Source organism: Arvicola amphibius, chromosome 2 (assembly GCF_903992535.2).
Source record: "Arvicola amphibius chromosome 2, mArvAmp1.2, whole genome shotgun sequence".
Classification (NCBI taxonomy): Eukaryota; Metazoa; Chordata; class Mammalia; order Rodentia; family Cricetidae; genus Arvicola; species Arvicola amphibius.
The window spans coordinates 73,393,891-73,538,069 of NC_052048.2; positions in this window are offsets into that span (position 1 = coordinate 73,393,891).

Here is a 144,179-nt window from a genome sequence, read left to right on the forward strand (position 1 = left end):
GGTTGTTGTAGTTGTAATATAAAATTTAGCTGATTCCAAATGTTAAATGATGGTACTAGAGAGATGTCTTAGTGGTTAGGAGCATGTTGTTCTTGCAAAGAATTAAGGCTTGATTTCCAGCACCAACAAGGTGGCTCAAAATTGGCTGTAACTCCAGGAACAAATACCAAAGGATACAATGCCCTCCTCTGTCCTCCTTGGGCACCAGATATATACATGGTGCATATGCATATATGGAGACAAATCCCTCATACACATAAAAATAACTAAACCATTTTAATTAAAATGTTTCACAAGAGATGAATAAATATAGTATGTACTGTTTAACTAAACTCAAAACTCTCCAATTAAAGGTGAGAAAATGTATATAAATATTGCAATACTGGAATAGAATGTAAGAAAGTAGCAAAGATATTATATGCAAACTAGTGACTTCAGAAATGTGTTCTTTGAAAAGAATGATCAAAAGCATTCTTTCATAAATGACTCTACTGTCTGTGTCCAACAACAGTTAGAGCAAACTCTGTAGGTGTGAGAGAAGTTGATCTTAGGATAAAACTAGTGGTTCTAAAGAACTAACTGTCACATATATAATCTTATAGTATATAAATAACCTGAAATATATATTTGTGAATGTTGACCCTAAATACACACTTGTAGGTTGTCCATGTCAAAAGGAGCTATATAATATTTCGTATTAGGTTAAAATTTTACAACCAAATATAGGATTAGTTTTTATATCAATTAATAAGTATTTACTATAAATGCTTTGTAAGAAAATGCTATGAGAACCCCCTCAGCCAATAGCCTTTAAGATACTGGCCTACTTTGGACATGGTCTGATGTACTATAAATGCAGATGAAAATTGTGTGCAGGCCTCTTGGATGCTGGATTCATTTCCAGCTCCCATCACACACAGAGGACTGCAGATTACTATTCTTTCTGTGAGTTTATGCCCAGATAAATAAATCTTGGTTATAGTCTATTTGGAGTTATTGTGGAACTCTTTTGTATACTAGAATTATTTTGTACACCAACAAGCAAATGAGATTTAAACTGTGTCCTCTCTTCAGCCTTGCACTCTTTATAATGCACCTGTAAAATATTATATAATTACAATGTACCTCATGTTCAATCAAGTAATTCTCCAATAACTCATGCTGATTGTGACCTGTATTTCAATTTAATGCCAAATGCTGGTCTTTATTTATGTGTATTTTGGATATCCAGAGTCCAAATTCTTATCAGCCTTTTTATAATACTACTTGAATTAGTAGAGGAAATAAACATTTCTAAATTATGCTTATAATAATATAACTACCTTTTATGAGTTAACATCCAAAGATACCTAGAATATTTCAATGACTTCATCAATCATCAATTGTAATCCAGGTATTCTGAGATGTCTGTTCAAAGCTGGTAGTAAAGAATAATTTTTATTCTCATTTATTCACTTGCTATATTCTGTAGTCAATTATGTATATCCATTCTTCTCTTACTTTTCTCTTTTTAATGCAACCTTTATGTTCATCCACTTCTATTCTACACCTCGTTCATTTTCCTTTAACTTTTATTTTGCTCTTATGTACTTCATCATAAAATTCACAGAAATAAAGGACTACTGATAGAATGTACTAAGGAATAGCAGAGTAGAAAATATACATTAAATTTCTCATAGTTAACTTAAAGGATGGTACTCACAATCAAATAATTGAGAAAATAAAGAGTAGAATGATTTGGTTTCAGGGGTAATGTGTTTGGATTTGTTTAGCAAGTGATATATTTTTAAAACTATTTTTCTTTTTTATGTGCACCAGTATTTTGCCTGCATGTATGCCTTTGTGAGGTTGCCAGTGTCTGGAACTGTAGTTACCAAAAGTTGTGAGCTGCCATGTGGTGCTAAAAATTGAATCCCAGTCCTTTGGAAGAACAACCAGTGTTCTTACCTAATGAGCCATCTCTCAAAACTTAAGATTTATTTTTCTTACATATTTTGTTTTATCCATTTCTCTTTATACCAGTATGCCTCTATGTTTGTTCTTTTGTGAAAAAGTGGCCTGAAAATGAAAGCAGATACTATGAAGACAGACAGACAGAGTTTAAATCCTGCTTCAAAGTTTAGTGTCTGCAGGAATATATACAATCACATATCTTCTCATTTCAGCACTTCAGTTTTTTAGGAGATAAAATGTACATATAAATAATATTAGCTACATAATCACGAGTGACCAATATTGAACTGGAGAAATGCCTGTGAGGGTAAAAGCACTGGATGTCATTCAAGAGGACCTGGCCTTAGCCGGGCGGTGGTGGCGCACGCCTTTAATCCCAGCACTCGGGAGGCAGAGGCAGGCAGATCTCTGTGAGTTCGAGGCCAGCCTGGTCTACAAGAGCTAGTTCCAGGACAGGCTCTAAAAAAGCTGCAGAGAAACCCTGTCTCGAAAAACCAAAAAAAGAAAAAAGAAAAAAAAAGAGGACCTGGCCTTGATTCCTAACATCCACATGGAAGCTCACAACCATCTGTAACTCCAGTCCCAGGGGATTTGATGGCTACTTCTGACCTCTGAGGGCACTATACACATAGAGCGATGCAGGCAAAACATTTACACACATAAGAAAAACTTAGATTTGAAAATAATAGCTAAGACTATGTAGCTTCAGGGAACTAAGTTCTAATTGTGATTACTTTAAGGATGGAGACAGAAACATGAATGGAAATTGGGACTAGAGATTCAAGGACATTGTAACACCAGAAATACATAATCAAGACAGAACAAATGGAAACTGAATCAGAAATTCTCAGTTGAAAGAAAGCAGAGCCTGTATTATGAGTGCAATTTTCTGCTACCAAACACAAAAAGAAGGAAATTATATATGGAGAGACATTGCATATGAATATATAAGCTTATAGAGAATAAGATATTGTTGTAAGTATCCACCAGAGAATACTACTCAGAAATGGGTTTTAGCAAATAGAAAGTCTTTGTTAGCAGGGAAGTGTTCAAGACTATATCAAGAATAAAAAAAAAAACCCAGAGTCAGATATTGGGGTTCAATCCAAAAAACAGAAAAGCAAGGCAGCCAAGTCACTAGAGAAATCCTACCTCTACCAAAGCTGGGTGACTGCAGACTAAGCAGACTAAACATATCCAGCCTCTTTCTCCTCCATCTTTATATTCCCTCTATTGTTGGGATTAAAGGTGTGTGACTCCCTTGTACTGGGATTAAAGGTGGGAGCCATCACCACCTGATTTGTTTCTTTATTGATCTTGTGTAGCCCAGGGTGGCCTTGAACTCACAGAAATCAATCTGGCAAATTTGTCTTCCTTGGATTAAAGGTGGATGCCACCATTGTGTGACCTCTAGTGGTTTAGCTTTGCCCTTCTGGTCTTTAGGCCAGCTTTATTTATCAAAATATAAATAAAATATCATGATTCAGGACCCCCTTGCAGCCTGTGAATCTGTCACAGGATGGACTTTTAAACAAAAATAAAGCCCTACATCCTGGCTTGACACCCCAGTTACCGAGAGCAGTTAGTCAGAAGCAGAACAAGAGAAGAAAAACAACAACAACAACAAAAGGCAAGGTTAGTATATGGATTAGGTCTTTTTCTCATCATGGTGTATGTTGTGCTAAGATCTGGGTGCCTGTTACAATATCATTGGTACACTGGAGAAGGAATACACAGAGGACAATGAAACCCCAGGGAGAAGTTTAAAGATAATAGTGTACACACTAAAGAAGGACATGGGACTTTCTGTAAGCTTTGCAGCTCAGATGGAAAGCGATCCTGATAGTCAGGAGCCAAGGAATACCACAAAGTCACTGGAAGCCTAGTCATTTACAGCTCTACCCCAGGGCAAGGTTTCCCCAATGTAACAAGTCTGCTCCTGCAGGCAAGGGTTTTCCTAGTGAAATTGTTAGGGCTCTGCTAATGTCCCCCAGTGCACCAGCACTGCTCTACTAGGGGAGAGTTTCCCCTAGGAAAGTGTTGAAGTTCTGCTCTGCCCTAAATTGTTTCAACTGGACTCTGCTCTGATGAAAATGTCACACCCTACAACAAAATTAACTCAAGAAATTTATTGGGAAAGAAGAATCCAGGGGGACGGGTGGCTGTCTCCAGTGAGAAACAGCAGAAAACTGAACAGGGTATAGCATTTATATATGATTTCTTGGGGGACACAGCTTTCCAAGGTGGCTTGGGATTGATGGGTTTTGGTGGTCTGATTTTGGGGCAAACTCAGGGATTAGTGGCATTTAGAGTTTGGGGATCTCAGGGATTGGTGAGATTCTGCAGCTTGACTCTGGCAAAATCAGGGATTGGTGTGATTTCAAGTCCTGGGGCCATCAGAGTCAGGGTGTTTTTCCCTGGCTCTTTTCATCCTACACTTTCATCTAGAGCTCAGTGTCCCACGGGCTTTAAAAGTAGAAATGCAGAAATGAAAAACTGCATCCAACACAAATTTTGAAAGGATCCTTTCATATTAATTATTTAGGTGGGGAAAATATCATTAGATAATAGACAACCAAAAATTTCTGCATACTTTTTATTTCAAGTGGAAAAAAAATAAGAGATTATGAGAGACTTTGAATGTCACCTCCTAAAATTAATAAAAGAACTTCTTTTCTGTCATTGATACGTTATGTTTGACGGTTAAATTTATGAAACTCACATTTGAAATAAACCCATAAATTAATTTTTAGGATTAATGCACACATGTGTTGTGTGTGTGTGTATGTATGTATATTGCATGTGAATGATGTTTGTGCATATGCCATTCAACTTGGGTGCAGGATAAAGAACACACATGTGGAATCACTTCCTTCTTTCCATCTTTACTTGGGTTCTGAGAATGGAACTTGGGTTTCCAGAATAAAGGCAAATGCTTTCCTTAAAATGATCTTCTGGCTCTTAAGTCCATTCTTTAACTTAAAATATATGCAACTTTAAACTCAGCTGTCTTTAAACAGCTTCTTCAATATTTCTACTAAGTAAATTTATTCCAATGTAAATTTAAGAAAGCTTATGCATGTGTATTCTTATTGCATACAACTTGACATATAAACATGTATGTATATATGTGTATATTATGAATATAATTAACTTAGGTAAATAATTTTTCTTTAAAACTAGCTACTCAAATTATATTTGCAGATGTTAAAATAGAAAGAAATTATATTTAATGTATTCCCAGTAAAATTATTATTGAACATGCATCTAAGAAATATAAAAGCCAGGAACAGACAAGCAACCTCTACCTACATGTCTATGTGCTGCCACATTTCCCATAAGTTCATTTGTGTGTCATTCCAAATGCAGAGAAAAAATACTCCAAGCAATGTTAATAATATATCACAGAAGATTCACTTGGAAAAGTATAAATGTAGATGAGTCATTTTAGGGCAGACAAAGTCTCAACATTCTCAGGAGGATTTTAAATTCAAGGGTAGCCTGGGTTATAAAGTGAGATACTGTCCCACATTAAAATAAAATATAGTTGACACCAAAGTGAGTAAAATTACTTGTAGAGCAAGCTCGGCTGCCTGTATCAAATCCCCAAACACGTAAAAAGCTGGACGCACAACTCAACATCTATAGTCATTATGGAGAGGTAAGGGGTTGAGAAAGGAGAAATATCTGAAACTCTAAGGCCAGTTAGCATGTAATTCATATCACAAAACACATAGAAAGACCCTGTCTTCAAAAAGTTATGTTCTGATCTCCACACTGGTACTGTGGCATGTGTTCATACACATGTATATCATACATGTTCATCATGCACAAACATGCCATCACACTTATAAAGAAATAAAATATAAAGCTACATATATGTTTATTTATAATGCAGTGAGAAAAAAATGAAGCACAGTCCAACAGAATCCTCAAGAGGGTTTGTGGGATATTCAGCATCCTCAAATTCTTGAATTGTCTCAAAATTGAAAAAGCCCATTGGGTAAATCTCAATTTTCAAACTAGCAGAAAATAAAAAAAGAAGAAAATAGAACGATCAATAGTCATAATGACTAAATGAAAATGTTGACAATATTAAGAAAGAAAATCTGAAACTAAGCTAGAAAAAAATGTAAAATAACGAATTGATTATGCATGGAAATCAACAAGTTTTGATTTGTACTTCAATTAAGTTTCTTTAATGTATTAATATTCAAGCTTCTAGAAGGAAACTGAGGCATATTGTATTTTAGGTAAGAGATGTAAGTTAGGTGACTAGTTAACACTATAGAAAGTCATCGGATTTCTCTGAGGGGAGTTCTGGACCACAGGTAAAGTAGGGATTTCCTTCTGACATATTTCAGAGAGAGAAAAGAGGTATCCCGCAATGTGGTTGGCATAGAGTAGCCCGTAGTGCTTGCTCCCATCCAGGCTTGTCTGATTCCCTGCTAGAAAGGGAAAGAGAAAAGACTCAGACCTTAGATAATGTGTTATATCATACAGGATGTTCCATCTTTACCCACTGATAGCTTAGGGTCTGGTACTCTAGGGTTAATGAACTTCCTTCAGAGATGTTAGTATGACAGACACACAGGCAGTCTCTCAGCAAGACCATTTCCCTGAAACAGTTGGAACTGCCATCAGCAATGAAGAGAGAGAGAGAGAGAGAGAGAGAGAGAGAGAGAGAGAGAGACAGAGAGAGACAGAGAGAGACAGAGAGACAGAGACAGAGAGACAGAGACAGAGAGACAGAGACAGAGAGACAGAGACAGACAGAGAGACAAAGAAAGACAGCAAGAGACAGAAAGACAGAGACAGAGAGACAAAGAAAGATGGTAGATGCCTGAGTGGCCCCTCACACAAACTAAAACTGCTATGCACTAATTCACATAGCATATGGACTGGCACATGGTAGCACATCAGGTATCCCCGAAAGCATCGCCCTTCTCTCTTTGGAGATCATTTACACACAGTACCACTTTCTGCATTCCCAAAGGCTGTTCTTGTGAGTCTCCTGTGATCCTAGCTACTTGTTTACATCCTGTACATTCAAAGGAATAATTCCAGCCAATTCTCAAGGCAAATTATTAATATGAACAGAGGCAGAGCTCTGTGCAAGATCTTATTTTTCAAGTGCAGAAATGTCCCCTTTGCTCTCCTTACTGATTAATTCACCATGAACTAATTTCCAAGACTCTTGTATTATAATTCAAACTATTATGCATAGAAAAACAAGATGAGATCAGAGAAACTCCTGTATGTTAAAGTTCTGGTTTAAATATGAGTCTAGGATGTGAGTTTCCTGAAAGCACAGTGCGGGGGCTGGAAGGGAATCAAAGAATTGTGACAGTGGTAGAGACGTCTTTTTCAATCCAAATAGTACAGTTTAATTTTAATGACTAAGAGCATCTTTGTTCTTAAACATGTAAAATAAAGGGCAGGAGGAATGACTCAGTGTTTAGAGTTGCTGTGGAATCATGAGGTTCAGGGGAAAACATTACCTCAAAGAAATAAGTGGTAAGTGATAAGTCAGCCGACTGCTATTGTCTCCTCTTTGTGTATGCAAGGTCATGTGTACCCACACACACAAACACATGGAAACAAAGGTATATTTTAAATATACATTTAAAAATGAGAAACTTGAGACTTCCATATAAAGGAAGACATTGAATTCATTTTATTATTGGCAGCGCTTCAATCTTGCCATGGAATAGGTAACTTCCTAGAAACCTAACAGGGAAATTTAGTGCAAAATATCATAATAAATTCTTAAATGCAATTAGCATATTTAAAACTGTTCTGTAATTATTAATGCTGATGGAACACATGTGTAGCAGATACAAATATGAGGAATCATTTTCTAGGAAATAACGTATGGTGTTCATGAATTTTGATAATCCCCTTGGCTCTAAAAATTTGAGCTTCCTCTTTGGGAAGATAGTGCCCATCCTGAGAACCCAGGTAGAATCCAGAATGGTAGTGGTTTACATCTTTCCTAAGCCCTCTATTTTTGTCTTGTGTCACCATACTCTCTCTTAATGAATTTTCATGTGTCTCAAAACTCTCTAAGTTTCTGTTTGGTGTTGAAGTGGAAGGTAGACTTTTTTGTCAGGATATAGATGTTTTTCAAATGGTTTCCATGTTACCATGTTAGATTGTCACTTTCAGACTGTCTTTCACCTGAGATGAAAGTTCAAGAAAATAATAAACATCTAAGAACAGTGTCTGAAATAAAAAGTAACAACTGACAGAAATAAAAAAGAAAGCATTCAAATATAATAAAATAAAATATTAAAAAAACAAGTGGGAGATTTCATAGCCCAATAATATCACAATCAACACTATTTCAATATATTGCATAATCACCCTTTCCATAATTAAACTATTTAGTCAGATTAGTGATTTCTTTATTAAATCAAACTCTTCTCAGTATTTACAAGTTGTCTTGTCAAAAAAAACCCCAGCAAAACAAAAGGAATACAGTGATAAGAAAAAAATGGAAATATAAGGGCCAACTAGGTCTATTCATTGTATGTGTGTGTGTGTGGTGTATGGTGTGTGTGTGTGTGGTATATGGTGTGTGTGTGTGTGTGTGTGTGTGTGTAACTGTGGTGTGGTTTCTGTGCGTGTGGAGTATGTGTATATGTGGTGTGTGTGTGTGTGTGTGTGTGTGTGTGTGTGTGTGTGTGTGTGTCTAGTGTGGTGTGCTATGTTTTGATACGGGGCCTCTAGTTATCCTAGAACCCTGGAACTCTCTCTGTTTAGACCAGATGGCCTTGAATTCACATAGATCCTCCTGTCTCTGCCTCTAAGTTCTGGGGTTAAATATGTGTGCCTCCATGCCTCTTACCTTTACGATTTATATTTAACAATCATAAGGTATATCATAATGTAATAAGTAACATATGCAATCCCTATTCTTGAGAGTCAGAGGCAATATGATTACCACAAGATGAATGCCAGCCTTAGCTATGTAGTGGAGGAGAGGGTGCCAGAAATGTCCAGATCCTATTGCCATACTCATGAATATCTTGCATATCACCATAGAACCTTCACCTGGCATTGGATGGAGAAAATGACAGAGCCCCACATAGGAGAACCGGACTGAGCTCCCAAGGTCCTGATGAGGAGCAAAAGGAGGGAGATCATGAGCAAGGAAGTCAGGACCGTGAGGAGTGCGTTTACCCATTGAGACTGTGGGACAGATCTAACGGGTGACCACCAAGTCCAGTTGGAATGGGACGGATGGAACAGAGGACCAAACCGGACTCTCTGAATGTGGCTGATGGTGGAGGAGGACTGAGAAACTAAGGACAACGGCAATGAACATGAACTCTACAGCTTGGACGGGCTCACTGTGAGCCTTGTCAGTTTGGTTAATCACCTTCCTGGACTTAGGGGGAATGGGAGGACCTTGGTCTTAACATAGTAAAGGGAACCCTGATGGCTCTTTGTCTTTGGAGAGTGGTGGAGTGGGGGTATGGGTGGAAGGGAGCGGAGGGAAGGGGGAGGAGGAGGGGAGGAGATGGAAATCTTTAATAAAAAAAAAAAAACAAACAAACCAACAAAAAACACCGGCAAATAGAGGCGCACCATGCAACTAAACATTCTCTCAGCAGAGTGATGATATTTGATCCAATCTAGGCATGGTATAAGGGATACTACAACACAGCAATGCAGGGAGGAAATAAAACAAATATAAACCTCAAGCAGAATGGAGCTGAAGCCAGTGTCGTGCTCCCACCGATCTGGTTGAAGCACAAATATCTATACCCTCTAAACAACAATAATTAAGGACCGAATTCTACATGTCTGCAAAGACAGATTACGGAAAGAGATAAATGTAGGGTGCATGACAATGTAGCCTCTGACCCACTACATACCCTTGAGAAATAAAGCTAAGTAAATTTGAGTGTCTTCTGTGGAACTGAGTAAGATTTACCTAAACATTTAAACATGATGAGGTATTTAACCTATAAGCTGAACTCTGGTTGTTATTTCTAACACTCATGTACAAGTGGTTATCCTTGTCTTTGGGAATGGAACACTGTAAATGTAGCTTAAAATGCTCCACTGGGATTCCCCCACTAATAGAACTTTTCATTAAAAATCTTTGCTACTCAAAGAATATTCAAATAAAAATATTATTCTAAAAGCACAACTAATAAGCAAGTCTTAGAGAAATAAAATGACATTCTCCTTCAATTCACCTTTAATAAGATTAATACTCTTTTACATTTTAAATTATTACTGTATTAGTGAGAATAAAGCTAATATATGTGCTTTCTTTCTTATGGTTATTTCTAGATAAAGAAGACAAGAAGAATACAAAGAGAAAATATTTTAAAGAAGTTAAAATGCAAAGCAATGAGAAAGAGTGACAGAGTCCAACACAGCTGAACTACAACAGCTATTTGTAATTTCTAAGGCCCAGAGAAGGTTATGGAAAAGCCAGTGGATGGAGAGGTATGAAGCAAAAGGGATGTCTGGGCATGACATGAGATTTGGGCTCAAGAATTCAACATACCTATGTATTCCTGCATAAGATTTGTACCAAATTAGACTGTTTGTCAGCTCAGCATTGCCTGAAGAAAGATTGCTAAATCCTTCCCTGAAGAACTGTCAGCAGTTAGCCATCCAATGAAAGGGTTGTCATTTTCTTCAGTGGCATAGTTACTAATAACATATATGACCTTCCAGACATGCTTATGTGCATAATATATGTAAATTTAGTAGGTCACATATAGAACAAATGTATTACAGTGGGATGTGGACTTGTTCGGAGGAAGAGCTTTAGTCCTAGTAGAGGGGATGAGAGAGGATAATGGGTGTGAACATGACTCAATTTTAATACACACAGTTATAAAACATCCAAAATTTAAAAGTAATTAATATCTCATTCACATTTTGACAAGATTTTTTAAGTGAGTCAATCCTTATGATCCATGACTCCAATCAGTGCAAAACCTTGCTTTCATTCCAAAAAGAAAAGGAGGTAGTTTATTTTGAAGTCAATGATACCCAACCAGTCATGACACAGGTACATGACTTTACCCTTTGCAAAGGAACATGCAGAGAAACAAGTGTGTCATAGCAAAGAGGAACAATTCAGTTCATAGGCCTTAGAACGTTCTTATTCTGATGTCAATGAAGATGAATTAGTTAATTATTAAATTCCAAAGTTGTTATTGATAGTCAAAAGAATGTTAAGTAAGAGACAGAAGTTTGTGATAAATGGCTACGAAGAAGAATAAAAGTAGCCCAAGATCATATGAGTTTGGGATCTACAATATTGCAAATGCAAAATTAGAAAGTTCTGATATAAACTTCAATCAATTGATCAGAAGACTAATCAGATCTTCAACAAAGCTGTGATCTTTACAGGGAACTTCAAGTCACACTTCTCATGATAACTACTTAGAAACTGATCTAAATAGTGTTATCATATACGTCATATTCTCGTTGGCACAGCAGGACTGTTGTAAATCAATTGTGTTTTCATTATGAAACATCTGGAATTTCATTGAAGAATGGAAAACAGGTGTTAAGTTCTGTTTGTTACCTTATTTGCTATTCAAAACTTTCAATGGGACTGTTAGCCCTTTGCAGTATGAAGTAGAAAGAATGGAGCCCTAAATTTTCACCGGAAATTGATTTAGAAAATGCCTTTTTGTATCTTGGAGCCATCTATTCTGCCAGTTGGACAAACCTCACTTGGAATCTGACTTCCTGGGCTCAGTGTTTCTTTCTAGTTTATATCCCTCAGAATCCAACATCTCTAGCAGGCAGACATTCTGTAAAACTAGACAACCTAAATCTGAATTAATCTCTCCTATATAACAGCAGGATTAGTCTGTTTCTCTTAACTAGTTTCAAGTATTTAGTAGATCAAACTGGCCTTAGTAGCTTGCCAATTTAAGGGAAGAAGGAATCATAATCCTGACCTTATGTCTAGAGTTTCAGCCTTCACTATACACCCTATGACTGAGATCTAATTCGGAACATGGAAATTAATTGGAGGCCTAGATGATAAATGTCATATTCAGATGGAAAAGCAGTAGAACTACACATGTTTAGGGGAACACATTTCTAACAGTGTTTACAGGCAATGGAGTGATCCTATGATTAGGAGAAAGCTTGCTAAAATTACCTGACATAGGCTGATTATTTGACTGTAAAGATTTTTAAAACACTTAAATCTAAGTAAGTAATTTCTGGGCAAAAAAAAAAATATATGTAGATGTTTTCATAAATTCTAAGATTATTTTCATATAGCTTTGGATTGTCTTAAGCCTTTAGTATATTTTTGTGATTTAACATATTTCATCAAGTTGGTTTTTCTATGTTTGTTTGGAATGAGTAAGTTAATTATGTAGCAAATTACCAGAAACAAATAGAAAGGATAGAAAAGTAGATAGGTTAATCTATAGATAAGTAGGTAGATTGATATATGATAGATAGGTAGATAGATGATAGGTAAATTGGATAGATAGATATAGATAGATAGATAGATAGATAGATAGATAGATAGATAGATAGATAGATAGATAGATAGATAGATAGAAAGAAAGAAAGAAAGACAATAGTAAAACTTCATTTATATAGGTGTTCAGTACATCTAGGAAAATACCACTAGGGAAACCCCATTGAAAGAGTCAGCTGGAGTTTCCAGCAGAGAGATAATTTTACACAGAGAATTCTGTCATGAGTGACACCTCCAAGTAAAAGAACAAACGGCAACAAATAAAGATAACATCATGGAATCGGCTACTTGCAAAACGCGATGGCAAATAGTCAACGAAGGAAGTTAAGCCAGTCTTCTTGAGTTACTTATTGAGAATTTGCTACATGGATGACCTTACCAATGCTGAATTTCTGCTTCTTTTGTCATTTTTTGCACTTGTATTATGGGATAAACAAGAGTAATCTTTTGGAAATAGCTTTCCTTGAAGACGTTTCAAAAGACAAAATGTTCTTATTCTTGGCGTTTTTTTGGTTCTTTTTTCTTTGTTTTGTTTTGCTTTGTTGAAATTCTCTTTTGCCCTGTCACAGAATTAATGGGACCACCATGGGACAAAGATACTTAGGTTTAAATAGGAGGGATACAATCCTGCTTCTAGAGTAAGCTTACCAGTGAGCCAAAACAACATACTACAATTTACCAATGTAATGTACACTTAAGTCATAATTTGAAGTTTAATTATAAAACAACAATACTTTTCATTCTCATACAATTGTTATTATAGAATCAATGCACTTGTAACATCTCATTTTCAGAGCCAGATGTAAGACCTGAAATGCTATCAGAGCTGAGGGCTCCAGTCTGGAAAAAGTACTCTACACTTTTGCTTGATGATTTATTTTCTTTGAATCAGTAATATTCTACATTACTACCACAAAGTACAGCACCAAGTTGAGGGAGGCTGATTGTTTTTTCCCGGCTGCCCAGAACAGAAATAATCACTCAGAAACTATATTATTTGCAATACTGTGTGCTGCTAGCTTAAGCATATTGCTAGCTAGCTCTTATATCCTAAACCAAACCATCTCCATTAATCTGTGCATCACCATGAGGTCACAGCCTACCAGCAAAATTTCTGCAGACTACAGCAGAGGAAGCTACATGGCTTCTCACTGAGTCTGTCTACTCTCTGCTCCTCTATCTGCTTAGGAATCCCATCTTGCCCTAATCTGCTGACCCACTGGCCAAAACAGCTTTATTCATTAATCAATAAAAGCAAAACATAGACATAAGGACTTCCCACACCACCACCATATGTAGAAAGTCTTTTCAATACTGAATTGAAGCCAGCTTGTGCATTATAAATTTCATGAAATACACAAGATCTTCTGACAAATGAGATCTTTAAGAATACTACCACCCCAACTCACAGATAACTTAATACCTTTGGAATAATTTCAGAATTGTAGCCTCTATTTTGACTCTAAATTAGTATGTCTTCACCACTGCAAATCAGAGAAAGAGAGAGACAATTGGAGAGAAAATATAGAAATATTTTGATATTAAGATACTCAAAGTTAAAACTTAGAAGCTTCATAAGCACCCTAATCAACAAAGGCAATTGTCATTGCTCTTAATTGCTCACCATAACTAAATGGTAGGACCCTGTTGTTTAAGACACCCCTCTGATTCAGGAATAGAGAAATAATTCTCAAACTCCTGTGGACTCCCTGCAAGCCTGCAAAGTGTCAGAGGTGTTATGTAATATTCAAGGAAAAAGAAAAAACACTGTGCTTACTACAAAATTGGCCTGCCTGGTAATACGTGCCCAATGTACAATAGTGGTGTGATTGTCATGGAGTAATTGCTTTCTGATTGTAATCTAGCCTGTTCCATGGGCTAGATTACAAGGTTGATACAGAAATCTGATCAAAAGCCCATGACTGAGTAAGCAGGAAATGCAAGCAAGCAACTTGCAAAAAACTGTGAGAAATGACAAAAAGAGCTGTTTGCCTATACCCAAGGTTCTTCTGTAATGTTGGGGTATCTGTCTTTCACCTACAGGCCTAACATATCTGATAGACTTTTCTGTAAAGCAGGGAATTTGAAGGATTCTCCTACATTATTTTGGCAAGACTCAGAAATCACCTTTCTTGTGTCCTGTTAGTCCGATTTGACAGTAATGTCAGCAATTGAGACAAGGGCAGTTTCCTTTTGCCCTCATGGCTAGCTTTTGCCATAAAGAAAATAAACTTCATACAAAATTTCATTAATGCCAATAATCTTCTCTAGAGTACATTGGTGCTGCCAGGAGCAGATATGTCTCACTGTCATGAAAAGTCTCAGTTATTAAAACATTTCAAATACCATATTTGGAGTTGAAGACTAGACAGTTATAATTATAAATTTCCTTAGTTATTATAAAAGGATAAATAATATATAAATCTATACTCAAAAGGTAAGATAGATGATAACGTATTTTCTCTAATTTTGCCAATTACAAATGGACTAGATATTATAAGTATAATTCTTGTTTGATAACTAATTTGTTGTATGTAATTTTACTATGTTAAATAGTAAAATTCATTTTTGATTAGACAGATGGCGGAAATGCTGTGGGATAATCCTTCTGTATGCTTTGAAGATGTATTCCTCTAATTGGTTAATAAAGAAGCTGCTTTGGACTGTAAAAAAAAAAACAAACTCATGACTTGGGAAACCATAGACCCCAGGAAGAAACCTATTGTTACATTAAATGTTCTTGCTAGAAAAGATGTTTTTGGGTAGGGAGGAGCAACATAATAAAAATGGAAATCCTATCAAAAAACAATCTATATATTCAATGCAATCACCATCAAAATCCCTACATAATCTTCACAAAACTTGAAAGAACAATAATCTACTTCAATGGAAAAATAAAACAACTAGAATAGCCAAAACAATCCTGTACAATAAAAGAACTTCTGGAGGCATCACCTTCCATGACATCAAGCTATATTAAAGAGCTACAGTAATGAAAACAGCTTGCTATTGGCATAAAAATAGACAAGTTGAAAAATGGAATTGAATTGAAGACCTGGATATTAATCCACATACCTACAACACCTGATTTTTGAAAAAGAAGCTAAAATTGTATAATAGAATGAAGAAAGCATCTTGAATAAATTGTGCTGGCATAACTGGACTCAACATGTAGAAGAATTAAACAGATCCATACACAAAACTCAAGTCCAAATGGATTAAAGACCTCAATATAAATCCAAGCACACTGAACCTGACAGAAGAAAAAGTAGGAAGTGGCCTTCAGTGCATGGACCCAAATAGAACTGCAGTAGCACAGACACTGAGAGCAACAATAAACAAGTGGGACCTTCTGAAATTAGAAGCTTCTGTAAAGCTTCTGTCAATAAGACAAAACAACAGCCTACTGAATGAGAAAAGATCTTCACCAACTCTACTTCAAACAGAGAAATGATCTCTACAATATATAAAAAATTGAAGAAATTAGGTATCAAAATTCCAAATACTACAATTAAAAATGGAGTACAGAACTAAACAGAGAATTCTCAACAGAAAAATCTCATATGGTCCAATGGTACTTATGGAAATACTCAACATCTTTAGCCATCAGGGAATTGCAAATCAAAATAACTCTGAGATGCCATCTCACACTAGTTAGAATGACTAAGGTCAAAAACACCAATGATATCTTATGCTGAAGGGGATGTGGAATAAGGGGAACACCCTTGCATTGCTGGTGGGAATGCAAATTTGTACAACCGCTCTGGAAATCACTGTGATAGTTTCTCAATAATTGACGATCAACCTAACTCAGGACTTGGGAATACCATTCTTGAGCATATACCCAGAGGATCCTCAATTATACTACAGAGACATTTGCTCAACTATGTTCATAGCAGCATTATTTGTAATAACCAGGGCCTGTAAACAACTTAGAAACCCCTCAACTGAAGAATGGATAAAAATGTGTCACATTTACACAATGGAGTATACTCAGTTGTAAAAAATCAATAACATTTGAAATTTGCATGCAAATAAATGGAACTAGAAAAAACATTGAGTGAGGTAACCAAGACCCAGAAAGATAAAAATGATATATACTCACTAATGAATGGATACTAGCTCTAAGGCAAAGGATAATGAGCCCATCTATAGTTCATGACCCTAGAGAATCTAAGAAATAAGGTGAACCCTATGAAAGATATATACAGATCCACCTGGAAAGAGGGAATAGACAAGATCTCCTGACAAAATTGGGAGCATGGAGGTGGGGAGAGAAGTGAGAGCAGAAGGGTAAGAGGAGAGGAGAAGGGGATGGGGGAGGAGAACTTGAGGGAACAGGATAGATGCAGTGAATGAAGGACAGAGATGAGAGCAATAAAGAGATATATTTTGATTGAGGGGGTCATTATGGGATTAACAAGAAACCTAGAACTAGAGAAATTCCCAGAAATCCACAAGGATGACCTCAGCTAAGACCTTAAGCAATAGAGAAGAGGGTGCCTGAACTGGCCTTGTTCTGTAGTCAGATTGATGAATATTTTAAATGTCACCATAGTATCTTCATCCAGAAACTGAAGGAAACAGAGACAGAGACCTGCAGCCAAACATTGGGATGAGCTCCCAAATTCTAGTTGATGGGTGGGAGGAGTTAGAATATGAGCAAAGAGGTCAAGAATATGATGGGAACACCCACTGAAACAGTTTACCTGAGCTAATGGGAGTTCACCAGCTCAACAGACAAGGAACCAGCATAGGACCAAACTAGACCCTCTGAATGTTGGTGACAGTTGTATGCCCAGGGACAGAATGCAGGGCCACTTGCCGTGGCACCAAGATTTGTTCCCTATGGCTTGTACTGGCTTTTTGGAAACCATTCTCTTTGGATGGATACCTTATTTAGCCTAGATATAGTAGGAAGTGCCTTGGACCTTCCCCAAAGCAATGTTCTTATCCTCTCTGAAGAGTGTGTGGGGGTGGGGTGTGATGGAATATGGAGGATATGGGAGGATGGGAGGGAGTGGGAACTGGGATTGCTATGTAAAATGATAAAAGACAGTTTGTTTTCTTTTTAAAAAATTTTAAAAAATATACAAATAAATAATGTTCATGCTATCAAACTGACTATTAAACAGCACATACATGTCCTGCACTGAGGTTTGGTCAAGATGCTTTCTTTCCTTCTTAATGTGGTATTCTTATGAATTCTTTGTGAGTTTCTAAGGATATAGTTTGATCATAGTTAACACAAAGTCTTTCCCTCAGCTCTTCTCACTTCTAGCTCTCACCTCTCCATCTACTCTAAAACTGGCATATCTGAGTGAGGGTTTACTAGAACCCCCTGAATTTGGCCATACCATAGTTAGAAAGAAAGGTTTACTGCCCATTAAACTGTTAAGTTTACCACAGTAGGAGACAAAGAGAAGCAAAATGGTAGAAAAGCAAGCAGATATTTTAGGACAGTCTGCTTGATGGAAGTCTTTGAGCTCATAGACTGAAAGTAGTTGATTTCTGAGGGAAGAATAAGGGAGATTGTGGCAGATTAAGGGAGGTCCCTGGTAAACAGAAAACTGCCTTTAGGATTCGGTTTGCTGAGTTAGAATATTTATAACTGACATTTGGAGGGATGATTTAGTCCTAACATTATTCATTTGATAACCCGTTAAGTTCAATGTGTGCTGTGCACATAATAATAAGTGTGGGCTCATCTACTCTTCAGTGGATGAGTGGAGAACACCGTTAAAGAAAGCTGATTCTCTCACATCCAAAAGCCATTGATTGTCCAAAACTTCACAGTTATGGGTGGGGGCTTGTGAGATTCTCTTTGTTCTGTGTTATATTTTGACCTGCTTGATCTTGCGGAGTCAACCACAGCTTCTGTGAATTTATGAGTATAATAACCTGATTAGGGAAAAGGGCAAAGGTTAGCCCATTATTTACATATTAAAAACCAGACAGATTTTATTTTGTATATATATATATATTTTTTTTTTTTGGTTTTTTCGAGACAGGGTTTCTCTGCAGCTTTAGAGCCTGTCCTGGAGCTAGCTCTTGTAGAACAGGCTGGTCTCGAACTCACAGAGATCCGCCTGCCTCTGCCTCCCGAGTGCTGGGATTAAAGGCGTGCGCCACCACCGCCCGGCTTATTTTGTATATTCTTATGTCATCAGGCATATTAGTCTATAAAATTTATTTTTGCAGAATTCTTATCTAGCTTTGATTTTAGGTTTAATAGAGTGAGTTTTAAATCAATGTCTCTTCTTCTATTTTCTTTTAGAGATTTTTGTTTTCTAAAATTTACCAGTGTAATTATATAGGATTCGTATAATTTGGGAACTCAAGGATTTGAAGAGAAAGTTACTAAGCATGCTTCAGTTCCTTTAACTGACATAGGATTGTGCAAGTGATTTTTTTCTCTGGGTGTGACTTTGAGTATTTTTAAACTTTCAAGCTCCATTTCACTTGTAATCAAATTTGTTTTGTAGACCATTTCATTTTTTCTCTGACTTATTTAAGGTTTAAGTTGTTTATTTTCTTAATTCCTAAGGTGGAGATTTAAACTTCTAATAAATTGTGTGGTTGTTTTAAAATTTTAAGTTTGTTTAGCCCATATTGTCCAGATGAGTTAAACATTACTCAATGTTTATATTCTTAGGAATATACAGGTTTTATAAGCTATACTTTAAACATTCATCTCTTGGTATGGAAGTTGCAGCTTAGAGGATTCGCTTCAGTCTTAATTTCTTTTCTTGTGCTATAATAAAATATCTTCAAAAAGGAACTTAAAGAACAAAGGTTTGCTTTTATCTCACAACACAAAATCCATCCTGGTGAGGAAGTCACAGTAAGAGGATCTACTGACATTGTAACCAAAGCAAAGTAGCTAAGAACAATAAATGCATATCGTAACATTAAGGGCCTGCTTGTTGGGGTTTCTGTCCCACCCATTACACCACAGCCAGCAAGCCCCAAAGAAAATCACACAGAGATCTCCATAAATTATAAAACTGATTGGCCCATTAGCTCATGCTTCTTGTTAACTCTTGTAGCCCATATTAACCCATTGCTCTTATCTATGTTAGCCACATGGCTCGGTACCTTTCTCATCTGGGTAGATTACATCTTGCTTCTTCCATGGTCTGGGCAGGACTGGGAGGAATGGGCTTCCTCCTTCCTAGACTTCTCCTGTTTTCATCACCCTGCCTCCACTTCCTGTCTGGTTGACCCACCTATACTTCCTGCTTGTCCAATCAGTGTTTATTTAAAATATGATTGACAGAATACAGACAATTCTCCAGCACCAGCATATTGCTGCTCTGTTACCCACTTAGCACACAGTTTTGCATTGTCTAGAATCCCACTCAGGGAATGTTGCTGCCCCGGGAGGTAGCTTTCCCAGTCATTTCAAAAGATACCACCAAGAGACTCTCCAACAGTTATGACCAGAAAGCCATGTTTCATGTGATTCCAGGTTCTTTCAAATTGTCAGTTAACGTTTACCATTTCATTATTAAATACCAAAATCCACAGAGGAACTGTTTGAAAATGAATATTATTCACAATATTAATAACTTAGGTGCATGCCCAGATTTATTTAAAATATCTTAAATCATTTATAATATGCAGTAAAAATATATTTAAATATTTATTATTTATTTAATGCTAAATAAAAAACCTATATATAATTAGTATAGACTTTTTTCAAATTTCTTAATCATTTGTTGCTTGTGGGACAGGTCCATAAAAAGGACTGACTAGTTTCCTTGTTACATACAAAACAGCTTCTTTCAAGATTTGTTACAAAAATCTTTATTTTCCTAGGCTACAAATGTGCGATGCACACCTGAAATTTAGTGTAATGTTTATTTTTAATTTTTTATTATTAAGATTTTAATGGCAATCATTAATTATGAAGTATTGGATGCTATTGGTTCAAGTGCTTCTGCTAAAATATTTTGCCAGTTTCATTAAATTATACATACACACCCAGAACACATAAAAAACCCACACCAAACTGAGTGTCTAAAATTCTTCCCTAATTATCTCTGTAATTTCCTTCTTGATATTTTATTTGGAGACATTTTTATTAATACATCAACTGAAGTCCACTGATTATTTATTCATTCTCTGCGTTGAACCTACTTTTAAGTTCTTTAAAATATAATTTTCATTTCTCTTCCTGGTCCTTACTTGATTTCTACTGTTTCATTTTGATTCTTTTCAAATTTGAGATCTCTGCCAGCACAGTTGACTTAGTTTTGTTGACACTTCAGATCATTTTATCTTGCCTTTACCATTCCTCCAAGTTTTGTTTTTAAAGATATACGTGCAGTGTGTACTAAGAACTGAGGTAAATTAGTTTTATGCAGTCACTTATGTGAATATTTTAGGCGTTTGCTGTGTCTGTAGATCTCAATGTTTCAAATTTTTATGTTCTACTTTTCTGTCCTCTGAGTGTGCTCCTCTTCAAGGTGAATCTATGACTTGTAATTTTTTCATATGTAAACCAGGGTTTCAACCAAAGAACTTTGTCAACAATAAATGGAAGATGTAGGAAGGTTGTCTATACTCTCATGCTTTCTACAGTTTCTAGTGGTGTCATGTTACTGGAACATCACCTTCCTGAGAAGAGATAAAGCCTTTTCCTTCCTTATCTCTCCTCATCTTCAATGAATTCATGTTCCAAATTAATTTTTCAAGAATTGACTCACTATAAGGAAATTATTGTATCTTTCTACCCCTTTATGTAGTGCAGGATTCTGGAAGGGACTGCAGAAGCAATGTTCTTCCTTTAGCTGACATAAATCTCTCAAGGGTTTTTGCAGATTACACTTACAATATGGACAAAGCTCGAGGTGCCTTTCTTCATTGCCTGCTAGAACTATAAATACCTTCTTTACAGATCTCCATTTTGAGATGCTAATATGACCCCAGAAGGCACGTTTCTGGGATGTTTGGGGGTCTACCTTGGCCAATATGCCCCACTAGCCATTCATCTTTTTGTTTATTCATGATTAGCTTCCTGAAAAATCATCAAAATTAAAGTCAGTGTGTCCCTGGTACTTTATGGTTTTAATAATTAATTCTCCAGTGGATAAACCTTAGCTTTAATTCTGCAGGATCTGGATCTCTCCAGAGTAATAGCATATGTAGTCTTCAAATATTAGTTCCATTGTCTCTTGAGAAAATCTGAGAAAACACAGTGATCTCAAGTTCACTAAACTATGTGTTTTCCCAAAGTAGAAATGTTAGTTTCTAATGTTTTGACAGTTTAAAACTAGAATCTCATTATCATTATTGACTGATATTCTGTCTCTTCTTCCCATGCTCTAATTCAATTCTGTATTCATAATCTCCATGCCTATGATGGTTAAAGTCTCCAGAAGCCCTGGAGCTGGACTCACGGGCGTCACATGCCTCCTTTCTGTATCCTGAAAACCAAACGTGGTTTCTCTACATGAGCAGTGCATGCTCTTAACACCTGAGTCATCACCTCAGCACACAAGCATATTTTGTTAACTAAAATTCAGATAACAAGCAATCTTTGTGAAGGTTAAAGATGGGATAATATATATCATCCTAAAGATGTGCTGTTAAGCTGATTCCAGAATAATTATAAAAACTAAGTCCTGGGAATATAAAATTAGAATGTGAATAAGAACTCTAAAATATTACAGAGCATCAATAGATGAAGTAAACAGAACTTAACTATGTATAAACAAAAGTAAATTTAATTTCTCTAAGAAGAAAGGAGATTTTGCTGTGGATATTCAATAGAATATAATTTGTATCCAAAGAGTATATATGCTTTTTATTTAAAAACTTCTAAGCCGGGCGGTGGTGGCGCATGCCTTTAATCCCAGCACTCGGGAGGCAGAGGCAGGCAGATCTCTGTGAGTTCGAGGCCAGCCTGGTCTACAAGAGGTAGTTCCAGGACAGGCTCCAAAAAAGCTGCAGAGAAACCCTGTCTCAAAAAACCAAAAAAAAAAAGAAAAAAAAACTTCTAAATTTTACTTGATACATATGAATATTTTGGTCACATGTATGTCTGTGCTTCTAGAGATTTAAAGAAGACCATGGCTGATACCTAGATCTGAGGCTGCGGACTGTTGTGAGCTGTCATGTAGATCCTGGAAACTAAACCCAAGTCTTCTGCAAGAGCAGCTAGTGCTCTCTCATTTGTTGACTATCTTTCCAGCCTCAAAGACTATGGTTTTTGTCTATTATATGTAGTCAGATACTAGCTTTCAACACTTGTGTGAATTGTGTCCATGTATACACAAACATTTATTCTATTAAATCTATTTAACCTTTATATATGTATTATACTTTCAAACACAGTGTGATGAATCTGCAGAGAAACAATGCACTGTTTTTAAGATGTAAAAGAAAAATGAGGGAATTTAGTCTCTGTATATATCTCTCTCTCATCTCTCTCTCTCTGTGTTTAATTTTGGGTTTAAAATTTAAATGGAATACAAATAAAAATAAGCTTAAAAGCTGTCTTCCTATTTATTACAGCTTTAGGGCATTTAGCACACTTCTCAGAGGCTCATTAGTGATGATTATGAAACAAAAGCAGTGGGAAGAGGGAAGAACAGCTGTTTGGAGATGCAAGGAGAGAAATTAGAGCAGAAATGCAGGTAAAATATGAGCACTTTGAAAGTAATTGTTGTTACATCAAAGAGGTACAATTTAAACATTATTTAAAAATACTTGCAAACTACTCTGAAACTCAGAAATCTTGAGTCAATGAGTCCTGCATCAGCTATTAGAAAAGTACATGAATAAGAAGAATGTTGTACAAGTTATTCATTAAAAACTCCATCATGTCAAGGAGTAAGAACTGAATTCTCCTTTTAAACTTTTTAGAAATCAGGGATTTAAAATACTGGGGAAGAGTTTTAAGGTATATCATCAGTGTTTTGAGTTGTGTCTTAGGGAGGGTCTTTTGGGATTTAATTGGGGAAGTAAAGCCAGTGAGGAAAATAAAATGAATGGAATATAACACTGTGGATAGTTGACCATATATAGCCATGATTTGGATATTATAATTTTATTCAATTTGAAAGATGCAGCTTAGGAACATTACCATCTTCTCTCCTTTTCATCTAAATATTTGCACTTCTAGCACCGAAATCATGCTGTTTTTTTTACTTTGCTTTTTCAAACTATGAACATATCGAATCCTTTCTATCCTCAAGACTGAGTGTGACAATTCTAATTAAATGGCATAAAACTGCAAAATGAAGCAGGTTAACATTGTTCGAGGATATAGTGACAAACTGCAAAACAGTATGTTTATAATAAAAAACATGTTCCAGCATACTTCAATTTTGAGTGAAACACTAAAATTTACAGCTATATAGACAAATCATGTCGATCAGTAAAAGGGGGAAAACTCTTTGAGGCATATTCTGTTTGGTTTTGTTTCTTCAGAATTTGATGTGAACACTATCCAGCAGTTCAAGTCTTTAGATTATTCTTATGTAAAACATTCATTTTCAATTGTCACCAATTAAGTGTCTACTCAGAAAGAAGGTAGACAGTCTACTTGGGAAGGAGCACTAGAAAGACAAAAAACCTCATAATTCTTATGTTGTTCATGAATCATCGGCAAGTCAAACATAAGACACACACAAACTGTAGTAAAGACAGATTACCCCTTTCTAATGCCTGACATGCTACACTCAAGGCAAGGAGTATCCCACATCTGCTAGTATTCACACTAGTAAAACATCAAAATATAGAAGGAAGAAAATTATAGCCGTGTCAAGGAAAGCTACTATTGAATCAGACTTTTGAAGATCAAATGTAGTATAATCTCACATGTTAGCATCATGGGAATTAAAAGCAAATGTCAACCTATAAAAACCATCCTATGTGATTAATTATTTTTATTAACACACTAAGATTATATATATATGTATATATATGTATATATATATATATGTATATATATATATATTTGCAGGCAATAACAGTAAATGTAGATGTTAAATTTGAAAGAGTAGGGAGAAGTTTATGGGAGAGTTTGAAGGAGGAAGTGGAAGATAGAAATGCCATGACTATGTGATAGTCTCAAATGTAAGATAAAATATTAAACAATACAAAGTGAAATAAATACCTCAGTTGTTAAAAGCAATGTTGCTTTTCCAGAAGACCTGAGTATTATTCCCAGTACCCTCATGACAGGCTCACAAACAACTCTATTCCCATTAGTGAGAGTCAAATACCCTCCTTGGGTCTCTGAGAGCACTGAACACATATTTTACAGAACATATATGAAAACAAGCAAATAATCTAAACATATAAAATGCAAATAAAATATTTTAATTACAAAAATCATACAGAACAGAGAAAACCATTAAAGGGTTTGGAAGTTTCAGGAAAAGATATGATAACATTTTAATAAGGAATATTTCAAGAATTTACTAGTAAATCTAATAAAACCAACCAAATTAAGCATTTCGAGATCTATAACATGCTATACAAACAGTAGAACCAGTATTTTTTTTCATATTTAATACGATCAATTACTTTATGTGTAATTGATGTAACAAATACAAACTTAATAGATTAAAGTTCAATAATTATCAACTTACATTTAAATACCTGAAATATTTATGACAAAAGAAGCATGAGTAGATATTTGGATATAACACAACATGCAGCTGATTCATAGCAATGTAAGTTTTATTATAACTATAAATGATAACTATTAAAATAGGAACCTTATGATATGTTTTATTTTAACTTCTGAAAATAAGCTATAAATAGCCAACAAAATTGTACCATTATATACTTGCATGAGAAAATAGATGAATAAATGTGGGCTGAGCAAACAGATACAAAAATGTATTACTGGTAAGGGATGTAAATGAACAAACTGAGGATATGCAAAACATCTTAGAGAAATCTCAGAGATGATGTGTTAAATTTTAGAAAGCCCAGATGAAAGTTATTTAGTGTGTCTCTTATTTTTTATGTTCTTGGAAAGGATGAGATATTCTTTATAGATAATATGTTGGTGATTCCTAAGTGTTTGGAGTGGAGTTGCATTGTGAATATATTTAGCTTCATCAAGGATGTTTGTAGGGCTTCTATTTTCTCATGAACAGTGGTGATAGCTTTAGCAGCTATAAAGAAATTGAGATTTCAAAATCTTATCACCAAGAAATATCATTGTTTTCAGATGATACTATAAAAATATCCCTGAAGTAAGACTCTGATTAAAAACAAAAAATCCAAAAAACAACAAAAAATTGATTTCTGACTGGTTGTATTTTACTAATTGATTAGAGATGAATTACTATACATATTAGATTATATGGTATTGGGTAACAGTTCTGTAAATTTTACTAATCTTACAGTAATGGAGAAAATATATTTAGCAACTGAATTAGGTTGAAAATGTCAATTTTAGTATTGATGTCTAAAATAGTGTCCTAAAATAGTGTCCCAAGGTCAGGTTTTGTTCTTTTTTTTTTTAGAACAAAATGTATGAAAATATAAGTAGTTCAAAATTTTATTATCATATTCAATAAAAATTATCATATTCAATAAGCATTTTCATATATAAACACACATATATACATAGATATAGCTAGATAAAGAAGTGATAAATAGTTGAATGAATGGGTAGATAGATAGAGATGACAGATAGATAGATAGATAGATAGATAGATAGATAGATAGATAGATAGATAGATAGAAGGATAGATAGATGATAGATAGATAGATAGATAGATAGATAGATGATAGATAGATAGATGGATGGATGGATGGATGGATAGATAGATAGATAGATAGATAGAAGGATAGATAGATAGATAGATAGATAGATAGATAGATGATAAATAGATGATGATAGATAGATGATAGATGATAGATAGATAGATAGATGATAAATAGATGATGATAGATAGATGATAGATGATAGATAGATAGATAGATAGATAGATAGATAGATAGATAGATAGATAGATCTGTTGCCCAATTAATTTAAGATATAGCATTTTGAACAGAAATAGTTCACACACAAGTAAAAATCAATTTATGTTTGTAAGTCTCTATAAAACACATAGTATTTTTTTACTATTAATTTCACCAAATTTACCTATTCATAAGTCTATCTGCCAATGCATTATATACTGAATTTATGTGTGCATTCATATACATGGCAAACATTCAGTAATATATGTCAGAATTTGAAAGCTCTTTTCATTAGTCATCCTCCATACAACTTTATTCCCAGTATCTATTTAAAAAAATCATGACCATTGCACTTTATGTCTTGTGGGAGTTTGTATAAGTTGGTATTATAAAGGTTTCTGGGTGGGCTGTAGAGAAGGCTGAGTAGTTAAGAGTACTCACTGCTATTGCAAAGGAGTAGAATTCTGTTCTTAGCATCAGGTAATGCACAGTATCTAATTCCAGCTCCTAGGTATCTGGCCTCTCTGGGTACCAACCATGACATACACAGATGTACACATAAATGAAAATAAAAAAGAAATAATATTTGAGTTCTATGAGTGTGGTATTAGACATGAAAAGGTCTACAGTAGCAGCAATAAATGCTGGTCTCACTGCCAGTGACCCCACAGACTGCCCCAGCCATACAACTGTCACCCATTTTCAGAGTCTAGATTGGTTTTATAATGGTTCCCCTGTGGTCATTCTGAAGTCATTGAGCTACCATTAGCTCAGGTAAGCTGCTTCAGTGGGTATCCCCATTAAGATCTTGGTCACTTTTTTCATATTATCGCTTCTCCCTCTTTACAACTGAATTTTGGGAGCTCAGTCCAGTGCTTTTCTGTGGATCTCTGCATCTGATTTCTTTAGTTACTCATTGAAGGTTCTATTATGAAAATTAAGATAGCCATCAATCTGATTACAAGGGAAGGCCTTAAACACATGGGCACAGGAAACCACTTCCTTAAATATAACACCAGTAGCACAGACACTAAGGGCAACAATAAATAAAGGGGATCTCCTGAAACCAAGAAACTTCTGTAAGGTAATGGACACAGTCAATAAGACAAAACAGTAACAGAATGAATGGGAAAATATCTTCACCAACCCCACATCAGACAGAGGACTGATCTCCAAAATATATTTTTAAAAAATCAAGAAACTAGACTAATGTGGGAGGGTCTTCTATCTATTGGTTAATTAATAAAGAAAACTGCTTGGCCTAATAGGTCAGAATATAGGTAGGAGGGAAAGACAGAACAGAATGCTGAGAGGAAGAAGGCAGTGGGTCAGAAGGCGTGAATCCAGCCACCAGGTCAGACATGCTGAATCTTTCCTGGGAAGCCACTACATCGTGGTGCTACACACATTAATAGAAATGGGTTAATCAAGATGTGAGAGTTAGCCAATAGGAGGCTGAAACTAATGGGCCAGGCAGTATTTAAACAAATACAGTTTCTGTGTAATTATTTTGGGTGTAAAGCTAGCCGGGTAGCAGGATGTAGCCCACTGTTCCTTCTACACTAGACATCAAAATGCCAAATAGTTCAATTTAAAAATGGTGTACAGCTCTAAATAGACAATTCTCAAGAGAAGAATCTCAAATGCCTGAAAGACATTTAAATAAATGTTCAACATCCTTAGCCATCAAGAAAATATAAATCAAAATGACTTTGAGACCTCATCTTACACCAGTCAGAATGCCTAAGATCAAAAACCGCCAATGATAACTTATGCTGGAGACGATGTAGAGGTAGGGGAACACTCATCTGTTGCTGGTAGGAATTCAAACTTGTACAACACTTTGGAAATCAGTATGGCAGTTTCTTAGAAAATTGGAAATCAACCTATCTCAAGACCTAGCAATACCACTCTTGGACATATACCCAAAGGATGTTTTATAATACTACAAGGACACTTTTCAACTATTTTTACAGCATTATTGCAATAACCAGAATCTGGAAGCAACCTAGACATTCTTTTAGTCAAGAATAGATAAAGAAAATATGGTACACTTACTCAATGCAGTAATAATGAGTGGTTAAAACAATGACATCTGAAATTTGCATATAAATAGATGGAACTAGCCGGGCGGTGGTGGCGCAGGCCTTTAATCCCAGCACTCGGGAGGCAGAGGCAGGCGGATCTCTGTGAGTTTGAGAGCAGCCTGGTCTACAAGAGCTAGTTCCAGGACAGGCTCTAAAGCTACAGAGAAACCCTGTCTCGAAAAAAAACCAAAAAAAAAAAATAGATGGAACTAGAAAAACCCATCCTGAGTGAGGTAACCCAGATGCACAAAGACACACATGGTATGTACTCACTCATAAGATGATATTACCATAAAGCATATGATAAACAGCCTAAGAGAAACATACATGGATTCCCCCTGGAGAGAGGAAATAGACAAGATCTCCTAAGAAAGTTGGGAGCGTGAGGGAGAAGGGAGGACTGACAGGGAGGAGGAAGGAAGATGGGGAGAGTGGAAGAGAACATGAGGGAACAGGATGGTTGAGAATGGGAGAATGATAAGAATGAAGAGCAAGGAAAGAGATATCTTAATTGAGGGAGCAATTACAGGACTAGCAAGAAACCTGACGCTAACTTTTCCCAGTAATCACAAGTAGGACCCCAGAGAAGAGCCTAAGCAATAGTGGAGAGTGTGCCTGAAATGGCAAGTCCAAACATATCCAAGACCTCAATGTAAATCCAGTCACACAACTTTATAGAAGAAAAAATGGGACCTACTCTTGGAACTATCTTTTGCAAGTGAAAAAAATTTATAATGCTTTATGATGTTTGGATGAGAGGAGAATTTTCCATAACATCTATTCATTGTAAAAAAAATGAAATCAGTATGATGATTTTATATTATGTAATTACAGCATTAATTATATTGTGAAAAGAGGATTTTAACCAATTAAACCACAAAAATAGAAAATAATCATTGCATTTCTTTTTGTTTTCTAAATGAGCAGATGTAAAAGAAAGAAGAATTCCATCTTAGAGTAAAAGACAAAAAAATTCATATAGGGCTATCTCAGACACTGTAAAAACTATCATAGAAGGCAGAGAAAGTGATGTTAAAGACAAATTGAAACACTCATAATCATCAGTTTTTTTCTGAACTTATTTAAGTTTAGGGCATAGATTAATTTTATTGAGTTAACATCATTCATTCAGAAAAAAGATTTGTCTTTGTAAAACTGACAAGGCACAAATTATCTTAAGGGATATAAAGTAGTAAATATCTTAGTACTGATTTAGACAAAATTTAAACTCAAGTATGGAAACACAATGAGGAAACAAAAACCATAGATCTCATATGATTGATTGATGAGCACCTGAAAGGTGTCTGTATCTCTAAATTAAGAACTGAATTATTCTCCAGGTTATAGTGACCCGCATGTTTAATTTCAGCTCTCGGGGGCAAAGACAGACAGATATCTGTGAGTTCAAAGTCAGCTTGGTCTACAGAACAAGTTCCAGAACAGCCAAGAATACACACAGAGAAACCTTGTTTGAAAAACAACAAACAAACAAAGAACTGAATTCTTGATAAGTTTACAATAACAAATAAGTCAGTAACTGGGAAAATTTCTAAGTCTATTTCATACAGTGAATGTTGACTACAGTATTTATCTTCCACTTAAGATCTCAGAGTAGAACAAAACTTGAATCTATCTAGTATTGGTGTTTTTACTTCTATGGGTCATATTCCCTCTATCAATGTAGGGTTTCATCATCATTATCATCGTCGTCATCATCATCATCATCATCATCATCATCATTTGTCCTTTGGCCTTTTGTTTCCACAACATGCAACAGATATAGTGTAAGAGAGTTAGGATAGCTATTGGATTATGGTTTCAAGATGATATAGACAGTACTGTTAGTCAAAGCATGGCAAGGAGGGTTTGAGAGTGTCTCCTTCTTTATGGCAGCTCCAAAAGCAGGAACTGTAATAGAATCCATGTATATCTTTTTGATAACTTTCATGATCTATTGAAACCATCTAAGCTATGACTTCCAGGAATGGCACCATAACCCTGAAAATAAAATTTAAAAATACTGAAGACACATTTAACACACAAGAGCATTTGATTTCTAAAAGTACTGCAAGATTTTAAAAGATTTGTGTGTTCAATGTGAACCTGAGTGTGCTAGTGCCACAGAGGACAATCAAGTGTATCTGATCCTCTAGAGTTGGAGTTAAGATCTGCTCCACACCGGTGCTAGGAAGCCAACTATAGAACTCAGAGAGCCCACGTAGTTTTTTAAATTGCAAAGGCATTTTTAAGCCCAACATTGTCAATGACCTATTTTTAAGAGGACAGCTTTGTCAACCTAATAGCAAAAAACCTTCTAATCATACTTATTTTGAAGCCTTAATTTATAACTTACTTAACTAAAATATATAACAAATCCTTCTGAATTATATATAGATCATTTTTAATAGGCAAAATTATAAAATGTGTTCATTTTTTAAACCTTTTGGAACCAGAAAGGTAGAGTCAATATTCTGGGGTATTTTAAAAGTTAGTTTGTTTGAACATATGTATTATGTTATTTTTTTAAATTTTTGATTATAAAAATAGCATAAGTAGAGAAATGGTTAGGAATTTATCTTACCAAAAAAGTCAGGAAAATAATATTCATTATATATTAATATATAATAGTTCAGTGTATACTACTTATGACAAAAGCATCAATTTTGCCAGTTTTCTACTCTAATATTGATCTATAAACTACTTAGGTGAACTTCATCCTTAAAAGGTAATTTTTTTTCTGAACAGTATGACTAAATGTTAAACTCCTATTTTTATGTTTACTAACCTTTCCTTATAAAACTGATGTAGTCTGCCATTGGCTAATACTTGTTTTATATAAAAAAAGCAGATCAATTCAATGATGTTGCTCTACAAAATCATAGTATTGATTGATTAATCCAATGAAATTTCCAAATAAAATTAATAACAGTCAGGACAGACATGTATGAAGACAGCAGGGATAGATATATTGAGAATTGATGTATGTTATTTTTATTGTGTATATCTGCACATGCATAAATACATATATAAATACAAGCTGACTACTCCATTTAGAGTCACTGTATGTATATAATCTCAGGACTGACCACTTGCTAATTATGGTAATTTGAATGAAAGTAACCTACATAGTCCCCATATTTGAATGCTTGGTCTGTACACCATTTTTAAATTGAACTATTTGGCATTTTGATGTCTAGTGTAGAAGGAACAGTGGGCTACATCCTGCCACCCGGCTAGCTTTACACCCAAAATAATTACACAGAAACTGTATTTGTTTAAATACTGCCTGGCCCATTAGTTTCAGCCTCCTATTGGCTAACTCTCACATCTTGATTAACCCATTTCTATTAATGTGTGTAGCACCACGATGTAGTGGCTTCCCGGGAAAGATTCAGCATGTCTGACCTGGTGGCTGGATTCACGCCTTCTGACCCACTGCCTTCTTCCTCTCAGCATTCTGTTCTGTCTTTCCCTCCTACCTATATTCTGACCTATTAGGCCAAGCAGTTTTCTTTATTAATTAACCAATAGATAGAAGACCCTCCCACATTAGTCTAGTTTCTTGATTTTTTAAAAATATATTTTGGAGATCAGTCCTCTGTCTGATGTGGGGTTGGTGAAGATATTTTCCCATTCATTCTGTTACTGTTTTGTCTTATTGACTGTGTCCATTACCTTACAGAAGTTTCTTGGTTTCAGGAGGTCCCCTTTATTTATTGTTGCCCTTAGTGTCTGTGCTACTGGTGCTATATTTAAGGAAGTGGTTTCCTGTGCCCATGTGTTTAAGGCCTTCCCCTGTAATCAGATTGATGGCTATCTTAATTTAGTGATTATAAAGTGAGAAAATAATTAATTATTGAGTGCCTTATCATTCTTACACATAAGAAAGTCTCCTCCAAATGAGCTTGTGTGTTTAGATTTCTGTCTATCTGTCTGTCTGTCTGTCTGTCCATCCATCCACCTCCACCATATATATATACATATATATATATACACATATATATACACATATATATACATATATATATACATATATATACATATATATATACATATGTACATATATATATATATACATATATATATATATATATCATTAGTTTCTGATCCTTGGGATATGCCATTCAGTGGACTAACCCTATAGTATCTGTGCTTCAATTTTCACTGTCATGAAAACATTCTAAAATTACTAATAAAAGCCTCAGACATTTTAGTCAGTGCCAATATTTGTATGAAACATCCTGCTGCAGATTCTAATAAGGAATTGATTGTCAGAAATTAAGCACAGGAAAGTGTCAATGTGTATTCTACTTTATGTTTCTAGAGTTGGGTTCAGCTTTTTGTTGTTCTGTATGGGTATAAAGTGGTTGCAGTGTCGGATGAGGACCAGTTTCCAATATCAAATAATTCATACCCATATGAATAATAATGATTTTCAGTTGGTGCAATGCATATGTGGATATTAGCATGCACACAAATCTTATAACTGATGTATATGTTTTTGTGTGAAAATGCATTATTTAAAGATAGTGAAAGCTGTAAAATGATAGGCATGAACTCTTTGATAAAATGAAATCATCTCTATTATTTATTCAAATATTGAAATAAGCTACAAGATTTAAGGAAAACTGTATAAAATTTATTTCCCATCTAAACATGATCTTCCTTCTAGTGAGTAAAATTTATTCAAACTTCTCTTAAAGGTCATTTTATTTACTCCTATTTTCAATGCAATAATATTTAACAATGATAACAAATTTTTAAGGAAAAATGAAATCATGTGAAATAAAAATTTTCTGCTATCTGATATCTGTCTTGTATAACTCGTCTAGACATCAACAGGGATGAGGGATAGCCCTCAAGTATTCAAACACAATTACTCCATACTTCTCTAGATACTATGTTCAGCTTAGTCAGAAAACCCAGTGTTTGGATAAATTTCCCAATCTTGTTTGTTTGAAAATGTTTTTAAGAAAAGCAGATGTCTCCTTGCTGGGCAGGTATCTCAGACAAAGGCCCAGCTTGCCAGCAGCAAGCTGAGTGAGGTAAAGGAACTCCCCCCTCACCAATGACTCCCATCCGGGGTAAGGGCAAAGCAGGGCGGTTTTGTGGCCCCTAAGGAGTGGAGCGGTGCTTTAGGGATGCTGGGATGGGATAGGAAGAGAAGAACAGAAGGCGCGGGGAGAAACCCCTGCAGAATGACCAGAAAGATTCGGGGGTCAAGGAATGGATGGGGGCAAGGGGAGATGGGAAGAGAAAAGCGTGAAGGGAGGATGGGGAGAGCTTGGGGGAAGGGGATGCTTGGGATATAGGAAGGGTGGATGTGGGAGCAGGGAAGCATAATCTTAAGTGAGCCATCTGAGGGTTGTCAAGAGACTTGACTCTAGAGGGGTTCCCAGGTGTTCAGGGAGATGCCCTCAGCTAGTTCCTTGGGCAGCTGAGGAGAGGGAGCCGGAAAAGGCCAGATCCTATAACCATACTCATGAATATCTTGCATATCACCATAGAACCTTCACCTGGCGATGGATGGAGATAGAGACAAAGCCCCACATTGGAGCACTGGAATGAGCTCCCAAGGTCCTGATGAGGAGCAGAAGGAGAGAGATTATGAGAAAGAAAGTCAGAACCGTGAGGGATGCGTTCACCCACTGAGACGGCAGGACAGAACTAACGGGAGACCACCAAGTCCAGTTGGAATGGGACTAATGGAACATCCCACCAAATCGGACTCTCTGAAAGTGGCTGATGGTGGAGGCTGACCGAGAAGCCAAGGACAATGGCGATGGGCTTGGTCTCTACGACAAGGATGGGCTCTGTGTGAGCCTTGTCAGTTTGGTTGCTCACCTTTCTGGACCTGGAGGATGTTGGGAGGACCTTGGACTCAACATAGTGTAGAGAACCCGATGGCTCTTTGGCCTGGAGAGGGAGGGAGTGAGGGTATAGGTGGAGAAAAGGGGAGGGAAAGGGGGGAGGAGGAGGGGAGGAGATGGTAATTTTTAATAAAAAATAAATAAACTGGAAAAAAATTATGTTAAGTTATAAAACTTAAATACATAGTAATAAATACTAAACTTATTTTTTCATAAAAATAAAAGAAAAGCAGATGGACTCTGATTCACGCCAGGGACTACTTTAAAAGTTTACATTGTTTAATGTTTAGACACAAGATTTAAATGAGGATTTGTGTCACCATTTGTCTTATTGTCTGACTTCCTCTAAAGTTAGTGGCAGTTAGGAAAGAAATGTATAATAATTTGCATTAAATTTGCAAAATGATGAAATGTGGAGACAGGAATGCTAATACAGAACTCCTGGGGCTTAGACTAACGATTGAAGGCAAGATAGGGAATAATTCAGAATTTCACATGATCTTGAAATTAACATTGTTCTGTATCCTATCCAGTATTTGGTTATATTGACCTCTTAATTTTAGTAAGCCTGATAATGGTGCATAACTGATATTGTAGAAAACTGTGGCTTAATTTTGCCTATCCTAGTGACCTACCATGCATGATGGGCATTAAATGATTCTTATACTTTTTTATTTCTTCTCTCTCTCTCTCTCTCTCTCTCTCTCTCTCTCTCTCTCTCTCTCTCTCTCTCTCTCTTTCTCTCTTTCTCTCTCTCTGTGTTTGTGTGTGTGTGCTCACATTCATGCCATATTGCATATGGGGGGCTCAGAAGACCACCTGAAAAAGCTGGTTCTCTCCTTTCATTGTGTGAGTCTCTAGAGTCTCCCAGGAATCAGGCTTGGCAACAAGCAACTTGGCCACTCAGCACCCATCCTGAGTGTTCTTTACCTTTTTGTGAGTATTTACTACCTAGAGAGCAGGGAAAAGTCTACTAATGTTTTTCAACTATTTTTTCAACTCATGAAGATTTGGTACACTTCCTTGTTCTCTATCCCCTTTAAAATCTTAAAGTGAAAACTGAACCAACAACAGTTCAGTGCCCTTTCCCAAAAGTATACTTGTACCATAAGTGATTTTATCACTGAGTCATATTTCCTCCTCTACTGGTATTTGTGATGATATGTTGGTTTCTAAACATTTTTTTCTTTCTTTTATGAAACTGGGACTTTCTGTTCTCTCAGGTATGGTGTGGGTCAAGGCTTTGAACTCTCCTTCCTAACCTTGTAGCTCCCCTCACAACAGGCATGTGGGCTGTGATTCGTTTTACTTCTGTTCTGTGCTGGATTCCTGTAGTATCCTGGAACATCTTAGGAAAATCAACAGGGGGAGTAAAAACAAAATTAGTTTCAACATCCATTGATCTTAATTTTCTCTCAAGCAAAATATCTGACTCTACACAAAGAACTACGTTTTCAAATTAATATGTAATATTTCCCATAGTTAGTTGTAGTGATTAAAATGGACATGTTCTCTTTCCTTCATTTGGCATAGGAAAAATAAAATAGAAAATAAACATATTTTACTCTCTTAAGAGAAACTTCAGAAAATTAAAATCAACCTATTTTCTTGTTTCTAAACAATGGAGTACACAAAAAACTATAAAAGGCCATTTGATGTATTTACATAATAAAGAAGTAATCTCAAACTTGCTAATGTATTAAGTAGATTTGTCATACACCAAACTGAAAAAGCCATAGTATAAAAGGCCTGATATATTTTGCCCAATTTCTCCTTAAAAACCCTAATAGTAACTTCTCTTGAGTTTTCTCTCTTGAGTAGGATACTTCAAATCTTCTGTTAAGTGTTTTTTCCATCCACCCTTGCCCTTTTACTACTCTTTGGAGTTTCTCTAATCAGGATGCTTCTTGCTTGTCATTTTAGAACCAATAGTGAGAATTACCATACTTATAACAGTTATTAAATCTCAGCAGCAAAATTTAACTTCTCAAGCCAACCAAATACTTGAATATTATTTCTAATGTCCACTCATTCCTTCAGTGAAATGATAGACCTTATTATTGGTTATGATAGAAAGAACTAACAAACTACAAAGCAAAAATATCCAAATAATTATAGCATTGAAATAATTTAAGTGTACCTATAAAACCAAATGACTTAAGCTTCTAAAAGTTTAAGATATTTTTCTTAAAATATTCTCACAATATCAAGCAACTGAGTTATAGTTGAGACAACAGCAAACAATGAATATCCATTTTTATACTGAAGAGATATTCTTCATCTCTTCTATATTTGACTTTTAGTGCAAATTAATATGATGTTCTTTACTGAGGGCACAACCTAAGAACTGTGGTGGTGTGGATCAGAACCAAGGAAGAACCACCAATACGTACACTTCATAAGATGCACATCAGAAATGTAAATGAGAGGAATGTTTCAAAATGCTCCTGAGTACTCTACAGTCTGTTCCAGCCAATCAGAAATTACTTATAAATGCCCCCGCTCTGTTATTCTAGTGCATGACAAGTGACCTTCATGGGCTCTTATCTGCTTCTGAAATCAGATGTCTGCTCATGTACGAACTGAGCACATATTTGCCCTTATATCAGGGACTGTTTCATGACATACAGAAAACTTAGAATAAAAAGCCAGCTGCCCAAGTTAAGTGGGATTTTAAAGGCATTTTCATCAAGTTACACAAAGGTTTTGATTTGCTTTTATTTACACAATTACACAATTATTTTAACCTACAATTACTATGTGTGTGATTTCCACATCTACCAATCTTGTCCCCATAAAAATCTCTGTAGCTTTTAAAGTTCACAGTGCCTTATGTATATATCCCTAGTCTTCCTTTTTTTTTTTTTTTTTTTTTTTGGTTTTTTCGAGACAGGGTTTCGCTGTAGTTTCTAGAGCCTGTCCTGGAACTAGCTCTTGTAGACCAGGCTGGCCTCGAACTCAGAGATCCACCTGCCTCTGCCTCCCGAGTGCTGGGATTAAAGGCGTGCACCACCACATATGCGCCCGGCATATCCCTAGTCTTCTATGTTTAAACATGAGACATTTAGTCCTCTGACTATTATTGCTTGATCACTTTACTAACTGTTACAAATACCTTCTAATTCAAGCATATTAAGAAAATGGTTGCAACTTGAAAGAATTATCTGTTAACAGAAATTTTCAATCATGGGCAGGACATGATATAAATACACTTTCACATGAGGTTTTCTACTTTGTCTCTTATTTATCACAGTGCTACATAGAGATGAAGATATTACATGCCACATGTGGAGAATTTCAGTATTCTTTTACTTATGTAGTTCTCAGTTTGCACCAGAACAATTAAGATTAGACATCTAGGGGCTAGGATAATGACTCCTCCGTAGAATCTGAGTATGGTTTCTAGCAGGATTACTACAGCTTGCAATTTCATCTAAATGGAATTTGGTGACCTCTGGTGGTCTCTATGAGAAATTCCACGGTCTTGCACACACACACACACACACACACACACACACACACACACACACACACACCAGAGAGAGAATTAGCTGGTGAACATCTTTAATCTCAGCATCCAGGAGGTAGACACAAGGCAGATCTCAGAGTTCAAGGCCAGTCTTATATACAAAGTGAATTCCAGGACAGCCAGGGCCACACAGAAAAACCAAAAATTAAATTAATTTAATAATTAATTAATTATGTTAAAATAAAATAAAATTTAATTAATTCTCCATAAACTCCGTCATTTAACCTCACACTGATAGTTGGTCTATTTTCTCCATAATGCTTCTTGTATTTGATAATGGTATTCTTTTGATTTCAGTATCTTTAATGTCTATTTAGTATCTTTAATGCCTATGAACTAATATTCTATTATAATCTTATTTTTAACTACCTAATATCTATTAATATTGTCTTTTCATTGTTTTGTTTTCTATCCATAAGTCCATCTGTTCTTTATACTGGTGGATATTGTGTCTCTATGCTCCTGTGTGTTGTGAGTTTTGAGTGTAATTGAGTTTCATCTGCTTCCCAACTCATCATTCTTCAACACACTTAATTCTCTACATATTTAAAATACAGGACTAAAAGACATATCTTATTTCAGCTAATTCACAAAGTAATATGGTAGGCATAAAAATATATTCCAAATCAGAGGAACCAATTAAATATCCAGGTTCTCTTTACTAATCTATGTTTTTAAAGATTTGGTCAAGCATAAGAACACAGATCTCCCTTAAATGAACAGACTTTGCACAGTCTGCAAACCCAGGAACATGCAGGATGAAATCTTCTTTGAAGTCTGATGTTGTGAATTATGCACAGTTGCAAGGAGGCCTTCATCTCCGATGCCAACTTCTGAATTCCAGCTTCCATGGAAGCAGCAATGTTAATGTCTTAATCTCAGAATCAAAATGTGAATAAGACATCTTCCCTTTGACTATATAAAATTGACATAAAACCTTCAAAGATGCATCTTTTCAGAAGTTATATTTCATTATAAAAGACAGATATGGGAAAATCATAGGTAAAAGACAGGTAATCCAGTATCAACATAGGAAAGCCTGATATAACATCAAAATCATGAATAGTTTTCAGTTCTTGCTATTTTATATTCAACAAATTAGCATGAAACCCTGTCCCTCTTTTCTATTAAACGTGTACATTTATATGTTTGGGTTTAGTCCTGTATAGTTCTTAATTTCAGCAATGAAATATATGCAGTATTGTTATTTTCTATCATTCTGTTTTGTTCCTATTTCTTTTTCATAAATTGTTATACAGATACTATAATTTCAGACTTACATTTTTTGTATTCATGACTAATTTCATAGATTTGGAATACACAATCTCTAAGTATATTTAATTAACTTTATTTGGTTTCTTTTATTAATTTCAGCATGTTTCTATTTTCTTTTAAGATTTTTTTCTCTTTAACTGATATGTTATTTGAATCTGGAATTTCTGACTATTTAGGAGTTTTAATACATCACTAGTCAATATTACAGTTACAAATATATTTTATATTATTTTGATTCAATTTAAATTTTTGAAGTTTGATTTTTTTATTAAAATATCACATGATGGGTGAACACACTCCTCATGGTCCTGACTTCCTTGCTCATGATCTCCCTCCTTTTGCTCCTCATCAGGACCTTGGTAGCTCAGTCCGGTGCTCCTATGCGGGGCTCTGTCATTTTCTCCATCCAATGCCAGGTGAAGGTTCTATGGTGATATGCAAGATATTCATGAGTATGGCAATAGGATCTGGACATTTCTGGCACCCTCTCCTCAGCTGCCCAAGGATCTAGCTGGGGGCGTCTTCCTGGACACCTGGGAACCCCTCTAGAGTCAAGTCTCTGCCAACCCTAGAATGGCTCCCTTAATTAAGATATATAATTCCTTGTTCCCATATCCACCCTTCCTATATCCCAACCATCCTATTCCCCCAAGCTCTTCCCATCCTCCACTTCACACTTTTCTCTCCCCATCCCCCAACCCCCATCCCACCCCACCCCCAAGTTCCCATTTTTTGTCCAGCAATCTTGTCTAATTCCAATATCCAGTAGGATAACTATATGTTTTTCTTTGGAATCACCTTCTTATATAGCTTCTCTAGGATTGAGGAGTGCGTTCACCCATTGAGACGGTGGGACAGATCTAACGGGAGACCACCAAGTCCAGTTGGAATGGGACTGATGGAACAGGGGACCAAACCGGACTCTCTGAATGTGGCTGACGGTGGAGGAGGACTGAGAAACCAGGGACAACGGCGATGAGCATGAACTCTACAGCATGGACGGGCTCACTGTGAGCCTTGTCAGTTTGGTTGCTCACCTTCCTGGACTTAGGGGGAGCTGGGAGGACCTTGGACTTAACATAGTGAAGGGAACTCTGATGACTCTTTGGCTTGGAGAGGGGCGGAGTGGGGGTATGGGTGGAAGGGAGGGGAGGGAACGGGGAGGAGGAGGGGAGGAGATGGAAATTTTTAATAAAAAATGAGAAAAAAAGAAAAAAAAGAGTTAATAAGAAGCCTAAAAAAAAATCACATGATGTGCTTAATGTTACCTATATCCATTAAATAAGGTATGTTTCACCATTGTTTTACAAGCTATTTTATGGAAGTCAACTTCCTAAGTCTGGTTAGTGATAGTGCTTCAACTTTCATGTATTTGTTTTATATTTTCATGCCTTCTTTTGTATTTTTTATTATTTATGAGCCATGAAGATGCATCTGACCTTGTATGTTCATCACTTCTACTTAGAGTCTTATGAAATTTTCATATCCTATTCTGTAGTAGTATTTCTGAGTCTAAATGCATTGAATACCCTTTTGTTGATTTAGCATTTTACGTATGTCTCTTTAATGCAACTTTTGAATTTTAAAACCATTTTGTTTCAAAATCTTATGATATAAAAGTTGACATTAGGCTCATAATTTCCATTCTGTTTATTTAATTTATTCATTTCTAGTTACTTAAACTTTTTAAGTGGGGTATATATATATATATATATATATATATATATATGTGTGTGTGTGTGTGTGTGTGTGTGTGATATTCTTAATATAGTTATATTTTATTCTATCACTTACAATATCTCTTTTCTCCCTCCTTAAAAACATGATGCTTAATTTAATTTCACAGTGAATTATTCCAATTCCCCACATACTTTTTCTGTCACTTGAATTTTTAAAACAGAGGTCACAATTCTTGACATTCTAAAATGAATAAAGGCATAAAATGTACTAAAGTTGAGATCGGAAGTATAATTAGCAGAGGTTTTTAAAATTGTTTAACCTTCATCTACCTTCTTGTATTCAGATTTCTTTGAAGCTGTCAAATCTTTAATGTATAAGTATTAGAACCAACCCTATTACAGTGGATATGTAGTTTCTGTAAATATACATTTATTTGCTCTGACAGATTAATATGCATGCCATAAAATAGTGACTTCAAGTTTGTTAGTATATTTTCCTAAGACATCGATGAATGAACATATTTCATAACCACTAGTTGGTTAGAAATTCCTACATGTAGAATTCTAAAACTAAGGGTTATAGTTTGCTGTATAAATTTGCTCAACTTCAACCATTTCTCATCTTAAGAACTGCCTTGATTTTTTTCTTCAACTTGATATAAGCTAGAGTCATTCAAGAAAATTAAGCTCAGTCCAGTGCTCCAATGTGGCGCTCAGTCATTTTCTTCATCTTAGCATAGAGTAGGGAACCCTGATGTCTCCTTGGCCTTGAGAGGGAGGGAGGGGAGGTATGGGTGGAGGGGAGGGAAGGGAAGGGGAAGAAGGACGGGAGGGAAGGGGGAGGAGGAGGGGAGGGAAGGGGGAGGAGGAGGGGAGGAGATGGAAATTTTTAAATATAAAAAAATAAACCATGAAAAAAAAATAAAAAAGAAAAAAAAGAAAAATAAGCTCAATTAAGAAAGTGCCTACTCTCTCAAATATAAACCTTAAGGTTTCCTGCAAGAGAGTCTGTAGGACATTTTCTTGATTGACAATTGATGGGAAAGGGCCCAGCTAACAGGATGCAGTACCACCCTAGAGAGGTGGTCCTGGGTGGTATGAGAGAGCAGCTTGAGAAAGCCATGGAAAGCAGTAAGTGTTGTTGCTCCACACTCTCTGCTTCAGTTCCATCTGTGATTTTCCCTCAGGATAGACAGTGAGCTATAAGCAAAATAAAACTTTCCCATCAAAATTGTTTCTGGCCATCACAGTAATAATAAGCACCTAAAAATAAGATATAAACCTTAAAAATACACATAAATCATTGCATTGGACACAGAGAACTGAAACTATCTGGGAAGAAAATTTCCAATTCCATGGAGCAGACACATCAACCTAGTCAGATTTCGACTTTATCAACAGGATCTCCACAACCAAAATAGTACAGATCTGCAAAAGAGATGTGACTTAATGTTTATACATGGAATTCTCAGGTCTGTGGGTTTTGGTTTCTGAAGGAGACCATGGGAAATAGAAGCCTTGTGTGTACAGATTCTATACTGCAGGGCAGTGGCTAATGAGGCAGCCTAGTCTTTAATCAACCCATTTAAACCTCCTTCACCTTAGAAAAGTGTGTGGGCCCAAAGTTGAGTGTAACAAAAGATTTTGGTCTTTAAATTGAGAAATAAAGATGCACATGTATATATTTATATTCAGGAAGAAACAGAGAAGCACAGAAAAACACATGGAAAGAAATGTTACCAATAATGCAGCAGGATAAAATACAGTAAAATTCTGGGCAATTGATGATGAAAATATAGTATGTAATGTAATACATCCAACTGCAGATGCAATGTGGCCAACATTTTCTAGTATTTTTATCAACTTCTCGATCATGATGGGTGTACATTGAACTGGAAGTTAAATTATACCTTTTCCCCATTAAGTGTCTTTGGTCAGTGTAGTTGGCATATTTTACACTTTGGGGACATGCCACCAAGCTCCCAAATAAATGCACATAGACTTATTTTTACTTATGAATATCCTGTCTTAGCTTGGCTTGTTTCTAACCAGTTTTTCTAACTGAAACTAACTATCCCATTTCTCTTTAATATCATTTTGCCTCTTTTTTAACAATTCTCTCTCTTTTTTTTTTTTTTTTGGTTTTTCGAGACAGGGTTTCTCTGAAGCTTTTTTAGAGCCTGTCCTGGAACTAGCTCTTGTAGACCAGGCTGGCCTCGAACTCACAGAGATCCGCCTGCCTCTGCCTCCCGAGTGCTGGGATTAAAGGCGTGCGCCACCACCGCCCGGCTACAATTCTTTATTATATACATTGTTCTTTCCTTTTTACTCCATGGATGGTTGTTTGGCTGGGTGACTGACCCCTGCCATCCTCCTCCTCTCCTTCTTTTCTCACTCCTCACTCCCATCCCTGGATATCTCCTCCTATTTATTCTCTCTGTCTACCAGCCCTGCTTATTTCTCACTCCTTTTTAGCTATTGGCTGTTCATCTCTTTATCAGACCTATTAGGTGTTTTAGGCAGGCAAAGTAACAAAGCTTTAAAGAGTTTAACAAATGCAGCATAAAAGAATGCAACACATCTTTGTATCATTAAACTAATATTCCACGGCATACACAAATGTCATCTTAAAGTAATATTTCACAATAGGTTATAGTGTTTTAATCATAGCAACAGGAAAAGAAATAGGAAGAAGCAATAACAATTCATTAATTATTTAACTTTAGAATTAATATCTTACACATAACATTTAAAAAAATAAAATAGTGTTTAAAAAGCCATTCATTTTAGAAACTGGATCAGAAAAGAATAAAACTGGGGCAAATGTAAAAGTTATTGAGCTACAATATTACTTACACTTTTGAAATTTGATGTTTCCTGGGAAGGTTAAAAGAATGCATAGAATTTTGAATAACTAGAAGTTATAGTCAGAAACTTTGTTTAGATGACTTTGGTTTTTGTTGCTTGTTTTAAATCTTTCAACCTTTCAAAATGAACAAAATGACCTTCCCCCGTGAAGAAGTATGGCACAGGTTTTCACAAGGTTTATGTTAGAAGCTAATGGGTTTTTCACTACAGCTGGCATTAGCTTCACTGATGTTTTAATCCCCACCAATATCTTCAAGATTGTTCTAATGAAAACTTGATATCAAAGCTTAGGTCTAATATTCTAAGTTTTTAAACCAAAATATAAACACATTATGAAATATGACTCAGGCTTTTAAATATATGATTAAGCTTGCTTTATATGTCCATTTTATCAAACTCATAAATTATATATAGACATATATTGCATAAATATATATGTCTACTTATAGACATATATATATATATGCACAGATATGTCTTTAAGATGCTTAGCTTTTCATTTTTTCTATCTCAGATTTATTTGTTCAAGCAGAACCACATCACCTGACTTATGCAAACGGTAGCCCAGGGTAATTGGAGTCTGCTCTTCACTCTGGAAATAGAAGTATTGTCTCTGTAGAATGTGGCACACTAGAACATAAGAAGAAGTTACATCTTATAACTATGATAGCATCTTGATTTGAGAGTTGGTTTTTATCTTTTGTGTCTGACTATGATCTTTGGGAATGTGGATGAAAGCATGTTTCTGTGTGATTATATACATGCTAAGTATTCTTGGCACTAGTGTTCTTGCAGAACTTTGTTCTAACTGGGGATTTACCACAACTTTGATGCCCTTGTTTTCTTCATCCATGGCCTTTGTGCTATCGTTCTAAATATTCTTCAGGAAATTCTTTTTTTTTTTTTGCACCATTCATATTTCTTGTGAACTTGGAATCTGACCCTAAAGTGTATGATGCATTTGTGATTTGGATTTTGGGCCCCGATTCTGTGTTGTTGCCAATACTGCTCATGTGTCAGGTTGTTCTTGGAATTGGAGAGATTTGGCTATGAAGCAACCTGTAGAAAGGTGACATTTTTTGTTACTATATATTATTTCTATCGCACATGGTGTTAGTTGAGAGAAAGACATTCTCTCTCCTCACTTGAAAGATATTGTGCTTCCTATTCTTCAAAATCAGGTACATAAAAACCTCTAATTATATGTATAAATTATTTTGTTTTAACTGATGGGATTTTAAATCATAAATTATTGTTAGTGCTATGCATAAAGCTGTTATATCACAATTTATGTTTGTACCTGACAAACATTTTTGGAGTACTTGTGACTTAGAAGGCTGTGTTGGTGTTAGCTGAAGGGCAATGTTCTATCAACTGAGGAGATTGCGTATGTATCTTCTGGGAAAAGAAAGTAAAAAATTCAAAAGACAATGAGCAACTCATGATAATTCATATATGACTATTCCAAAGAACAACTCTAACATCACATGTAAAATGGCAATAAAGTTGTGGGATTTTGACTCTGAATGAGTCAAAGAAAAGCCTTTCTCAACCAAGAATAAGTAAACATATATCTGAAAAGATTTTATTGTGAGATATATCTGAGTCTTTATTGTTATTTACAATTCTATCATATTTATGGTTTGGTATCTCTCATGTTTTTTTTTTGCTGCTGTGATTAAAAATAAGCAACAATCCTACCCACATCCTGACAAATAGCAGTTTGGGAGCAACGGGTTATAACAATTGAAGTTCTAGGCTATAGTCCTTCCTAGGAGGGGGAAGGTCTATGTGTGTATGTGTTTGAAAACACACATGAAACATAACAGATGTAGATGTCAGAAGGCAAGTGACAGGACTTGACTAGCTGGACAAGAAGCCATCTCCTCACAAGCAAGCCAAGTATAATGGATATATGAACTAATTTTTTTTGTTTTGTGTGGACTATGGGTATCAGAACTGGAATATAAGGCTTGTACAGGAAGTACTATTGCCCACCAGCCCTTCCTTTGTACTGTTTCTGATGTCACATTTACATTAGCAAAAATTCATCCATTTAAGACATAAAAATGATTACTGTTAATTATCAACAATACAAAAACATGTGCAGTTGATTTTGAAGTTTTAAAAAGAAGCTTTGGTGGGAGAGGGAGGGAAGATTGTGTTGAGTTAGGGAATGCTTGGAGAGAGGAACATTGGAGGGATGGTTTAGAAACTTAAAGCAGTGGAAACTGTTAAAAATATTAGAAGGAAATTGAAATGAAATCACCTAATATTGGGAGTAAATAAGTCTAAATTGGCCATTTCTTGTCACAAAACAAGGTGTCCCAGTATTGAAAATACACTGCATTCAATTGTGTTGTTAACCAAGAGGGTCTCATGGAAATCCCCAAAATACCTATGCTGTCTCTACAAAATGACAACTGTGTCCCATTGCTGAGGACAATACTCATCATTGAACATGGAGAAGTCAAACTGATGCCCTCATGCAGTTTTTGTCAGTATAATTTAGTGTCTTGGATATGGGGAACTACTCTGCAGGCTACTAAAAAGAAAAAAAAAATCTTCCTTCTGCAGCAGATGAGAGTAGATGCAGAGACATACAATCAGACATTACATGGGAAGAGAGACCCTGAAACACACAGCTCTAAATAGGATGTGTTCATCAGATCCCTGTGCTCAGAGTTTGAAGCACTACCCCTGACCTCCAGAAAGGAAAGCAGAAAGAATGTAAGAACCAGAAAGAATGGAGGATACCAGAAGAACAAGTCCCCCTGAAGCAACTGAGGAAGTCTCATATAAACTCACAGATACAGAAGCAGCAAATATAGGCCTATTTGGCTCTGCACCAAGATGTCTGCATATATATTATACCTTTCAGCTTAGTGTTCCTATGGGACTCCCCATATGTGAATTAGTGGATCTGTGGTTTTTGTACTTGCTCTTCAGGATCCCTTCCTTCTGTTGGGTTGCCTTGAACAGTTTTGTTGTGATCAGGTTTTTTGTTGTCTTATTATATTTTATTTTGTCTTATTTGTCTATTACCTTCTGAAAGCCTGCTCTTTTCTACTGAGAAACAAAGAGGAATGGATCCAGAATAGAGCAGTATATAGAGAGAAAACAGTAATCAGATCATATTATATGAGAAAAGAATCTATTTTCAACAAAAGGAAATAAAAATAAATACTAATCAATTACTAAGGGATTTTAGATTGGTTAGAGTTCAGAATAGTTACAGATATTATGAATTGTTTAGAAAATTTATATAAGTTCTTGAATAAATAGTGTTAAGTGCTGGGATTAAAGACTGTGCACTCCTCTCCATCTTCTCATTCTTACATTCTTCTTGCCCTTCTTTATTGCTGTTTGCTGGGCCTTAAAGGGGATGATATAGAGCTCTCATTTGGAGACAATCACTCAACAGTCTCTTATTCTGAGCACTTTGATCATATATGAGTTTCTGTATTACCCACCAATCACTGCAGAAGATTCTCTGCCCTAAGCCTAGAGCAACACCAGTCTGTGGTATAAATATACATATTTAGACACAAATCCTAGCAAGTTTTCACTTACCACAGTAATAGTAGTAGCTTACCCTGAAGGACCTCCCAGCCACAGACTTAGAGCAGGTTTAACTTAACCGGATGCACTCTTTGCTGTAAAGTGGAACCCAAGTCCAAACACAATTGATTATCCCCCCAAAGAGCCATACTCCAATTGTAGCTCTGGATATATTTCTCCTGGCAAGTGAGGATTGCACCATGTAGAGTACACTTTTACAGAAACCTTGATGATGTTTCTCCCCTAGCAGCCTGCATAACATCTTCTGGAATAGGTAAAGCTAGCTACCAGGAAGGCAGCATAACATCTTCTGGAATAGGTAAAGCTAGCTACCAGGAAGGCAGCTTCCAGCTCACTGACAACTACATTTATCAGTGTCCTTCAAACAAGTTTAATTTTGTCTTCAGTAATGAGGTCTTATCATCCATTTCGTATGGGAAACCAAGAACAGTAGCAATATCTATATGGTCTTGAGAGCCTCTAGGCTTTATGACCAGAATTTCATAGGGTATATTCCATATCTGCCACTGCATTAAAAAAAATCCTGCATCTTTTGGGAGAAGAATCAATAAGCCACAAAATAACTCCTTTGCATTCTGTTTTTTTAAATTATAATTTTTGTTAGCTTTTAAAACAATGCATTACAACAATGAATTTTATAAGGCCCCAGTTTCCATTTTAACCCTCCCTAAAACGCAGAACTCTCCTCCATCTCGGTTTAAAACTCCTCATACCTCATATTCTCCCCTACTACTTAGTAAAACTTTATTTAATATATACATAATGACTCAAACAAAAATTATGTTTAATTAAAATAATAAAGGTAGCTCTAGACAATTGGCTAAGAAGCATCATTTAACGATTTCTTTTTTACTTTAATTACTTTTATTTCTATGTGTGCATGTGTGTGTTAAATGTATCTATCTTTCTGTGTGTGCCTGTAGGAATGCAGATGTGCATGCACAAGTGTTAATATTTTCAGATTCATGTAGAAGCCGATGACAATAACTTTTGTCTTCCTCAATGGTTCTCCATTTTAATTTTGACTCAGCATCTCCAACTGAGGTTGGCTCTCACCAATTTGGTTAGGGTGACTGACCAGTGAGCTCCAGCTATCTTCCTGTCTCTATCATTTCCCTCTGGAGTTACAAATGAATGACAAATGCCCATATTTTCACATGTTTGTTTGAATTTGAACTGAGCTCCACATGGTTGCCTGGCACCGAATTTAGCTTCTGAGCCATCTCATTAGCTGCAATACTTTGTCTTAAAATTAAATAGAAAACTTGTTAATTAGATAGAGAAGTAAATAAAATATTATAGATTTATGAAATATGGGATTGAGATAACATTAACTGAAAATATGTGTACATTTATAAATTTATAGATTCATATTTATAAATCAACTTTCAAAATGTTTCAATGATTATCAAGCTAAATACAAAAGAAAGTCATATTTAAAATTTTAACTTGCATGGAGATTTTAAAATTTAAAGAAGTGTATCTTCTGGAAAAATCTAGCAAATTTAATAATACAAGATTAATATGTCAAACAAAAAACAAATTAACTATAAAAATCTTAATATTTCAAATGATAGTAAATTGTAAAATAATGATAAAATACAAGAAACAGTAACCTGGGGCTGAAGGGATGGCTCAGAAATTAAGAGTACTTTCTGCTCTTCCAGAGAATCTAAGTTCAAATCCCACACTCACATCAAGTGTGATGGAGGAGTGTCTACGTGTTACTTTCATTATTAATAAAGATACTGCCTTTCATTATTAGTAAAGATACTCTCTTAAAGATACTTCTTTAAGAGAAAAGAAAATTAGGTAGGCAGAGTAGACAGAACAGAATGCTGGGTAGCAGGAGTTGGGGAGATGCTTCAGGCAGTCACCATAGTGAGTCTCCATGCTTCTCCTCTCCGAAATGGACGCAGGTTAAGATCTCTCTTGGTAAGCCACCCCTCGTGGTGCTATATAAATTACTAAATATGGGTTAAAGCAAGATATGTGAATTAATCAATAAGAAGCTACAGCTAACAGGCCAGGGGCCAGGCAGTATTTAAAAGAATACAGTTTCCGTGTAATTATTTTGGGTAAAGCTAGCCAGGTGGCGGGACACAGCCCTGCTGCTCCCTCTACACAGGTTGTTCACAACAACTTTAAGGACAAATCAAGAGAATCTGAAAGGCTCTCTTCACCTTTCTGGGCACATGCATATATGTGGTACATACTCAGGCATAGAGCCAGAAAAAAATATTCACATAAAATAAACAAAATCTTAAAAATCAATTAAGAACCTAGACAAAGCAAATTCGTGCAATCACTAAAACTCAGAAATCATAAAATTACCACTAGATAGTTTTCAAATTTTTATTTATAAAGCAAATAATTTTTTTTTTTTTTTTTTGGTTTTTCGAGACAGGGTTTCCCTGTAGTTTCTAGAGCCTGTCCTGGAACTAGCTCTTGTAGACCAGGCTGGCCTCGAACTTAGAGATCCGCCTGCCTCTGCCTCCCAAGTGCTGGGATTAAAGGCATGCGCCACCACCGCCTGGCTTTAAAGCAAATAATTTTTAAGATGCTAACCAGAAGTGCTTGCATGTTATAAATAGCTCTAAATCCCAATACGTGAACTTGGTGAACATTAGACACTGATGTTTATATCCTCACATCTAGATGATCATTTACTCTCTAGGAAATTTTGTGACACCAAAAGAGGCATGGGCAATAACATTTTTAAAATAAATATTCCACAAATTTTAAAGAAACCTATTCTGTACTTTCTGATCAAAGTCATCCAATAAATAGAATTCCAAAGTACTTTGGATTTTTTTTTCCAGTTTATTTATTTTTTATTAAAAATTGCCATCTCCTCCCCTCCTCCTCCCCCTTCCCTCCCCTCCCCTCCACCCACACCCCCACTCCCTCCCTCTTGAGGCCAAACAGCCATCAGGGTTCTCTACACTATGTTGAGTCCAAGGTCCTCCCAACTCCCCCCAGGTCCAGGAAGGAGAGCAACCAAACTGACAAGGCTCACACAGAGCCTGTCCATGTCGTAGAGACCAAGCCCATCGCCATTGTCCTTGGCTCCTCGGTCAGCCTCCACCATCAGCCACCCTCAGAGAGTCCGATTTGGTCGCATGTTCCGTCAGTCCCATTCCAAGTGGACTTGGTGGTCTCCCATTAGTTCTGTCCTGCCGTCTCAGTGGGTGAACGCATCCCTCATGGTTCTGACTTTCTTTCTCATGATCTCTCTCCATCCGCTCCTCATCAGAACTTTGGGAGCTCAGTTTTTTTTTCTCATTTTTTTATTAAAAATTTCCATCTCCTCCCCTCCTCCTCCCCCTTCCCTCCCCTCCCTTCCACCCATACCCCTACTCCGCCCCTCTCCAAGCCAAAGAGTCATCAGGGTTCCCTTCACTATGTTAAGTCCAAGGTCCTCCCAGCTCCCCCTAAGTCCAGGAAAGTGAGCAACCAAACTGACAAGGCTCACAGTGAGCCCGTCCATGCTGTAGAGTTCATGCTCATCACCGTTGTCCTTGGTTTCTCAGTCCTCCTCCACCGTCAGCCACATGTGGCCAGTAGGATGCTGAGATGAGGGAGACCATGTGAGATGAAGTGAACCCTCACTTTTTCAAAACCTTCTTCTCAGAGATTTTAGCTAGTTGGATTTATGTAGCATTGGACAATGGTAAACTGTGTAAATTTTCTGTATTTTCCATGGATGGTTATTTATGGAGGGGGTGTTTTTAACTCATGTGCTAGAAATGTTAAATCATCGTAATAAATTCATGCTATTCAAAAAAAAAGAATTCCAAAGTAATAAAAATGTCTCATATACTTTCTTTTAAAAAAGGGTATGTTCATTTTAAGTAAAGTAGTATAAGATTTGAGAAAAGCTAATAAACACACAGTTCACTTCAAGGTGTCTTGATTATTTATTGCACGAATAGCAAGGGAGTTTCTGAATTCATGATATCTGCACAAAGAATATTTGTGCCATTAGGTTAATTTCAGTAATGTCTTTTGAAAATACAGCTTAGAAGTAGATATTTTCAGTGATTTTCTATGCAAAGCCTAATTGCCTGTAGACAAAACCCTTTTCTAATGTTAAAAATAGAAATGTGACCTCTTTTTATATTTTGCTTCAACCTAGTCTTATGGCACCAAAGTGAGCTTTTAAAATTTATTACACATAGATAATATTGAGATGTTGTTTATTTTTTGCTGTAGTTCCAAGGAATCAAATGTATATAGTTGTTTATTTAATATACACCAAATGATAAAGTTAGAGAGAAAACATGTCAATGGTGTTTATAAAGAATAGACTGATATTCAAACCCATTGTTACCTGTTAAAGTCTGACATTATCTAAGATGAAAGTCTGTTCATCTTGAAGACAAATTCATCTGTTCAGAGTGGTGAGCAATAGGTCATATTTCATTTTATGGTGAATAAGTGAACAAGATGTTAATGAATTAATAAACAATTAGAACATTATATATAAATGCAATTCTGTGAATAAAAATGAATTATAAATTTATCATTTTTCTTCATGATTGAGGAGCGCTATATAACTATTGATAAATAAGTAAAAATAATGAATCTTTTCTTTTTAAACTATATCAGTTTATAAAGACTTCAATGTGGAAAGTGAATTTCAATTTTATTCACCAAAGCTACTGAAAAAGAAAAGCCTATTTTATCCAAGGTTACCATAGAATTTATCAGGGTTAAAATTTTTATTAATAGTGACACAGTGTTGAAGAGTTAAGCATCTTGTTCTTATGGTTTTTTAGTCTCCCCTTAGTTACAATGCATGTGCATTTCCTGTTTTGATTTTTTTTTTTGATTGAATGCTATGGTCCTTTCTTGTAGAGCTTCTTAATAAATAATTTGTTAGGTCATGTGGGTTTCCCCTTAGTATGCTATGAATGTTTTATTACCATTGGTTATTAAAGAAGCTGTTTCAGCCAATGGTTTAGTAAAGTCAGTTGGGAAATCTGAACAGAGATATATAGAGAAAGTAGGTGGAGTCAAAGAGACACCATATAGTTGCCAAAGGAGAAAGATGCCAGATGCCAGCCAAAACCTTACCGGTAGGCAACAGCCTCATGGTGATTCACAGGTTAATAAAATTGAGTTAATTTAAGATGTAAGAGTTAGATAGAAATGTGTATAGGCTATTGGACAAACAGTTTTGTAATTAATGTAGTTTCTATGTTATTAATCAGGTCTTGGCAGTTGGGAAATAAACAAGCAGTCTCCCTCTACAAAATGGCACATCAATATGGGAAATCTACATCTGCATAAAACCTGAGATAGTTTGCGAAGAAAATCTAGACACAAAGGAACAGAGATTAGTGCAGCTTCTTGGTAGCCACTTTTTTTTTTTTTCAGATGGGCTCTATTTGCTGGTGGCAAACAGGAGCATCATGGATCTTTTAAGAGATGTCTTCCTGACTCAGCATTAGCAGTGAAGGCTGATCAGCTTTTTTAGGGGAGGTCTTCCTGGTTTGTGATGGCATGAAAAGCTCTGACACTTTTAGGAGATCTGGCTACAGAACATTTGAATGGGGTTAGTGAGTAGAGTGCTACAGGTTGATTGATGGCAAAGTAGATCCACTGCATCCCTGGAGCTGGTGTAGAGAAGAACATGGCTCATAGAGCCAGCAGTAACATACCTCTGCGATGTTCCATTGAGCACAGCCAAAAGGCAAAGCAACCATATTCCTATCCATGCCTGCTTAGCATTAAAAAGAGGCACTCCTGGTCAGAAAACAATTACATATATGCAATAAAGACAGAATCCAATGGGGGAAACCTCTGAATGGGTCACAGTGTGATTAAAATACGTATATAAGCTTGGGAGAGAGAAAAAAGAGCATAAACAGTTATAAAAAGAAATAGTTTTGAAAGATAAAGCAAGGTCTTTAAAGAGACAGAGTACAGACAGTCATAGATTAAAGGAATAAAGATAATAAAATAAATACTACAAACTAATAGAGTAAAAAGTAAGCACATAAAGATGAAAAATGAAAGAGAATATGGATTATGTATATTATTGTGTTTTATTTGAATTTGTTGACTGTGAATGAGCTAAGTACAGAAAGACATTCATTTTATGGGCTGCTAAGCTTAACAAACATATAATTTAATGGTATCTTTACTTCAAAATTTGGGTCTAAGGAAATGTTGCTTTAGAAAAGAGGTTCTGCTTTTGTTTTTACAGGGGATAGAAAGATGTGGATTATTTACCAGCTAATAGGATTTGATCAAAAAGATCCACTGAAGAAATGGTCCAGATAGTCTAACATCCATGACAGCTTCAGGACTGATAAATGAGATGGACCTATCACACAAGATACCCTTTGAAAAACCTGATTAATAGAACTCCTACTCAGAAGGAAGTCATCTAGAGAACAATACCAATATTTCCTAAATGATTGTTGATAAATGTTTGTTTACATTTAAAGAAGGATATGCTGTAGAAATGAATATTTTGTATTGGTATGGATCTTAATTTATTGATACAAATTTAAGGTCAATTTTGTTATATGTATATTTCTGCTCTTGATTAAGGTATTGTTTTGTATAGTTTATTTAAAGTGTAACATATAATTAAGAAATACAGGTTAAAAGATAGTCATCATATAGTCAAACTTATAATCATGTTAGTTACATTTTCTAGATGTACAGGGCTATATTTCAGATGGATAGGTATTCTTCAAACCTTTCAAAGACTAACAGAATATGGCATTTAAAATGTTTCAAGAATTTAGGACTTTTCATGACAATGAAACTCATTTGTTTCAGGCAGCACCAATCTATTTGAAGGGAATGATGGACATCAAAGAGTCTCCTTATGGAGTTTATTAGCCATTTAGGAAAGACACTGTTCTTGCCAGGATGGCTTGATTATACATTATATAAACTGGACATGCAGGACACACAGATAAATGACTGATGAACTATCCTAAAGGTGAGATAGTCCTTCAGTGTTCCTGCTTCATGAAAGAACTGCCAGACATTTTGCAGAACACAGAAGGAAGCATCTAATGAACTTTGCCATTACAAGGCAAAAACCATCTTCAAATTTCTTGCATCACTGAAAAGTCTGCCAGATAGTGTGGGCCTACAGGCTGAACATGGATGCCCCAAAATTACAGAAGCACTTTGGGTGACTGTCCAGACAGTGAGGTTTCCCTATCAATTCTAGAGTTTTGGAAGTTGCTTACAACATACTTCCTGTTTACTTTGCTAATATATCCTCCTGGAGTGTTTGATGGAGTTGAAGACAGATAATTATAGTTTTCCTTAGTTATGATAAAAGATAAAGTAGATATAGATATTGTAACTGTAATTTTTGCATGATATCTGTTTTTGTTATATGTAATTTTACTATGTTAAATTAAAAACCTTCCTTTTTATTTAGACAGAAGATATGAGATGATGTGGGATTTTCCTTTGTATGCTATGAATGTTTTATTACCATTGGTTATTAAAGAGGCTATTTCAGTCAATGATTAGCAGAGTAAAGCCAGGTGGGTAATCTGAACAGAGATATAAAGAGAAAGTAGGTAGTGTCAGAGAGCCACCAGGTAGCTGCTGAAGGAGAAAGGTGCCAGCTGCCAGCCAAAATCTTACCAGTAGGCTACAGCCTTGTGGTGATTCACAGATTAATAGAAATGGGTTAATTTAAGATGTAAGAGTTTGCTAGAAATATGCATAAGCTATTGGCCAAACAGTGTTGTAATTTAGAGTTTCTGTGTTATTATTCGGATCTGGGCAGCTGGGAAACAGATGAGCAGTCTCCATCTACAGTAAGGCATCACTTTACCTTTTAGGTGCCCATAGTTTCCTTTGTTTTTGTACTCTGTAGCTTTTATTTCTCTTTAAAAGAAAATTTTGGTCAGTATAAAATTTTGTAATAATAATAAAAGAATGAAAAACATTAATAGGATTAATAATATCTTGGAATATTGAGCAGAGATATAGAAGCCTGCATTTTAAGGGATCCAATCTCTTCTATCAACAATATAGTGCTTGAAGGAGTACCTGTGAAGGAAAGTTTCTAAACCTCAGCATGGAAGTTTGATAGTTGTGCCAATTTCTGTGTAAAATTTCTGAGAATTGGCATCAGTAATTGAGGATGCAGATACATCAGTGAAATAATTCAATCCTCGCATGGTGTGCCTTTCAATTACTCAGAAAAAGAGTAGTTTAATAGAGTTTTCAAAGAAAATATTTAATTGAAAATAAATACATGAAATGATTGTCAGTACAGCATCAACAAGAAATTACAAAGAATGTCACAATAAGAAAACATTTGTATATATGTGTATATATATACATATTTACATAAATATATATATATGTATACATATATGTGTGTGCATGTGTTAGTAAATGACTGAAATTGACATTAAAAAAATGCCAGCAAAGTTATGAAGAAAAAGAACCATTGCACATGCTTGATGGAAAAGTGGAATGTTACTTCTGAAAAACTAAGATATGCCATGCAACCCAGAAGCTCCACTTCTGGTACATATTTGCAATTTAAATCAGTCTTTCAGAGATCACTGCATCTCTATTAGCTTTATACAAAAAGACCAAAATATCAGGATATGAAAACAATGCATCCATTTCTAGATATCTTAAAAAATAGAAAATTATTCATCTATACTAAGAAAAAATGTTTCATTATACTGCATAAATAAACCAGGAGAACCATTTTCTAGTGAAATAAGTCAAACAAAGGAAAAATAGACATGATCTCATGTTCATATGAATGTATAACTAAACTAAAATTTATCTAAGCATTATTTTGTTTTGAACACTGATGATGTCATGCTGTTATCAATAAATGTTACTTGTAACATTTTAATTTTAGTAGGCTTTATGTTTAGGATAATCTTAAATAATTCCTATTATATATAGTTTCCATTAGTATATCATAAATACCACAGTAAAGAAAAATATGAATTATTAGCTCAAATCTATATTATTATATCCTTAACCATAGTTAATGTCACTTTCTGTTCTAGCACATAATTTAGAATACCATTTTGGCCATTAGGCATCAGGTTTTCTTATGAACTCAGGGCTGCAACAGTGATTCAGACAGTCCTTGATTTTTGATGTCTTTCATAGATTTTAGGAGTACTTGCTGGGTACTTTGTAGAAGTTCCCTTATTAGTATTTATTACATGCTTTTACATGGGTTTAATCAGATGTTTAACATGGGATAGCTGATGAAGATCAGAGAGAAAAGATGCATTTTCTGGTTTTTCAAGACAGTGTTTCTCTGTAGCTTTGGAGCCTGTCCTGGGCCTAGCTCTTATAGACCAGGCTGGTATTAAACCCACAGAGATCCTCCTGCCTCTGCCTCCCAAATGCTGAAAATAAAGACTTGTGCCACGACAGCTTTGTGAAAATATATCACCTTAAATATGATTAAATTGTGGATTCAAGACACTGATCATCTGTCTGTAGCAGCATATTTAATTTTAGCCTCCACAATATCCTCTTTCCTTATTGTGTTTTATAAAAGCAAATCCTAGCGCTCAGTTAACAGTTAAGCAGCAAAGAACAGCACCTGTTCTCATAACAGTTAAGTAGGTTTGTGAACGATTTTGTCTTTCTTCTGCAGTAGATACTTCTTGCCTTCTCCAACCACTGCCTTGTTCAATAATATATTTATAATGAGTACTATGGGATCTGCAGGGTTATTTGTTTGTTTATTTGTTTGTTTGGCATTTGTGTTATAAAACAACACCAATCACATTGTTATTCTATTTATTCCAGTTTCTACAACTCAGGACACTTATACAGACACTTAAACTGACACAGTCTCCTTCATGGAATATACCCGATGCAAATTGTTTTCAATACATTTTATATGCACTCACATGAAAAGATATTTTAATTTATCTCTTTTATTTTTCTTCCTTCACATTAGCCATTTATTCATGGAAATCTACTTCGATTTTTAAAAAATATTGGTGAACTGTGCTCATTGCTATTGAAGAATTGATGCCAGTCCTTCTAAACTAGTGATATCAGAACTCTAGCTCATGTATATTATTTGTACAATACACAATCTGTAAACATGACTGTATACAAACATATATTAGAACATATAGTAACTATATTAAATACAAGTGAACACTGATAGCTCCATCTGGAATTTGTGAGCATATGGATCTTTCTAAGCTCTTCTGCTCATTCATCTACAACATCCCACTCCATTAGGAAAGAGGCTGCCTTTCATCATCTGACATTTGTTGAGTTAAATAATGAGTACTGATATACATATATTTAGGTATAAACTCATTGTAGTAAACACCACAACCAAGACCACTATGTCTGTATGCAATTCTTTTTACATTTACTTTTGTAACATCCACTGTCTTCTGACATAATTTGGTCACTGGTATTTCTTACTGCACTTCAATGAGATCATCCATAAATTTTTATTAGTATTATACTTTTTCACAGTCTCAATCCTGGTTATTATTATTTTTGAAAATGTGTATATATTAAGGTCCCTCTTCCTTTTTAATACCTTTTATATGCCCTCACATATACTTGTTTGTTTGTTTAATTGAAAACAAAGTCTTCCCTCATACAACACATTCCAACCGCAGTTTCCCCTCCCTCTACTCCTCCTACCTCACCTCCTACCTTCCTGTTCCCCAGACCCACTCTGCCTCCATTTTCTCTTCAGAAAAGAGAAGACCTCCAACAGACTACAGCCAAACATGGTAAAAAAAAAAAAAGATACAATAAAACAAAGTAAAAGGCCTCATATCAAGGCTGGACAAGGCAATCCAATAGGAGGGAAAGAGTCTCAAGAGCAGGCAAATAGTCAGAGATATGCAGTTCCCACTAGTAGTATCTCACAAAAACACCAATCTGATGGCCATAAAATAAACACACAGAAGACCTATTGAAGGTCCATGCAGACCCTCTGCTTGGCATTCAGTCTCTGGGAGCCCATGCAAGACATGCTTAGCTGATTCAGTGAGTCATGTTCTCCTTATACCCTTTAACTCTTTTTATAACTCTTACTGTCTTTACTCCGTGCCGTTCTTCAATCTCAGATGGGAGGGAACTAATGGCGCCCTCCAATGTTGAGCCTCTCCATGCAGTGTTTGGCTGTGACTCTCTCCACCCCCTCCCACTGTTGCCAGAGGAAGCTTCTCTGATGGTGATGGGACAAGGCACATATGCTAGGTCCCTGGCCATTCAATTTCCTGCCCCTTTTGGTAGTGTAGGGTATGGGCTTCTTCTCCTGGAATGGACAATTAAACCAAACACTGGTTGGCCACTCCCACAAGTTCTGTGCCACAATTGTCCCAGCGCATCTTGCAGGCAAAACTTATTGTAGCTGGAGGGTTTTGTGGCTGGGTTGGTTCCCACGTTTCACCTCCAATAGCCTTCAAAGTACCTTCTTACAAAACAAACAAACAAATAAAAAAAAAACAAAAAAAGTACCTTCTTGCACAAAAGAGACTAGAACATATAACTGAAAATATCAAGCCTGCACCAGCTCTACTAATCTATTATGTTCAATGAGTTCTGTAGAAGTTGTCCTCAGCAATGATATCTGCTGTCAGTTTTCAGAGGGTGAATTTTACCATAGCATCATACTATATTGGTTAGGGATCTCCATGGGACTGTCTCAGTGAACAAATCAACTGAACTTAATGCAGTCTCACTACTGGAAGCCTTGCACGGATACAAAACATAGCTAGTTCAGACTCTGTATACTCTGTTGCTAGGAGTCCTTATGTTCATTGATTCCAGACATTTTCCAATAAACTAAGGTTCCATATGACCTCCAAAATTTGACCTGTCTCTCTCCACCCTCTTTACCTCCATCCGACCTGATACCTCCTGCTCACATTCCCACCCACCTCGTTTCCCCACAGAATCTATTATATTTCTTCTTCCCTGGAAGATCTGTACTTCCCTTCATAAATTTCTTCTTTATGGAACACTGTGGGTTTGTGGATTGTAGCATATCGGTTACTACTTGTTTCAATACATATATAGTCATTCTTTGAGCACAATGATGCACAAAATCATTTTTGTTGCATTAAATTTCTAGACTTAATCCTTACAAATTTTCCTTCCTCCAAAACTATATATTATGCAAAACATATACTTTTTACACTGGCTTCACTCACATTCAAAACACATAAAATTTACATTTTATGTGTTTGAATCTATGCATGTTTGTGGGTGTGTGTAAATGTTTTCATTCATACATTATGATGTGAACAGAGAGAAGAGATCAAAGTGTAATTTTTTTGCATGAGTACTAGACACAGAATATATGTTCTTATGTTGTATGACAAGTACTTCACTGAACCACCTCTCCATCTACAAGTATATTTTTGTTCAGTCTAAGAAATTTGCTGTCTACATTGCTGGGTATTCTCTGAGCATCTTGAATATGAGTATTTGTGTACATAAACATTTTGAAAAGCAGTAAGCTTCCATCATTTTCTTCTATTTTATTGTCTCTTAGTCATTTTTGGCTACTACAGTGACATAGGTGATATTCATCTTTAAATTTCATTCAGTCTTTAAATGGTTTGTTATAATCATCTTCCCTCCTCATTTCTTCATGTAAATTACACACGCATACACACACGGAGAGAGAGAGAGAGAGAGAGAGAGAGAGAGAGAGAGAGAGAGAGAGAGAGAGAGAGAGAGAGATCAAGCTACTCTGATTTTTCCAACCCCATTTCTGTCTCTTTAAACCCTGTGATTATTATAGCTAATTTGGCTTTATTATGTTGTTGTTGTGGAAGTGAGGCATCAATGAGGTAAGCTTTCCATAACTTAGAAGAAAATCTTTACTTGTAGTGAATATGTGTCACTGAATTGCAGTCCTTTCAAGGGGATTTTATCAACTTGTGTGAAGAAGTAAGGAAAGAAGAGCTTGAATTGAGCAAATGAGTTTCTTTTTCCTGGAGGGTAATAGATAATTCTTCTCACTAGGATGGTAGGCCTTATCCAAGAATATTTTGAAATGATTTTCACTTTACTTGTCAGACCTTAGGAAGGTTTTCATGACACTGATGTGGTTGGGTGAGGTGTGGTTACCCTTGAGGGCTCACATACTGGTATCTTGGTCCACAGTGTCTTAATATTATAGAGATGGACACAGTATGGAGGTCATGAGGTTAATGGAATGATCCTGTACTCACTGATAGGCTGATATATAAAGATGTATTTGATTTTATGTCCAAAGGTAGTGATAACATAAACCCACTCTGTGTGTTTGGTATCTTTTCATGTAAGATTTTTCAATTTTTGCTTATCTGTCATGTTTTGATGTGGCCAGAAGGCCTTTCCTAAGATGCTGGCTCTATGCTGATCTGTACTTTGCAGATACCAGAATCATCAGGCATGTAATCTTTTTTTTCTATGTTACCCACTGTCAGATTTTTGTTTTGCTTTGTTACAGTTTTTATTTTTGATATTTATTTTTATTTTTTAATTAATTTATTATTTTTTTAAAAAAATATCTTTTCTCAAGCTCCAGTAAAGCAAAGGACACAGTTAACAAGACAAACAACAGCCTACAGAGTGGGAAAAATATTCACCAACCCCACATCAGACAGAGGTCTGATCTCCAAAATATACAAAGAACTCAAGAAATTAGTCGTCAAAAGAACAAATAATCCAATATAAAATGGAGTACAGACCTAAACAGAGAACTGTCAACAGAGGAATCTAAAATGGCTGAAAGACACTTAAGGAAGTTTTCAATGTCCTTAGTCATCAGAGAAATGCAAATAAAAACAACTCAGAGATTCCATCTTACACCTATAAATGGACAAGGTCAAATCACTGATGGCACTTATGCTGGAGAGGTTGTGGGGTAAAGAGAACACTTCTACATTGCTGGTGGGAGAAAAATTGGTACAGCCCCTTTGGATATCAGTGTGGCCCTTTCTCAGAAAATTAATAAACAACCTTCCTCAAGACCCAGCAATACCACTTTGGGGTATATATCCAAAGGATTCTCAATCATGCCACAAGGACTTGTGTTCAGCTATGTTCATAGCAGCATTGTTTGTCATAGGCAGAACCTGAAAACAACCTAAATGCCCCTCTTGACCAAAGAATGGATAAGGAAAATGTGGCACATTTACACAATAGAATACTAAGCAGCAGAAAAAAAATAATGACATCTAGAAATTTACAGACAAATGTATGGAGCTAGAAAACATCATATTGAGTGAGGTAATCCAGACCCAGAAAGACAATTATCATATGTACTCACTCATAAGTGGTTTTGAAACATAAAGCAAAGAAAACCAGCCTACAAATCACAATCCCAGAGAACCTAGACAGAAATGAGGACCCTAAGAGAGACACACATGGATCTAATCTACATGGGAAGTAGAAAAAACAAATCTCCTGAGTAACTTGGGAGCATGTGGACCGTGGGAGAGGGTTGAAAGGGAGGGGAGAGGCAAAGCAGGGAGGGAAACAGAAAAATATGTATAGCTCAATAAAATCAATACAAACTGCAAAAAAGCTATATCTTTTCTCATTTTACATACCAACCCCAGTACTCATTTCCTCCCCTCTTCCTGTTCCCTCTTCCTTACCTCCCACTTCACCCCCTCCACTTTCAGAGAGAGTAAGACTTCCCATGGGGAGTCAATGAAGTCTAGCACATTGCTTTGAGGTAGGTCCAAGGTTCTCCCTGCTATATCTAGGCTGAACAAGGTATCCCTCCAAAGAGAATGGATTTCAAAAAGCCAGTACAAGCAGTAGGGGTAAATCCTGGTCTCACTGCCGGTGGTCGCACATTCTGCCCCAGTCATACAATTGTTACCCACATTCAGAAGTCCTCCTTTGGTCCTATACTGGTTCCCCCACTGTCAGTCTGGAGTTGGTGAACTGCCATTAGCTCAGGTAAGCTGTTTCAGCAAGTATCCCCATCATGGTCTTAATCCCTTTGCTAATATCGCTTCTCCCTCTTCTACTGGACTTTGGGAGCTCAGTCCAGTGAGTCACTGTGAATCTCTGCATCTGCTTTTATCAGTTGTTGGATGAAGGTTCTGTGATGACATTTAAAATAGACATAAATCTGATTAGAAGGCAAGGCCAGTTCAAGTACCCTCTCCAATGTTGCTTAGGGTCTTAGCTAGGGTCATCCTTGTGAATTCCTGGGAATATCTCTAGTGCCAGGTTTCTTGCTAGCCCCATAATGTCTTCCTCAATCAAGACATCTCTTTTCTTGCTCTGTCTTTATGTCCTACCCCCATCTCAACCATCCTGTGCCTTCAAGTCTCCCCCTCCTCCTGTCCTCCTCCCCTTTCACCCTCCCTTCTCTCTTACCTTCACACTCCAAATTTCTCAGGATATCTTGTCTATTTCCCCTTCCCAGGGGGATCCACATATGTTTCTCATAGGGTTTTCCTTGTTACCTAGCTTTTCTGAGGGTCGTGGAGTATAGGCTCATTATTATTTGTTTTATGTCTAATATCCACTTATGAATGAATACATACCATGCTTGTCTTTCTGGATCTGGGTTACCTCATTCGGGATTTTTTTTTTCTAGTTTCATTCATTTGCATGCAATCTTAAAGGAGTCCTTTTTTTCTGCTGAGTAGTGCTTCATTGTGTAAATGGACCACATTTTCTTTATCCATTCTTTAGTAGAAGGGCTTCTAGGATGTTTCCAGGTTCTGGCTATTATAAATAAAGCTGCTATGAACATAGTTAAGCAAATGTCCTTGTAGTATGATTGAGCATCCTTTGTGTATATGTCCAAGAGTGGTATTGCTGGATCTTGAGGTAGGTTGATTCCCAATTGTCTGAAAGATCACCATACTGCTTTCCATAGTGGCTGTACAAGTTTGCACTCCCACCAGCAATGGGGGAGTGTTCTCCTTACTCCGCATCCTCCCCAGCATAAATTATCATTAGTGTTTTTGACCTTAACCATTCTGACTGGTATAAGATGGTATCTCAGAGTCATTTTAATTTGCATTTTCCTGTTGGCTAAGATTGTTGTGCATTTCCTTTTGTGTCTTTTGGCCATTTGAAATTGTTCTGTTGAGAATACTCTGTTTATATTTCAAAAGAACCAAAAATTAACTGACTCATGTCTTCATGATGACATATAGGCAAAATTCTGCATGTAAATCACAGAAGCAATGGGAGACTTATTTAAGGTTGGAGCCCCTTGAAGAGTATCAGTCTACTCCAGTATTGGATTAAAATGTCATCTTAAACATTCATTGCACTCTAAGAGTCGCCCAATTTCTTATTTATTTAGATAAATGTCCATTGTGATTCTTTGAACAAATGATACTTTATGTACGATGGAGTCATATCCCAGAAACCCATAAACTTACAGTACATGAAGTTAAAAATATGTGGTTAACAGGTGTAACTTATCTAACATTAAAGTTTACCTGCAGAAAATAAAAGGTGTATATTGTTTGCCCTCGAGATTTTTGTGCTAGTGGGAGATGAGTCTTTATGCTATTGCTACTTTACAAGAGAACATGACACCTTATAATACAAGACAGAGAAAAAAATCATAGCTTGAAATTCAAGTATAATTTTCTACTAAATGCCTGTCATCCATGTGCCATCTGAAAACCATAGCTTAAGTCATGGTAGTTGTGATGTCATGCTGTGTTACTGCAGATTTAGATTGGTACTTTTCTGTGTAATATCAATTCTCTCAAACTCTCCAGAAAGATCACTGTCATTAACCATCAGTATGTCTCTGATTTTTCTTATTGGAAAAAAACGATTGATATCTTTAACCTTTAGATTATCAGTGCTAGGAAAAAAATCCTAAGAGGGGCGACTCTGCTGGTGCAAAGAAATCCAATTAAGTCAGATCAAACCAAATTAAAATGCCCATTGTTTTATTAAATACAGCACTCTCAGGTGGCTGAACACATGGCAGGGAGACAGGAAAACAGGGAGTACATGCAAACCCAGAACCACATGTTTCTCCTCTGGGATCCCACCTAAATACCCTGTAGGAATGGGAGACCATGCTGAGACTGGAGTCCATACTAATGCAACTCCCAGGCCAGGAGGCTGGGATGGATGCCAGGGGCTGGGGCTATGCTCAAGACTTAACAATCACAGTTGAAGAAAATCCCCACATTTACTATTTCCAACTGAAATAACATATATAGAATCTTTTTAAAAGGACAGATATCATGGTCTTGGTTGAAAATTTAAAGATGCTTCCTAAATCCTGTGTTTACTTTGCTAATAATATAAAAAGCAAGTATATAAAAGTTTATACATTATGAGAATTTCCAAATGTGGAGTCCTTCCCAACAAAGACTCTAGGTCTCACTGCCAATTATGCTTCTTTATTAAAATAATACCTGGTGAATGAGAAAATGACTAAAAATTACCAAGACAGGCTGTGGATATTAACTAAAGTTCCTCTTTGATAATGGCTGCAGAACTTTATTGTTCACCTTCTTTATGTCCCTCAAATTATTCTCTCATTTTCAATGTGACTGTTATGCCCTACTTTTCCCTCATCAGCATGAAGCAATCTCTTTCTATTTTAGTAAGAGTTGTATTTTTTATTCTTTCTTGGTATGAATCCTTACATATTCCTTCATCAAAATTAGAATCTCTATGCCTTGAACAATTTACCTATTAGTTTATTTCCAATAATGCTATATAAAGCAGAATTTCACTACATTGTTATTGAATGAGGGCATATCAAACCAAAATAAATAAATAAATAAATAAATAAATAAGGATTGTAATATAATGCATAAAATTATGAGTAAATAATAAACAATATTAGCTAAATCTTGATTTCTTTTCTTGGTTGTTTCTTGAATGATGCTCATCTCATTAACACATTTGCATGTCTCCTTCACAAAATAATGGGAGATCTTTGCTTCAAGTCTCTCTTCTCAAAAGACACTGACCCTCCATGTCCAATTATAACACAGTAACACTTCCACACACAGGTGCCTCAGAAAGACCCAGACTGACTACCACAGCATAGAAGGGTCCTGCTTTCTGCTGCCTGTGAATGCTGCTTCCACATTGTACTTGCCTTCATGCCAGAACTTATGATGGGCATAGGAGACCTTGGTGCCCACACTGCAACAGTGTTGGCAGAGAAAGCATGCAGAACTACACCCTGGCTCTTAAAAAATGTTCCAAGGACTCGGGAGGCAGAGGCAGGCGGATCTCTGTGAGTTCGAGGCCAGCCTGGTCTACAAGAGCTAGTTCCAGGACAGGCTCTAAAAAAGCTGCAGAGAAACCCTGTCTCGAAAAACCAGAAAAAGAAAAAAGAAAAAAAAATGTTCCAAAGGAAAAAAGTTTTCTTTTGCTCATTTTTAAATGCAGGTAAGAAAAGACACATCAAAGCTTACACCTGACAAAGCACAGGAATCAAATAAGCTCCAAAAGCAATATAATTTTGAAATGGGAAAATAAAAATGTCAGGAGCAGGTTGTGTGGCTTTTTGTAATATTAGTAAATCAAATGAATGATTTCCTCAAGAGATTGTTTCTATATCAAAGGCAAATAAATATAAACACCTATATTAAAACTGTACCACACCTGCTCTCAAATGAGCTGCTGTTGCTTCTTTCAATAACAGCGGAAAGCTGAAGTAGGTAGCCTTTTATTTTGTAAAGCAGGTGATGTTTTGGAAAGTTACATCTATATTATGTTCAAGATAATGATAGTTTCTGATTAAAAAGGAGGCTCTGGTTGCTACTAGGCATAGAGAAAAGCTTTTGTACCACTTCCTGGGTTATCTTAGGCACTGACACATCTTTAAAGATATTGACATTTCTATTTGCCTGTAGGTATGATTACTCCTAACTGTAAACCTTATTTAAAGTGAGAAGATTTAAATTACATATACAAAGGCAAATTACATCTCAGTAAAGAGAAGCCCTCATTTTTCAGATTCATTTTTATGTTATCAATTAAAGGGCTATTAAAATTGGTTTCATAAGAAACGGGTGTGGAGCGAGGGGAAAGTGGGGGGAGAAGGAGGAGCAGAGGGAGGGAAAACTGGGATTAGTATGTAAAAAAAAAAAAAAAGAAAAGGAGTTATTGAAAGCAGAGTGGTTAAACCTTTGTAGGTCTGAGTCCTAGGACAGATTTTGATTATCAGGCTCATAAGAACTAGTGCTTCTTTGCTTCGGTTTTGCTTTATCACCCATTCTTCCACAGCACACAGCGAAATCTGCTATAGACTGCACTTGCTTTACAAACATGTGGCCATTGGATATCTGGCCAATTCTCAGCATTTCATGTCTCAGTTCTCTGCTCCTGCCAATTGCCTGCTCTCTTCCTTCCATGGGTACTCTTCTGTGCCAGATCCATGAGGTCTCTTTCAACACTGTTGCCTCTAAGCTAACAGCAAAGCCAAGGACAACTGTATAATGACATCAGGTATTCGTCTCTGACCTACCAAGACATAACACATCAGACCTTTGAAATCTCTACCAACAATGTCCTTTGGAGTAAGGAGAAGAAAAGTCATTTCCAATTCATTTTAAAAACTGTAACCTAGGCCTTATAGTGATGGTGCACACCTTTTGTCCCAGTACTGGGAAGGAAGAGAGGCAAGTGGATCTCTGAGTTCAAGGCCGGTCTCATCTACAGAGTAAGTTCCCGGACAGCCAAAACTACACAGAGAAACCCTATTTCAAACAGTCCCATCCACAAAATAACATCTTTAAATTAAAATAAAAATCCTTTGTTAATGTGTATATTCCTTTAGACTTTCATTTAAAAGAGGTTTTCACCTTATTTGATTAATTTTAAAATTTTTGTTATTTGTTCATGTGTCATATGCACACACATGCATGTGTGTGGAGGCAAGGAGACAATTCAACTTCCATTCCCATTTTCCCCTCTGTGAGACAATTCTCACCATTTGAGAACTAGCCGTTATTATAGGCTGTCTATCTCATGAGTCTCCATCTCCTAAGAGCTGGGATCTAATCTCATGCCACCATGGTGGGCTATTTGTTCATGAGTTCTTGGTTCCAAACTCAGGTCCTCACAAACACATTTCTTCCTGAGTCTTCTTCCCTACCCCTTCATTTTATTCTTATACTATATATTGAAATAAGACTTTGAGTAAAAGGAAAAGAATGTTTTTATCATATTTTTTTCAAAAATAAAACTTTTTACCAATTGTTAGCTAAAGTGATAGGAAACAAAATACCTAATTATGTATTCTGTGAACTTATCCATAGGCTTGAGAGTGAACATTGTACTTTTCCTCCTGAGCCTCAATGCATTTACAGAACAGAACAAGAATTGGATCAATGCCTAGGCAAGTGAGTTCTTTCATCTTTGGAAACTGATTTTGTATGTGGAAGCACAGTCAGGTCTCATGGACAAAACCCTAATAGCCCTTTGATGTCGTAGTCACAGTAGGGAATTAGAGAAAGTGGTAGAAATAATATAATAAGTGAACATTCTACTGAAATTAACTAATTGCTAATAGAACAACAAATATCTGGGAAGTGCATTTACAATACTGTATAGATAGAGAAGTGTAAATTATAATTAGTGAAATCTCAAAGCCTACCTTATACCAAACATAGAATCACGATGATATTCTAAGCAAATTAAATTTCCAAGCAAATGAAAAGACAGTACTTCTCGTTTGTATCTATGGCATGTGACTTAATAATGCTTAGTAATGCTCATCTTAAGATGTGCCATTGAAAGCATAAGCCTCCTCCTCCAAATAAATCACACTACTGTAATAAGTCACAGCTAGTAATTTTCTACATGCTGGGTATAGATTTTGTCTTACTCAGAAAGTGAGACCCAGAGCCCAGGAGAAGACTGGCATTAATAATTCACTACTCATTGTGTCCAAGAGGAAAAGGTGAAGATTGCTCACATGAGGGAGACACAAGATAACAAGGGTGATTATGGTGGTGGGATAAGGGGAGAGAGAGAAGTATTTATGGAGTGTATAAAAAAGAGCAATGGAGCAAAGTAAAAAGGTACCAGAAACACAGGCTAAAGAACTTTGGACTGACTGAAACCTCTGGACATGTTGGTTGTTAGAGCTGAGGTTTTAGATGATGGCAAAGCCCCTTTCCAAGTGATGGATAAACATGATCCAGAATGCAACTAGCAAGTCAACACTTTTTCCTAGAATTGAAAACAACAAATAATTTATTTGCCTTGAACTGCCAGTTTTCATTTATTTCCGTTCCTTTAACTGGTTGTAACAATGGATGAAGAAATGGCTCATTGGTTAGGATCACTGGCTCCACAATGTCAGGAGCCAAAATTGGGACCCCAGTATGCACATAACCAATGGCACCGCTACACAAATGCCTTGAGCCCCAGCTCACTGTGGGATTGATATAAGAGGTTAGATGAGGCTTACACATGAAAGAGGACAAGTTAGAAGACACCCTATGCCTTCTTCTGGTCTGCTCACACAGTGTACCTATTTGTCCGTACCCTCTCAGACATAAATCCACTGATAAATAAATAAATCTATTAATAGATATGCAAACATTTATAACATATGAAGTATGTTAAATACCAAAACTCATAGACATTCTCCTTTGAAAGGTCATCTTTCTATTACTATTAAGGATAAGAGGGTTTTATGTACGTGGTGAAGAGGTACTTACTTTTTGTTTTCAGTACACCCCAACCACAGTTTCCACTCCCTCCATTCCTTCTATCTCCTCCTCTTTCCTGATCCACTCTCCCATATCCCTTCTGCTAACTCAAATCCTATCAAACAACTTGTCAGTTTCAACTTGCATATACTCCAGGATATCCATATTTTAATACACTAAAAATAATCCATATTTATCAAATGCTACAATATGTTAAATGCTTAATGGTTCTTCATTAATTTAAAACAAAAAATGAGAATTTTTTTGACTGACCTTGATAAGAAATGTCAGTTCACAGAGTGAATGGAGAAAGAGCATACCACAGTCCTTTCCACAGCTGTCTCTAACTAAACGTTTCAAAAGCTGATAAATTATCAATAACTGCCAAAAAATTCAAAAAATCTGCAAAGGGTTTAGGTCTTTAGTCCTGATGTACATAATTTTTGGCTTTCAAGGACCTTCTAGTTTCTGTCACATATGTGCTGTCCCTGAGTTGAGTGTGTTAAGCAGAGACTTCATGCCTGTAAGCCACTAGGCTTCAGGAATTTGTAGCCATGTCATCTTCCTTCCCCTCACTGTAGGCACCAGTGGAATGAAAACTATAAGCATATATGGAGTGCTTATAAGCATATACGTGTGCCAGGGATTGTATCTTTCATCAAGTCTTAGAATTTTACATTGGACAGACTCTGTGGTGGTTTGAATAAGAATGACCCCCCATAGACTCATATCTGAAAGCTTAGGGAGTGATATTAGGAGGTGTGACCTTGGAGTAGGTATATTCCTGGGGTTTGAGTTACATGGGCTTTGGGGTTTCAAATGCCCAAGGAGGCCTACTGTTTCTCTATCCCTTCCTGCAGCCTTCCAATTCAGACGTAGAACTCTCAGCTACCTCTCCAGTGCCATGCCTGTCTGCATGCCCTCATGCTTCCTGCCACGACAATAATGGACTAAACCTTTGAATTGTAAGTCAGCCCTAATTAAATATTTTCCTTTATAAGACTTGCCATGGTCATGGTGTCTCGTACTGCAATAGAATCCTAACTAAAACTGTATCATGCAACAGACACATAAAGAAAGAACACAAGAAGATGGGTATTTACTGAGGCCTTTGAGTTTTATTTCTCATAATCATGTTGTTCTCAAAACCAGACAAATAACACTTTTAGTAAGTTTAAAACTATATGAGTTCTTTTTTCCATGAGTAAATAAGATATCTTACATACAAAATCAAAACTATAATACCTTGTATTGAATTCTTATGCAGGTGTGGTTCCTATGACAACAGTCTTAACTATAACTGAACAGCTGAGTGCATTCTAGATTAGTTTTCTATTTTCTTCTGAAAGATATTTTAAGGAATAAAGGGAAATCAATGATGTTTTATTTTTGCTTTGTGAAGTTTGTTTTGATTCGAAAAAATAGTAGCACTCATACATACAATACCTACAATAGCATTATACAGACTGAGAAAGGTGGATATAGGATGGTAATCCACAGTTCTTTAATTGGACTTAAGACTCCTTGAATAAAAAGGAAACCATGCCTGGTACTTGAAACCTAGCTAATTACTCAGTGCTAGTGAAGTCATGGTTACTGAAGGAGAATCTATAATCACTACTTTACTAAAACCACATCATTTCCAACAGCAACCTAAACATTTTCCTTATACATATAAATAAGTGTAATTCTTACCCTTCATCAAAGAAACTTCTCTTTGCTATAGAGGGAGACCATTACAGGAAACTACAAGCAATCTATATGCAGAGTGGTAAAGCCCCAGTTCAAATGGAGACAGCTCCTACCTACGGCTCATGTAATATTTTGGTACTAGAGACAGAAAGACTGTAAGAAGCCAAGGAACAGGGAATTTGCTGTGAATTGGTGTGTCCTGGTAATGTCAAAAGCTACACATTAAGTCTTGATATGTATTTATTTACACACGTAAAATCTCATCTATGTTTGTTAAATATGAACTAAACAAGAATCGCACCACTATACATGCTAAAGTGAAAAAGGAAAAGTTCACATGCTGTTAACTCCGCACAAAGAACCACAGGCAACTAAGGAATTTTGAGAGAAGGAGAAATAGTCTGCCCTAAGGAAAAGCACACCAACTATTTATCTAAAACTCAGTGGTAAGCCCTGAACACATACAAATAACATTATACTGCCTGAGAAAGTTGTATATAGGAATACATATGTACATACATATGCATATGTGCATCTAATAACCATTAATGAAAGGAAAGGCCATTAACTTTTTTTTTAAAAAAAAAAAGAGTAAGTGACAGCTATGGGATGTTTTTAAGGGAGAAAAGGAAAAGGAGAAATCATTTCATTATAATATAATCTTAAAATAAAATAATTTAAAGGAGTTATAAAAAACCTCCAATGCTCCAAACATACATTCCAGTAGACACATTAGCTAGAAGAAAAATGGTTGAAACAAAATTAAAAAAAAATTGAGCAGTCTAGTGTTGGCATTGGAGCCCTAATGTTCCATGTAACTGTATTGGACTTAATGACTTTGGAGAAATGACGATGGTAGATGAGGCTATAAGTAGTTGACCTGCAAGAAGAAGAAGAAGCGGGAATTTTTTTCATCCTTGAAACCAAATACCTGGAAGATCGAACTAATGGGAAGAGACATTTCGTTTGGCTCATGAATGACTCTATGACATTCAAATCATTTTAACAAGGGAAGTATAGCATAGCAGATTCCTAATATCATGAGAGTGTGCCTAGGAATCCAGGTATTAGCACATTAGGAAGCAATAAACACTAAACCATATCCAGGATTGAACTATATTATTAAAGATTCACATCAAGAACCTCTGTATCATTCAGGTCTCTACATCTTAAAGTCCTCAGAACTTCCCACAAAGAGTACTCCCACATAGAGACCAAGTATAAAATATATCATACTAAAATCATGACTAACCATCAATCTTTGGATATGTAAACCCCATACCACCCTACTTTATTTTTTCCAGAGAGTATATAAACATAGAACAAGACAGCAACCATCTGCAAACTGCAAAGAGACTCCTTATCAACCCATAGTATACTGTACCCTATAACTCACAATTCAACCACCAGAAATATAAGAAAAATGATGTATCATTTGTTGTCTTGTGAAAGTCACATGGAGTTATTTTATTATACAGTGTGAACTGGCTAATGCAAGCTCAATAAAATTTCATGATTCTTTGTTTATAAACCTCTGCATATAGATACATACCATCAATTCTCAGAAAGATATCATAAAAATGCTAACATATATGTACATTTACATATATTTATATATGTATGTATATATTTGTAGTTTATATACATACATGCATACACACACAAATATAGGCATACTTGCCTCTGAAATTTTTCCTTTAGGATTTAACAATATTAAAAAGTATGGAGCAAAATGAAAGCATAATTTAATGTTTTATAATTGCAAAATTGCACCACATGAGTTTCTCTGGTTCATAAGAATTTTTTAGTCAGTGAGGAAAAGTAAATCCATTCTCATGTGGTGGAAATATTCATCTAATGTGTGTTAGGTCAGCATGATAGAGTGGGGTCTGGTTTGGGACTTTATTAGATAAACCATTCTCATGGGGAACCCCTAGATTTAGAGAAATATCATAAATGCAAATGTAAAAATAGATCCCCCTTGGAAGTTTGCATGCTCTAGTGAGAGATGGTTCATGTGCTTGAAGGTCTCAGGAGAAGCACTTTAGCTGTAGGGAAAAACTGAACAGCAAGGGCTTAGAGTGCCCTGCTGTCTAGTTTCCTTTGCTGTTGCTGATATGAAGCACTTTGAGCAGAACTAACTAGGATGCAGGAAAGGTTTATTTCATCTGTTTCTTCCAGGTCATTGAGGAAAGTCAAGGCAGGAGTTCCAGGTATGAACTGAAGCAGAAACCACTGAGAAATGCTGCTTGCTCACTCACTCTCTGACTCTCTTACCAGTTCAATTTCAACTGGTCTTTTTTATTTTAATTTTTTTTCATATGGTCAATAAAAGACATTTTATTGGGGGTTAAGAAACACACATACATCAAGCACACAGACAGAAACGACCCTCTGCAAAGCAGAGGAGAGACTCGGGATGTCAAAGCCCTAAGCATGGGCCCTTTGTCAAAGCTAACTGATCTATAACTGAGGGTTGCTACCAGTGTCTCACATAATTCTTTCAGAACAAAAGCTCCTGGAAGAAAGCTGTTTCTGCAGAGACAGACTGAGCAGGATTTCAGCACTGTGGGGGGTTGGAATGTTCCAGATGCAGACACTCATTTCCTCTAAACAGCCATCCTTGCCCACCTCTCTGTTGGAAAAAACATCCTGTGACTAACAGACTAAAAACCTTTTGGAATCTATTAACTTGGCAGACCCACTGACTCCCACCCACCCCAAAACTCAGAATGTCATTAGACAGAATCTTAAGCTTACAGAAAAGCCTTCTCCATCTTGCTATAAGCACCTCTCTGTTGTACCCACCAATGTTTTTTAAATTTGTCTTTACTTATGACTTTATTTTTTTCTTTTTAAAATTGTTTTTTTAAGCTATACATTTTTTCTCCACTCCCCTTCTTTCCTCCCCTCTCCCTTCTACCTTCTTCCATGATCCCTATGCTCCCAATTTATTCAGATGATCTTGTCTTTTTCTACTTCCCATGTAGATTAACTCCATGTATGTCTCTCTTAGATAAAGCAAAGAAAAATCAGCCTGCAATTCATAACCCCGGCTGGCCTTTGTTAATAAAGCACAGGACCACCTGCCTAGGGATGGTGCTTCCCACTATGAGCCTGGCTTTCCTAATTCAATAATCATGATAATATTCCGAAAGAGGAAATCCCTCCATGGAAGCTTTCCTCTCAGAAGTTTCTGGGCTATGTTAAATTGACATTGATTGTCACTTAACCATGATACCTATATATCACAAGTATGAGGCACATTTTTGTCATGGGAAATGAAAGAATTTTTTTGTTTAAAGTTATGTGACCTCAAATAAACCTGAGCACAGGTCTGGTCATCTTTCTCTGGTTACTGCAATCTTTTTTCCCCTGAATCTGAACATATGGTTTGAAAAACATTCAAAAATGCCTAGAAATGCTTAGTCATTAAAAAAAGACCATATATATTATAGGAGCCTGTTTGATTCCTTTGTCTGGGTTGTCAAACCTAGCCCACTTGATAAATATGCACTCACTCCTTGATAACCTGGAAAGAAGACAAGTTTCTGTCTTCCCGTAAGAATGCCCTAGGCTGGTACTCAGCCAACTGGACTTCAGAGCATCCTGAGACTTAGAAACTTCAGCCTTTGGGTTTATAATACTCCCAAAGACCATCCCTGGAAAGTTTTCATAAAAATGTAGGCATCTCAGGTAATGGTAAGACAGGATAGTACGAGAACTTGAAAAATATCTCTTATCAATTAAAAATAGAAAAATAAAATAAAACAAAAAGTGCTCAACCAGAAAGCCTGTGAATGAAGCAAGGTATGATTTCAAGATTTAATGCAATATGAGAAAAGATCAAATTTATGAAGTATTAAGATTAAAGAGAGAAAAACAACAGAGTATTTTAAGGGTGTTCTACTAAGAAACTTTAAGGCTTACTTTCCAGATGGAACACTTACTGTAATGTTTAAGAAGTGACAGCCCCAAAACCACAAGCAAGATAAATCATAAATATAGGCATACTTAAAATATAGCTTTTCTTTTTTTGAATTTATTGTGTGTGAGGAGATGGATATTCATTTACCTGGATGGGTGCCTGTGGAGGTCAGAGGTAGACTTTGGAAATCTTTCTTTGTCATGGATTCCTTTGCTTTTTGATACAGGACCTCTCTGTTAAATTGTTATTTCAGTTTATGTGAGGGAAAGAAAGTCATCATTATGCACTAATTTTACATGGGTGTTGGGCATCTGAATTCTGGTTCCCATGCTTATAAAGCAAGCGAATTACCCACTGAACCTTCTCTAAAGCTCAAAAGATATTCTTTCTTTTTTTATTTCTTAAAAATAATTGTCTTGTCTTTTAAAGTCAAAATAATCAATAAACTGTGTGATTTAAAAAGGTTTTTTTTTTTTTGAAAAATAAAATGTAGCCAGGCAGTAATGGTGCATGCATTTTATCCCAGCACTCAGAAAACAGAGGCAGGAGGATCTCTGTGAGGCTGAGGCCAGCTTGGTCTATAAGAGCTAGTTCCAGGACAGGCTCCAATACTACAGAGAAACCCTGTCTCCAAAAAAAAAAAAAAAAAAGAAAGAAAGAAAGAAAGAAAATGTGCTGCTTCTATGGTTATTAAATTGTGTCCCCTGAATTTTATGTTCACTTTCTGAAGTAATTTTATGGATAATGCTCTTTTCAGAAAATCTGCTTCTGTGAGTCTTAAACCAAACATACAACAGAAACAATGAACATGTGCATCCTTACCCTAAATGGTGTGAATGGAAGTATATGCTTTTCCAAGCCAAATTGTCAAAAAAAAAGTTCTAGAAAACTGTGAAGAATGATGACTTTGACTGTTTAAGCAAGTTACCACAACACATGAGAAAGAAGTCATTGCAGAGTTTCTCAGTTGAGTTGACAAGAGACGTTCTTTTCTTCAAAAAGTCACAGAGATATTACAATCACAAACAGACACCTACAACTCATCTATAGAGCTTGTTAAAACTTCATGCTTTGTAATAATTTGAGATTTCATCCTATATCTATCAGAACGGTAAAGTAACAAGATAAATGACAGCTCATTCTGACAAGCATGGGAAGAAAAGGAAGACTCATCCATTCTTGGTGGGAATGCAAACTTGTATAGTCAGTCACTAAGGAAACCAGTATGGCAGTTCCTCATGAAGACTCAAAAAAATATAACTCAAAATTCAGTGATACCACTTACACAGGAAAGTTTTATATCAACATAACACATGGTAGAATTATTTGATTGGAGGGAACTTCAATTGAGAAAATGTCTCATAAGATCTAGCTGTAGGGCATTTTCTTAGTTCTTGGTTGATAGTTGAGGGACTAGCCCATTGTTGGTGATACAATCACTGGGATGGTGGTCCTGAATTCTATATGAAAGAAAGCCTAGCAAGCCATATCATATGAGAAAGCCAGTAAGCAAAACCCTTCCATGACCTCTGCATAAGCTCCTCCCCACAGGTTCCTGCCTGATGTGGGATTTCCCTTTGTATGCTGTGAATACCATTGGTTAATAAACTGGCTTGGCCTGACAGGTTAGAACAAAACTAGGCAGAGAAAACTAAACTGAATGCTGGGAGAAAAAAAGGCAAAGTCAGAGAGAAGCCATGGAGCTGGTGCCAGAGACACACATGGTGAAACCTTGCCGGTAAGCCACAAGCCTTGTGGTGAAATATAAAATGATAGAGAAGGGTTAATTCTAGATGTAAGAGCTAGCTAGCATTATGCTTAAGTAATTGGCCAAGCAATGATTTAAATAATATAATTTCTGTGTGATTATTTTGGGAGTCTGGGCAGCCAGGAAATGAACAAGTGGCCTCCCTACAACACCTGACTTGTTTGAGTTTCTATCATAGCTTCCTTTAGTGATGGACTATAATGTGGAAGTGTAAGTCAAATAAACTCTTTATACCACAACTTGTTTTTGGTCATGGTGTTTTATTATAGTCATAGAAACCCTAATGACAATTTTTAGACATATGTCCAAAGGGTGCTTCATCCTACCACAGATGTACTTGCTCAACCATGTTATTCATTGCTGCTCTATTCATGATAGCCAGAAACTAAAAATAAAATAGATGTCCATCAACAGATGAATGGATGAAGAAAATATGGTACATTTGCATAATGCAACATTACTTAGTCATTAAAAACTGAAATCATGAAGTTTGAAGTTAAATGGATGAAGCTGAAAAGTGCATTTATTTATATGGGTTTAAGAAAATGATAACAAAGCTACCCTCTGTAGAACCACAGAGATTAGGTATAGAGTAAGAGGCTAGATGCTGATGGATCTGTCCAGGAAAGGGAAATGGACTGGATAGTTATAGATAGATGGGAAGAACTGGAACAGGTGGATCAAATAGGGAAATGAGAAAGGAAGATGAGGGAGTCAATATAGCAAGAGAAAACAATTAAGAGTCATTTGAAGGATATTATGAATACCTAATAAGTTTCTGGAAATATAAAAATATGAAGGAGATATAAACAAAATCATACAATAACAGGATGGAAAGAGCACCAACTAGACATGTCACCAAATGAAGTTTCCAGTCTCTGGATTGAGTTATATCTAATTCAGCTGTTGGTCAGTTAGGTGCCATGGAAAACCTGAAACAACCCAGACTGTTGTCAAAGATATAGGTTGCTTTCTTTAAACTGACAGCAATCCCCCATTGCTGAAGACACCTACACAACTCATTGAGATTAGAGATCTCAACCTGGACCTACATAGAAGTTTCATCTCTATGTGCCAGTGTCTTTAGTCCAAGTACATACTCGGCATGTTACTAAAGGAGAAAAGTAAACACCAAACCAGTCACAAACCCTTGGTTCTACAATGGTGTCCTGACCACAAGATATGTTGGTATAATGGTGGCACAAAGTTTGTGGGCGTAACCAATATCTAATTTGCCTTAAGACTAAGTATAGCAGAATAGCATTAGGAGTTACTTCATCACTAGTATTTTTTAAACCATTAGTATTTGGTTTTTGCCTTGATCTCTGGACTATCTAGTTGGCTCTTCAACCTCCAAGCAATGTCATTGTAGGTCCCATCTCATGGAATGAGAATTAAGTAAAATCAGATATTCATTGGTTTTATTTATCTCATTTTTAATTTATTTATGTCCTTTCTTTCTTTCTACCCTTCAATTCCTTTGAATACCTATTATGGCTTCCTGTTTTATGTTTTTATGGCATTCCTAAGTATAAGAACCAATTTCTTCTGCCTTCTCTTGGGATATTTTCTTTCTGTTTTGTCTTATTTCAATGTATTAGCTTTTATTTTGTTTTATTATACTTTATTTCATTATATACTTAGAAGCCTGTATGTTTTCTAAAAAGAGACAGAAAGTGTATAGAGCCAGATAATAAGGGAAGTTGAAAGGAACTGGGAGATAAAGAGAGAGTGAAAAGTATAGTCAGGATATATTATATAAACAAATGTTATTTTTCCAAAAAAAGGAAAAAGAAAAGAAAAATAGTGAATTTTTGTTAAAGATGCATTACATTTACCATTTCTAGAAGATTGTATCAAATGCAAAGTGGTATTCATAACTTTCTTTCTAAAGGTAATTTACATATGTGGTGAGTTGGACTTAACTGTTCTTACTTCTACTCTTTGTAGGACTCAGAGTCTACATTCTGACTGGTGCACTAATTATTATGGCCCGAGTCCCTGAAGATATGACTTTATGGATCTAGAAATACTGTGAGCATAAGGACTGATTCTATTCTTAAAATGTGGATCTTAAGATGACATAAAATCTCCTATTATAAAGCAGGCTAGAATCTTTCTAATCAGTGTGGGTAAAGGATAGGTTATATTTTATTATAAAACAGTGAGGACTGAATGACTATCAACACATAAATCTTTATGTCTTTTGAGCTTTCTGGTGACAATTAAGTTGCTTTGTGGACTAGATGTGTTGAATGAATATCTTGTAATGAGTAGCCTCACACTTCATGCAAGTTATACTTTATCTATTATTCAAAGAGACTATATAAATAATCTACTACTTAGATGCCTTTCCTCACCTATAGGTTTTATCTTGAATGAAAATTCATTAAGTAAAAGTTTGAAAGCAAAATATGATATATTTATTTAAAAGCTACTTAAGTTTTTTAAGTTTCATGAAATGCCAGTAATTCCTGTCTTTTCCACTTATGTCCACTTTCCTGGAGTATTCTTAGTTCCATGGGGTTGCTGATATATTTTATACTCATAACTCAACTCTGGAAAACCTTCTATGCATAATTCATTCAGCTCGCTAGACACTTCATTGACTTGCAAAACCTGTCAAACTTACAAAATTCTGATTCACAGTATAGTTCTTCATAATCAGTTTCCAAGCCTATCAGCAAATAAGCTCCACAACCTGTTTGGCTTGACCAAAAATGTGGGCTAGATTCTTCTCAATGACAACTCAGATTTTATCCTCTCTTTTTGGCTATTCAGTTGCGTAATATAACTACTTCTTTTCTTGGCCCTTGATCCTGCTGCTCAATTCAGAGTGAGGCAGGTCTAGATAATAAATACCCCAAATTTATGATGACTTATACAAACAACTACTTCCTCTACTTTTTTTTTGTTTGTTTGTTTGTTTTTTTGTTTTGTTTTTTCGAGACAGGGTTTCTCTGTAGCTTTGCAGGAGCCTGTCCTGGAACTAGCTCTTGTAGACCAGGCTGGCCTCGAACTCACAGAGATCCGCCTGCCTCTGCCTCCCAAGTGCTGGGATTAAAGGCGTGCGCCACCACTGCCCGGCCTTCCTCTACTTTTTAATCGAGACACTGTCTGGCTTTTTTAATGAGCTCATTAAAGAACCCTGTTCTCTGCTTTTGACTCTTGTCTTTTGGTTATGAACTTCCATTTCTCTAATTAAATTTTGGCTATGCACACCAAAGTGGTGTGGCTGAGCCATGAAATAGCTGATTTTCATATTTCCCTCCCTCTATTACATAAAATTCTTCAATTATTATACCTCTATGCACAGAGTGTCAAAGGATAAAATATCCTATCATCATGCATAGTGATTGGGGATATTGAAAATTAATTTTGCACTCATGACCTTACATTTGTGCTCCAATTTATAAAGCATAACACAGACTGTGTATCCTAATGTGTGCAGATGACTTGACTCTTTACAGCACACAGACCCTCAGTGATGTCATCCCCATACTAATGAAACGAGTCCATCAGTGCTTACCAAAAATTGTCATCACATAGGTAAACCCTTCCTCTTTAACTGAAGTAAATCTCTGAGGAGTTATGAAGAAGTTCATACATTTAGAGCAATAGACATTGTTGGAATCAGAAGAACAATGTCCAATTTTCACTATATGTAAGTAATCGCAAGTACCCTGCAAGCATTATTATAGGTATTTACAAAGTTAGAAATGGAAATATAACAACTTTATTAGATAAACAATGTAATATTAGAGGTATATTTGGATTTTTAATGATGAATTAAAGCCTTCCAGAGAAATAATATTTTTATAAAGAACTTTTAAAAAACAGAAAAAAAACACACCATTTTGAAAGTTGATTCTGAGAACACAGATGCTGTTCTGAGCTATAAACTGGGGCAATGCGTTAGAATCAAACTATCGAAAGACTTGTATGTTAGAATAGTGAGGTCACCTATCAATTTCATCCATGAAAGGGCAGCCAAGGTTAAATGGTTTTGTTGTTCTATGAGTTTTCCTGGACAGATGCGATCAAATCTTCAATTACCTCAGATAGAAGAGAGACAGTTAATGAAAATGATTCTAAGTCTGCACTGTTATCCAGCAACTTGACTATTACAGGACAGTGGCTGCCACCTGCAGTGGGCATATCTTCCCATTTCAATTAACCTAATCCAGAAAATGCTCTCCCAAAGGGTGGTTAAAAAATTGTGACTAACCATCACATGGGTAAGAGGCTACTTTCAGAAGCATAGATGAATCAAAGGCACCTTTATCAATAAAAGACCTATCACATAAGGGAGAAGACACATAGACGCTGAATCCTTGGAACTCACTAATCAATTCTACATAGCAGCTCTACGATAGCAAGCCTTCTCTCCTCCAGTAATTGTTTACTATTCATAGAACCTTGATCAAGAGCCTGTTGTAGGAGGGGCAACGGGCTTCTGTAGTAAAAGGAGCGCTGCATCCTGCAGCCGGATTGCCTTACACCTGGGCTAGCAGGCTGCTTGTCGTCCTGGCCACCCGGCTAGCTTATGCCAGAAATAATCACACGGAGATCTGTAGTAATTAAATTGCTCCCTAACCCATTAGCTCTAGCCTCTTATTGGCTAACTCTTCACATCTTGTTTCAAACTATTTCTAATGATCTGTATGTCACCACGAGGCCATGGCTTATCGGGAAAGATTCAGCATGTCTGACCTGGCAGCTTCATGGCAGGTGGCTCTCTGCCTGCTTTCTTCCTCCCAGAATTCTGTTCTGTCTATTCCATCCATCTAAGGGATGTCCTATCAAAAGGCCAAGGCAGTTTCTTTATTCAGCCAATGAAATCAACACAAATCCAGAAGGAACTCCTACACCAAGAGCCTTGTGAATCTGTCTGTGCTTCCTCAGCCTAAGAAGGCCTTTAATTCCTCAACCTTTTTCCCAGATCCATTAGTGACTGTTTTAATTCAAAGTAGATAGTGACAATAGTGGGTTTTGCTTTTATGGAGCTGGGTTTGTGTTGTACTCTTGTATGTAATTTGCATGTACCCAGGGTTTTTACTAAATATACAACTCTATAATCTTTTTAAATAGCTGGGTCATGGGAAAATGGGAGATAATCATTTCTACAGATTTTGGTACAAGCCAGTCTATTCAGAATTATCCTATTGATAACACTTGGACAACTGATTCAGATTCCATGACTTATAAACGGGTCCTTTGGGTTGGAAGGGTAGCTTAAAAGATAAAGGGATTTGGTTCTTAAGCTCAAAATGCTTGGGACCTGTGACTTCAACAGACACATAATGGCATCACACACATCATGTATATACACACAAATAACAATTATAATAAAATATTAGTAGTAAAAGACCTTGATCTCTGTAAATAGCTCTTTTGGTAGAGCACTTGCCAAGGTTGAGCATTGTTATTTCAGGTGTAAAACTAGCCATGTGGCATCCAGACGAGATGAAAAGCAGGCCTGCTTGCCTCATCACTACACTGGCACGTAAATCTAGGTCCTCTTCATAGAGATTCAATAATAATAGATTGTTTTCCCCCTTTGCTGTTAAATAACAATTAGAATTTTTTTTCTTTTTTTTTTATTAAAGATTTCCATCTCCTCCCCCTTCCCTCCCCTCCCTTCCACCCATACCCCCACCACTCCACCCGTCTCCAAGACAAAGAGCCATCAGGGCTCCCTTCACTATGTTAAGTCCAAGGTCCTTCCAGCTCCCCCTAAGTCCAGGAAGGTGAACAACCAAACTGACAAGGCTCACAGTGAGCCCGTCCATGCTGTAGAGGTCATGTTCATTGCTGTTGTCCTTGGTTTCTCAGTCCTCCTCCATTGTCAGCCACATTCAGAGAGTCCGGTTTGGTCCCCTGTTCCATCAGTCCCATTACAACTGGACTTGGTGGTCTCCCATTGAGACGGTGGGACAGATCTAACAATTAGAATTTTTAAAACCCATGAGAACATGTATGTTTTCATAAAAATCGATCACATTCATGGATAAGTACATAGTAATGAAACACGTTTTACAAATTCCTCGGAAATGTATACACCAGGATGAATGTGTTATTCTCAATAAAAATCTTAAAGAAAAGGTACTTCTGGAGTCATTACCATCCCTGACTTCAAACTCTATTACAGAGCTACAGTATTGAAAACAGCTTGGTATTGGCATAAAAACAGAGAAGTTGACCAATGGAATCATATAGAAGAGCCGGATCTTAAACCACAAACCTACGAACACCTGATTTTTGATAAAGGAGCCAAAAGTACACAATGGAAGAAAGAGGGCATCTTCAACAAATGGTGCTGGCATAACTGGATGTCAACCTGTAGAAGAATGAAAGTAGATCCATATCTATCACCATGCACAAAACTCAAGTCCAAATGGATTAAAGACCTCAATATTAATCTGAACACACTGAGCTTGACAGAGGAGAAATTGGGAAGTACTCTACAACAAATGGGCACAGGAGACCGTTTCCTAAGCATAACCCCAGCTGCACAGACATTAAGGGCAAGATTGAATAAATGGGACCTCCTGAAGCTGAGCAGCTTCTGTAAAGCAAAGGACATTGTCACTAAGACACAAAGGCAGCCTACTGACTGGGAAAAGATCTTCACCAACCCTGCAACTGACAAAGGTTTGATCTCTAAAATATATAAGGAACTCAAGAGACTAGACTTTAAAATGCTAATTAACCCAATTAAAAAATGGGGTGCTGAACTGAACAGAGAATTTTCAACAGAAGAAGTTCAAATGGCCAAAAGACACTTAAGGTCATGCTCAACCTCCTTAGCTATGAGGGAAATGCAAATCAAAACAACTTTGAGATATCATCTTACACCTGTCAGATTGGCTAAAATCCAAAACACCAACGATAACCTTTGCTGGAGAGGTTGTGGGGTAAGGGGTACACTCATCCATTGCTGGTGGGAATGCACACTTGTGCAACCACTTTGGAAAGCAGTGTGGCGGTTTCTCAGGAAATTCGGGATCAAGCTACCCCAGGACCCAGTAATTCCACTATTGGGAATCTACCCAAGAGATGCCCAATCATACTACCAAAGCATTTGCTCAACTATGTTCATAGCAGCATTATTTGTAATAGCCAGATCCTGGAAACAACCTAGATGCCCTCAGTGGAAGAATGGATGAAGAAACTGTGGAATATATACATGCTAGAATACTACTCAGCAGTAAAAAACAATGACATCTTGAATTTTGCATGCAAATGGATGGAAATAGAAAACACTATTCTGAGTGAGGTAACCCAGACCCAAAAAGATGAACATGGGATGTACTCACTCATAATCAGTTTCTAGCCATAATTAAAGGACATCGAGCCTATAATTTGGGATTTTTGAGAAGATAATAAGAAGGTTAACTCCCCCCCCCCAAAAAAAAGACAACTGGACTTGGTGGTCACCCGTTAGATCTGTCCCACAGTCTCAATGGGTAAATGCACTCCTCAGGGTCCTGACTTCCTTGCTCATGATCTCCCTCCTTTTGCTCCTCATCAGGACCTTGGGAGCTCAATCCAGTGCTTCTATGTGGGGCTCTGTCATTTTCTCCATCCAATGCCAGGTGAAGGTTCTATGGTGATATGCAAGATATTCATGAGTATGGCAATAGGATCTGGACATTTCTGGCACCCTCACCACAGGGGGTGGGGTGGGATGGGGGTTGGGGAGAAGGGGAGAGAAAAGTGTGAAGTGGAGGATGGGAAGAGCTTGGGGGAATAGGATGGTTGGGATATAGGAAGGGTGGATATGGGAACAAGGAATTATATATCTTAATTAAGGGAGTCATTCTAGGGTTAGCAGAGACTTGACTCTAGAGGGGTTCCCAGGTGTTCAGGAAGATGCCCCCAGATAGTTCTTTGCTATTTTATTTTATTTTATTTTATTATAGATAACTTAAAATAGCAAAAAAAACACAAACAAACAAACAAAAAAAAAAACCACAATCTGTTCGGAGGTGTCTGTCTTTGCATATCCCACTGTTGCAATTGTCTGTTCTTTGGCTCAAACAAAACAAATTCTTCTGCATACAGAAAACCAGTTTCATTGTTTGGAGACAGAATTTCCCCTGGTTTAGCTAAGCAATTTCATGTTCTACCAACACTAGATTCCACAATGCAGAAAACATCCAGCATCTAGAAATACAGAAAGAATGCTCTCAATAAATCTGGCTTTCTAGATACAGAGGGGAAAAATAAGGCTTTCAAAAGATTAGGGAATTATGTATTATAGATGTGATGTGGGATTACTTTAAATTTTGAAGTGTTTTATTTAATGAGGTCATACTAGTAATTATTTTACACAATCTTCTGTCTTTTAAAACCATTTCAGTGTTTTAATTCACTCTACTTAGAATCAGAAAAACTCTGCAGTAATGAAAGAATTTATCTGTTTTCCTGTTAATCAATTCTTATTTCTCCTCTAGCATTCTGCAATAGATCTATTGGATTATAATATAAGTTGAAGATGAACATATGTATTTATGTGCACTGAGCTAAGGCCATTAATTTTTCCTTAGTTATTAATTTTTATAAATTATTCTTTTTGTCAATTAGAATTGTGTTGTTCTAATCAATACATATTTTCTCTGAAAGCCATTCAAAAATTATTCAATGCAGTCTTCCAAAATTTAATATTATATTAATTTAACAACACATTAGACACTAGCAGCAAAGAAATAAATTTCAGACTGATGAGTAAAACCCAAGTAATGTCAGATAATGCTTTTAGTATTTTGCAAGAATAAAGTCACTGCTTTCTGGACTTTATATCTGAAGGTGGTAAGTTTGCTAGTAGCATTGGGAAGAGTTTCAGACATTTAAGAAAGTATTACCTTTTGATTAGTTGTGTTTTCTGTAATGTCTGTTACAAAGAAAAGGTTTTTTTTTATTTATGAGTAGTGAGGACAATAGTTAAATGTGGATATAAGGACAATATTTAGAGCTTAGGGCTGCAGAGATGGCTCAGTGGTTAAGAGCATTGCCTGCTCTTCCAAAGGTCCTGAGTTCAATTCCCAGCAACCACATGGTGGCTCACAACCATCTGTAATAAGGTCTGGTTTCCTCTTCTGGCCTGCAGGCATACACATAGACAGAATATTGTATACATAACAAATAAATAAATAAAAATATTTAGAGCTTAGTAACAAATTATGCTAACTTAACAGTGTGGTGGTTGTAGATTTCTCCTCCAAGAGTTATGAATTCACTAGCACTAGGACGTTTGCTAAGTTTCTAGTTCCAAAAAAAATGACTTCTTTATTGTTGAACAGTTCTTAAGAACAATTAGGCAGTCCAGTCTCAATGGATGCATCTACAACTTACACATCTAAGGCTCTTAGAACACTGCAGAAGAGGAAGTAAAAAGCTTTCTAAAGCCAGAGGAGTATGGAGTTTGCTGTGAAATTGTGTCTCTTATTAATATCAGAAGCTACATATAATGAATGTCTCACCCACATGACCACCTAAATGTGAGCTGAACAAGGACAGCAATAAGCATTCCAATGTAGGAACTGAGAAAGATTGTGAGACCTCAACCTTCCACAAAGAGCTACAGGAAACTAAGAAATGCTAACAGCATTCCCTAGGGAAGAACACACTAATTGGTTATCAATAGCACATAGTCAGCCCTGTAAACAAACAAGTACCATTATACAGACATACTTAGCAGGTTATATCTATGTATTTAGGAACATATATTTATATACTTGTATACAAATGTGCATGTAACAGCAATTAATATTAAATGAGGCCATAATTTCTTTTACATTTAAAATTGATTGATTTTTATAAAAATTAATTTTTTTCTCACCCAAAATAACTCATTCTGCCCCCCCCCCCCCACTTCTTCAAATTCTTCTCTATATGCTCTGCAATTTGTTTCTGTCACCTTTCTGGTTCTTATTAGAAAACAACCAAACTTCTAGAGGATAGTAATATAATTTAATAAAATAAAACAAAAATTAACATATCATAATAGGACAGAATAAAAAGAAGAAGAAGAAACCAAGAAAAGGCACAAAAAGTAGATGCAGACAAAGAGACCCACTCATTCACACACTGAAAATTCCCATAAAACTTTAAATTGGAAGTCATAGTATATACACAAAGGGCCTATAGGGCAATGTAATACAGTAGATAGATAGATGATAGATAGATGATAGATGGATAGATAGATAGATATAGATAGATAGATAGATAGATAGATAGATAGATAGATAGAGATGATAGATAGATAGATAGATAGAGAGATGGATAGATAGATAGATAGATAGATAGATAGATAGATAGATAGATAGATAGATAGATAGATAGATAGATAGGTAGATAGATAATATATAGGTGTGTGTGTGTTTAAAAGAAATAAGATATACATATTTTAAAAAGCCCTGGCACGGTAACCTCTGATGATGCCTTGAGCTCATTTTCTATTGAACATTCATCCTACACCTAGGAGTAGTTTATTTTCCCAACAAGACTCCTTTGGCGAAAACGTAATTTTCATATGGAAGAGGTTATCAATTGGAGATGCTTTATGTGTTAGGGATGGGAGTATGAGTCCACTTTTCTTTTTAGTTCTAGAAGACCTTCTTGGCAAGACCTGGGCAGGCTTTGTCCATGTTGCCTAGATCTCTTTCAATTAATATGTGCATTTATCATTTTGGTTTAAATATCCTAGTTCTCCTGGTATCCTCCATCCCTTATGGCTATAACACTCTTCTTACCTCATTTTCTGCAGGATTCATTGAGCCTTGAAGTGAGGAATCTGATAGAAAGCAAGGTGGGGTGTATGAAAGGTTTTATAGGGAAGAAAAAGAAAAGAAAGTTACAGTAATTATATTATAATCTCAAACAATAATAATAATAATATTTGAAATTATCACACTAGTTTGTACAAAGAACATGTATAGCTATCAAATTAATCATTTATGTGATCAGTCAGTGAAAGGTCCAATTCCTATCATAGCACACAGCCTCACCCAGGTGCAAAGCTCACACAACAGAGATGGGGAAGCTGTTCACACTAATTAAGAGGACACTATTCTAGGAAGGATAGTATTACTTCTGAGTTAGGAGTTGTGGAACATTTAGGATTTGGTAACCCTGAAGAACAAGTTTATAGTTTCACATTAATTTTTTTGCTTACTTTATATTTACATTCTGAGAAGCCCTCTTGCCCATAATGTTACCTGCTCAGTGACCATTCTCCCTAATTGTAAGGAAGCATGACTAATAAAATCTCAGACCTGCTTGTTTGTTTTCCAGTCACCCAGACCTGAAATAATCACACAGAAGCTATATTATTTAAATCACTGTTTGGCCTATTAGCTCTAGCTTCTTATTGGCTCTTACATATTAATTTAACCAATCTCCATTAATCTATGTATTGCCATAGGCTGTGGTTTACTGGGTAAAGTTCCAGCATCTGTCTCCAGTGGGGATACATGGCTTCTCCTTGCTCCACCTTCTTTCTCACAGCATTCAGTTTAGTTTTCCCCACGTACACTATTCTGCCCTGTGTAGGCCTAAGACAGTTTCTTTATTAACCAATGGTATTCACAGCATACAAAGGGGAATCCCACATTACTTCCCTTTTCTGTTTTAACAAAAAGGAAGTTTTTAACTTTAATATAGTAAAATTGCATATAACATGACAAGTATCAAGTAAGAATTATAGTTACAATATTATATCTACTTTATCATTTATAATAACTAAGGAAAACTATAACTATAACTATTCTCTTTTTTTTTTTTTTTTTTTTTTTTGGTTTTTCGAGACAGGGTTTCCCTGTACTTTCTAGAGCCTGTCCTGGAACTAGCCAGGCTGGCCTCGAACTCAGAGATCCACCTGCCTCTACTATAACTATTCTTAAGCTCCATAAAGACTCCATAAGGATATAATATTAGCTAAGTAAACAGGAAGTGCATTGTAAGTAACTTCTAAAACTCTAGAATTGACAGAGTCATCTTGCTGCCTAGACAGTCACCCAGAGTTCTTTTGTATCATTCATTGGAGCACCCATCTTCAGCCTACAGGCCCATAGTATTCAGCACACTTTTCCATGAAGCAGAAAATTTCAATGACAGTTCCACCTATATTGGCAGTTTGTCACTTTCTTCTGTGTCCTATAGAAAGTCTGACAGACTCTTTCAAGAAGCAGGTACCTTGAAGGACCATATCTCCTTTAGGCAAGTTCAGCAGCACTTCTCTGTGGGTGCTGCATGTCCAGTTCATACAAAATAACATCAAGCCATCCAGGCAAGAGGAGTTTCTTGCTGAAATAGCTAGCAAACTCCATAAGGAGCCTCTTCAATATCCATCTTCTTCTTGACGTAATTAGTGATGCCAGGAGCAGATGTGTCTCATGGTCATGAAAAGTCCTAAGATTTAAAACATTTTTTTTTTTTTCAGGTTTGTTTAACTTTTTATTTTGAGATAATTATGAGCTCCCATGAAGTAAAAGATAGTACAGAGAGCCATGTGCCCCTCACCTAGCATTCCTCAGGGTGACTTCTTGTCGAACTGGAGCATCTTCACTCTGTAGTTTGGTTTCCTGAACATTATGTAAACCAACCTCTTTTTTTGAAAAGTTTTATGATTTATTTATTTTTATATGCATCGATATTTTGCCTGCATGTCTGTGCCAGGGTGTTGGATCCCCTGGAACTGTAGACAGTTGTGAGCTTTCTTGTGGGTGCTGGGAATTGAACCCAAGTCCTCTGGAAGAGCTGCCACTGCTCTTAACCACTGAGTCATCTCTCCAGTCCCAGACTATTTTTTAAATGCTGTATTCTATAGTCTTTGAAAGGTTTGAAGAATGCATATTCATCTGAAATACATTTCACTATATCTAGAAAATCTAATTAACATGATTACAAGCTTGAATATTATAGATTATTATTATTAACCCACATTTATTAATTACATACACATTACATTTTTAAATAAGCTGTACAAACACAATGCCTTAATCAGGAGCAGAAATATACATATAACTAAATTGACCTTAAATTTGTATAAATAAACCAAGATCCAAACCAATGCAAATTTGTATAGCATATTCCTCTTTAAATGTAAACAAACCTGTATAAACAATATTTGGGAACGTGGGCATAGTTCTCTCCAAACTGCTTCCTGCTTGATGTTGGGTGAAGATTTTCTTTTGTGGGGTTCATAGATACCTTTCAGGGGATCTTGGTCCATCAAATCACATTAGTCTGGAAGGATTCCACAGGTTCTCATCTTCTGTGGAAACAAAAGCAAAACCTCTTTTCCAAAGCAGCATATCCTTAAACCCATGTTTTGAAGTCAAGACACCTTTAAGATACATATGATGGCTTAGCTTAGCAGCCTGTAAAATGAAATGTCTCTCTGTACTTAGCTCTTTCACAGTTAATAAATTCAAAGAAAACACAATAATATATCTATTCCAAACTATATGTGTACTTTTCCTCCTTACATGGTTTATTTCTCTTTATTCTGTTTAATCTATGATTGTCTGTACTCTTTCTTTTTAAAGACTTTTTTAGTTTTTTAAAACAATTTACTTCTTTTTATAACTCTTTATACTCTTTTTCTTCTCTCTCCCAAGCCTACATACATTTATCCAACACTATGACCCATTTAGGAGTCTTTTATTTTTAACCAAATCTGTCTTTACTGTGTATCTGCAATTATTTTCTGACCAGAAGCACCTCTTAAAATGCTAAGCACTTCTTAAAAAGCTAAGTTGGTGGCATTGATGGAGCAAACAAGGCCCTACCTGGTTTCTCTGCCTAATCCAAAATGGAGAAAGTTTTTTTAATGCCATGTGGGAGGCACACTCATCATTTCAACTCTGGGAAGCACCATGCAACATATAAACACTATTTATCAGAGTAAAAGCTAAATCTGCCTTGAAGCACACTGCACGGCCTAGAAATATCTCTGTGTATGGAAGTGGGTATCCACCATGCTTTCCTGCCTCTGAATGCCTACCAGACTCAATCCTGCTGCCTGCTGAGGCAGGGAGTACTGAGCATTAGGCATGGTCTTACCTACTTTCCTCCCAACCCCAAGTGGGCACATAAACATCCAGAACCAATGTGGGGGTGGCAGGCATCAACCACAAAAAAAGTGTCAGAGTTCATGTTGGCAGCACAGCCCAGGAAGCCACAATCTCAAAAGTACTCTGCTGGCACTTTTTTTTTTCTACTGTTGAATCAGGAAAGAGGTATATCACACTGTCTGCAAGCAGAGTCCATCAGTAAGGTTCTGGCTGGTGGCTTGCATCTTTCTCCTCTGGTGGCTCCATGCAGTTTCTATCACAAGCCAAAGGGAACTTAACGCATCTCTTAGTGCATGGGTCTAGTACGCCCTTCACCTGAAATCAGAGATAGATAGTCACCATGTAATTTCTGCACTCCTTCTCTTCTGGCTTTGGTTTTTTACCCAATTTCTTGCATGAATTTCTGTGTTTTTACAACTATGGAGATTCATGTAAAGTAACAGGGATATCCCTCCAAATTATAGAAAAAAAATCCTTGTAATCTTGAATATGTACAGATATACTTAGAAACATGTAAAATTTTCTTGTTTCTATTCTGTCATGTCATAATTTTTCATTTGGGAAGCTGTGCAGTGTCAGTAATCTTCCTAGGTCTAAGAGAGTAAGAGGTACTACCACGGAGTCTTTCAGTTCTTCCTATTGTGGATCTCCAACACTGCTCATATAGTGGGTGGTTTGAGAATACTCTCATGTTGTCCTCCATCCCTGTATATTCATCCCTTCTCTCACCCTAAAAATCTTTCAGACCTATTATCCACTATTATAAACATCTCACAGAGTACGGTTGCCTACTGTTCTCCATACTGTCCAACTAATGGAGTATCACTTGTATGTCCTTGAGTAGAAGCATCCCAGAAATACACATCCACTTCAGTCTCATCAGGGACCATGTTCTCATCCCGTGTTTTATCACAGTTAAAATCACCAAGGTGATTTCTCACTAATCTATTTAAATATCTTTTATTCTATTGCATGATTGCATCAAGAGTGCATATCTTACTCTTATCAGATATTTCTTGAAAGGTGTGTCAGATCTACTGGAACTCTCCTCACTTTTGGGTTTTCCTGCTTCATGACATGCTCATATTTCCCCATGCAAACCTACAGATTCACAGAACTGCTGTGACAAACCTTTCTTGACATCAGACACTTTAGCTTTTGAATACATCCCCTTAAGTGGGTCTAGAGACTCAAAAGCAGTTGGAACTGTAACATCCTCAAGGCAGTGAATGAGACCATGTCAAAAGCGTAGATAAATGAAGAATAATCTTCAAAAGGGACAGATCAGTACATTTGGAAAGGGCATTCTCAGGGAGATTTGTCAAGTACTCAGTGTCTGATCTTAGAGTAAGGGCAGCTTGATTGATCCAGTCTCACAGATTACTCTATGGGTCTCAGCAGGAAATCAGCAGAGTGTGATATGCACTTTAACAACTTCGAAAATCAAACCAACCTCATTAAAGGAAGTCATGAAATATATATATATATATATATATATATATATATATATATATATATATATAAATTGGAGGATTGTCTTTCTATACAATTCAGAAAATGACTGAAATGCAGAGATTTATCTGATTCTCCATTTATTTCGACAGAACTTAATGACTTTTTTCAAGGAATATTTGACACTTGGACTCAATAGCTTTATTAGTGAAAATCTCTCATACATAGGGGACTGGTTGTTTTATACAGTGTCTGGGTGAATGATATACTTCAAGAAAGCAAATGAAGTCTTGACATGGGAACACTGCTACTAGTGGAAACTGAAATGATCTGTAGGTCTTTCTTTGCAATCCTATGTTAGGAAATTCTTCATTGAGATCAGAACTTACTTTAATGCAATAAAATGAATAAAGACAAATGAAAGAATTTGGTACTAAGACCAGGAAAATAACCATGTGGATGTAAAGTCTAAGAAACCCCTGATTCTTAATGTATTTACTAAGATTTATTTTTTTCAAATGCTACAAATCATCTACAGTTCCCACATAAGGTAGCTTCTCAGACTTTACTTTAATTTTTGGTTAATTTTGTTAGACTTTCCTATACATTCTGTACATTCTTCTGCTAACTCCTTTTATTTCTTCCTAGTCTTATCTTTTTAAACATCATATCTTTTCCTATCTTTCTGACCACATATCTGAATCTTTTACAAGCTCTCTTTCTTGTTCCACTCCTTATATTCAGAGATAGGTTTAGTCTTTGATTCTTTGTGACCTTTTATCCATGTCTATAATGAATACTCAAAACTTCATGCATTTTCTTTGTTTGTATTCCAAATTTTTATCTTGAATCGTTCAACATACTCGAAAATCTCTTCGAAGTCATAATACCTTTACAAATTGCATCTATGAGACTTGCTTTTCAATGAAGAAAAATTTCCTCACCTTTCATCTTGCAAACAAAGCAATTAAGTAGATGCCTTAATATGAAAAGAAGCTTATCATACAAACTGATGATCTGCTGGAAGGAAGAATCAACTCCTATAGTTATTTTCTGACCTCTACACATGAACCATGGTCCATGTGTACATGCATGCATGCATGTACTCAGACACAACAAATGAATGAAGCTATTAATATAAAAACATGTGTTTATTTGCCAAAATTGAATATGATTATATTCCCATAGCTGTCAAACATGCCAACTGGGACCTTGTCACTCACTACTTACATGCTACTGAAGCATCAGATGTTGCAGGAAAGTTGGATAAGAATTTGATGCACTGCAAGTGTGTCACAGATTGTTAGCCCACAGTTTGCTCTGATATAGCAAAGTCCCATTTGATCTCACCCATCCTGGAGCAATTATTAGAAACTAGGAGAGTGTTATCATTTTCTTCACTGGTTTGACCACACATCAGATGTCATTGTTCCATACATTTATCCATTCACACACATTTGAAAAATAATCTAATTGAACTTTGAGTCACACACAAAACTTGGAGAAAATGACGAGAGATGGAAATGGGTGTGAAAATGAGCACAATTCAATATATAAATGTAAGATACTTTTTTAAAAAATGAAGTAATAAAACCTCTCTGATAAAAAAACTAGTTTATAAAAATGCTCATATTCTCACTCCTTCCTCTCTTTGATTGGACTTTGGGAACTTAGCCCACTATTCTGCTGTGGATCTCTGCATCTGTTTGATACTTAAGGAAATGTTCAAAATCATTAGCCACCAGGAAAATACAAATAAAGACGACTGTGAGACACCATCTTACACCTGTCAGAATGTCGAAGATCAAAAACACCAATTACAGCTTATGCTGGAGAAGATGTGGAGTAAGGAAAACACTCCTCTATTGCTGATGGGAATTCAAACTCGTACATCCACTCTGGAAATCAGTATGGTTGTTTCTCAAAAAAGTAAAAATCAATATACCACTAGACCCAGTAATACCACTCTTGGGCATATATGCAAAGGATGCTCAATCATACTACAAGAACATTTGTTCAACTATGTTCATAGCAGAATTATTTAGAACAGCCAGAACCTGAAACAACTTATATGCCCTTCAACTGAAGAATGAATAAAGAAAATGTGGTACATTTACACAATGGGAGTACTACTCAGCAGTAAAAACAATGATTTCTTGAAATTTGCAAATGGATGGCTAAAAAAAATCATCCTGAGTGAGGTAACCCAGACCTGAAAGATGAGCATGGTATGTACTCACTCATAAGTGAATTCTGGATGTAAAGCAAAGGATAAGGAGCCTATAGTCCACAATACCAGAGAAGCTAAGTAACAAAGATGACTCTAAGAGAAACATACTTGGACCCCCTGGGGAAGGGAAAATAGACAAGATCTCCTGAGAAAACTGAGAGCATTGGAGTGGGGAAGGGATAAGGGAAAGCAGAAGGGGGAAGAAGACTAGGAAAGGAGTGGAGGAGAGAGGAGATCTAGAGGGAATGACATGGTCAAGAGGGGGGAACAGACCAAGAACAAGGAAAGAGATATATCAATTGAAGCAGCCATTATGGGGCCAGCAAGAAACCCAACAATACAGAAATTCCCAAGAATCCTCAAGGATGACCACTACTAAGACCATAAGCAATCGCAGAAAGAATGCCTGAACTGGTTTTGCCCTGTAGTCAGATTGTTAACAGATGCACTATTAAATGAAGTATGATTAATAAAATTCTCAGGGGTTCAACCTGAAGATCTGAAAAGCAAAACAGCTAGCCACCGGCTCTTACCTCGACCTCAGTCTGAAATGGCAATCCTGCCTCTAGAAATATCAAAATGAGACTGTGTTTTGAGTGCTATTTCCTCCTGTTTTATATTCCTCTCTCAGGCTGGGATTAGAGGGGTGCACCACCATGATTAAAGGCGTGCACCACCCAATTTCTATGGCAACTAGTATGGCTACTGGGATTAAAGATGTGTGTCATTGTGGTTATTGGGATTAAAGGTGTGTGTTACTGTAACCTGGTCTGGAAGACTGAGCAGGAGAACTGTTTTACTCTCAGATCTTCAGGCAGACTTTCTTTATTAAAAATACAATTAAAATGCTACTACAGATGACTATCTTAAATATTGTCATAGAACCTACATTCAGCAACTGGTGGAAGTAGAATCAGAGACTCACATTGGAGCATTGGGCTGAGCTCCCAAAGTACAGTCGAAGAGAGGGAAAAGTGAGAATATAAGCAGAGGACAAAACCTTGATAACATATTTTCAATAAAAATAATAGCAATTTTAAAAAATGCAGGTTTATAATAGTTATAAAATAACCATTAATATATGAAATACTTTTACTCATTGATGAGGACATACTTGATTCAGACAGATAAGTTAAATTTGGAGGATGCATTATGTTACTTTTCTTATTGCTGTAGCAAAGTACCTGTTCAAAAGCAGCCCAGTTAAACTTGGAGGGGACCGTCCATCATGGTGGGGACAACACAGTTGCTGAAACATGAAGCAGATGATCATATTTAATCTGCATTCAGTAAGCAGAGAAAGATGAATACCAGAAGTCAGCTGGCTTTATCATTATTGTGCCAAGACTGCATCCCACAGAAACCCAAAGCCCATGGTTAGGATGTGTCTACCCTGTCAATTAACCTACTCTGAAGTTTGTTCAAGGAGTTTCTAGACCCTACAAAATTGACAGGCAATATTAACTATTATAGAGGGTCAAATTATAATCAGAAATATAAAATAATACTTATTAATACAGAAATTTCATGCTATGTGCCAAACAAATTCCTTTAGCCATGAGATCCCTGGCAGTGTTTAGGTCTCTGTTTTTACCTGTTTTATGGTACACCATGAAAATTCAAATATTTAATATTTTTATCTCCTAAAATTGTTCATGTCAAATGTTGAGACATACCTTTTATTTGAGAAGGAATGACTAGCAATCTCAATATCCTCCCCTTTATATTGTTGATTTCAGAAATAAAAACATGGGACAATCACCTCATATTTTTATTTTGCAATTAAGCTAGAGGAGTCAGAAGGGACGTTGGATTCATTTACATGCTGTGGCACCTGCCCTCATCCAGATAGTTCTTACCCACAAACTTAACTCTGAGAAAACAGGAGAAAGTACAAGTGTAAAAAATATGTAAAATGAATTGCAAATTTTTTCATGATAAACATGAATCCTGGATAATTATAGTATATAAAGCTGCTAAAAAGGAATAAATAGACATAACTTATAGTTACTTTCATATATACTCATTTCTATTGATAATTTTGTTCACATTAGATGTTTGAAAATTAAAATTAGATTTGTACATTTATGCTTATATGAGAAAAGAAATTAAGCATACAATTTGTTAACCTAGAGCCAAGCTGTCTTGGAAATAGAATTTTTCTTGGTGGATAATAATAAAATATAAAGAGAAATTGCTTTGAATGCATTATCTAAAGTAACAGAAATGATGTGACCAGTGGGGGGGGGTTCCTATATTTTGCCTATTTTTTGTACTTTATTTATAAATTTAGGCAACATAAAGACAAAATGGGATAGAAGACATAATTTTATATTGTGCTCATCTAACTCCACTGTTAACTTAGAGATGCTATTTCTTCACATTTGTTGTGACCATGTTTAATATGCTAATACTCCAAATGAAATATGCTACTTTTTCCACATGTAATTAAACGAGTGTATCATATATTTATGAGCATATAATTTGTTTCTGATCATATCCTTGATAATAAAGTGATATATTTATTATTATTATTATTATTATTATTATTACAAATTTTCATCTTCTCCCCTTCTCCTATTTCCCTCCCCCTCCTCCCATTCCCCTTTCCCTTCCCTCTCCAGTCCAAAGAACAGTCAGGGTTCCCTACCCTGTGGGAAGTCCAAGGACCTCCCCCCTCCATCCAGGTCTAGGAAGGTGAGCATCCAAACAGACTAGGTTCCCACAAAGCCAGTACATGAAGTAGAATCAAAACCCAATGCCATTGTCCTTGGCTTCTCAGTCAGCCCTCCATGTAAGCCATGTTCAGAGAGTGAGGTTTGATCACATGCTCCATCAGACCCAGTCCAGCTGGTCTTGGTGAGTTCCCATTAGATGGGCCCCACCATCACAGTGGGTGGGTACACCCCTCGCGGATCCGACTTCCTTGCTCATGTTCTCTCTCTTTCTGCTCCTCATTTGGACCTAGGGAGCTTGGTCCAGTGCTCCAATGTGGGTCTCTGTCTCTATCTCCATCCATCACCAGATGAAGGTTCTATGGTGGTATAAAAGTGATATATTTATGAAGAAATAAAATATGGTAAAACATAAAATTTATTAGGCATCCAACCTGCATAGAACTCTAAAGGGATGGAATAAACATATATACAATCACCAAGAATTAGGGATCTTCTCCTCCATTAGACACAGGAGAATCAGTAGGACATGCTTATTCACTTGTGTTGCCAAGCCAGTAAAAATGTAAATTAAGATAAAGATATCTGGACTTTTATCCTGAAGACTCCAAAAATGTTTTAAAAATTCCAAAACTTAAATATGTTGAGAGGGTGGAAATAGCCTGCAATCATTATACATTTTTAATAAGTTCTTTCATATGTTGTGTTGTCTCATGTCCTTAAACCAATATGAATAACAAGTCTGGTTTTCCTTATATACAACCATGTATGCTTAAAATATGTTTGTTAGTTCAGGGTATACTTATAGAATACCAAAGGTAGTATATTCCAATGGTGCTCAGACACAAAACCAAAATCAAATCAATTTTGTACTTGTAAAATTAAACTTACCTAGGTTTTTATCCAACAGAATGAGCAATTCAGATATTAGTAAAAAACTAAATATCTTATCTTGGATTTTCTTGATCTAAGTAACTAGAATGATCATCAATACTGTGATACCATTAGAAATACACAAAGTAAGATAACATATACAATAACATAGCTGATAGTCATTCAGATTCCAAGATGTCAGTTGTTTCTGAAGACCTTTCCCCCACTGACCTCCTATCCCAGCTCACAGAATGACCTCTGTAGACCAAGAAGAGATGAGAAGTGTTAAAATGAACTGGGCATCTCCAAAAGTGATTCTAGACGAGAATAATTAATTCCTTTATATTTCTAAGATCAAATTTTGTGTGTTTTCTTTCCTTTGCCAACATAAACTTGGATGGTTTATGTTAACTTTACCCCTGTTCTCTATGTCTATCTGAAGGAAACCCATATTTGGTTAATTTAAGTTGCAGAACAAAGTTCCCTTGAATATTTCCAAGAGACAAATATAAATACAAAGGATCTCTTCTGAATTTCCCATTCGGAGCAGCAGTTAGGATGAAATGTCCTAGGTACATTACTCATAGCTGTACTCATACCGTAAAGCATCTGAGGCTGTCTTCTGGATATGAGAAGAAAGCTGACTGCTGAATTTTCCACGTTATAGCTACCTAATGAAGACCTGAGCAACAGCAGTAACAGTGGACCTGCCAGCATGAATGGAGGAACTCTTACAAGGCCACAACCTAGATGAAGAGCCATATGCAATTGAGGACTGCTAAGTGAGAAAAATCTGGTTTTCCCAAGGAGAAGTAATGTAATTAATTATCCAATACCAGTGACCAGCCCTGAACAAATATAGATGGGAGCAACATTACATGTACCTAGAAGGTTTTGTTTAAATATATATAATGTATATGTGTGTTTAACTGTAGGTAGGTGGTAATGTAAGTATATACCAATAATTAAAGAAAAAGACAAAATAAAAAATTAATAAATAATAAATAAGCACATAATACATATTTTCTTAAAAATAATAATAATCTGAAGACACTCCACTACTACATTTCCTACTTTTCCTGAGCAGGAGGATTGCAAGTTTTTTATTGCTGAGAGAACTTGAAATTTGCTTATTGCTGATGTTAGTATTCAGACATCTGTACATCTGTACTGGTCTGGCCTTGGGGTATATATTCTCAGTTTTAGCCATTAAGAGCACATCCTGTGCACATTCACCATGTTCCTCTTTAAAAGGGCTCTGCCTACCTCTTCTCTCTCTCTCTCTCTCTCTCTCTCTCTCTCTCTCTCTCTCTCTCTCTCTCTCTCTGTGTGTGTGTGTTTGTGTGTGTGTGTGTCTGTCTGTCTCTGTCAGCCTGTCCATCTCTCTACTTGAGCTTGCTGCCTCCCCCTCCCTCCCTCAGCATCCCTTCCTCTATCACTCCTTCCCTCCACTCTCTTCTTTTCTCCTGTCCCCAGAGACCAATATCCTCTTTCCCCTTCCCCCTTTTCCCATTCACTTTTCCCAATGAAAATCCTTCCATAAGAGTTTTGTCACATGGAGTCTTTCCCTCATAAGCCACATTTTTCAAATTATGACAGCCAGGAAAAGACAATGAAAAGATCCTGTTGTGGTTTGGATGAAAATAACCCCTAAATGTATGCTGCATTTCAATACTTAGTACAAGTTGGTGGCTTTTTCTGAATGATTCAGAATGATTAGGTAGTGTAGCCTAATTGGAGAATTGTGTCACTGGAGGTGGGCTGATAGCTTCTAAGAACTCCTGGCCTTCTCTAGGGGGCTCTCACTGCTTCTTGCTTGTGGAGCAGGATATGAGCTCTCAGAAGCTGGGCAAGTACCATGTTTGTCTGCCTACTGCCTTGCTCCCTGCTGTGATTGGGTATAATGGAACTGTGAACATCAAATAAACCCTTCCATCCCCACATCCTGCTGATCATGGTGTTTCATTTCAACAAGGAAAAAGTTACTAAGTCAGACTCTTACTTACTTGGGCTTCTAGAAGGATCCACTGTTTTGGTTTGTTTTCAGAGGCTTATTAGTATTGGTGGAATAGTTAGACCTAACAGGGACTTACGTTTTGTATTTTCTAGAAGTGACAAAAGACCAAAAGGCTGATAAGGATGGGCCCCTGTGTCTTATTAAGTGTGTTTTAAAACAATACACTGAGATTATATATTGAAATGAGCAAATTTATTCAGCGTTTAGATGATGTGGTGGAAAATACTTTTGTAGAGACCTAAAATTTCTGTATGTGGATGTTATGCCCAAATGCATGTGTCCCCAAGAAAGCCAACAAAGGAGACCGAGTTCCACATGTAAAATCAAAAAGCATTTATTTTAATCAAGTTTGAAAACTCAGTCTCTCTGCATGTCCAACATATTAGAATATCCGGAAAGCCCCAAGCTCAATTAGAATTGTATTTTTATAGTAGTAAAGGAAGGCATGAGGGGTCTCTGAGGTTCAGGACCCCTGATTGGCTGACATTTGTCTAGGGGTATCCTGGTGAAGTGCTGGCATGCATTTCTATCTACAGTGCTTGGAATGCCAGGAATTTCCTTTGAATGGTCTGCTCTTGGGTGGGGGCCGGGTAATCTCTGCCTGTCAGGCATTGTCTCAGGGTAAACTATTGAGACTCCAGACTCCATTTAAATTTATCCGTGGCCAGAGTCCCAGGTGATAATGGTTGGAAGTAAAAAAATTCCTTTAGATGACCTGCCCAGACTTAGCTTTCATGCCTGGCCTCCAGAGGCTTTTCAGAGATTGAGGATTAATTGTGTAATTGAAATAAACAAATGACCTAGAACTTTCTGGAAGTATTCTATACCTCTGTGAGATCCTTGTTTCTTCTTCAAAGCTAGAGAAAGTTCCTATGAAACAGTGTTATTGTTGTTACTAGACATACATACTTGTGTTTAAAAAATATCATGCATAAAATAAGCAAAAAAATGTTTAATAACACTTAGCCCCAAACTTTATATCAACAGCAATAGTCAAATTCAGTGAGGAAGCAACGAAACATAAAAATTACATAATGTAATGAAAAGATGTGTGAGCCTTTTTCTAAGCTATCAATGTTGTCAAAATAACAGTGAAATGCAAAATTCTACATGTAAAGCTCACATATCTGCATTGTTAATTTCTATAAAATATTTGAATAAGACAAAAACATGCTTGTTCACAGAAGGTTAGTTGAAGTGTGTGTTAACTTCACAGACTCATTTCTTACAAAGGATCAATATGTGTAAAGTGTAATAATCTTTACTGTGTCATTTTAACATTTCTTTGGGTTATATAACCATTTAGAGATCATTACTGTACATTTAATACCAACATAATATGGAAGTATTCACATTTTCTAATTCTTATGTTTTCTTTTTTTTAATTCTTATGTTTCAAACTCAATTTACTCTAGCTACTCTGAATAAACAAAACCAGTCAGCCTTCCAATTACTAACTGAATTGATTCCAAAAGTCAAGAGACACCCAAGGTGTAGTGTGAGACAAATGAGACTCCAAGTTCTGAAATCTGTGTTCCCTCACACAACATGGAAATGATTCTAGCAGGTTGCACATGTGAACTCCTCTTGTACTGACCTAGAAATGACATCATACCACAATGCTGTCAATAACAGCTAGGTTTTCCATGCAAGCCTTCAAATCACAAATGTCGAATGTATAAGAATATCTTTTTTTAATTAAAAAATTTCCGCCTTCTCCCCGCCTCTCATTTCCCTTCCCCTTCCTCCTCCCCTCCCCCTCCCTCTCCAGTCCGGGTAAGAGCAGTAAGGGTTTCCTGCACTGTGGGAAGTCCAAGGTCCTCCCCCACTCCATCCAGGTCTAGGAAGGTGTGATGTGGGAGGGTCTTCTGTTTGAATTGATTTCATTGGTTAATGAAGAAACTGCCTGGCCCATTTGATTGGCCAGCCCTTAGGTGGGCGGAGTAGACAGAACAGAATGTTGGGAAGGGAAGTTAATAAATCACCATGCCTCTGCTCTCTGAGCCTCTCCTCAGGGAGACAGACTCGATGAAGCTCTGGCCCAAGATGGACATACACTAGAATCTTCCCGGTAAGGTACCACTTCATTGTGCTACACAGATTATTAGATATGGGTTAATCAAGATGTGAGTAAGAGGCAAGAAATAATGGGCCAGGCAGTGTTTAAATGAATACAGTTTGTGTGTTGTTATTCCGGGTGCAAACCTAGCCGTGTGAGAGCTGGGCGGGACAAAAAGTAGGCCTGCCTGCAGCTCCTCACTACAAAGGTGAGCCTCCAAACAGGCTACCCCCCAATCCAGTATATGTAGTAGGATCAAAATCCAGTTCAATTGTCCTTGGCTTCTCAGCATCCCTCATTGTCTGCCATGTTCAGGGAGTCTGGTTTTATCACGTGCTTTTTCAGTCCAAGTCTAGCTGGCCTTGGTGAGCTCCCATTAGATCAGCCCCACTATCTCTGTGGGTGGGTGCATCCCTCGCAGTCCTGACTTCCTTGCTCGTGTTCTCCTTCATTCTGCTCCTTATTTGGACCTTGGGAGCTCAGTCTGGTGCTCCAATGTGGGTCTCTGTCTCTATCTCCATCCATCGCCAGATGAAGGTTCTATGGTGATATACAAGATATTCATCTGTATAGCTATAGAATCTGGCCATTTCTGGCTCCCTCTTCTCAGCTGCCCAAGGAACTAGCTGGGGGCATCTCCCTCGACACCTGGGAACCCCTCTAGAGTCAAGTCTCATGCCAACCCTATAATGGCTCCTTTAATTAAGATATATACTTCCCTGCTCCTATATCCACCCTTCCTATATCCCAACCATCCCATTCTCCCAAGCTTTCCCTATTCTCCCATTCACACTTTTCTCTCCCCATCTCCCCTTACCTCCATCCCACTCTACCCCCAAGTTCCCAGTATCTTAAAGTAGGATTTGAGTGTTTGGAAAGGGTGTTCTGACAATCATTCTAACCAAATGTAGTTAGAATATTGATTTATATTCTGTGGGAATCCAAACCAGAAATGTTATAGTGAACTAAAAGTTTCATCTAACCCAAGTCAACTTGTACCTGTCAAAAGTAAACAACAATCAAGAGATCACATTCAGCTATCTAAATGACACCAGGGAAGAAGCAGAAAGACAATGAAACTCAGTGCACTGCAAACTGTATGTTCTTCACACACTAAAAGTAGCTAGGCATTTTTTGAAATCATTATCTGAGAAACAATAGAAACTGACATTATTCAAGTGTTATGATTTGAAAACATGAATCTGAGCAAGTGTCTCTGTGGTATGATTGAGCATCCTTTGGGTATATGCCCAAGAGTGGTAGCTGGGTCTTGTGGTAGATTGATTCCTAGTTTTCTAAGAAACCACAATACTGACTGTTTTCCATGTGGCTGTATAAATTTGATCTCATATCAGTAATGAAGGAGTGTTCCCATTGCTCTTCATCCTTTCTAGCATGAGCTGTTTTTGTGCTTTTGATCTTACCCATTCTGACAGGTATAAGATGGAATCCCAGAATCGTTTTGATTTGCATTTCCCTAATGGCTAAGGATGTTGAACATCTCCATGTTTCTGTTTGGTATTCTTCTTCTGAGAGTTCTCTGTTTAAATCTATACCTCATTTTATAATTGGAATTATTTGGTTTGTTGATGTCTAGTTTCTTGAGTTCTCTATATATTTTGCAATACAGGCCTCTGTCAGCTGTTGGGTTGGTGAAGATCTTTTCCCATTCAAGCAGCTTTATTTGTAATAACTGAAACCTGGAAACAAAATAGATATGCTTCAACTGAGAAATAGATAATGAAAATATGATACATTTACACAATGATGTATTACTTAGATGTTAAAAACAAGGACACCAGGAAATCTGAAAGAAAATGTATGAAACAAAAAAAATCATCCTGAGTGAGGTAACCCATATCCAGAAAGACTAACATGGTGTATACTTATCCATAAGGGGATATTAACTGTAAAATAAAGAATACCTGTGCTACAATCCACAGATTCAAAGAGACTAGGAAACAAGGAAGACTCAGGGTGGATGTCTAGATCTCCCTTAGAAGGGGAAATAGAAGGGATTTTGTGAGTGAATTGCTGCCCCTGGGAGAGGATAGGAACATAAGCAAGCAGGTTGGGGCAAGAGGATAGACTGGGAGTATATTGAAAGAGACTACTGGAAAAAGAGGTATTTCAGGGTCAGATAAAAAAAAACCTGGTCTAAGATTTTAACCAGTGTTGGCAATAGTATTACCCACTCAGTCCCACAGCCATTCAGTCCCAAAGAAACACACAGAGGTCTGCATTAATTATAAATTGTTTTGCCTATTAACTCGGACTTTTTATTAACTTGTTCTTACATATTAAATTGTCCCATTATTCTTGTCTATGTTAGCCACATGGCTTGGTACCTTTGTCAGCGAGGCATTCTCATCTTGATTCTTCTGTGTTTGAGTGACTACTGCAGACTGCACCTTTTCTGTTCCCAGAATTCTCCTCTTCTCATTGCTCCACCTCTACTTCCTGCCTATTCACCCTGCCTATACTTCCTGTGTGCTACTAGCCAATCAGCATTTTATTAAAACAATACAATGTAAGTGACAGGGTATAAGACCATTGTCCTACAACAAACAAGGAACCTACATGGATAACCCCATATAAGACTCCTTGAAATGGTAGATACAAAGCCTAAACTGACCATATCCTGTCACCAGGCAAGTTTTCAAGTGGAGGGTGGGAAATCAACCTAGATACATAACTTTTATCCTATAGTCTGTCCTGCCTATGGAATGTCCTGGGTTAAGGGTGGCCTAGAGACTGAAGGAGTTGCCCACCAATGACAGGTTTAGCATAAACCCATTCCTGGAGAGTAAACTCAGCCCTGACACTGCCTGGAGCACCAGGACCCAGAGGCTGGATGATCCAGAGACCTAGAATAGAACCAAACAAGACTAGAGTGGGAAAATGTCAATATAATGATGCCTAACAGTATTCTGCTATACTCATTGGTGTCTAGTCCAATTGTCATCAGAGAGGCTTCATCTAGCAACTGATGGGAACACACATAGACCCATAGCCAAACATTAGGCAGAGATCAGGGAATCCTATAGAAGAGGTGAAGAAAGGATTGTAGAAACCAAAGGTTTCAAGGATACCACAAGACAACCCACAGAATCAACTAACCTGGGATCAAAGGAACTCACAGAGACTAAATCAACAATCAGAGAGCCTGCATGGAACTGACCTAAGCACTCTGCATATATATTATAATTTTGTACCTCGGCCCTCTTGTGAAACTTCTAACAGTGGGAACAGGGTCTATCTCTGACTCTTTTATCAACTTTTGAGACCCGACTCTTCATGCTGGGTCACCTTGCCGAGCCTTAATACATGGGGGAGGCTTAGTCTTACTGCAACTTTGATGTGCCATGTTTTATTGATATTCATGAAAGACCAGTCCTTCCTTAAACAGAGACAGAGAATGACTGGGGGTGGGGAGCGAACAAAGTGGGTCTGTGTGGGGGAGGGAAGGAAACTGGGGCTAGGATGTAAAATGAATTAATCAATTGAAAAATGGTCTCGTGGACACTGATGGACACTGTGGTGGACACTGATGGACACAGCGATGGACACTGTGGTGGACACTGATGGACACAGCGGTGGACACTGTGGTGGACACTGATGGACACAGCGATGGACACTGTGGTGGACACTGATGGGCACTGTGGTGGACACTGTGGCGTATATGTGAGCACATACGAAATAGATGCAATGAAACAGTAAAAAAAAAAAAAAAAAAAAGAAAAATGGTCTCAGTCACTCAAATCTCATTGTTTATCATTCCAGTTATATCCCCTGCAAATGGTTTTGCATTTTCTATTCATTATAACCTCTCAACTATAAAAACATCTACAGATTTATTATATTTGATGACATTCTCCCCCAAATTAATAAAATAACATAAAAGAATATTCTTATATATAAATATTGTTTTCTTGAAAGTATATCAGCATTGTTCTTGGATTCATTTAAATTATAATTTGAAATTGATCCATTTTCAATGTAAAAGTCTGATATATTAATTTGATCATTAGGATCACTTTTGAAGTGACCTTTAAAGTAATTGATGACCTTTTCCCAATATGTTGGTGACATTAAGCTCCTACTTTGTCATATAACATCTTTAGAAATATCACCATTGAATATTTTACTTTGTTTAATTTGAACAGATCATTCAAATATCAAGGAATTTTAGGATTGGAAGGATATTTGGAACATCCTCTTTCATACTTTGATCTTTCTATTATTTTGGAGTATTATGAGCACAGACGACACAAACATACACACATGCACACATGCACATGCACACGTGCACACACACACACATATACACACACCTTCTTACTCAAGGAGTCATAAATTCTGAAATTGCTGGAATGTGTAATCATTTTGAGTGTGAGATATGTGGCATGTGTCACAATTTGGATAAGAAGGAAAAACTATTAATTAGGATTAGGGAATAAGAGTCTGAACATGTTAGACAAGACGCCATTCTTTCTCATAAAATAATTTCAATATTGAATAAGCACATTCCAATTTTATTCATTATATTTGCACATATGAGTAAATATTCAGTTCAAACATTGCCATACCTACTAACTTGTGATTTCAGTTCAGACTGGCTGAAATGTCTGCAGTCTATGTTTATATCAAATCATTTTGTATTTTATTTTTAAATATATGTATCAATATCTTTCTTCCAAATATAAAATCTATACATATTGGGAGAAGTAATTCCATTATCCTACTCAACACGCAGAATGACAATGTCCAAAGTAGACAAAGAGGCAGAGAGACTTCATAATTCATAGATTTGTGTGTATAAACCAAATTTAAGAACATAACAAAAAATTATCCAACATGAACAAGCCAGCTACTTCTGAGAGATACATGTATGGCTCAATATATGTATATCAAAATTATAATCTACCATCAAATAGACTAGAGGACATAAACCATCTGATCACCTTGTTAGACTCATAAGGGCCTTTAACAGTATCTGACATCCCTTCATTATAAAAGCCCTAGAGAATCTACGAATACATCTCAACATGATAAATTAAATACACAGCAAGCCAACAACCAAATTCTTGTGTAACTAAGTATTTAAAGATCCCTCTTAAGTTGTAATTTCCGATGAGTAGAACCTACAGAGGAGGTAAAATAGGAACCTTGAGACTGCAGGATGTCAGCTTATGGCAGCTGCCACAACATTAACAAATCCTGTCATGCTACAGGGCCAAGTATAAAAAACGATGTTATTAAGGTAAGAAAGTGTTTTCTCTTTCCTCTTTTGAACACCTGCATTGGCCTCATTTGATTTAATTTACTCAAAAGAGTGGGCTTTTTAGCAAGCCATAGTGATAGCCAACATCCAAGGTCTATAGCTTTATTAATCCTGAATCAAGTTGGGCAAAATAAGTAGGACAAGATGTCTCCTCCAAAACCTGGGACTCCAAGATTCAAAGGACATGTGTATTTTAAATAAACTCAGACATATATCAGTGGTATACTATACAATGATACTTCTGTGTCAACTTAATGTCATAGCCATAGCATATTATACCAATTTCATAAAGTGACAGAGACAAGCTACACATTTATAGTCTATTGTTGACCATAGAGGATCGTAATGTTCATTCATTTTCTTATCTAATAGTCATAATGAGATGATCAAATTGGATTTTAATGTATTACTATTATATGCCTTTTCCACAAAAGTTAAAACAAATGGAATCTCGGGAATAATAATATTAACTACCATTTCACAAATTCATTAAAACAAGAAAATTCAGAACTATCAAGGCTGTAGTTCAATTATAATCTTCTGTGCTAAATGTTTAGACCATTTTCTAAGAATTTCCCATTCCTGACTATTTAAGGCTCTCAACTATACTTTTCAAAACTTTCTCTGAGTAAATGAATTCCATGAAGAAGTAGAAGATAAGAACATAGAAACTGTTTACTTTGTTTCCTTTGTGTAGGGTTCTACAAATATATCTTGTCTCATCACAAACTTAGTCACCCTTAGTCACCTAAAATAACTAAAAGGATAGGTAAAGGAAGTTGTCAAAAGCAAGACAGGAGTAGGAAAAAGTCACATATAAAATATCCACTAATGACTTAATAGGTACATCAAGACATTTGATGTCTTGATAAGGACATTTAAAAAAGTTGAGGACATTTAAAAAACTTGTTAACATGGAAGGGAAGAATAGACAGTCATGCAAAATATACCTTTTGATATGAGGGTAGATAATGGGAAGCAAACTAATAGGCAGATGCAAATATGTGTTCTGTCAACTTCAGTTTTTAGTCTACATCAGGTCTGAATGAATGCACCGCTGTAATTTAATTGTTTCACACTTGACTAGACATGTCAAGAAATTCTGCAAAATTTAAGACTGTCCTTCTCAGCATCAGATGCTACATGGAATATTGGAACAAACACAAACTTCAGAGAGAGAGAGAGAGAGACTTAAAATTAAATCCCGGCTTTATTGTTTTATTAATCACTCATTTTAACCAAAACACCTAGTTTTTTTTAATCTATAGCATAAGCCACAACATGGCAGGAGCCAGAAAGGAGACTTAACATTTGTGGGGATGAGGAGGTGTGTAATGGGTCAGAGCACACTATGCAAGTGTGTAAACTTGAGTTGAAATTTCAAAGGCAGAAAACAAAGTACCTCTACATTGCCATTAGCATAGAAAATGATTTAAGGTTTTTAAATGTTTTTCAGATGACACAATTGTCAATTGCAATCTATTTCTATTATATATAAAATGAAATTAAAAATTGTCCCTTAAAAGTCTTCTGGTCATTAGATAGAAAGTGCACATCAAATATTAGGAGTCAAAAGCAGAGGCATCTTCTCTCTCTGGGTCAAATTTATTTTTGCAGCATGTTCTCACTAATTGTTGCTTCAGCAGCCCAGCTGTGTTTGCTCAGACTCCCTGGATGGCAGTTCTTTCCAGAGCTGATAGTACTTTATACAGAAACAAACAAAGAGTTTATTTTGTCCTTACAAAGCTTTTCATTCCCAACAATACTATAATCATTAAAATGAAAGTATCCGAGGGAGTCATCAAATGAAGCCCCATACTTTCCAAAAGATCTTATGTAAACTGGAGCTGAACATTACCTTGTTAATCATGTTATAGCAATAGCCCCACTATCAGGGGTCTGTGGTGCTGGTAAGATATATGGAAAATACAGTAAAATTAGAGGACAGAGAGTTGACACATAAGATAGAGGATGCTGAAAACCTGAGTTTCAATCCATAGAACCCATGCCAAAATGCAGCAAGGTGGTATATATCTCTAACCCTAGCACCAATTTGTAACCCCTTGGTCTCTTTTAGTTGTCTTATTGCTCTAGCAAAAAATGTCAAATACTATATTGAATATATATGGAAAGAGTGAACAATCTTATCCTGTTTCTGATTTTAGTGGAATTATTTGGAGTTTCTCTCTATTTAATTTTTTATTGGCTACAGATTCCCGTATATTGTTTTTATTTTGTTTTGGTATGTCACTTTTATCTCTGCTCTCTCCAAGACTTTTATCATGAAGGGGAGTTAGATTTTGTCACAGGATTTTTCAGCATCTAATGAAATGATCGTATGTTTTGGCATTTTTTTTCCAGTTTGTTTATATGGTGGGTTACATTGAATAGTTTTGTGTTGCTACTTCTCTGCATCCACTGGGGTGAAGCTTACTTGGTTATGGTGGATGATTTTTATGTGTTCTTGGATTTAGTTTGCCAGTATTTTATTGAATATTTTTACATCAATGTCCATGAGTTAAACTGATCTAGAAATCTCTTTCTTGGTTGAATCTTTGTATTCTTTGGAAATCAGGGTGTCTCTGGTCTCATTTAAAGAATATGGCAATGTTTCTTCTCTTTCTATTGTGAAGAATAACTTCTGGAGTATTGATAGTAGGTCTTTTTTAAAATTCTGGTAGAATTATACATTAAAAGCCTCTGGCCATGGGCTTTCTTCAGCTGGGAGACTTTAAATGGCTGTTTCTATTTCCTTTGGGGTTATAGGTCTATTTAAATTGTTTCTCTGATCTTGATTTTCTTTGATACATGGTGTTTATCAAGAAATTGGTCCAGTACTTTATATTTTCTGATTTTGTGGTGTATACGTTTTTGAAGTACAACCTAATGATTCTCGGGACTTCCTCTGAGTGTGTTGTTACATCCCTATTTTATTTCTGATTTTCTTTATGTGGGTATTATTCTTTTTCTGCCTTTTAGTTAGTTTGCATAAGGGTTTTTTATTTTGCATAAGGGTCTTTCTTAAAGAACCAACTCTTTGCCTCATTATTCTTTTTATTGTCCTCTCTGTTTCTATATACCTTCAGTTTGATTATTTCCTGCCATCTATACTTTTTGGGTGTGTTTGCTTCTTTTGTTTTAGAGATTTTTTGTGTGCTGTTAACTTGCTAGCATGATATTTCTCCAAATTATTCATGAAAGCACATAGTGCTTTGAATTTTCTCTATTCATTGCTGTCACTGTGTCCCATAAGTTTGGGTATTTTCTCAATACATTTTCATTAAATTATGGAAAGACTTTAATTTCTTTATTTCTTCCATGACTCAGCAGTAACTCAGTTGAAAGTTGTGCAGTTTCCATAACTTTGTAGGTTTCCTGGTATTTCTGTTGTTGAAATCCAGCTTTAATCCATGATGATCTGATAAGGAATAGGGGGTTATTTATTTTTTTTTTATTTATTGAGATTTGCCTTAATGTCTGTGCTGCTGGGGTTATACGTAGAAAGCAGTCTCCTGTGCCCAAATGTTGTAGAGTACTTCCCACTTTCTCCTCTAACAGGTTCAGTGTGTTCAGATTGATACTGAGGTCTTTAATCCATTTGGACTTGAGTTTTGTGTATGGTGATAGATATGGATCTACTTTCATTCTTCTACAGGTTGACATCCAGTTATGCCAGCACCATTTGTTGAAGATGATTTCTTTCTTCCATTGTGTACTTTTAACTCCTTTATCGAAAATCAAGTGTTCATAGGTTTGTGGGTTAAGATCCGGGTCTTCTATTCGATTCCATTGGTCGACTTCTCTGTTTTTATGCCAGTACCAAGCTGTTTTCAATACTGTAGCTCTGTAATAGAGTTTGAAGTCAGGGATGGTAATGCCTCCAGAAGTTCCTTTATTGTATAAGATTGTTTTGGCTATCCTGGGTTTCTTGTTCTTCCATATAAAGTTGATTATTGGCCTCTCAAGACCTGTGAAGAATTTTGATGGGACCTTGATGGGGATTGCATTGAATCTATAGATTGCTTTTGGTAGAATTGCCATTTTTACTATGTTGATCCTCCCAATCCAAGAGCAAGGGAGATCCTTCCATTTTCTGGTATCCTCTTCAATTTCTTTCTTCAAAGACTTAAAGTTCTTGTCAAAGAGATCTTTCATTTCCTTGGTTAGAGTTACCCCAAGATATTTTATGCTATTTGTGGCTATCGTGAAAGGTGACGCTTCTCTGATTTCCTTCTCTGCTTCCTTATCCTTTGTATATAGGAGGGCAACTTAGTTTTTGGAGTTGATCTTGTATCCGGCCACATTACTAAAGGAGTTTATCAGCTATAAGAGTTCTTTGGTGGAGTTTTTGTGGTCGCTTATATACACTATCATATCATCTGCAAATAATGAAAGTTTAACTTCTTCCTTTCCAATTTGAATCCCCTTGATCCCCTTGTTTTGTCTTATGACTATTGCTAGAACTTCAAGCACTATCTTGAAGAGATAAGGAGAGAGTGGACAGCCTTGTTGTGTTCCTGAATTTAGTGGGATGGCCTTGAGTTTCTCTCCATTTAATTTAATGTTAGCTGTCAGCTTGCTGTAAATAGCCTTTATTATATTTAGGAATGACCCTTGTATCCCTAATCTCTCCAAGACCTTTATCATAAAGGGGTGTTGAATTTTGTCAAATGCTTTTTCAGCATCTAATGAGATGATCATATGTTTTTTTTTCCTTCAGTTTGTTTATATGATGGATAACACTGATAGATTTTTATATGTTGAACCAGCCCTGCATCTCTGGGATGAAGCCTAATTGATCGTAGTGGATAATTTTTCTAATGTGTTCGGCCAAATATATAGTTAATTTTAGAAAAGGCTGCATCAAGTGCTAAGAAGAAGGTATTGTGTGTGTGTGTGTGGGTGTGTGTTTGTGTTTGGGTGAGAATTTCTGTAGGTATCTGATAGATTCATTTGAGTCATAACATCTGTTAGTTACATTATTTTTCTGTTTGGTTTCTATCTGGATGACCAGTCCATTGGGATATTGGAATGTTCAAATATCACACTATTATTGTGTGAGGTTCAATGTGTGATTTAAGTTTTAGTAATGGTTCTTTTACAATGTTGGTGTCCTTATGTTTGGGAAATAGATGTTCAGTACTGAGATATCATATTCATGGATTTTTCCTTTGATGAGTGTGAATGATTATCTGTCATAGATATTGACATCTCAACACTAAAGAAGCAGCAAATATGCAGCTATTTAACAAGGGAAAATGTAGGCTGCAGTTGGAATTATGGCTCTTTGCTAGCCTATAACCTATTATGGATAGTGACTGGTATAATCTAGGTAAACTCAATGAATTCCCACAGGACCTTAAATGTAGAAGATGAAGTCAGAAAAATCAGAGACAAAAACAGACGTGAAGACTGTCAAAATTACTATGGCATATGTTGGGGAAGATTTAAGTGGTCATTATCGATGATTGAGAAAGAGAACCAGAAGTGAGTGATAAAGTCAAACTCCAGAAGATCAAAAAGTCAAGAAACATAGTTGCTCTCATTGCATTTATAAAGGTCTGTAACTACACAACTAATGAATGAACTGCTGCAATAAACATAGAAGATCCACAGTGCTTTGATAATTCCATACCAGCTGAACACAGATAGTTTGCACATAAAGGATTCGAGAAGGCTTTAAGTATGAGAAAGCTATTGATTTCCAAAGATCTATCGTCATGAAAACAGGTTGATAAAACTACTCATTTGTAAATATTTTTACCATTATGCTTTTCTGACAAAGTCATAATTCCCTATAAGGAAGATCCATAGACCCAAAGGGCAGAACCAGAAAGGAAAGATTTGAATTGGAATTTTTCCAGGTTTTGAAATTTCCTAGAATTTGTCCTGTTTTATATTAAAAGTTTTCTGGGACTACTGACTACTTTGTTCCTTAGAATGGCAGTGTTTATACCTGATAGCCCTTCCTTTATAGCTAATACAAGTTCTTCAGCTATGAAAACTTATGTTCCAATTTCACAAGACTGAAGGGAAAAAATGAAATTTTACTCCAGGATTCTTGTAACCTTCATCATGCTGGAAATCTGATTCATTGAGGCGGTTGACTTAAGATCTTAAACTGATAACATTAAGAAAATTTGGGTAGAGAGTTGAAAATTTGCGAAATATAATAATTGAATTTTGCATATAAGACAGTTACGGATCTCTGGGACACATAGAAGATTATAATGGTTTCAATAATTGGCATGCAAATATTCACATCCCAATTGAGAGAATTTGTGAATATATTATGTTCATTGTAAAGGGAGCTTTGTAGATACGGTAATGATTCTGGGTAATTATTCTTGATTAATTTATGGACATAATATAGAAAAACATTCTTTTAAATGAAGAAATGAGGATCAGAATACTAGTAGATAAAATAGTATGAGAAGAAGGTTGACCACCACAAACTAAATGTCAAATCAAGAAAAAATTCTTCTTTTAGGTCCATCAGAAAGGTAGACATCCAAGCCAGCTCTTCTATTTAATAAATTCAGTGATACCTATTTTAGACTTATGACTTACAAAGTAATAAGTGGTATAATTTTGCATTTACTCATGACGTTGTTAATTTGTTACCAACTCAATAGATTAAAAAAATCCATGTGTATATTTTGATAAAATTGGTTTTGTTACAAGAAACTTTCTTGGCTTTCCTACATTCTCTTATGGAATAGTTTAAAGTGTAAGTTATCTTTAGGGATGTTTATTTTAACTTTGTTCATGTTAAAAGAGCTACAATGTAGAATTTAGTCCAAGATCAGCTATTGCAAAGCTTCTGTGTTGATGTGTGTTCCTAACACCACACGATAAACTGTAAGTGAAAGCTGGCAGAACTACCTGGGTGTCTGGGAAATGCTACAAATTGTAATGATCTTCTGAAATGTATAGATAGTAAATTTTTGAAGAAATGCACACATAATCTTATAATCTTAAGAGTCCAAAATCCAAAAGAGTTCCTGGAAACTGGTGGTCAGCATTATTTATTGAATAATGAGTGACTGAATCACCTGCTCTTCCCAGAAACATCCACTCGTTTTTATCTTCAGGCACTTCCTAGTCATGCATCTGTCAGCAGTAACCTCCCTCCTTACTCATCTTCTTCATTTCTGTTCTTTGATGAGATTATAGTCTTTCTCTATCTTAGATACCATTATAAAGGTATATAACATATTAAGGTGACACAAAGGACAATATAATGGATGTAAGAAAGATGTTATCTGAGATGACATCGTCCATATTTTATATTCAGGTTTGTGTCTCTACCATCTATATACAACATGTGTACACTGGATTACTGATTGACATGATGAATAAAATGCAAATGGAATTGCACATATGAATAAAATTGTTAGTGTGTTTGTGTGAGAAAAACATTGGTTTTTAGTTTCTTTTATTTTCTTACTTTTCACTCTCATAGCTACTTAAACAATTCCTTTTAAATTTGGCATCTATTACCATAATTATCATTGTATGTGTGGGAGAGAGAGGCAGAAAAACAGAGAAAGCATCTGTGTGTGAGTGTGTGTTTAGTTCTACGTACTAAAAGTATGGCTTAATGAATTCTAAGCAACCATTCTACCACTGAACTAGGTCTGCAAAACTGCTAAAATGACCAATTGTTTCTTCTTTTTTCTTTTTTTTCTTTTCTTTCTTTTTTTTTGGGGGGGGGGGTTTCGAGACAAGGTTTTTCTGCAGTTTTTTAGAGCCTGTCCTGGAACTAGCTCTTGTAGACCAGGCTGGCCTCGAACTCACAGAGATCCACCTGCCTCTGCCTCCCGAGTGCTGGGATTAAAGGCGTGCGCCACCACCGCCCGGCTGACCAATTGTTTCTTGAAGATAAAGTATTCTCAAAAATACAGCAAAGCCATTTCTAGCAATTTCTGTTAATACTTGCATTACCTCTTCTGGAGAAAATGTAAAATAAATAATTTGAAGTAAAATGATGTTTAAATTTTTTTCTGATCATGTTCAAATTACTGACTTGTTAAATACTGAACCAAGAATTTGTTGTAGAACCATGTAATTCATGGCTAGCCTCAGTGACTAGAATTTCTTTTTTATTTTTTTATTTTTATTATTATTATTACAAATTTTCACCTCCTCCCCTCCTCCCATTTCCCTCCCCCTCCAAAGAGGAGTTAGGGTTCCCTGCCCTGTGGGAAGTCCAAGGTCCTCCCCGCTCCATCCAGGTCTAGGAAGGTGAGCATCCAAACAGACTAGGCTCCCACAAAGCCAGTACATGGAGTAGAATCAAATTGTCCTTAGCTTCTCCGTCAGCCCGCCATGTAAGCCACTTTCAGAGAGTCCGGTTTGATCACATGCTCCATCAGACCCAGTCCAGCTGACCTTGGTGAGTTCCCATTAGATAGGCCCCACCGTCACAGTGGGTGGGCGCACCCCTAGCAGACCTGACTTCCTTGTTCATGTTCTTTCTCCTTCTGCTCCTCATTTGGACCTTGGGATTTCTTAAAATTGATAATGATTCTTCCAGGATGACACAGCCAATAAAAATGCTACCCAGGATTCACGGACATCTTCATTTTTTACCTCTTTATTCATATACTGGTGTTCTACACTTGACTTCCCAGCAAGATTTTTGTTAAATAGCACATTTGTTACTCAGTATATAAGTCTAGAGTTATAGAGCAGTGATGATAACACCCTTTGTCTAAGTATCTTTAGTTTATATAAATAGTAATCCCACACAACCTTCTCAGAAGGCCATATACAAGTATTATATGCCCCATTTTCTCATTCTCAAATATACCCAACTCATATTCTCTGCCACAGTATATAGATTTGTTAATTATATACAAGTTTAAATGCTATTATAATACTTGATTATTCTATTTAATAGAGAGAAAAAGAAACTTACTTTCATCGATCTTTAAATAGCACAGTATAAACAAATATTTTAAGAGATGTAAAAACAATGTCAACTAAAATGTATTTTTAATGTTAAGTCATTAAACTTTGAGATTTTACGTTTTCTGGAAGAAATAATGGAAGGAAAGTTCCTGAACCTCTCATCCATGCTAGCCTCAGGTCCAGAGATGCCAGGAGCAATACATTATCATGTTATCTTTAAATCCATTAAGAAATTAAGGCCGAAGAAGTACAATTTGTGTCCCATTAGGTATTATTATTATTAAGACCTGGCTGTGATGGCACATGCCTTTAATGTTAGCACTTGGGAGGCAGAGGCAGGCGGATTGCTGTGAGTTCTAGGCCAGCTTGATCTAAAAGAGCTAGTTCCAGGACAGGCTCCAAAACAACAGAGAAACCCTGTCTTGAAAAAGCAAAAAAAAAAAAAAAAAAGCACTAGAAAGCATAAATATTTTTGTTCACAGCAATCCAACAAGATGGGCAAACTCCTGCAGTGTGTAACTGTATTTGGTATTCTCAAGAAGAAGAATGCAATGGATTTATTGAATTACAAGGATTTATTGAATCAGGATGTTTAGGAAAAGACATTCAAAAACAAAAAGAAAATTCCTATTTTATGAATTCAAAATACTGTCTCTCTAAATATACAAAGAAATACTAGCCAGATCATTTATGTTTACAAATTTTGAATTACTAGGCCAAGCAAGTCAAAACACCTTACAGCAACTGCCAGAAGTAGCCAGAATTTGGACAATGACAGACAACTTCCCTTCTTTTATCTTATATGCAACTGGAAAAGAGTCAAATAAAGTCATATTTACCATACATCAGATGCCCCGATTTTGAGTTAGTGTACCTCCAAGGTGTCTATGCTAACAACATTCACTCAGAGTATTCCTGAAATCTCACATTTGTGACAATAAAATTTTTCTAAACATCTCTATCCCTGGTGTTTACAAAAATCAGTGGCAATTGTTATCTCCCTTCCATCTCAGATTCTGATAATAGTCACTTGCTCCTTATTGTGAGACAGTCTTCACTTCACCTGAAAATCTCAGCAGTGTTCACCCTACTTCAGAGCCTGGCCTTCAAGCAGCTGTTGTGCCCAGATAGATCATTTTGATCTTACTGCTTAGTCCAGGCAAAAACATTTGCTACCATAGTTCATTACTGTTGGAGTTGGGCTCCGTTCTTTCAGTTTTGCTCTTCTTTATATCCAGTCTTGTGTGGAAACATGTTAGTTTTCTGTTGCTGTCTTGAATGGAATGGGCCATTCAGTTTCATTTTTTCACCTTATAAACCTGTTATTTAAGTCAGCTTTACAGCTCAGCTAATTTGAGTTTCTTACTGGACAAATATACATTTTAATAAACTTTAATGGATGTCATAAACAAAATGAAATTATTTTCTCCATCTGTCTCAGCATATTTTGCTATCGGCTTGACATTTCATTGAAACAGAGCATTCTCTTTGGTTTATTGCATGACATAGAACACAAATCATTATGTACGTTTTTGAAATGGTTGAGTTCTCTATTAAGGGCCTAAAAGAACAACCATAAATTAGTAACTCAGTAGAACATTGGCTACACTTGTATGGTAGTCAAAATGTAAATATCATTTTTGATGGGGGAGAAAACTTCTAACATTAGAGCTAAGCAAAAGGTTTTTTGTTGTTTTTTTGCTTGTTTTTAATTTCATATAATATATTCTGATCACATTTTCCCTCTCCAAACTTGCCCAGATTTTCACCATATCCCCACTCATCGAACTCTCTGTCCACTCTTTCTAGCTTTACAAAAAGCAAACAAAAACATCAAACTAAAAACAACAACAACAAAAAACCCTAAGAGACTTTGAAGGCGCGTGGTCGGTCGACAATTGGAATTAACAAAACTAGCTTTATTATAAAATACTCAGCTTTAATAAAAGGAGGAAAAGGGAAAAACTTACAAAGCCAGAGTTCCAGCGAAGCACAAGAAACAAAGAGAGTGAAAACAAATGCACACAGATGTTTTTTTTTTTTTTTTTCTTTTTTTTTCTTTTTTCTTTTTTTGGTTTTTCGAGACAGGGTTTGTTTCAAAGGTATTTGGGGTCCCGGAGGGGGCACACCCCTCAAACAAGGGGATTGGTTATCTCCCCCATCAAGACTTACACCCCAAATTCCCCCAAACCCAACAGAAACACCAAATGGAAACCATAATATTTGAGCTAAAGACAAAATCAAAAATTGTTCAAACACAGCAGTGTTGGTGTGTGTGTGTGTTTCTCAATTTAGTCCAATCGTTCAATATTTATACATATCTTTGAATAGTAAAAGAAGTTTTAATTCAGAGTTTTCTCTGTGAAATACCTCATATCACTGAAAATGATCTCCATTGTATATAAGATATCTTACTCTATTATAGGACTATTAATCTGTATTCTATCTTCTGAGTAGACCAGATGCTAAATCAAAACAAGCATTGTACCCAGAAACAATATCACATAGAACATACAGTTTTATATATAAAAAAGATGGGAATTGACATAAGGAATATCCAAGAGAAAAGCAAAAGGTAGGTTACTTTCAAAGTCATAGAAACAAATTTTGGGAATTCATCCAAAATGGCATTTTTTAATATTTAAGTAATGTATGCAACTTTAGAAGTGGAAGAGTTAACATGGCAAAACTTGTCTATTCATTTCATTTGGAGTAGGATCAAAGGGGATACCATCGCCAACACAGAGCATCCTAGAGCAGTCATTATGTTTTTGAAGTTAATGAAGAATGACTTTCTGATTTCTCACAACTTCAGAAATGTTTGAAAGTCACTTTTCTTCACTGGAAAAATTGTATCTTCCAACTAGGTTAATATATTCAGTTTCTACATGGGAAACTTTGTAATACTGTGTATATGTTTTGAAATCTAAAAGGTTGGTTGTTGGATACACACACACACACACACACACACAGACACACACACACACACACACACACACACCAAAATCAACAGTTGATGAAATCTTTTCTATAGAACTATGTAGTTTTACCATTTGGTCTATGTGTGTGTGCCTATATACTTTCTAACATTTGTAAATCATCTGTAATGCCTTATAAAATAGAAATGCTATGGAAATACTGTTTATACTATACTATTTAAAGAATGATGAAAAGAAAATATAATGTGCATGTTTAATAGAGAAAAGAACAATTCTTTTTAATCAACTGTATTTGATTTTTGTTCATCTTAAACTGATGACACAGTATCTGTAGACATGAACATTTCTATATTCTGTCCCATCTAGCCAGCAAGAGCCCATTGTATGTCCATCACGTAGCCTGTGATGAAGTTAAGCTTTACTCCAGATGTACTCAAACAGATGCATTTAAGGTTTGCAAAGATGGACTCGAGGTCTTAAAAGAGTCATTCTGGAACATTCAGGTCTAATTTAAGTGACCATTCATATCAGGCCAAAGAAGAAAAATGTGTTTACTCTTTCTACATCAGACATTAATTTAAGTGGCTTATATTTGTATCAAAGTTTTTTTATTTATTATGTATTGTGCATATGGGCAAACAAGTGAAAGGACACATATGAGATCTAAGAACAGTTTGGGAGAGTTGATTCTCTCCTATCACTTGAGACTCTTGGTTAAAATTCAGTTGAACTGCAGACACATTAATGTGCTAGGCCATTTTACTGCTCCATCTTTCCATTATTTTAATACTGAAAAGCTGAAAGTTCTATACACAACTCTCACTAGAATTTCTAAAAGCAATATAGCTTGACTTTATTCCCCAGATTTCTTTCCCTTAGTTGAGAAATGTATATTCTCTTCTTATTTTTATTTTCTTTAAATGTCCTTTCTGAGTTCTCTATTCAGATGTTAAGTACTGCAATCAATTCAGATAAAGTCCTGAAAATATAACGTTATAGAATCCAGGGCTCCAAAGGATGACGCTCTATATTCTGATGACACTGTCTGAACTGCAATATGGGAAACATAAATTTAGTAGATATAATTAAAGTTTTCAAACATGACTCATTTTCGGAGCACTTTGGTGTTGGGGTTTGGGCACTCAAATGCCTCCTTTACAGGATTACTTTGAATAAAATGCTGGTTTCTTCAGTTACATATGGAAATTTTACTCAATGCATTTAGAACAATGAATTAGATTTGCTCATTTATTCATTCTTATCAGGAGCATATTGCAAAACTGACAATTTATAATTTGGAATGCAGATATCCATTATCCAAGTTCAGTATATCATGATGTGCTCAGGTCAGACAACTCTTTTCTAACTACAAAGAAAACATTTCATCTCTGCAAATGTAAATGTCTAGCCCTGCTCTTTCTAATTTGATTACGTTTTCTTAGCTCTTCACTTTTAGTTCCCTCAGGCTCCGTTTTAAAATTGTTTACCAACTGCTGCTCACAATTACTACCACTGTATTTTCTAATAACATAATGAGGGGAGAGAAAAGACAGTCCCCAAGGTTTGGATTTATATCAGAGCATGCAGAAATTTGTATCTCACTAGGATTCTGTAAAAGGGTTTAGTAGAAAGGTTTCAGGGTTTTTTGTTTGGTTGTTTGGTTTCGTATGGTTTATATGCTTCCTTTCCTATTTTCTTTTTACTTGCCCTAAATCAACTCAATGAAGACTGCCTGTAGAAATATGTTTGGGTCTTGTGTAACATGTTAACTTTAAGAGACCATGCCCTAAATAATAGAACACTGGAGGAATGATTGGACAAAATAAAAATGAACCCAATGTGGTTTTATTTTATACAACAACTATTTAATGATATATTCCCACAATATAGTAATCAAATATAAAAGAGTTGAATAGCAACACATATATATTTTTAGCAGTTAGGGATATTGGGATCTAGTAGAAAATATAGACATTATGTATCTTCCATCTACTTCTTCGGATCTACATTTTAGCAACATATTTAGTAAGATATACATATCTGTGACATTGTATGATATTGGGTGCCACCCTTGACTCTAACTAATCATCATCCAGTTAGTTTGTTGTAGCTGGTAGTGAAGAAGTTGTGCTCATGTTCTCTTCATCCCTTTGTTCTGACCATAGTTATTTCTGTTTTAACACATTTAAGATTCTTTCCAGTTTTAGAAAAGAATTCCATATTACTAAATTCTGTGATCCCACTCCCCCATATTTTACCTTTCTAAGCCTGTTAGCAACATCTGACTAACATATTCTCTGGTCTTTCATTTAAATTGCTGTTGATTTGAACAGCAATAGAATTCAACTTGTCATTTTATGATTCAAATGCCTGGCTGCCTTCTTCTGATTTCCCCATTCTTCCCAGTTTGCAGACCTTCTTCCTATATCTGCTGATTCATCCTCACACTCCTGACCTGCACATTTTGGAACTCATAGAACACAGTACGTTAATGATAGCAACTCTACACCCACTGCCCAAGAGATGTCATGAGTCTCTATTGTTTAGATTTTTTCTGACTCAATTCTGGTGACTCATATAGTGTAGATCTAAGAAGCATTTTATGCAAAAAAAACTTTTCATATTCAAACTTAAGCTCTGTGTTCTACATGCAAGCATTCTAGAAAACAAGTACCACAAAAAGCAGGTAGTCTCTGTTATGCCGCTCAGTTAAGAAAAGAACTGCCAGCTGTTGATGGAGTACATCTGCCTCACTGAGAATTCCAGCTATGCCTGCTCCGTATCAATATACCACAAACCACCCTAGGTCTTACCTCTTCCACTTAACTCTGCTCAATATGTGCTTTAGCGCCACCAAATTTTCAATGTAGAAATAAATAAAACTTTCCAGCACTTCACTTCAGTTCTCAACTCTTCAGTTCAGGATTTCCTTTGGTTTTGAACCTTAATCAAAGGGAAAATAAATTTTTTTGACGGTTTCTATTGTCTGTGTGTTCAGGATCCAAAGAAGTTACTTATCTCATTCCCTTCACACTTCTTATCTGGTGCCTTCTTCCTAGCTACATTTGCTGCTTTTGAGTCATCCTTAGAGCACCAGGTATGGAGCTCTGGAAAGGGAAAGGCAAGTGATGAATTGAGTTCAGATTCTCAGAAACCATATAAAGCATCATCGACCTCTGCAGTAAGATGGCAGAGACCAAAGATTTTTGAAGTTCAAAGGCCAGGTTTCCTGGAATGTGCAGAATGAAATAAAAAGACACCATCTCAAATACAGTGGGCAGCAAAGACCAACACCCTCTGACACATGAAGCACATAAGCACCAGTGGTGACACATAGGAACAGATTCATGTAAATACAAACTCACCTATGTACATGCATGCATTCCCAATGAAGTTTTGATAGCCAAGTGACCCTCACGTAAAGAAATAGGTACTTGATAATTTTGACTCCGCACACGTACAGTCCAGAACATAAGTCTGGCTGTCTCCCCACTTTCTCTCTGGATTTACCTAGTATATATTATTCCATGGGATCTTTATACACAAGTGACAGATACCTAGTGAGTAAAAATATTGCTACTACCATCACGTAGTCTTCTTATTCCTCTTTCTTCATATCGGCTGGAGTCACTTGGCCAGGAGAATTTATAAGCTGAACATTCTTTACACCCAAATAATTTCCTCTTTAAATGCATTCCTAAGTTGTGCTCTATGGACATGTAATGGAGGAGGGGAATTTAAAAGTCTTCCCTTTAGTTTCCTTTTCCAAGTTCTAAAATATTAGTCCGATTGTTTGTTTTTCTCTCTCTCTCTTCTTCAAGTTAAAGTCTTCACATTCCAAAGGAAGAGCTAAAAAAATATAAAGAGAAAAATGTTAGCATTTCCTCTTTTTCCCCAAAGTTTGGTGCTATCATGATTATAGTGTATACTGAGAAAATGCATGCCAAATTGGTCGATATAGGGACAGAGGAAATGCACCTCTTTCAGAGAAATTATTAGGTATAATTCCAGGTCTTGTAATTGGATTGGATTGTAATTATGTGTGAGAAAAATGCCATGTGTAGATAGAAAAGTTACTTATTGTTCTAGATATCTCATGTATTAAAAGATGAATTCTACATACATGAAATAAATGTATATCCATTCCCAACACCTTATACCTCATCAAGGCTCATTTTTGTTCATTTATAAATATAATTCTTAGATGCAGAAGGATAAATAAGTAAATAAACAAATATCAAACCTTAAAAAGACAGGTTAAACTTATCCATTTAAAGTTAAAAATAAAGACAAGCAGATTCTTCATTTGCTTTATTCAGCAAACTGAGTGTCCAGATATTTTATATTCTGAAACAAAGTCTTCATAATCTGAAAACTTTACTAAATAATCAGGAAAATATTCAATATCATTCATCAAATGATTAGGGCCTGAAAGTGCAGCCTACTCAGAAAAATGTCTAGTATGTGCAACCCTCAAGTTTGAGCCTCAACAGTGAAAACAGAAAAAAAGAAAAGCAATGCAAATTCAAGATGGGATGGAGAACAGTTGACTCAGTGGTTAAAAACACTGGCTGATGATGCAAAAGTCCTAGGTTTGGTTCTCAGCACTCACATGTAGGATTACAACCATCCTATGACTCCAGTTTCAGAAAATCTTGTGCCTCTTATTTGCTTTGAGGGCTCCTAAACATATATGTCACACAAACATATAGTTAGGTACACACAGAAGTACGTAGATAATGTTTTCAAAAGGGGATATAAAAATATTCTTAGTATATAATTTATTCTAGTTTATTTTAATACATGTTTTTTCCTGCTATAGTTAACTGCAAATTAGTTGATGTTTGGTGGCTTTAGCGAAGAAAAGACAAAGCACATATACCCTGAAATATAACTAACTACTCACTATACATTGATAATTCCTGATAATAAAGGAAATAGAAATTGGTGTTCCCTTGTTTTAAAGCAAAATATTTAAACAAACTGAAAATATTGATTCTTCTAAACTACTGGAATGCCTAACACTCAACCCTTAAAATTTCATTGCATGACTTCTTTTAACAGCTATTTTTAAATGCTTTTAAATAATGAATTCATACAAGATAGTTCTTTAATTAATAAGATTCACTGAATTCAAAACTTAGAATAAAACACTTAGACTTTCTAATTCAGAAACTATCAACAAACAGGAAAGGGTTAACTTTTTTTTTTTGAGACAGGGTTTCCCTATAGTTTCTAGAGCCTGGCCTGGAACTAGCTCTTGTAGACTAGGCTGGGCTCCAACTCAGAGATCCGCCTGCCTCTGCCTCCTGAGTGCTGGGATTAAAGGTGTGCGCCACCGCCGCCCGGCTTAACATAATTTTGATATGAACACTTTGCAGCCTTTTTTTTTTCTGTTCTTCCTTTCATTTCAACACAGGTAAAGAAGGTATTCTCCAGTCATCCATTTCAGTCTAGATGTTGTGTTTCTGATTTTAAATGCTAAAATTGTTCTTTCAGTAAGTGAGAGCATCTAATTAAGGCATCCAAATGTTATACCACTTTATGATTCAAGAAATCAACTAAGGCATGAGTAATAGATTCCATGCAACCTGGAATTTAGTTTAATGGAAGCAACTGTAAGACAGCAACTAGGGGAAATGTCAGTCACTCAGCTGGGTTCTGCAGCAATTAGCAAAAGTATGTGCAAAAGATGATTTATCTGTTCACTTCATTGCTGTTTGAACACTTAGATAAAAAACTTACATTGACGAAATTTGGTTTCAGAATTCCAAATATAGTAAGCTTGACAATTTGGAATACGGCTGTAGAACAATATCAAAGAAAGAAAATGAATTTGCTGTTTGTAATGCACTCAGCAAATCATCACAATAAGTATTGTTTGAGGGAGATGGAGAGAAAGATGGGTCAATTAGTTAAGACACTTGCCACTAAGCCAAGTCTGATGACGTGAAATCAATCCACATGACCCACAAGGGGAAAGGAGAAAACAGAGTTACTCAGGTTTTCCTGTGACTTCTACATGTGCACTCTGGTATAAACATGTCCTCTGCCCCACCCCACCCCTCACTTACTCTCGCTCTCTCAATAAAAATGTAATGTAAAGATTTAATGGTAACGTTATTTGGAAAATTGTGTACAACTCTGGAAGTCATAAAAAATTCAACTATCTGAAAGCTATTAAATTTTAGATTATTTTCTCCTCCAGGATGCATGAGTCTACTTGAAGAAGTGTGTGTTCTAATAATAGTGCTGTGAGGGACCATGGTATAGGGAGATTTCTTCTTTAGCTTTTAGAGAACAAATACTGAAATTTCAGAATTAATTATTCAAACACAGTAAATAAAATAGATCGTTTCATGCCAAATAAGTTTTCAGAGAAACTTCATCCAATAAGTGAAGAAAACAGATGCAGAAACCCACAGCCAAACATGAGGCTGAACTCAGAGAATCCTGATGAACCGAAGGAAGGTTTGTCAGAACCAAAGGGACCAAGGCCATCACAAGATAACCCACAGAAACAATTAACCTGGGTGGTGTAAGAGGCCCTTCTGTATTTGTGTTGCTTTCATTGTTTATTTAAGAAACTGCCTTGACCTAGTTGATAGGGCAGAACTCAGGTAGGTGGTGAAGACAGAACAGAATTCTGGGAAGAAGAGCAGAGTCAGGCAGACACCATGATTCTCCTGCCCAAGATGGATGCTGGTTAGACTCATGCCGGTAAGCCACAGTCAAGTGGCGATACACGTTAATGGAGATGGGTTAAACTAATATGTGAGAGTTAGCCAATAAGAGGCTAAAAATAATGGGCCAGGCAGTAATTTAATTAGTACAATTTCTGTGTGGTTATTTTGGGTGTAAGCTATCAGGGAGGCTGGGACACAGCCTGCTCCTTTTACACTCTCAGATTCAGAACTCTCAGATTCTGAACCAATGACCAGGGAGCCTGCATGGGACCAACCTAGGTCCTCTACAAATTTGTGAGAGTTATGTAGCTTGGTCTATGTGTGAGACTCCCAGTGCTTTGACTGGCTCTTGGGAACCTTTTTCTCAAACTAAATTGACTTGCCCAACCTTTATATAAGTGAAGGTTCTTTCTATTACTGCAACATGATATACCATGCTTTGTTGATACCCATGAAGACCTGCCCCTTTCTTAACAAAAGCACAAGAAGAGTACATTGGAGGGGTGATGGTGGAAGGGATGTGGAGGGAGGGGATGGGAGTAGAGGAAGGAAGGGAAACTGATGCTGGGTTGTAAAATAATAAATTAACTAATTAATTAAAAATCACAAATAAAGTATGCTACAAGAGAAAATGATCTTAAAATGAATGAAACTCAACTTTGAAAAGAAATATGACTGTAACAATGGTGCTATAATATTATACTCTATAGAATATATATATGTATGCATGCATTTACTTATATAGTGTGGGTGTGCATATAATGTTCACCACAGCATCCAGGTGGAGGTCAAAGGGCAACCTGCAAGACTTGATTCTTTTCTTCTATATGGGTTCTGGTAAAAGAACTCAAATCATCCGGCTTCACCACAAGAATCTTTTCATACTAAGCCATCTCACAAGTTTCTGGTTTTAAAAATTAAAAAAAAAATCTAGCTTATTTTATTGACTTGGATTCTTGAAGTTGATCAGATAGTGGGAACATATTCTAAGGCAACTTGTTTGTCAATTAAACAAAATGGTATGTTATTGTATATAATTTTGATAAGGAATAAATGTGATTTGTCTGTAAAAAAAATTCTAGTAAAGTGTATTTTGGCAAAAATGCTATAAATTTACTTGGTACCTTTAGATTTATTTAATTTTATTTTTCTTTCCTTTTTTGCCAAAGAAAAGGTCTCGTTCTCAGATCTTACCTGCAACCTGTGAGCCCCACTGCAAGACAGCCAGGTTCCTAGCCTTGTAGACAATATTACTGGCATGAGGAAATCCCTCCAGTGCCTGGAAATTCTACTGAAATAGACTGTAGAAAAACACCATGAGGCAAAATACATCTTATCTCTGCTAGAATATGGAGCCTAGAAATCTGCCAGCATTTGGTGACCTTTGGCAAATAATCCATTTCACATTATCAGACATATGTAGAAAAAGAAAGTGCATCTCAGGAGGGAGTTCTATACATATAAGTGGTTTACAAAATAGTGAGAACCTGAGTATTTTTTGATTATATCAGGGAACAGTCAGAACCTAAGATGGATTCTATGTACATATAGCAAATGCCCTTTGTCCTACATTATGGCAGATTGTTACATCCTAAAATGAATATAAATGTCTCTTGGACACACTTCAATTTTCTCCCTTCACAATGGAAATGTGGACATTACTTCTTTTTTCTCTCATTTCTGTCATTTTCTCACAAGTTCTGGGTAGAATATTGACTCTCACTGGTTGGAGTGCTATAATCATCACCTATTTTTGGATTGATTCCAAGACAAATTAGAGCAGGCCATAAGCAATGTTTGTTTTACAATGCTGAGTGGGAGGATTAAAAATCTACATAGAACAATAACCTTGAACCTGATGGATGTGAAATTAATTTAGATGCCAAATGAAGTGGGCTCTAAGCATGGGTACTGATTAAGAAAGTGATAAAGAGATGCTAATGGAAGGAAAATAAAAATCTCAAGAAAAATATTCTATAAAGCCCATCATAAACCATTATTGTTCACATATTTAACAAATTTCTTTATGAATTATGTATCTGATAGATTGTATGTTTATATAACCACATACATATAAGATTTGAGACATTGTCTCTCCAATAAAATTAAATTTTCTGAAAGAAATATATGCAATCAAAGATCACAGTATTTTATTGACTAATAGTTTGGTGTTAAGTATGTAACACTGTGTCTTTAGGCCAGCTATACAGGAAACGAAGCATTGAGAGTGCATATCACAGGATAACTCACACATAAAATGGGAATATGTCACTCTAGAAGGAGAAAAGTACATACACAAGTATGTCATGCTCAGTAAACGGTTTAATGATCAGAACAAGGGCTATGGTAAAATGAGGATGCATTGGCAGGAAGAAGCCTGAAGACGAAGGTTGGAATACCGTTGTAAACAATGTGCAGTGTTTCCCATTGGAACACAACAACTGTAAGACAAAGTTCACCAGAGAAAAGTGAGATAAATCAAGATGACTTTGGGAGCCCAGTAGAGGGCTCAGTGGTTCAAGAGAGTGCACACATTACAACTGACAGCCATCTGTAATTCCAGTCTCAGACAATCTGATTCTCTCTTCTTGACCCTGTGAGTACTATATGAATGTGGTACACAGACACATCCAGGCAAAACATCTACATGCAAAAGAAAAATCCATATTTAAGAATGTAAAGATAGCTTTGGAAACTTTTACAGCTTAGTTGTGAAAAATCTAACCTTAAGTTTCTAGTATGTAGAGATGTAATTTGTCTATAGGTACTATGACATAAAGACTAAGAAAGCATTAAACACACTAAAGTGGCTCCAGCAGGCAAATTTAGAAATGAAACTCATACTTCAATGTAAGAGTATGAACGTCCTCAGATGACAAAAGTGAAACAGCCAACAGACAGTTAGAACTTTGTTCCCTTCCTGTACTGGAAGCTTAGCTTTCTCTGTATGATATGTAAGACAACTTAAAAGAGACACATGGAACAGTTGGATACAGCAGTAAGTCATCAGGAACTGTACATGATGAGTGAGTCTACTCAGAAAGAAAAGGCACTTCTGCCAAACCTGAAGACCTGAGTTAGAACCCCGGTCCTGAAGAATGGAAGGAAATAACCAACTTCCATACAAACACCTCTCTCTCTCTCTCTCTCTCTCTCTCTCTCTCTCTCTCTCTCTCTCTCTCTCTCTCTCACCCACACACACACACACACACACACACAATAAATAAATTAATGAAGCCAGAGGATAAGTGTACTGTACATGTAATTACTGGTCCAGAATACTTCACAGGGTTTTAAAAAATCAGGGATGCTTGAAGATTTTCAATGAACTAAAGCATAAAATTCAAATTGTTATCAGGATGCTGAGCACTGTGGAAGCCAGAGAAGTAAACTGAGTCCTGCCTTTTTTCATATATACTGGATGTAGCAATAGATAAGTAGGGATTTATGTGACTCAGAGACATTTCAAAGTAATCTTACTACACAAGTCATTTGATACTGATGTAACCATGACAGCCACAGCAGAAGCTAGGAAAAGAAACACTAGAAGATCCCATGAAAAAACCACATGAGCAACTCTCTCTCTCTCTCTCTCTCTCTCTCTCTCTCTGTCTGTCTCTCTGTCTCTCTCTCTCTGTCTCTGTCTCTCTCTCTGTCTCTGTCTCTCTCTCTCTCTGTGTGTGTGTGTGTGTGTGTGTGTGTGTGTGTGTGTGTGTGAAGTATATGACTGTATGTAGCATGTATATATGGTTATGGTATGGGAGGTATGTGTGGGTTTGAGGGAATGTTTATATGGGACATGAGTTATATATTTGTGATATGTGTGTGGCATATTTATGTTAATTGTATGTAAGTGTATTATAGTATACTGTGTGTTTATGGTATATGTGTGTATGTTTATAGTGTATATGTTTGTGGTATGTGAGCATGTGTTTTATGGTGTTTGTGGTATATGTGTTGTGAATATGTGTTTATGTTTGCTCTGTGTGTGCTTGTTGTGTGTTTGTGGTATGTAAGGATATGTATGTTAATGGTGTGTGTTTATATATGTAAATGTGTATGTGTTTGTGGTTTGTGTGTAATTCTACTGCATTCAATGAGTATATGGGTACACGTGCCCCTGTATGTACATGCAGAGCACAGAGAAAGGACCCATGTTTTTCCTTTGTTACTCATATCTTGACTGCCTTGAAATGAACCAAATCCAGAACCAAAGCCTCAAATGTGCAGACAGTGAACTCCAAGAATCTGCCTGTCAAAGAAGCACAGTGCTGGGGTTGCAGACCTTTGCAGCCATGCCTTACTTTCTATGTTGTGCTGAAGGATTCTAGAAGGAGAGGAAAGGTATTAGGCAGAGTAATGCCAGATAAAAATTACTTAAAATTACTATGTAAACATATTAAGCTGTCAAATAGCAATATATTTAACAATATTTGGAAAACAGGATTTCAAAGGGAGAGAAAGAAAGGTGTAAGTTCTATCTAGTAAGTAAAAAATTGAAAAATTACAAGATTATCAGGAGTGTCATACGATATTGAAAAAGTGACTGAGATGAACAAACTTTCTAAAATGTTTAGTTTGTTTTAGCTGCTTATATTGAGACGGGGCCAGGATCTGTATTCCCAGAAAGAGAACAGCCAATAAGTAGCCGCTTGTTATTCAATTAAGAGACACATAGTGTTACAATTAGAAAGATGAACTTCACCAAAGTTAACATGGTTGAATGTAATAGGTGTATGCTTTATGATTCCCTGATGGCTCTGTATCTGTCTTTAAGTCTTTTAATACACAGTAAGAAATTTCATAAAGCAAAATGATAACATCCCATATCATAGCTTAGTATCACAGTTGGGTGCCTTCTGTTGTTTTCTGTTTAAGCTTCTAGATCTACTTTCTGTGGGTATATCATTAGCACTTCAAGGTCATTACTAAATGACAAAGTTTCTTGGTAAATCTTTCTCTCCCTAATATTTCATGCCTCTCATGTTGTATTCTTTATTTCATTGTTTTTCTATCACCTCTACTATTCATAGCTGTCTGTAGAGTACATGTGATCTAGACATTTGTTCTTTTCTTTTGTGTTTAGCATCTCACTTACAATCATATAATCAGTAACTAAAACAAAGGATTACATTATCAATGAAGATGTATATGAACTAATAGTTTACTGAGTATTGAAGTCTATTAGTAACATAGAAGGGCAATATAAGGCTTCAGATAAAGAATGGAGTCCAGAAGAGTGGCATGTACCTGTAACCCCAGCACTTGAGAGCAGGAGGTAGAACATCCCTTGAGTCAGACATAGGTTTGTCTACCTTAGAAATTTCAGGCCAGCCAGAGCTACATAGAGAGATGATATTCCTCCCCAAACCAACCAACCTATCAAACAAACAAACAAAAAAGGACAAAAATAAACAGGAAGTGACTTGGCATGCATTTAGTTTGCCATACAATACATCTATGCAAACAGTCATTTCTAAATGAAATTTAAATGTTATCATCCGCAAAGAAGTATCCTTTGATTGTGATGCATATTCATTAAATTCTCTCAAATAGTATGGCTGTGATCTATTGGCTGTTTTCCCCATTGAAATGCTAAGGTACCATGATAGAAAACTCAATGAAGTGTTTGTTTTGGCCTGTATTTGAGGGTATACAGTCCATCGGGAGATGTAATGGCCAGTCACACCATATCCATTCTCAAAAGGTAGAGAGCAATGAATGCTTGTGCTTAGCTAGCTTCATCCTTTCTAGGTAGTTTGGGAACCCAGCTTATGGCAAAGCACCACTCATATTCAGAGTGTGTCCACCTACCACAGGTAATCTAATCTAGATATTTAATCACAAGCATGGCTAGAGGTTTGTATCCTGGATGATTCTAGAACTTACCTAGTTCATAATCAATATTTACCATCTTAAGAGGCCCCTTTCTCCCACACAAAAATAAGAGGGTTTCTCCTTGAGCCCTGGGTTGAAACAACAGAGATTGTTTGAGTGTCAAATGCAATAATTGAATTGTTTTGTTTTCTAATTAGGGTCAGGAAAAGTAAGAGTCAGTATTATCAGGGGAAGTTCCGAGGTACCCTATCTTCCCAGGAGTACATGGTTAGGTGCTGTGAGACAATGATCTGTATCCTGTCACTTGTATTTTAAATAAACACTGATTGGCCAGTAACCAGGCAGGGAGTATATGTGGGGTGACCAGACAGGAAGTAGAAAGCAGGGCAATGAGAAGTTTCAGCTGCAGTTGTCACCCAGACACAGAGGAAGCCAGTCACAGAATAAACAAGATGTGACTGTTTCCTCAAAAAAGGTACCAAGCCACATGGCTAACATAAACAAGAATTATGGGTTAATATTAGTTATAAGAATTAATAAGAAGCCTGAGCTAATGAGCCAATCAATTTATAATTAATGTAGTCCTCTGTTTGTTTCTTTGGGACTGAATGACTACAGGACAGGATAGGACAGAAATCCCAGTCAACAGTTAGGGGTTAAGCATTGTATATTGTATGAATGTAAATTATTTCATTTTCAGGTTAATCACATTTAAAGCTTCTGGGTTATTTTCACTTTTTTGTTTTGTTTTGTTTTCTTATGAATGAGACAAATAGTGAAGGAACTAGTTATTTCAGTCCTTGATTGATAACTGACAACTCCTTCCCTCCATTATGCTCTGATACCTCTTTCTCAACCAACCCTACGGATAGACCAGTTCTTTCATTTGTTTGATTTAATGCTCCAACTTAACTCATACAAAATTTCATCCAAGTTACAAAGACTATTTTAACCATTGCAGCTGCTAAAGCCAAAACCTTTGCTACAATCCCAAGGTTTTCCCCCACTTCTCTTCTATAAGGTTCAGTCTATCTTGATTTGTATGGAAGTCTTTGACCCACTTATACTTGAGTTTTGTGAGGATAATAAATATTAGTCTATTTGCATCCTTCTATTTGCAGATAACCAGTTTGAGCAATATCATTTGTTGAAGATTCTTTCCTTTTGACTGTGTCTTTCTGGTTTCTTTATTACAAATAAGGTATCCATATGTGTGTGGAAATATCTCCATGCTTTTGATTTGATTCCATGAATAATTTGTTTGTTTTAATGCCAATACCATTTAGTGTTTATTACTACTATAGCTCTCTAGTAAAGCCTCCAGAAGTTCTTTTGTTCTATGCTATTGTTTGAGCTATCCTGGGTTTTGTTTCCTATAGGAATTGGAGTATTATTCTTTCAAGGTCTGTAAAACTGTGGCAGAATTTTTATGGTAATTGCATTAAATCTGTAGATTGCTTTTATAAGACAGTTAGAATGGGAGATCTTTCCATCTTCTGATATCTTCTTCAGTTTCTTTATTCAAACACTTGAAGTGTTTATCCTACAAATCTTTCACTTCCTTGCTTAGAGTTACTCCAAGATAGCTTATATTATTTTTGGCTATTGTGAATGATGTTCTTTCCCTTATTTCTTTCTTACTCTGTTTGTCACTTGTGTATATAGGAGAGCTATTGATTTCTTGAGTTAATCCTGTATCCAGTCATTTTGATGAAGGTGTGTATTCACAGTAGGAGTTCCACACTAGAAATTTTTGGGTCACTTATGAATATTATCACATTATCTGCAAATTGTGGTACTTTGACTGCATTCTTTTCAATTTAAATCCCATTAATATTCTTTAGTTTTCTTAATTGCATTGACCAAAACTTTAAGTACTATATTGAATAGACAAAGCAAATGTGGACAGCCTTGTCTTGCCCATGATTTTAATGAAACAATTTTCTATAGCTATAAACATAGGACATTGAGCCTATAGTTAATGATCCTAGAGAAGATAAGTAAAAAGGTGAACTTAAAGAAAAACATATATAGACCCACCTAGAAATTGGAAACAGAAAAAAATCTCATGAAATCTTACTATAGAACTGGTAGTGTGGGTGCATGGGAGGAAGGGAGAGATAAAGGGGAAGAAGAGAGGAGAAGGGGAGGGATATTTGAGATGGAGGAAGGACAGAGATGAGAGCAAGGAAAGAGAAGTCATGATTGAGGAAGGCATTATAGGGTTAGCAGAAAGCTGGCTCTGGAGAACTTCCCCGGAATCCACAAAAATAACCTGCTTAAGACCCCAAGCAATAGAGGAGTGGGGGCCCAATCTTGACTCACCCTGTAGTCAGACTGATGATTATCTTTAATATCACCATAGATCCTTCATTCAACAACAGATGGAAACAGGCAGCAACCAACATCGGAGCACTGGACTGAACTCCCAAGGTCCAGATGAAAAGTGGAAAGAATGAGAATATGAGCAAAGAGGTCAAGACCATGATGGGTTCATCCACTGAAACAGTTTACCTGAGCTAATGGGAGCTCACCAACTCCAGCTGGATTGGGAAGGAACAAACATAGGACCAAACTAGTCCCTCTGAATGTGGTTGACAGTTGCATGGCTGTGGCAGACTGAGGGGCCATTGGCAGTGGCACTGGGATTTATCTCTACTGCATGTACTGGATTTTTAGGGTCCTATTCTCTTTGGATGTATTGCTTGCTCAGCCTAGATATAGTAGAGAGGGCCTTGGACCTTCCACAAAGCAATGTGCCTTACTCTCTCTTAGGATTAGATAGGGATGGGGTAGGAGGGTATGTGGAGGGAATGGGAAGAGTGAAGAGAGTGAGAATTTGGATAGTTTTTTAATCTAATAAATAAAAAATTAAACAAACAAACAAAAAACATGATAAATAAGCTGGCGAGTAGATGGCTCAGTGGTTAAAAGCACTTGCTAATCTTGAGAGGACTTGAGTTTAATTGCCAGCACCCTCTTGCCAAAGTGCTTTCCAAAGCAGAAGCACACATACATCATCCCTGCTCCCACATAGTTATCACCAGTATTTTGATCTTAGTGCATTTTGTAACATGAGGGTCCTGCTTGTTGGGGTTTCTGTCCCACCTGGTACCCCACAGCCAGCAAGCCACAAAGAAATCACACAGAGAATCTGCATTAGATATAAACTGATTGGCCCATTACTTCAGGCTTCTTATTAGCTCTTGTAGCTTATATTAAATCATTGTTTTTTCTATTTTAGCCACATGGCTCGGTTCCTTTCTCAGGCAGGCAGATTGCATCTTGCTTCTCGGCAGTCTGGGCAGGAATGGGAGGAATGAGATTTCTTCCTAGCATTCTCCTGTTCTCATCGCCCCACCTCTACTTCCTGTCTGATTGAGCCGCCTAAACTTCCTGCCTGGCCAATCCGCATTTTATTAAAATACATGATTGACAGAATACAGACAATTCTCCTACACCACTTCCCTCTTTTTTTTTTTTTTTAAAAAGGAAAATACCCATAATCCATTTTGGGGAATGTGGGCATAGTATTCAGGCCCCTCATGTTACAGCATTTATCATGCTTCTAGAGACCTCAGAAATAGCAGTTCACTTATTCAACACTCCAAAATATTTCTGGGCATCTTTGATATAAGGAGAGAAATGCAAAGAAATATTTGAATTCATTTTCTTTATTCTGACATAACTGATGCCAGCGAGGACATGGAATGATCCGCCAATAATGCTTTAGATGGAGGTAGTGGGTAGTTAATCTTTCTTTCTATCCTTTCTAATTTAGACTTGAAAAATTTCCAAGTTATCTTGATACCCAATACTTCCTTTTATTTTACAACTCCATCTTTATTCAAATATTGCAATACAATATTCCACCCTTTATTTCAACTACAAAGCATTCTATTCATTCACCATGTTCTGAAGCAGCTAGAGAGAACATAAAAGCCTTTAGTGGTCCAATAATGACTAGACTAAGGGGATGCTTTAGCGTTCTCATTCTAACCAACTTTACTGTAATCATTGATTACAGATTAGCCTTTTCCTTTGTAAAAACAAAACAGACCCAAATTGCTTCTCCCTTGTCTATTGTTTGAATCTCTAACATGTCCTATTTTCCTGCCTAAGTATTGTAACATAAAATATCCTTTCCTAGTTTTTTTAGCTTACATTAACTATAGTCCACATCCTACATATTTACACCGTATTAAAAACCTGAAGTGAAGTACTCATATGATTGGAAATGTCCTTATTTTTTCACAAAAAATGGTGCCAGGTCTATGCTTTGTGTAAGTATCAGATCTTTCTCATTTTAAATTGTTTTTTTTTTTCATGGTTTATTTTTTTTTTTATATTTAAAAATTTCCATCTCCTTCCCTCCTCCTACCCCCTCCCTCCGCTCCTCCTCCCCCTTCCCTCCCCTTCCCTCCACCCATACCTCCCCACCCTCCCTCTCAAGGCCAAGGAGCCATCAGGGTTCCCCACTCTATGCTAAGTCTAAGGTCCTCCCAACTTGCCCCAGGTCCAGGAAGGTGATCGACCAAGCTGAGAAGGCTCCCACAAAGCCCGTCCATGCAGAAGAATCAGAGCCCAGCGCCAATGTCCTTTGCTTCTCAGTCAGCCCCCGCTGTTGGCCACATTCAGAGAGACGGGTTTGGTCGCATGATCCATCAGTCCCATTCCAACTGGAGTTGGTGATCTCCCTTTAGTTCTGTCCCGCCGTCTCCATGAGTGAACGCACCCCTCACGTTCCTGACTTTCTCCCTCATGTTCTCGCTCCTTCTGCTCCTCATCAGGACCTTGGGAGCTCAGTCCAGTGCTCCCATGTGGAGCTCAGTCACCTTCCCCATCTGTCGCCATCTGGAGGTTCCCTCACGGTCCTGACTTTCTTTCTCATGTTCTCCCTCCTTCTGCTCCTCATCAGGACCTTGGGAGCTCAGTCCGGTGCTCCAATGTGGGGCATTAAAATTCTTCACAGAGATTGAGAGGACAATAATCAACTTTATATGGAAAAACAAGAAACCCAGGATAGCTAAATTGTTTTTCTTATCCAGCATTCCTTCTCCCTTTTTACTCCCTGTAATGTCCATATATATATAGCTTGTAACAACAGAAATTGAATCACTACATTTCTCACAGAAATCAGTCTGTTCTTTTATCCCCACTCTTGGAAATTAAGGGTTGTGCAGGTGTGGAGTGTGGACTTCTGTCACTGGATGCAGAGATGTTCAAGTGCCTGTGTACTGTAACTTTCTGTGGATGGCCTCATGATTATAAGAGAGCTGAAGACATACATACCTCATTGCTCTTGTCAAGACACATCTATTTTGTAAGACAAAATGTAAGCCTTCCTTGATTTTTTGCTTAAAAAAAAACCCCGACATTTATATTTCTAGATACTTCTGCATGTGTGTCCTAGTGGCTCTGGCAATATTAACTTTGTTTTTAGTGAAAGGGGAAGAACATGAATTGATCAATACTTTCCAGTTAGCACTGGGTCTGGCTCCAAACAATAGAGCTATTGATTACTATTATTTTTCTTTTCAACGTTTTATTGCTGTTGTAGTTTCAGAGTTTCATCCATACATATAAGGTATGTTGATAAAATCTAGTTCCTCTCTCTTCCCCCCAGTTCCTCCATTACTATACCACTACTTTTCTTTCCCAATCTCATGCTCTTCCTTTGAGACCCAGTAGGCCCACTTAGTCCTTCTTTTCTGTACATGGGTATAGTAACATCTGCCTCATCAAAGGTTGCTTACTAAGACTACATCCCTGGTGAAAATTGAATATCCCTATACTAGCAGCAGGAATAGATAGATGGTCAGTAGCTCCTCAGTTATGGGTGGGGCTTCATGAGCCCTCCATCTATCTTAACTATGGATACAATATGATCCACTGTCTCTATTTCCTGTCCCTTTGACTTTTTCATAAGGACAGACTTCTTTTTTCCTACAGGACAAATACACTGTGTTTTTCACGGTTCTAGGTTTGTCTGAATAGGGCATTTCTCCACTAAGTGATGTTTGCCCAGGTATTTTGGTAGTGCAATGGAAAAGAAACTAAGCCAATTATCTTCGAAGACAAAGCAATGCAACTCTCAGCCACCTAGTGTCATTGTAAGTAAAACAAATATTGACACCATGATAGCATTAACCACAAACCAAGGATGCTTCTTTGGCCACTGTCACTGACCCTGGCCTCTAATACCATTGGATATATTCTTTAAATGACTTTAAATAAAAATAATATTATTGCAATGTACTCACAAGTTAAAAACACCATGAAACTACATTAAAGTAGCCACTCAGACACAACCCTAAATCCAAACTCTACCTATCTCATATATATACTGCATAACCCTAGCTCCAAGGAATCTGACACCCTTTTCTGACCTCCAAGGCTATACAAGTGTTGCATACATTCCAAACATGCAAACATATAAAATAAATAGAAACATAATGTTTATAATAAAAATATAATTTAAAGAATTTAAATGATTCTTTTATTTTTTATTTTGGAATCTTTCATTTATTTTATGAAGGGAACAACAAATTTAATATCTCCAAGTTAAACTAAAATGATGTAGAGAATTGTATATGACACATTAATAAAAAATGTCAAATAAAAATTTAAAGCACCATGAATGCTAAATTTTATGTGAGATATTAGCTTGGGGATACAATATAAATTAAACAGTGACACTAATGTAATTAAAGAAAACACATTTGAAGGAGCTTCCAGCTACCCTAATGCTCAACAGAAATCATATAGGAGTATTCCGAGCTATGGACCAGACTTCCTGACACCCTTGAAATATTTGATTTTGGAAGTAAAAATGTTGCTCTTGGACACTGTCTTTCCACTTCAGGTTAATATGCAATCTGCTATGTTGAAAGTGAAAAAATCTCAACCTCCCAGTGTTGCGTTAAATTATGTTGATAATAATATTATTTTTTTTCTTTTTTCTTTTTTTTGGTTTTTCAAGACAGGGTTTCTCTGCAGCTTTTTTAGAGCCTGTCCTGGACCTAGCTCTTGTAGACCAGGCTGGCCTCGAACTCACAGAGATCCGCCTGCCTCTGCCTCCCGAGTGCTGGGATTAAAGGCGTGCACCACCACCGCCCGGCGACAATAATATTATTAAAGGCATTTAAATATAACATGTAAGTTCCTAATGTTATACTTTTTATGCAACCATAAACTAAAACAAATGTATACATTAAATAAAAGAAAACTCTAAAAGCAATATAGCCCCAAATTAACAGCATTTGTTTAAAATGCCATCTGAGGATTTTACTGAACCAAATTGCTACTCATTTTGGGGCTCTTTCTCCTACTGCTGAGTTGCAGATTCCTGAGTCAGCATTTCTTTGTTCTCCAGGGTCTTCTGAGGACTCAGTTTTCAACTACAAATCTCTGCACAAAGGACTGTGGAATCTTGGTTTGCAGAACATGCTGTGAAACAATTGTCTCTCACTTGAAACAGAGTCATCTTTAATCTTTTAAGATAAACACTTCTGTTGTCTCATTACCCTAGGACAATTAAGGTCATAGTTTCAGTGCCAACATAATCATAAACTCCAAAATACTGATTAATATAGAATATAAAGTTACTAGATACAATGTGGCCACCCAATATTCAGAGCCAGTTTAAATTTATGTTAGACCATTGACACTTACAGGGACAATTATATATGTTCAAATCATGTGACTACTAGGTACAGAACAAAAATTAGACTAACACACAAACATTTAATATGCACAAAAAGTTAAAAACAAAAGCAAGAAATGAACACAGAGCAGGAAAAATCTGCTTATTTTAATACAGGAAGTTATGGACATTGTGTTCTATAAATGTAGTCACAGAAAACTATATTAACTATCCATTCTTTATCATACATGATCTAGAGAATTTGCATATAGACATGTCTTAGCTTTTCTTTTGTTATTGAATTGCTTTATTTAGTGAGGATGGGGTTTTGTGATTAAGTAGACACAAATATGTACATGCTAAGGCACACATGTATGTAGGGGTTAGAAGACAAATTACTTGTCTCCTTCCACCATTTGGGATCTGGATCAAGCACCTCTCCCTTCTGAGACCTCTGTCCAGACCTGGTATTTCTTGTTTACTTTCTATGATCAAATATTCAGTGAGAAGTAACTGAAGAATGTGGGTATTTTTGCATTTTTGCTTAGTTTCTGTCCCTGTCGGTAAGGCATGGCACCCAGCATCTCCATAGTGGCAGGAGTGTGCTCAAATATCATATACTCAAGTCTTGAAAGCAAAAAAAAAAAAAGATAGGAATGGAACTGGATTAGAAAACTTCAAGCCCCAAGCAAAAGATCTATTTCCTTTGTCTCTTCAAGGTTCCAGGACCTTGCAAAATACCACCTACTCTTGGGGACCAAACATATTAGCATGTGAGCTCATGTGGGATATTTCACATTTAAACCATACAGGCAAATAGTCTATGGTATGAGCTCTTAAGAAGACTAATACCTAAAGCAGGACTATTGCACAGAAAACTTAATATTATGACTCTAATGAATGCAAGAATGTGCTGACTGTAGAAATTAGAGCAGGATCCTTGCTAAATAATACATTATGAATATATTTGCTGAGTCATTTGATGTTGTTCTTTGTCAAAGGGATTTAAACTGACTCTAGTTTTACAATTGAAAGAACATTTTAAGGGAGAATTTTAAAACATTTTATCTTCCAACATTCTGCTCATGTGTTGCCCTCAAGAGCATTTGCAAGTTGCCATGGTAGAGTCCTTTGGATGCAGTGATAAAAACTATAGTTACTATAGTTACTGATAATAAAACATGAATTTATATCAAGTCAATCATAAGCTCAAAGATACATGACCATCATGTAAGGACAAAATTCAAAGGGCCTATGTCTTTATAGAGTGAAGCCTATGGAGGACATTTGTCATTCAAATGAATACATTAGTCATAGTTCTTAGAGAATTCCAATTGTCTTGAGTTGATTATTAAGGTCTCTTTTCCATACAAAGGGCTATTATAATAAACTGTCTCTGCTTACTGTACAAACCCCACATAGAAAAATGCATGCAATGATGAAGGAATTTTTCCTGTTTAGATTGCCCCTACTTTTACTGTGCTCATATCACTAGGAAATAATATATACATCACAGGTTTTTGCTTTATAAACTAATGAACAAACATATTGCCTCTTTGACTGGGGGAAGGACATTGGAATAATTAATCTTCAAAACTCTGAGAACAGTGAAGAGGGTTTTCATAGAAAAATAAGGTGTTGATATAGTATGTTAGGGAAATAATATTTATTTTTAAAAGGTGAGGATAGTGTGACAAACGTGAATAAAAGAGTATAAGAAATGTTAAAAGAATAAAGGTGAGTTTATAGAATTTTAGATCAAAAGAATGAGGTGTATCTCAGAGCTCAGAGGAAGCTGTGAATTTCATTACAGACTTCAAGAGACATCACTGACTGTTGACAGTACAAGGGTGCTGTGTGGAGTCCACATAGCTGAAATGTGTGGTTCAAATATGGATCATGGAAGACAGCCACAGGTAGAGAATGTTGAGAGATTATTTGAATGCTTATGGGAGAAAGTCAATTTTTTTCTGAAGAACTGGGTGCATTCAGGTAGTGGCAAGACACAGATAAATAACAACGTTTTGTAAATAAATAAATAAATTTCAAACTATTCAGAGTTTTTCTTAGTTTGTTGTTTTCTTCTAGTTTGGTGCTGTTGTGAATTCTTGATGTCTTTCAGCTCCTTAGTATTGTGCAAAACTGTCTTCCTTCCTCTTTTCCTCCCTTATTTCCTTTCTCTCTCAATTCATTTTTTTCTTCCTTTTTCCTGGAGCTGTAGAAAGATCTTTTCATAGTTGTTCCCTTCTGTCTCTTTCATACTGATTTTTAACAGTATTTATCTATGGATAGTCACTTACTAACCCTCTAAAACTGTGAACCCAATATTAAATCCTTTCCTTTATCTAAAAAAGTAAATATATAGTCATCCTTTAGAAATAATATGTATATATTAGTAAAAACAATAGCAGGAGAAATCAATGGCAATTTTTGAAGACTTCTTTATGGTCACCATTAAAAAATCTCCTCAACATTTGTTAAGCTGAGATTCAAACCTTTGTTGTAGTTTTTGGGTCCTATATCTTCAGGAATTGAAAATGATCAAGTAGAAAATCATTCAATTTTTCATTTTCAATTATGGCAGGCCTTAAATGATCATTTAAGAGTGATATGATTGTCTAATACATTTCCCCTATATCTATGCAACCATTGTAGTCAGTCATGACTCCCCATCTTCTGCTAAAATCAAACACAAAGTACTGTCTCATGGTCCACAGTGAAACAGGAGCAAGAAGACAGAAGACACATACCATCTTCATATGGCTAAAATATACTTCATTTCTACCCAGTTTTTTCTCAATTATATACATTGATATGAGCATCTGTGGTCATTAGTGTCTGATTAAAGAAACAAGAGGTACAAATACTTGTGCATAAGGGTCATCATTAGAGATGACTGCAGTTAGTGGGGCAAACTATGCAGGGCAATTCCTGTATGTTGTGTGGAACCTAAAATAATAGATTTGGGGCATTGGTGTAGGAGGTCCTTCTGTCTATGTGTTGCTTTCATTGGTAAATAAAGGAACTGACTTGGGCCTATAGCAGAGCTGTAGAGGAACAGAGATAGATGGGGAAAACTAAACAGAATTCTGAGAAGAAGAATGCAGAACCAGAGGGATGTATGGATCCACTTCCAGAAATAGACATTCTGGAACTTTGCTGGTAGGCCACGACCTTGTGGTGACACACAGATTAATAGAAATGGGTTAAATTAAGATGTAAGAGTTAGCAAATAAGAAGTTAGAGCTAATGGCCCAAGCAGTGATTTAAATGATACAGTTTCTGTGTGATTATTTTGATTCTGGGCAGCTGGGATGAACAAGTGGTTTCTTGCAACAGGGCATCAGCAGGTGAGAAGGAGAACAGATTATAGACAAGATCAAGAGCAGTTTCAACACATAAAATCTGTCTGGCCCCATGAAGAAAAGCCCTGTTTTTTAAACTTACTTTCACCGTCACTGCCAGTGTTTTGAGACTTTTAAGAAAGTGGATTCCCTCGAGGTCCATCTATGGCTCCATTAACAGTAGGAAGACTTTGGGTCACAACTGTCTCTCTAAATAGTACGTACTGCCACCCATTTAACTTCAGAAAAGAAAAGGTAGAAATCTTGATCCATGTCTTTCCATTGCCTAAATACATGTTATATACTTCTCTACTTTTGCAAATTATTCATGGATTTTGTTTGATGTTGCTTTGTTGTGGGTTTGGAGAAAAGTGCTATATAATGCAAAGCTGTTTTATGTCCTTTCTTCCTTTTACTTTCTCTCTAATTTGATATTTCTTCCTTTAATCACTCCTTTTTTTCTGGAGAATTTTAAGTCTTATAATCATGAACTCTACTATTTAGCTGCATATTAAATCTGGAACTGAAGAGTCTGACCATACACCAAAAATGAGGTCTAAATAATTTAAAATTAAAAATATTTACACAAGTCAACATTCTAAATGGCTTTAAAATAACAGTACACACTATTCTTTACAAAAACTTATGAAGACAATTGAAACATTTTTTGTTATAGCTATTATATTTTTACACATTTATAAAATGCAGGACAATATTAAATGACTCTATCTTGTACTGTGCTAACAGTTGTCAGAGTGGAAACAATACTTGGATTCCTGTCATTTGGGCTACATTAAGAGCTCACAACAATCTCAGATAGTTTTCCAAAATGAATATCTTAAATTTAGGAGTAAATTAATAAATTTATTCAAAAGTCTGTGCTAAGGTTATTATGAATGAAAATTAAGATGTTCAGGTGCTTCTTAATAAATGTAACTTTATGTCAACTAAAAGTTTTTTTATTAAAAACTAACAACTTTATAAATTCCTTTGCAAATGGATTTTAATGGAAAAATTCAAAAGAATAAAAATATTTAAAAATGATTAACCTATAGTTTATTTTTATTATTTCATTAAGTACTTGAGAATTTTAAACACTGAATTTGATCAAATTCATTCTATTATCACCCTCATGAAGCGAACACTTCTCCTAGCACTCAGCTTATAGTTTTAACCCTTTTTGTTTTTCTTCATGGATTCTGATGTGTGTTGGCCAAATACTTTTGAGTGTGGGTCCTTTTGGAACATGGGCAAATAACCAGGTGTCACGTAATTAAAGAAAACTGACTTCCTCTTCTAGTAGCTATCAATTGCTCCTCTGTCAATGGAGGAACTTTGCACACATATTTTGCTCTCTATGCTGAAATTTTGTCAGGTTTGAGCTTGCATAGTTGATTGAATACTTTCACAACACCCGTGAATTTGGTAGTGTAATCAAAACCTTCCCAATGTAAAAACAGCCCACTACTGCATGGTTTTAGTAGAGAATTCTATCAGAACTTCCAAGAAGAGCTATACATCTACTCCTCAATGTGTTTCACACAATAGAAACAGAAGAAACATTGCCAAACTCTTTTTATGAGGCTGCAGTTACCATGATACCAAAACCACACAAAGACTCAATCAAGAAAGAGAATTCATACCAAACTCACTCATGAATATGGATGCAAAAATGCTCAATAAAATACTGGCAAACCAAACCCAAGACATCAATAAAATCATCCGCCATGGGCATGTCGGCTTCATACCAGAAATGCAGGTATGGTTCTATATACAAAAATCTATCAATGTAATCCATTATATAAATAAACTGAAAAAATATGATCATCTCATTAGATACTGAAAAA